Below are 144,179 nucleotides of genomic sequence, written 5' to 3'. Positions count from 1 at the left end.
GTTAAAGCCTCTGCCTTCGCCTCAGGTCATGATCCCAGGGTCCTGGGTCCGAGACCCACATCAGGCTTTCTGCTGAACAGGGAGTCTGCTTCCCTTCCTCTCTCTCTCTCTGCCTGCCTCTCTGCCTACTTGTGATCTCTGTCAAATAAATAAATAAAATCTTTTTTAAAAAGTGTCTATTTCTTGGTATCTCTCTCTCTTTCTCTTTTTTCTTTTGCTCATTTCTTTTGTTAAGTTCCACATATGATTGAAATCATAAGGTATTGGTCTTTCTCTGACTTATTTTACTTAGCGTTATACTCTCTAGCTCTGTGTGTGTCATTGCAAATGACAGGATCCCATTCTTTTTTTAATGGCTAAAGAGTAATTCAGTATATATCCCTCTGAATCAGCGTTTTTATTTGGGGGGGGTAAATACCTAGTAACATGATTATTGGATCATGGGGTAGTTTTATTTTTAACTTTTTGAGGAATCTCCATACTGTTTTCCACAGTGGCTGCACCAGTTTGCCTTCCCACCTACAGTGTAAAAGGCTTCCTTTTTCTCCACATCCTTGCTAACACTTGTTGTTTCTTGTGTCGTTGATTTTAGTCATTCTAACAGGTGTGCCGTGATATCTCATTGTAGTTTCGATTTGTAGTTCCCTGATGATGAGTGATCATAAGCATCTTTTATGCATCTGTTGGCTATCTGGATGTCTTCTTTGGAAAAATATCTGTTCATTTCTTCTGCTCATTTTTTAATTTGTATTATTTGGGGTTTGGGTGTTGATTTGTACAAGTTCTTTAGATATTTTGGATACTAACCCTCTCCTGGATATGTCATTTGCAAATATCTCCCATTCAGTAGATTGCCTTTCAGTTTTGTTGATTGTTTCCTTCACATGCAGAAGATTTTTATTCTGATGTAGTTCTAATAGTTTATTTTTGCCTTTATTTCCCTTGCCTCAGGAGACATATCTTGAAAAATGTTGCTATGGCCAATGTCAGAGAACTTACTGCCTGTGTTCTCTTCCAGAGTTTTTATGGTTTCAGGTTTCATATTGAGATGTTTAATCCATTTTGAATTTATTTTTGTATAAGAAAGTGGCTTCTTTTCATTCTTTTGCATGTAGCTGACCAGTTTCCCCAACCAAATTTGTTTAAGAGACTGTCTTTCCCCATAGGATGTTCTTCCTTTTGGTAAATATTTTAGGTTTTGCAAGCCATGTGGTCTCTGTCACAACTACTTGTGTCTGCTGTTATAGCATGAAAGCAGCCAGAGGCCATGTGTAAACAAATGAGTGTGGCTATGTTGCAATAAAACTTTATTTACAAAAACAGGCAGAAGGCCAGATTGACTCTGGGCCATAGTTTGCCAACTCCTAGACTAGAGAACAAAAGAAGTATTTAAGATCCAACCCTAGCAATTACATAGATCACTCCTGTTCATCTTCCACTGGCCAGAACTCAGTCACATGGTCCAATTTAACTGCAGAAATCTAGAAAATGGAGTCTTTCTGTGAGTCCCAGAAGAAAAGCAGTGGAATTTGTGAGCATCCAGCCAGACTCTGCCACAGTGTGATTCTTGCGTTGAAAGCCATTTTTTAAACATGATACAACCCTGAAATATATTATATTATACAGTTCTACATATCTATTACTAAGTAAAGTAGTATACACTTTACTTCAAAGGAGACTTGGAAGATTTTCAAGAGTACTTTTCATGGTGTGTGAATTTTGTTCCGTGCATTGACATTGGAACTTAATCTCCATGTGAACTGCGACTCCACATCAAGTGAAATTGTGAAGACCAAAAGAGGAAGAAGTCAGATAGACATGGTTTAGCTCAGGGTTGCCACTAACCAGTTCTGGGGAGCCAGTCTCATTTCCTTCTTGATCCTCAGTGTCTCCTTTTCTAAAATGAGATGCTAATAGTGCCCAGTCCATGTGGTTTTGGAAGGATGAAAGTGATACCGTATAACTAAAGCACTTAGCTGCCAGCACTTAGTCAACACTCAAAAAGTAGCAAAGGCTATCAATTCTTTATTAAGTAAAGGGGCATATAATATAGATGATCGAAGTCCTATGGGGTGACCAGATGCAATCTTCTTCATCTTCCTAACCCTCAATTACTTCTATAAAATAATCAGTTTCTTCAGCATGTGGGGTTGGGATAAGAATTTCTGTGACTCTTATTATTAAAAATAAATAGAAAACGGTAATACTACTTACCTGAGAGTGTTGTTGGGAAGATAAACTTTATGTCAATAAAAACACAGGGAGGGCAGAAATATGCCAGGCAGTAGAGTAGGTTCTGGGGAAACAAACACAAATGAGACATTGTATTGGCTATCTACTGCCCCAGAGCTCCATGATTTAAAACAATAGTTTTAATGCCACAATTCTGTGGGTTGTCCCAGTGGTTCTTCAGCTAGTTTCACTTGGGCTCACATACATAGCTCCAGTTACCTAGTGGCTTGGCTATGGATTATGTTCACAGGGATGGCTGGGAAGGTTGTGTTCTGTGAGAGCAATCCCCTACTTACATCATGATTGCTGATATCCCATTGGCCACGTAAAGTCACATGGCCATCAGGTTGGAAGGGAACCACATCAGGAGGAGGAATTCTCCTGGGACCATTACTGTAATAATTTACCGTAAGTATCTTATATGCTTTTAAGAAAGCTGCCATGAGGGGCACCTGGGTGGCTCAGCCTGTTAAACATCTGCCTTCAGCTCAGGTCACAATGCTAGGGTCCTAGGATCAAGCCCCAGGTCAGGCTCCCTACTCAGTGAGGAGCCTGCTTCTCCCTCTGTCTCTCCCCACTGCTCATGCTCTCTCTCTCTCTCCCTCTCTCTCCATCTCTCTCTCAAATAAACAAAATCTTAGAAAAAAATAAAGCTGCCATGAAATGGCCACCTTTTTTCTTAATTATAATTATCTTTATTATTTAACATGAAATGTCCATCTTGCTCCACTAGATTGTTTTCCACAGCCCACCTTCCCTGACATCCCCCAAAGAAGCGTTGATAAAAGAACCACCTGCTGAGCCTGCATAAAATTGCATAAGTCTAACTTTCCACCCACAGCATCAGGCATCATAACACCGATCTCACACTGTCAAATCACTCCTATTCAGATCCCATTGGCCAGAACCCAGTCACATAGCCCCAGCGTAACTGCAAAGGAGTCTGGGTAATGTGGTCTTCCTGGAAGTCCTAGATCTGAGAAATGGCTCAGTTCTCACAGAGACTCTTACATTGGTGTCATTTCTGCCTCCACAGGGTTCCTCACACTCAGGGAAGCTCACAGTGGGATCTTCCTTTACCCTTAGCATGGCTTGGATGACAGTGTAGCAGCTATGGAGAGATGGTAGGATCTGTAGAGGTTGGACAGTTGCCCAGTCCGAGAGTAGAATGGGTCCAGGAATGTCCAGTAATTCCTGGACATGAGCCCCTCAAACAGATAGTGGGTGGTACAGCCCTGTACAGTATGTCCCTACTTACCTTCTGGAAAAACAATGTAGGGAGAGAATTGGACTTACTGTTTTCCTAGAAAGGTAGCATTTCATGGGTTGTTCTGCCTCAATACCAGAAATCATTTAGGACTTATCTCTTCCCACAATACAAAGGACAAGGCCTCTTGGGTCTTGGGAGTGACGTCTAGATCTCCCCCCACATGGGGTCTCCCCTCCACCTGTCCTCTACCTCTCTTGTCTCTCCTTGGCCCTACAGTTCTCTTTTTAAGCCACTCCCGATACAGTATCTCTGCTTTGCTTTTTCCTAGACATGCCAACCATCTTTAAAGAGTGAGAGGCAGGTGTCTCACAGAGTGTTGGAATTGAGGGATATGAAAGAAGGCAAGATAATGAAGACACTGCCAGGCTAATAAGTCTCACAGGATAGATGAAAAGATATTTAAACCAACAGAATTTGCTAGTGTGGGGTACTTGACCCATTTCCTTGATGTACTACCCAAAGCCAGCTCCATAATTTACAGGTCCAGTAAAAAAAATGTGGGATTCTGTTCAAAAGGCAGGAAGAAAAGTGCCATCAAAGGTACTAAAATGTTTTTTTCTCTTCTCCCACAGTCTGTTTTATGACTTTTCATGGTACTTTTTATTTGCTATTTATATTCATTCTAAGTAAAGAAAAACTAAAATTTTAAATTAGTAACATGAATGTTACCACTCACCTTCATATTGTACAATGTCAGTTTTAAATAAAAAAGAAGAACATTTAACTCCTATGCAGAATCACCAAAAGTGCACAATTCTTGTTTCCTGGCTCCCACATACATGTGGATTTCATTTTTACCAGAACAGTGGAAATGGTGCACCCAACTATCTCAGTTGTTTCCATTTCTTAATTCACCCACATTCTACCCAGAATGATGAGTAAGGAAGGAATGAAAGGAAAAGGGACTATGGGTCATCTATGTTTCCCTCTCCTTCTATACCTACATTTTCAGCCTAAGTAAGGCCACGATAGGATTGCTCATTTGTGTTTCTTAGAACACCATTGTCTTCTTTCTGTGTTCTAAGAATGTTGTTTTAAATGGAGGTATGGCTTCTTGGGGTTGTCAGTGCCCTTACTTGGCCAATAGATGTAACATATTTACCTTATACTCACTTTGAGTATTACTGAACTCCTAAACATAATGAATCTACTAAAATTTGTGCTTGGGGACGTGACAACCACTATATGTGAGTAGGGTGGTGAGGATTAGCAGACATACAAACTGGGTGTAATTCTTCTGCTCGCACACATGTTCTGTTGTCCAATCCGGCTTCACTTAATTATGAAGAATTTCAAGATGGCAATAGGAGAGGATTAAACTAAGCACAGGGCTCATCCTTCTGAGCAAAAAGCCCTGTACATGCCCACGAAGCTGAAATAGGCATCTAGAATTTTCACCAACACCTCCAAATAAAAGCACCCCAAACTGATGTCTTGATCCACCATCATTACCACTATCAAATATTCTCCTCATGTTCTCCTCCTCATCTCAATAATTGGTTCCACTGTCCACTGTTGTGCTGAAGTCCCACCCCCAGTAGACACCTTCCTCTCCCTTAGCACCAGCCCTTTCCCCTACCACATCCAATCCACTGCCAAATCCTGTTGATTTTCACCTCTAGAACACTTGCCCAATCTGTCCACTTGTATTTATCTCCACTTCTCCTAGGGTAAGCCATCATCAACTGTTGTCTGGGCCACTGTAATCACCTCTTAATTGGTCTCCCTGCTTCCATCTCTGCCTTTTATCCATATGGCTTCCAGAGTGATCAACCTAAAATGTGAAAACTCCATTCAACACTTACTATTGACTCCTTCTGATCTTTCAGATCTGAGCTCAAATGTTCCTTCCTCAAAAAGACCTTCCTGGGTCCCTGAAACAAAGTAAGCCCACCCCATACCTCCCCACTTCTTCTCTCTCAGAGAGCCTGTTCTTTCCCTTTGCCATGCTTATCACAACTTGAAACTACATATTTGTGGGCGTTTCTTGAGCCAGAATATAAATTCAAAGAAGACAAAGACTATTTCATTCACTACCTACATGCCCAGCAACTAGCACAGTGCTTGGTCTTTGACGGGTACTCAAATTTTTTTAAGGAATGTATGAATGGATTCATGAGGTGGAGGTGAAGGGAGGATCTAGGCTAACTCCCAGATCTCTGGCTAACAAGGACAGGGAGCTAGTGATGGCAGACAGAAGAAGGAGCAGTTCTAAGGGGAAAATAATTAATTTAGAAAGAGAACGAGCTGATGTAGGTGAAATTGCTTTATAAGCTACAGATATTATAAATGTACGATAAGAAGTAACAGAAGCCAACATTACCTAGTGTAAGTTGGGTGAGTATATCATCAAAACCAGTGCACTTTAAGAGCAAATGGGATACTAGAAATAATCATGCTTGGGTAATAGGCATAAACCAGGACTGGGCACACAATAAGGCATATGGTCACCCTAGGAATAGATTATAAAGCCGTAAAGACTCAGGGCTCTGGCCCACGAGGAAGAGTGTCCTGCTTTGGCCAAAGGCCAATACCCTAGTTCACTCTACTAGGACCAGGGCATAAAAGCCCACTTCATAGACATGGTTTCCTGGTAGTATATGAAGCAGGGTAGATATTGATCTCAAAGAAATCAATCACGAGGTATTAAGGTATTCCAACTCAGCTGGCAAGTCATGATGTTGCATGAAATAAGTGGTAGTCAAATGTTTGCAAGCTCCAAGCAGGGACAGGCATTCAGGGAAGACTTCCTCGAAGAGGTGATTCTTGAGAGACTGACAGACTTTGGACAGAGGCAGAGGAAGAGGAATAGTGTTTCAGGAGAAAGGAACAGCATGAACAAACACCAGGAGGCAGGAAAAATGAAGTTAAATTGGTCATTCTCATTTGTCCTTTGATATTCGCCCCCCCTCCACCACCACCATTTAGCTCACAGATCCTTATTGTGAAGTCTTTTTTTTTGGTAACAATCTGTTCGGGGATTTGAAACCTTGCTCCCCATCATCATCCTGCTCTGTGTGGATGAGCAGCAAAGAGGAGCTAACCATAACTGGCATAGTTGGTGTGGTCCAGGGGACTGGGCGTGGGAATGACTAATTAAAGGAAGCCATTTTGTGAGAAGTTCATGAGACCATTTGCAAAAATGTCTATAGCAGTGTTTTTCCAATCATGCATTAGTAGGTCAACTAGGTTTGGGGGATTTTTTTTTTTTTTTTTTTTTTTTAGTAACATAAAACACAGCAGAAGAGAACATACCAGAATTAATTGCAAAAGTAAGGATAAATTATTGCTTTGTATAACTTTTGTTTTAATCAAATTTACATGAATGTGAGGGTCATGGTCAAAATCTTTCAGAACATTGCCGGAGTCAGAGTCTTTTTATTAACTTCTATTCCCGAGGAAAGGGCTCTTTGGGAGAAAGTAAGCTGGAGGTCCCTGATGTTAATTGGATGCTTTTCTAAGATTCAGAAATCCAACAGAAAAGAATCCTCCAGCTTTTGAATTTTGCATTCTAAAAAGGAGTCAGAGATGGACGTCATGCTACATTATACTTCTCTTACCTTCCTCTCCTTCTCTACTCCTACCCTCCTTCTAAGCCATTAATAGGTCCATCCATATGGAGCAAACAAAATAGAGACAGCACAGGCTGCTAGGCAATACTGACGCATGGTGTGGACAAGAATTTGTGGCTCATCAACCTCAACGTGGATTTCTCCAAAGGGCTATTTCTGGAAATGCCTTAACAATGACTGATCAGGACCCTTAACTGTCTCTCTAAGGTACAAAATGACCAGACCTCCCTCCCATCCATAAACAAGATCAACCCTAATCTTCAGACAGCCATGCCAAGCATTTGGGTTCACCAGGTGGCTCAGGGTAAACCAGTCCCTGATAAGCAAGCTAAGCAAATTCCTAGGGTTCCAGCTATTAGGTCAAGATCCTAAGAGCCAGTGGATCCTGCTGTACTCTTCCCCACCCATAGAACATTACGGCTCGGGTCACTGCATAGGCCACTGAACCAATGCCCAGTTGGCCTGTGAGCCACGCCTTGATCACTTCACTGTGGGAGGTCAGTTTCCTTTTTCCCCAAGAATCCAACATTGAATTTCCCAGTCCATCTATTCTTATTACAGAAGCCAGCTGTTTCCTGCAGCCGCCTGCTGGGATGTGAGCACTGGGCCGGGAGACCTGCCCCTGAGACCTAGTCTCCAGCCCTCTCCAATCACAGCTCTCTTCCAAGTCCACTGTCCTCTTGGAGCTCCATTTCTTCATCTGCAAAATGGGAGGGCCCTCCCTTGCCTTCCTACAGGGCTGCGAAGAAGATCTGGGGACATGATTGCCACTTTGTTCCCCTTCTGTAAGCAGAAGGTGGTGGTCATCTTAGAAGCCACAGCTCCTAGCTGCAGTCTGGGGAGAGCCCGAGGGGCGGGGGTGAGAGAGAGAGGCTGGGGTTCGTGCTCCCACGAAGTGCTGACCCAGTGATACCTCCATTGTACTTGGCCCTTGGCCCACCCACAACTTTCCCAGCAATCTTGCCGCTGCCGCACCTTAAAACCACCCAGCAAGAAAAGGGGGAAACTATTTCTCTCAGTAAAGCCCTCAGGTCCTCCCTCTGAAACCAGAGCTTCGGGGAGAGCAGCAAGCAAGCGGTGACTCAGTGTTTAGTCTGTGGCATTTCGTGTGAATACGGACTCTGGAGGGTCTAGCTGAGCTCCCAACATGGCCCAGGGGCATCTGTGGGGGAATGAAGCACACTCAAAGGGCCGCCAAGCCCAGGACAGCCCCAGCTGAGGTGACATGCTGGTCCAGGTTGAGTGAGCATGGAAAGGTTTCCAGGGATTCCCTGAGTGGGCAAGTTGGGGTCAGGAACGGGACAGGCTGGGGTCAAGAGGAATGGCCATCCAGCAGAAGTTTCTGGAGCCAACGTGAAGCAGCTTGGCGGTCGGAGAGTTTCTTTCCTTGACAGCTCCCTGGCTATGAGTGTAAACAATGCATGGTCTCAGGGCCCCGTGCGTGACTGAAGCAGAGGAAGAGCTCCTGGCCCACCTCGGGCTTCTGGTCAGACCCCCCACCTTGAGCCCTGGGAGCAGCCAGGGATGATGCCCCCACATCTCAGCCACTCCAGACGTGGAAAATATAACATGGGAAACATCTGCTCCTCTTCACGGGAGTAAAATGGCCTCTGTGTGTGCTTCTCTGTTTCCTCCTTGTGCCTCCCCTCTCCAATCTCTCTTTCCTCCCGACTTCTGTAAATATAAAATGTGGTGCCAGGGCTCACAAACCAAATCCCAGAGATATTTGGATGGGTTTGACATGAGGTTCATTAGCTACCACAAAGCCCAGCCTGCTGGCGGCGGGGAAACATGTCTGTGAAGAGAGGGAGAGAAGGCCCAGGAGACAGGGAGCATGTCGGAGGTGTGAAAGGAATCTGGAGAATGGGGGACGAGCTAGACTCACACCTTGGAGATGTCACCACCTTCTCAGTCTATGTGCTTCATGAGAGACATGGAAGCTTTGCTTTGTCCTGTCCTTGCATGGAAACCCCCTCAGCCCCAGGCCATGCCTTCCACCTGCACCTTATTTCATCCAAAGCTTACTGCCAGGAATCAGCAAGTCATAAATAATGGCAAAATAAAGAACATCCAGAGGATGTTAAATAGTTCAATAAATCAGGCTAACTAGACTTCTTCCTGCTCTCACTGAAGGGACCAGTCACAGCAAAAGCAGCTGTTCTCTGCTGGCCACTAGCCACTCAAGTCATGCATCTGGACCAATAATCAGATCAAACTGGAGCACCCATAATTATTTACTTCTATCGTGATTGTGAAGCCCAGCTACTCTCTTGGGCTTGGCCTTTTATCTCTCGGCCTCCCATTTCCTAGTCATAGGAGACCAGACATACCCCTGCTGATGACAGAAGTGTCTTCTGAGGCGTGTCCTGCTGACTCAGAGGCTGATCTGTGAAAAGAGAGTGGTGACCTGAGCAAAGGAGGGACTCGCTTACTGGTCTGGATATGGGGAGATACTACCAGAAATAAAATAGTCTTTGTGTCACAGCAAGAGAGAAGATGCTCAGTCCCCTTCCTTCATAGCATATCATTTTATCACTGCCTACCATCACAGTTGATGTTTTATATGTATCTTTTGGCTGTTCCACTGTAAGATACGCTCAATGCGGTCAGAGACCTTGACTTGTAGGGTTGATTGCTCTCTGCTATACTCCAGTGTCCAGGACCCTGCCTGATATTTAGTAGGCATTCAGTGATTCCTTCAATGGGATGAATGGTTGAATGAATCTATCTGATCAGATTGGATCAGGAGTGACAAGTAAAATGTCTAACCATATGCACATGATGAACACAGACATGTGTGCATACCCACACACCTGCGGTAATGAGGGTTTGTGAGTAAGGATGATAATGATACTATTTTTTTTGTAATTTTATTTTTTTTCAGTGTTCCAAGATTCATTGTGTATGCACCACACCCAGGGCTCCATGCAATATGTGCCCTCCTTAATACCCACCACCGGGCTCATTCAACCCCCCAACTCCCCTCACCTCCAAAATGGACGGTAATGATACTATTAATTCAGATAATAGTGGCTTAAAGTCAAGCTTTTCCATGCCAGGGATTGTGCTGAGCATTTACGAGCATTGACTCAGTCCATACTCACAATGCTTCATCCTATTTTAAAACAGAACTTTCAGAGAGATTAAGTGACTTGGCCAAGTCAATATTTAGTTAAGAGCAGAGTCAGGCCTTGAAGTCAGGTCCGTCTGCCTATAAAGGATGGGACAAGCCATGATACTTGCTCAAAATCATCCTTTCAGTCAGACATCAATTTTATTCAGCAAAACACTATTAGATTATGATTGTTTGACTTCTCATGGATACCTTATTTTAATTACTAAATTAGAACTTCCTCAAATTAGGGACTATATCTTATCTCTTTATTACGTTCCAAGCAAAACCTACTATGACCTGGACATAACAGAAACACAGTACATATCTCTTCAATTAATTAATTATTATAACCATTAAGTACATAACAAAAGAGACGTCAACCACAGATGACATTCAAAGAAAGAAAGAAATGAGAAGACAGAAGTGTCAAAATGGCCTTACCTGGCTGGAAACCTCTGCTGGGTAGAGCTGAGTCTTATTCCTCTTTATATTTTCAGTTGTTCCTAAATTCTTGGCATCATGTTCCATGTATGAATTAGAAAAACCTGGTTCACAACCTGGAGCTTCCCATAGTAGTAAAATTAAATAGTCTTGAGGGGTGTTTTATCTAGACTTTGGAAGGTTTTGATGGATAAGCACCTAGGATGATGTCTAGCACACAGAAAATTCTAAAAAAAACTCATTGAATAGGGGCACCTGGGTGGCTCAGTCATTAAGCATCTGCCTTTGGCTCAGGTCATGATCCCAGGGTCCTGGGATCTAGCCCCACATAGGGCTCCCTGCTCAGTGGGAAGCCTAGTTCTCCCTCTACTACTCTCCCTGCTTGTGTTCCCTCTCTTGCTGTCTCTCTCTGTGTGTCAAATAAGTAAATATATATCTTTTGAAAAAAAAAAAAAAACAACTTATTGACTAAATCAGAAGTGGTCTCAGAGTACCTGACATGGTATCTGACATAGAGGAAGTATTCAGTAACTGGTCACCAAAATGTATGATTAAATGATTTTTTGCTGGTCTAATAAAAATAGTTTCTATTTTCCTAGCCGGGCATATTTTTTCATTTATTATCTCATTTAATCCTCATATCAACTTTATGGAGAAATAATAATATAGGAAATTAAGGGAATGGCCTATGAAAGCAGGCCGACATAATTCTGTCTAAGCCTCACTAGACATCTTATCTATATTTTATAAATAAAGCTGAGGTTCAGAAAGGTTAAGTAATTTGCCAAAGGGATATAAGGGGTAGATATAGGAACTGAACTGTTTGACCCCAACAGTTTAGCCATGAAACTTGGTCCTTCCTTGTCAGCTCCTTCTAGTAGAGGCACTGTGTCCTGACATCATGATGGTCCTGGGAAACCCCTAAGCCCCATGAGCCACCTCCTAGAAAGAACTTCAGGTACATGGCAGTGGCTTGAAGTGACACTCAATCTTCTGACTTCCCCATGTCCCCCAGCCAGAATCCTCCAAGCTCTCCCTGCCTGGAAGTAACAATTTCAAAACATGGGAAAGAATATAAAATGATTGAGGACTCTTAGTCCAATAAGTAGATATTGATTTTATTCCCATTTTATGGAGGAAGATACTGAGGCTTACAGAAGTTGAGATACATGTCTAAGTTCACACAGCTGGTAAGTGGCAGAGCTCAGTTTGAACTCAGGTCAACTACCTTCCCAAGCTCTTCACCGCCATGACTGCTTTATTTACATTTATGGGGTCTAGAAATTACCAGTTAACACATTACTATTGATATAATAATTATAATCATGGCAACCACAGTGTTAACTTATTATTTCAAGGCACTGTTCTGAAAGTGTATTCTTTACTTGATCCTTCTGTTAGTGCTATGGAATGAGTACTGTGGCCACATTTTACTGACAAGAAACCCAGCCTGATGCAGGGAAGTCACTGGTAGAATCAGGATTTGAACCCAGGTGTGTTCCAGAAATAAGCATGTTGTATTGTTATCATTCGAATCAACATTGTCAGAGTGAGTCTGACACATTAATTGAACTAGAAAATGCATCTGAGTATAACTTAAACAATCGAGGAATGATAATAATAACCTTTAACATCTGTATGATTTTACGTTGTGCAATACTTTTTCACCTACATTGTATTGTTTTGTCGTTACCACAACCCATTGAGATCTACAGGATTTCCACTTTTAAAAATTTTTTAAAGATTTTATGTATTTATTTGAGAGAGAGAAAAAGAGAGAGCATTAGACAGGGGGAGGGATAGCGGGAGAGGGACAAGCAGAGTCCCTGCTGAGCAGGGAGAACAATACGGGCCTTAATTCTGGGACTCTGAGATCATGACCTGAGCCAAAGGTAGACGCTTAACTAACTGAGCCAGCCAAGTGCCCCAAGATTTCCATTTAGATAGAAGAATACTGAGGTTCAGATTTTAGGTTTCCTGAATTCAAATCCATTGTTTCTTTTACCACTCTTAAATGTAATAATAAAAAATAGTAATAAGAATAATACAAATAATAAAAGAAATTAAAGGAATGGTCCAAGAAAGGTGATATTACCCTCTCCCCCTGCATACACATACAAAATTCTGTCTGGGTCTTGCCTAATGTATTGGCTTCTTGTATTTTACTAGGGATGATGAAAAATGAGTTAAATAGATGCAATTCCTCCCTCTGGATGACAACGTTTCAATAAGTTAATAGTGCTGCCCATCTAAAGAGTATGCATTTACTCATTCATCAAAAACAAGGACATACGGCTTTGAGGAAACACAAGGAGCTTTTGTACAAATTACAAATAGCTGCCTTACCTTCAGAGCTGATGTGGCCCCCAATAAAGGCACAACTACCAACCAGCAGAGACCTGGCCAGAATTTTAGCCCCCACTTGTCCCTCTAGCCAGACCCCTTTGTCCAGTGCAAAGATTTCACAACCAGAGACAGAGACTCACACCTTGGAGGAGGAGAAGACATATAAATGGATCATTACAGTGATGTAACAGATACCATAAAAGAGATTTGAAAAAGACTTTACAAGAGGGTAGGTTAAGAGTTCTGTCAGAATTTTACTTTATACAGTTGCTAAGGTTTGAGAGAGCTCGATTAGTGGTGTCTTCTTTCCCTGCCTCGAGCCAATTGAGAAATAAAATTTAGAAATAAACTGCTGTCAGAGGCTGTGACTTTAGTTCTATGGAAAAGTAAACTTCGTACTAAGCCCCAGAATCAGACCAATTTACCATCAATCCAATATTGCAGGCAGTATTGGATTTTTTTTACTGTATACAACACACCTGGACTTGCATCAGGGCCTCGCCATGGCAAATCCAATTTTTGGAGAAGTGAAGCAGAATGTGTGCTTCCTGTAAAGGGGATTATATACCAAAGAAAGAGGAAAGTAAGGGTTGGATTCTCATTCACAGTTACCAATCCAAAATTTACAATTTCGAAACTTTGAAAGGCTGGGCGCGTCCGTGGAAAGAAACACCAAAAGTGGGGAAGAATTTCCCCTCTACCCATTCCCTGTGTAACAACTATGATGATGTATTCATTCCTATTCCCAACACCAGACCATGAGCAAAGACATATCTGTTCCGCTTTCCACTTTCTCTCCATAGTACCTAGTAGGTGCTCAATTAATATTTGTTGGGAAAAAAAAATCATGATTGAGGGGCACCTGGGTGACTCAATCACTTAAGCATTTGCCTTCGGCTCAGATCATGATCCCAGAGTCCTGGGATGTGGGATGGAGCCCCACAGTGGGTTCCCTGCTCAGCGGGGAGTCTGCTTCTCCCTCTGACCCTCCCCTCTCTAGTGCTCACTGTCTCTCTAATAAATCTTTTTTAAAAAATCATGATTAACATATTGACTGAAATGATCAGGAAAGGCTTCCAGAAAGGAAGTAATGTTTGGTTAAGTCTTAAAGAATCAGTAGCCAAGAAAAAGCAGCAATTAAGGGGAAACTGCAAATAGTTCAATGGGACAGCAGATTTTGTGAAAAGGGGAAGATTGGAGGTGGCACGGGAGAAAGCACGTCATAACATGTCTTGTGTGCCAATCAAACAGGTATTGGAATACAGAGAAAATTAAACAAGGAGGAGCCATGGATTGGTGGAGTGGTGTCTGGGTTCACACGATAGCCATTGTGACATTATAGGTATGCCTGGTCCACACCTCCTATTCAAAAACCTACAGGGAAGCTCCAAAAGGTAAAAACATCTTCAACAGGATGAGCAAAAGATAAGGAAGAATCATAAGTTACATAATTTCTAGAAGTGATACACGTGGTGAGAAAAATTGAGAAAGAAGTAGAGCCAGGTAAGGGAATCAGAAGTGTTCAGTTGTAGGAGGGTGGGGGTGGAGTAGGTTACAGCTTTCTGCAAGGCATTTAGGGCAGGCCTGCCTGAGGAAGCATTTGAGGAAAGATTTGAAGGAGCTGTGGGAATGAGTATCTGGGGAAGTGTGCCAGGCAGAGGAACAGCCAGTGCAACAGGCTTCCACTGGGGGAGTGCCTGGCTGTTCCAGGAACCACAACCACCCAGGGTGGCTGAGGTGGAGTGGGCAAGGGGAGGGTAGGAGGAGATGAGAACAGGGTGTAAAAAGGGACCTCACCACAAAGACCCTTAAAGGTCTTTGACTCTTTCTCTGCAGGAAACTGGAGACTTTGGGGGTTTAAGAGTTAAGGGTATACATGACTGAGTCTATATAAAAGGGTCACTCGGGGAGCTGTACTGAGGCTAGACCATGGGGGTCCAGGATGGAAGCAGGGAACCAGCCTAAGGAGCTATCACAATAATCCAGCTCAGAGAAGACAGTGGTTTAGACCACAGTGGAAGATGGGAGATGAGCTTATTCTGGGCCCATTTTGAAGGAAAAGTCAGTAGGATTTCCTGATGGATTGCTCAAGTGATGATAACAGGATCAGTGATGATAACATCGTTTGAGCATCCAGAAGCATAGAATCGTTATCAACTGACTAAGTTTGGGAAGGCTTTGAGGGAGCAAGTTTAGGAGTCAAAAATGTAGTTCAGTTTTGATATTTGAGTTTAAGAAATCCATCAAACACGCCAGGGGAGATGTTGGGCATGTAGCTGGACATTTTGAGTGCAGAGTTCAGATGAGACACCCAAGATGGAAATTTCAGTCAGAGTTTTCAGTGTATGAGTGGCATTTAAAGGTTGGATGGGATTATCAAGGGAATGAGCATAATCAAGAAGACCAAGTCCAATTCTTAGGGCTCTCCAATAACAGACGAGGGAACATCTGGAGAAACAGAGAAGGAGCAGCCAGAGAGACAGTAAAAGCAAGAGGATGGTACTCTAGAATCCAAGGGAGGAAGTAAATTTGAGAAAGAGAAAGTGATCAGCTGTATTAAGGAGCAGTTGATAAGACAAGTAAGACAAGAACGAAGAAGTGAGGCTTGGGTATGTTGTCAGGTTAAGCATCAGGGACCCGGCCCATAGTATATTCAGTGGAACAATGGGGCAGATCAGAGCGGGCTTAAGAGAAAGTGGGAGAAAAGGAGGTGGAGATGGAGTGTAGACAACTCTTTAAAAGAACTTTCCTGCAAAGGGAAACACAGAAGAGAAAGGCTTTGGGACAGGAGAGTCACAGGAAGTTCATTTGTTTCTAAGATGTAAGAGATAATAGCACATGGGTATGTTTGTAGGTTTGATCTAGCAGAGAACAAAGATCGATAATGGAGGGGTGAGAGGGGCAAATCACTAGACATATCATTGCGTAATTGGTTTTAGACTGAAGCCTGAGTACCACATTTAGTGGAAGGACAGGGCAGGCAAGAAGAGTGGATGTGGACCCGGGAGCAGCATGGACGGCAGGCCAGGGTGGGCACAGAATCAAGGGTTGCGTGTGAACAGGGACACTAGCTAAACATGTTATGGCATTTATGGAAAACCAGTGTTCATACTTAAATTGAAAGCCAAAAACTATAACAAATGATTAAATTTATATGGCTTCACAAAAATACATGAGAAAATGAAGTAGTAATGAGAGAAGCTGGCTCTATAATCTCAGTTTAAAGTTGAGAAAAAAAAAAAAAAAAAACAACCCTAGGATATAAGTGCTGAAGGGAGGCAGAAGATGAAAAGATTTAAAAAAAAAAAAAAAAAACCCTCATGGATTCAGGGATTAAAAGTAATTGGCCCTCAACTCTGATAATTATAGAAATATGGGTTTCAAGCATATTATCATTTCAGAGATAACAAAATGTAGTAGAATGTAAAACAAGTATTTGAAATCCAGATGCCCTAAACATCTGAGAAGTCTGATCACTTGTCCCTATAAGCCACGGGGGACAGGCCACAGCCACACCCAGAGGGAGGCCCCAGAGATTCAAAGGGCTCCACTGGAGAAGCAGAAGCTGAGTAGCTAAGGAGCCTATTACTCTTTCATTTTTCCTTTCAGGGGATATGAATCACTTATGAGATTTGCAAATTATTGAAGGCAAGCAGAAACTTCCACACACCCACTGGGTACAAATGGACAAGTCTGTCACCTGTAGCCATCATCATTGTCATCAAGAATCATAAACTTGGGGCGTCCACTGAGGGCTGGCTGCAGGAAAGTCTCTGCTCCTTCTTAAAGACAGGAAAAAGCCCACATTCCTATTCTCTGCACTCTCAGAGAGCCCTGCTCCACCCATCCTCCCTTCCTCCCCTTCTCCCCCACTCCTACCCCTCCCAACACACACACACACACACACACACACACACACACCACCCAGCCCCACTCCTTCCCAACACACAAGCAGCTGTGTTCTCATGATTGGAATGATATGAGGTCTATTTATTTTGGGTTAAGAAGAAAATGTTTATAATTCACAAAGTCAATGAATGGTTTCCTAGCAACTTCTTGTATAACTATTGTGAAATATTCTCTCTCTCTCTCTCTCTCTCTCTCTCTTCCTCTCTCTCTTTCTATCTCATATCTTCTTCCTGACCACCAAGGATTTTTTTTTTAATAAATTGAATACATTGAAGGTTTGATTAAAAACTGAGAATCTCTCTCTAGGAAGTATATGCGAACACATGCATTTTCATTCACAATTCAACTGCAATATATTCAATTCTATATACAATTCAAGGAGTTCATAGGATTCCTGAAACCTACCCATGGAACCCAGTTAGTAACCCTGTCCTACTCATAGGTAACAAAACATTCATTTCCTATCTCTCTCATCCAGGCAAGGGGAAAAAAATGATGACAGGTGATCATCCTTGCAAAAATGTGATAGGCTCATTTCACTTCAAAACATCTCTTCCACCCTCCCCTGACATGACACATTCGAATCCCAAAGCCTCAGTGGTCCTGCATAGAGGAATCTGATCTGCCTGCTTCTGCCCACATTCCCTAACCAGCACACACTTGGGAAATGTGACTACTTTACGATGGCCCAAGAAACACGCCATTAAGATAAGGCAAATTGAAAGCATTCCAAAACCCAACAGAAATGGCATCAGTGGTCTCCTCACCAGGCTTCATTCCACAGGCTCAGCCACCACTGGACATGGACCATCTGTGACTGCCCAAGAGCCAAGGCCAAGTGCCGATGCTGAGTTGCCCTTCTCTCTCCCATCTCTTAACACAGCCCAAGGTTGACTTCATTGCTCCATGAGGCCCAGGGGCCTTGTAAACATCAGCTGGACTGGGGTTAGTCTTAGATCCTTGATCCCATCAGTGTCAGTAAGTTAGAACATCTTGACCAAGTCCTTCATAAAATGAAAAACATTGGGGATGCCTGGGTGGTTCAGTGGGTTAAGCAGCTGCCTTTGGCTCAGGTCGTAATCTCAGAGTCCTGGGATCAAGTCCCACACATCAGGCTCCTCCCTCAGCGGGGAGACTACTTCTCCTTCTGCCTATCTCTCCCCCTACTTGTGCTCTCTGTCTCTCTCTCTCTCTGTGACAAATAAATAAATAAAATCTTAAAATATATAAAAAATAAAATCTTTTTAAAAAAAGAATAAAGGAAGATATGAACAATGATCTTGTCCTGCATATCCTTCCTTAGTCCTCATAAACAACTTTCTCAAGTATCACTTCAAGGAATCGGTATGGTGGGGGGATTAAACAGGTAGCCTCTAGAGACAGTTACCTGGGTGGGAAACTCATTGCCACCACATAGCAGCTGTGTGACTAGGGACAAGCTGTTTGCCTCTCTATGCCTCATTTTCATCTGCAAAAGGAGAATAATAATGTTGAAAAATATCTCTGGGGGCACCTGGGTGGCTCAGTGGTTAAGCCTCTGCCTTCGGCTCAGGTCATGGTCTCAGGGTCCTGGGATCGAGCCCCGCATCGGGCTCTCTGCTCGGCGGGGAGCCTGCTTCCCCCTCTCTCTCTGCCTGCCTCTCTGCCTACTTGTGATCTCTGTCTGTCAAATAAATAAATAAAATCTTTAAAAAAAAATCTCTGGTATAGTGTTGTCCTCAGGGCTAAATGAGTCACTACATATAAGACATTTGGGCAATCTCTGGCAATTATAAGTTCATAGTAAACGTAAGCTGCCACTACTCTTCCCATTTTACAGATTAGAGACCAAGGCTTAGAGGACAAAGTGACTCTCTCAAGGTCACACCCCTAAACTGTGTCTCTAGCAAGTGATTCTAAGGACTGGGATCATAGCCACTAAGTGATACTGCCAATCTTTCTTGAACACCAAACCCTTCAAAATCATCGCCTTTTTTAAAATTAGTCTTTATGACACTGTATTATTCCTGGGATATTCCTGTCCAAAATGCAAACTCGTATCTTACTATATAAAGAAACATCACACAACCTGAACTCAGGGCCAGTCAAATAAAATAACTGGCCGATACTCGAAAAAAGTAAAGGTCATAAAAGACAAACCTGAGGATTATTGATCTTGAAGGAAATTAAAGAGACATAACAATTAAGTTTAACACATGATCCTGGATTGGACCCAGAACCAGAAACGTGTAGGGGGTTTTGCTATTAAGGACATTATTGGGTCAATTGGCAAAGTTTGAATAAGATCTACAGGTTTGATATTAGCATTATATTTACAGAAGTCACTTGGTTTTGATTATTGTAAGAGAATGCCCTTATTACATGAGAAAAAAACACATTGAAGTATTTTGAGACAGAAGGACATCATGTCCAAACTTCCTCTCAAGCAGTTCAGAAAGGAATGATAATATGTATATTATAGAGAGAGAGATAGAGAAAGAGAGAGATAACAGAGAGAGAGAGAGAGAGAGAGAGAATGATAAATGGCAAAATGGTAACATTTTGAGAATCTAGGGGGAAATATTAGGGACTCTCTGCTATTCTTGCAGCTTTTCTCTAGATCTGGAATTATTACAAAATAAAAACATTTTGGGAAGGACGCCTGCGTTGTTCAGTCAGATAAGCATCTGACCCTTGGTTTCAGCTCAGGTCATGTTCTCAGGGTCGTGAGATCGAGCCCTGTGTCGGGCTCCAGGCTCAGAGTCTGCTTGAGATTCTCTCTCTTGCTCTTGCTCCCCCTCTCCACTTCACACTGTCTAAATAAATAAATAATCTTTAAAAAAAAAAGTTTTGAGAAATGAATCATGAAGAATCAGTCTTCTCACTGCCAGACTGCCCCTGAACTACCAAGTCTAGAGCAGAATTTCTCTGCAGTGTCACCTAAAGATACAGCTTCATCCCAGAGAAAGCTTCCTTGTTGATGCTAGCACAGTAGATTTGTTTATCTAGGAGAAAAATTACCCTGAAACCACACTGGACCCTTAAAAAGAAGTATATTTTAAAATTAGAAAATATCATTATCTGTTGTCCAGAGGACATAGTGGTTTCTCACACCTTCCCCATCTCCTAAAAAATAAATAAATAAATAAATAAGTCCATGCTTCCATGGTCACACTCATCAATTGACACCCACTCATAAAGCCCTTTTTTGTCTGCCAGATTTTCACAGGCTTCTAAAGAATGCAGTGAATTTGCTGTTCCTGAATGTGGTTCATTTGTGCAAAATTCCTCAACCCCATTTTCCATCCATGCTTTCATCATCTGTGCCCTTTTGTCTGATAGGCCACTTAAAAGCAGCCCCACAGGGTGAGTGGATGGTCCAGGCTAGAGCAGAGGTCGTGGGTCACTCAGTTGGCAAGCCTTCATTTAGTGAGCACCTACTAGGCCAACTGAGCCAGGGACCCCGCAGGAAAAGAGGCAAGCCTGGCCCACCCTCTCAGGGTTTGCACCAGCAAACAGAAGGGGTGACCATTAACCAAAGCTTGGAAGATGTCGCAGAAGGGGAGGTACAGGGCACGAGGGGACCTGTACGAGGAGAGCCAACTTACTCTGCACAAGTCAAGGGAAATCCTACACCACACATTAGTTAGATGAGAGGGACCTGGATGGGGAGCAGGGAGGAAAAAGAATGCTTTTCACTCATAAAAATAAACATCCATACTTTCTTGAAACAAAACAAAACAGCACCAGGGTTAGAAAAGGGAGTGATTCTTCCTTACCTTTTTAACCCACAGGGATAGACATTCCCAAACTTCCTATCGACTTCCCCTCCTGCCTCCTTGCCAGCATCATGTCACCTGGTTGCACCCAAAGCTGGGTGGTCAGTGGCAGGAGAGCACCTTGATTGGCACTCACCTATCATGACTCATCCCAGGGTTGGGTAAGGGCTCAGTCTTTCCAGAACAGCAGTCACCACTATGCAAAACCAAATTGTTGTCCTGGTAGTGAGTACGGAAACAACAGGGCTGGGTAGGAAACCAAAGGTGTCTACCATGTCTTAACCCCATGTCTCTAGCCTTCCCTCTCAGATCAGACAGGCTGATTTCACATAGAGCCTCGGGGCAGTGGTTCGGCAACCTAACCACATGTCCTTGTCAGCTGGGGACAGAAGCTTCTGTGATTGGGGCCCTTGCAGATGTTACCTTCTATACCATCCACTGGTCATTTATACCTTCGATAATGAAACAGTAATTATAAGTATATCCCACTCCTGAGCTTCTGAAGGAATTATCAACCGGGGTTGGGGCGCAAGTCATAGGAATCCCCAAATTTGTGACCAAGTCAGACAGGGTGTGTGTAGCCTGGGGACACCACTTGTGGCTGGCATCTGAGGTAAGGGCAGCCTTGTTGGGAACCTTTCCCTTTAACTAAGGGATCTGATGCTAACTCCAGGCATTTATTGTCAGAATTGAATTGAATACCCACTTGTCAAAGATTGGTGTGGGAAGGCACACATGTAATCATTATATATATGCACATATGTAATGTATATGCATATATAATGTATATACCTAAATAATATATGCACATATAATATATACACATAATATAGAATATACACATATAATATATATGCATATATAATGTATATAACCCTTATTCCCAGTTTAGAGACAAGACACAGAGACTGAGAAGCTTTCATGTTCCCATGATCACACAGGAAGCAGGGGAGCTCAAATCGACACTCAGATGTTGATCTCCAGAGCCTGAGTTCCAAATTCAGGGGACAGCTCAACACAACACCAGGGGTACCATTTCCCCATTGTGTATGTGAACGATGCTCCAGTGTTGTGCAACACAGAGCCTTGGAATCACCTCCCCAGTGTGAGCCAAACTCGTCCGATCATGAATCACCTGGGGCATTTGTTAAAATTAGGGATTCCCAGACCCCTCCCCTAAAGATTCTGATTCAGTAAGTTTGGGGTGAGGCCTGGGAACTTTTATTTTTAACAGGCTCCCCCCGGCGTTCCTGACAGGCATATTTGGTCAACACCGTGCAGTGCTGCCCTCAGCAGCCTCCTTCCCAGCTGCGTGGATGGGCGGAATAACCACGCCCTTCTGCCACCCAGTTTTTGTCTGGGTACCAGACGCATCCCAAAGCAGAGGTTCTAAGAGCTGGATATAGTCTCCTCCAAGCTCCACATTGTTGCTGTCTTCCACTTGGAAGAATTGTAATCAATTAGGCAATATGAAACCAACATGGCATGGTCAAAGCCAAACCCATCAACAGCCCCACTCCTGCTTCCTGCTACGTTCTCCAAGTCAGCAAGCTGGCGAACCCCCCGCCATCCACCCAACACCAGAGCTGGTGATCTTTGGCATATCCTTGCTGCACTTTCTCCTTCATTCCTCATCTCCTGGTCACTGTGTCCTAGCGATTTCTTCCTCCTACATGATACAAATCAGCCCCTCCTCTTTTCTCCCTGCCTAGATGATACCCCCACAGCATTTTTCACCCAGACCAGCTTACTAATGAGACTTTCTGCCTTCCTCCTTCACTTGTACCCCATATATGTCACCCTATGGAGGCAGAGTGTGTATTCCAAAGATGATTACAACACCATCTCCCATGTCACCTGTTCTTCTAGAATCTTGCTGCTGTTCCATAAGCGGTAGGGTCTCATTCTTCTTCTCTTAAATATAGGTACATTTTTATGACTATTTCAATCAAGAGAATATGCCGAAGTGATGCTACATGACTTCTGAGGCTAGTTCCTGAAGGTGACTCAGAGACCCCTTTGCCCAACATGACACTCACTCTGGAGAACGTTGATCTCCACCCTTGTCTCCGTGACAGCAGTCAACCCTGAAACTTCCATGCTGGAAAGAAATCCAAATTTGCCCATGCAGAGAGGCCACGTGGAATGGCTCTGGGGTTACCCAAAGAAAGGGAGAAGCCTGACAGACCCTCAGAGGCTCCAGCCACTCTGTTATTCAACTCCAGCCACCATTTGGCTGCAACCACAGGAGAGACCCCCAAACCAGAACTGACCAGCTGAGCCCTTTCCAAATTCCTGACCCAAAGAAATGATGAGAGGTGATAAAAATAATTGTGGGTTTTTTAAAAAAAGATTTTTATATTTATTTGAGAGAAAGAGAAAGCACAAGTCAGGGGAGGGGCAGAGGGAGAAGCAGACTCCCCGCTGAGCAGGGAGCCTGACGTGGAACTCAATCCCAGGACCCCAGGATCATGAACTGAGCCAAAGGCAGACACCTAACCAACTGAGCCATCCAGGCACCCCAGATAATTATGGCTTAAAGCCAGGACGTTTCTGGAGTGGCTTTTGTATGTGGCAACTGCTAGCTGGAGCAGCCTTCAGTGGGCACACAGTGGCCAGAACTGTATGAAGCGGAGCTATTAGGAGTGTGGTTCTTGGCCCAGGGCTGGAGGATGGACTGGTTGTTATCACTCAGTATGGATTTTGAGAGTAAGTGCTTTGGACAGGGTGATTTCTTCCTTGCTGAATCTTGCCATAAGAAAAGGGGAAAAAAAAAAAAAAAAACTTGGACTTGTGCTTTGTCTGGATTTGGGCAGACCTGGGTTCGAAGAAACCACTTTTGTTGGGTTGGTCAGACACTGCCCCTCTTGGAAACTGCACTGCATTGAAAAGATGCAAAGAGCCTGTGGGGGAGAGGGGAGAGGAAAAAGCACAGCAGACAGAGGCATTAGTACGGGGCTGATGGTAGTCAGGGGGTGGGGGAGGGAGTCCCTATATAAGACAAGAAAAGAAGCGACATGCTTGTGGGATTACAAGGAAGTGAGGTGCCCTTACAGGAGTGCTCGCCTTGGGAATCCCTTCAGGTGCCAATAGCAGAAAACCCAGCGCACCAGCCAGTCTTAAAACTGCCCAAACTTGCAACTCCATAGGGGCTTTTTCCCAAGTCACAGAAGGTCGCTCTGTGTGTGAGTGGGATAACTAAAGTGTGTGCTCCACTCTGATCCTGCCGTCCTCTCTCTGGGTGAAGCTCCCTGTACCCACAGGGGATTGTACATGCCGATCACCCTTTCTTCCTTTCTCCCAACCGTTGTCTCCTGTCAACTCTCCCTCTTCAGCATTTCCTGGGACCATTTGCCAAATGAGCTACTTGCATTCTGCAAAGCTAAAGCACAAGCCGTAGCAAGACCGAGAATGGCAGCTGCTAATGCTGGAAAAGTAGGCAGGGCCCAGAGAGGCAGGGACTTGCCTAAAGAGCCGCAAAAGGTGGTGGTGGTGCTGGGGTGGGCCCTGCCCCTGGGGTAGTGCACCTGTCCATCTCAGGATCCCCTGTGCTCACTAAGGTGCCAAGAAACAAAGTCGCAACTGAGAGTTGCTTCCAAAACAGTCTTGGTGGTTCTTTCTGCGATGGCCTCGCTGGGATTCTTACTTCTCGTGGCTTCTTCCCACCAAACAGCACCCACCGCAGAGTGTTTCTCTGATACTGAGACTATCGAGAGGCCAAAACCAAACAAAAACAAAGACTCTGTAGGAGCTTGGAGTGCCTGACGAGTATATCCACATCAGTCAGCTTAAAGTGAAGGGAACAGCACTTAAAGTCGAACCGCTCTGCACAGATGCCCCTTCCACCTGCTAGCTGTGCGGCTCAGCGCAACATGTGCAACTTCTCTGGGCTTCCTCTGAATAAATACAGGCACGCTCATATTGCTATTTTACTGGATCATTTCACCAAAATAAAATATATAGCATGGAAAAGTGCCTAGATCATGCTTGACCACAGTATACGCTTGGTAACAGCCAGGCCCCTCTCAACTCTTCCTACACAACAAAATGAAAGACTGAGTAGAGGTGTATTGGCCAAATAATCAACTCCATTTGTCTGGTGTTTCTCAGCCCACTTGCTTCACCTGATTATTTCTATGAGGCTACTACCTCATTACAATAACACTGCACTCTAATACCAGTGGGCCCATAAACAGAGGCCCTACTAAAATAAAACCATTATAATCAAGGCTCAGATTTAATCACTGGCTAGTGGGCTCCCTGGTGGTTTGACCAGGAGCCAGGCAATAGTCAAGTAATCAAACTGCAGATGCTGGGATAGCAAATCAGCTTAAATTTAAACAGTGGCAGAGACCCAAACTACAGTGGGGAGAGAGAGGAGATGAGGAGGGGGAGATGCAGGCTTGCACAAGGTCGGAATTTCCCTTCCGTAGCCTCCTAAGTTAATTGGCCCATAAAATAACCAGGCTTGTTAATGAATAATAGGCTTGTTCCTGAGAGGCTCCTAGGTCAGGCAGTCACACTGGGCCTGCTGGCTGTTGATTCTGCACTTAGAGCTGAAAGGGATCCCGATGGTGACATGAAGACAGAGGCATTATGATCTCCACCCTACTAGTTGCTCACGGGCCCTCGGCTACTTGGAAAGAGGAGCCTGAGTCATAGAGCCAATAATGAGAGGGAAGGAGAGCCAGATCAGTTTTGGTGGGCTGAGGCTTAGACAATTTGGGAGCCCTCTTCAAAAAGAATAAGACAAAACTCTGCATATAAAATATGTTCGACCATCTGGGACCATCTTGCATGAAAGCGTGGTTCCCCAACACCATCCAACCCAAGGAGAAGGTTGAGGGAGGCGAAATAGAGTGGGAAGAGTTAGCAGTCCTAGCCCACCTTGTAGTCCAAATGTATTACAAAAACACAGGGCCGCATAAACATGAAGCCACTCTGAGGCAAGTAGGGGCCTCCGAAGCTTCCATAGCTTCATGGGAAGCCCACTACAATGGAGAACTAAGACCACGAACTCCTGAGTCTTTCACATTTTGCTTCCTAATATCATTCCATGAAACCATGAACACTGGTGCTACCTAACTTCAGAGACATGCTGAAGTCACTAAGAGCTTGGTGAGCAGAGCACATCCGAGGGTGAGTGTCTCAGGGCACATCAGACTCTTCTAAAACCAACACACTGAGGGCTTTTGATTCCCTGGGTTGTAGTTCTCTCTGTTATCCCTAAGAAACTGTGTCTTTAAAAATTAGGTACTTCATGAAATAGGCAGACATAGAAACCCAGATTGCTCCGGGATCCTGGACATTCTGAGAGAATTGCAGTTCAGACCCTCAGCAGGGAGACTGTCAATGGCTGGAAGGATCACAGTTAAGATTAAATTCAACAGATTTGGGTTCGAGTTCTGACTCTACCACTTGGGACTTTGTGACCTCACGTGACTTACTTAACTGCCTTTGACACTGATTACTTCTTACATGATATTGAGGTAATGAAAATATCTGTTTCGGAGCACCTGGAAGAATCAATCGGTTAAGTGTCTACCTACAGCTCAGGTCATGATCCCAGAGTTCAGGGATTGAGCCCTGCATGGGATTCCCTGCTTAGTGGGGAGATTGCTTCTCCCTCTCCCTCAGCTCCTCCCCCCTGCTCATGCTCACACACTCTCTCTCAAATAAATAAAGTCTTTTTTAAAAAATGTTTGTTTCATAGAGGTAGAAAAGGCTAATTAAGATAATTCATTTAAGTCATTTAGCATCATTTCTGACACACAATCCTAGGAGAATGAAGTTCTCTGGGATTAAGAATAAATCTTAATTTTAATCTTTGGTCATCGCCCCTGCCAAGATTCATACACTGAAGCTGTAGCCACTAATGTGACTATATTTGAAGACAGGACTTTCATGAAGGTAATTAAGGTTCGATGAAGTCATAAGGGTTGGTTCCCTGATCCAAGGTGATTAGCGCCCTTATGAGAAGAGATATCAAAGAGCTCTCCACCACCTGAGCTCACAGGAAGGAGGTGGTCATCTGTAAGCCAGGAAGGGGCCCTCATCAAAGCAGATCCTGCCAGACTTTGATCTAGGACTTCCAGCCTTCAGAACTGTAAGAAAGTAAGTGTCTGTTGTTAAACCACTCATCTGTGGTATTTTGTTACAACAGCCTGAGCAGACTAATACACTTTTGTATCAGTCTCTTCCATAGATACGATTATTGGCCAATAGACCCTGTATGTCCTCTCAAACATTTGCAGCTAACATGGAACTTTCTCTTTGCACATGAGATCAGACCAGAAGGAAAGCATCATGCAGGGAGACTTTAGGCTCGTCCTTCCAGACTGGGTTCTAAGAGTCTCAAGAAGGAAATAAACATGCATACATAACTTCCAGTGATGCCCTTCTTACAAGAATCCTTGGAAATGGGAGGTGAAGGGAGAAGTTAGTACACTGGACATCAATAGTGTGATAACTTCATCTTACTCTTCTACTCTAAGATGGCTTCAGAGTGATGGCAAACATTGCCCACCAAGGCTCAGGAAGCAACGTAAGTGAAGAGACCCATCTTCCCTAGACTGAGCCATCATTTTTTATTTCTATAGTAAACACAAATTTTGATTGTTCAAGATCACTTCCAGTTGTGGATATATTCCTTCCCAGTCCAGGTGTTCTCTGGGGACTGCCAATCACCCACTCCAGCTCCAGAATGACCAGTCAGAACACGTTATTTCCCTCTCCAGCCACAGTGATTGTATGAGAGGTGGACACATGACCTGAGCCAAGCAAGTCAGTCTTCACTGAGAATTTTCAGCTAAAGCAGTCTGGGAAGATGGCTTCCTGTTATGAGGGTTCTTAAGAGGATGTGAAGTCATGACTTTTAGTGATCATCTTCCTCCACCACAGGGAATTAACCTGTCTGTAGGAGAAAATGAGAACAATGCAGAAAGGGAGGGAAAAGAGCAAAGAGATGAAGAAATAGAGTACTATCTGAAAATGGCTGAGGCCTGGATCCAGCTATGCCTGAAACATATTTGGACTTTCTAGTCATGTAAGCCAACAAGTTTTATGTTTTCCTTGAGTTAATTTGACTTGGCTGGGTTGGTTTGTGGTGCTGGTTGTTGCTTCTGTCACTTCTATCAAAAAGAGTCTTAATACATTTCCCATAATACACAACCTGATTAGAAAGTTTTGGAACATTTTGGTCAGGTGGGTCACTGTAGGGCAGCAAGTTTCTCACATTATTTCACACTCGACAGTGGCTAGACTCCCTTGTAGCCTCATCTTCTGGCTTCCCAGTCCTCAACTGCCAGGTGGCATGGGTGGTATCACACCCACAGACCCATGTAAGGCCTGCTGCCCACACCACAACAGGGAAGGCAGAGTGGAAGCTACTCTGCCAGAGCCTATTCCAGGCACCTTTATATCTGCAAATCCAGTTTTCTGAGGAAAAGTTAGTCTGCCAATCAAACAGGGTCAGCAAGAGGGAGCAACTGAAGTTTTCCTGTTACCTAGACAAAAGGCTTCTAAAGTGGGCACCATGTGCACAACTTGCTCTGGAGAGAGAGGCAGTTTGTCTGCCTTGGCTTGTCTGTATGCCACAGGGAGCGGAGGGGAGGGGGAGCCAGCACCTCCATCCATAGGACACAGCGAAGTAAAGTCAGCTTGCATTTTGAAGATCATCTAAGTGCTGTGACATGTGACCAGGGCAACAGCTTCTGGGGGAAAGCACATTCCCACGTGTTTATTTGACAGCCCAGGACATACAAAACAGACCTGCTCCTGGGCTGCCATGTCACCGGCCCAGGCTTGTTGGAGACAAACAGCATATCCAGGAAACAAGAATCCAAAGCCTGATGCATTTCCTTCCCTTGTGACCTATGAGGGACTTTCACAGGCGTGGGCTCCCACCAAGTTGAGGAGAGAAGGAGGGGACAGGGCAAGAAAGAGTCTTTCCACAGAGAGACTGAGGTTAAGTAAGATCAAATCGCTTTCTCAAAACCATATTTTCAGTCCCGTGCCTCACCTTCCCTTCCTCAGCCTCTCCCAGCTGTATCTCATCTTGACCTAATGGTCCACCCACCCACAAAACCCATGAAGAAAGACTTAAGCAATCCTGTGGCATCCTGTCTGACCAGCCTGCACTGAAGCAGACATTTCTTCAACACACACACAAGCAACCACCTCAACACACACACCTTCTTACACATATACACACACATGGGTGTACCCTCACTCCCGTGTTCCCACGCATGTACATATGCACTATACATTCATACATAGAGGCTCACTGCAAGCACACATGCAAACGTCCACGCAAACACATGACAAACATGCAAACAGAAAGACATCCCCACACATTCACCTCTAGCGGAGTTTAGTAACCTTGGCACATTTTTTTAGTCAAGTTCATAAAACTGATGCCTGCGTTCCTCCACTGAGCCAAGTCACTGAGCCTGTAAATCCCCTCCCTACACCCCCCAGATTCCAGTGATTTCATCCAGGATGAAGATCTGAGGGTTTTTTTTTTTTTTTTTCCCACTTACAGCCTCTCACTGATGCTCCAAAGATACATTCTGTAATGACAGCCGGAACAAAATCTGTCACTAACATATGTGGAAATGCAACAGAGAGGAGGTAGGATCGCTTGAAAAGATGAGGGACTCGCTTGTGCTAAAAACTAGACAAGGAGACTAGACAAATAAAAAAAAAAAACCATAGTCCATATTCACCAAAAGAGATCATAAATGAATGAATTAATGTTAACAGATCAGATTCAGCACTGTAATAAGAGAAATACAAGAATCATGAAGTAAGATGTCTTTTATTGTAATTCACTCCATTAACATTCAAAAATGTTTATTGTGCTATTTGAATACACATTCTTTGCCAATGTACTATTGGCTCAATTACAGAGAAGTAGAGCAAAATAGATGGATGAACATGATTGATCCTATAAATACATAAATGGAACAGGAGATTCTAGACGGAGACCCATACGGAGAGAATAACTTCAATGGTAAAGGTGACAATTAAATCAGAAAGAAGAATGGAAAGACCATCCAGTACATGACACTGATACAACCCCTCATTTGCAAGGGGAAAAATAAAATTAGATCCTGCTCAACATCATTGTAAACAATAGATCCCAGATGCATGAAGCTTCAACATAAAAACCCAAACCAAGAAACAGACTCTTAACCATAAGGAACAAACTGATGGTTACCAGAGGGGAGATGGCTGGGATGGGGTTGGGTGAACTGGGTGATAGAGATTCAGGAGTCCCATTGAGATGAGCACTGGGTTATGTATCGAAGTGTTGAATCACGGTATTGTATGCCTAAAACTAATACTACACTGTATGTTAACTAACTGGAATTTAAATAAAAACTTTTAAAAATCAAAAAAACCTGAAACCACAGAGTATGCTCTATAGCAAATGAATTCATATAACACAACTAGGGCTTGCCCATTAGTTCTCCCTTTCTGCACGGTAACACTGACCCCACATTTTGAGTGATAATACATTGGGCCCCACTTCCAGCATTATGATGGGGTTTTAGGACACTAGGAGAGAACATGGGAGAACATTCTTACAAGCTTGAGAGGTGGAGAAGCTCTTCCTAAGCAAGATGCAAAACTCAGAGCTACAGAAGGAAGATTAAAAGATGTGACTAAATCAGTAATTAAAGTTCTATTGGGGCATCTGGGTGGCTCCATGGGTCATGATCTCAGGGTCCTGGGACCGAGCCCCACATCAGGCTCTCTGCTCAGCGGGGAGTCTGCTTCTCCCTTTTACTCTTCCTCTGTGATCTCTCTCTCAAATAAATAAATAAAATCTTTAAAAAAATAAAATAAAGTTCTATGAAATTAAAGACCTAGTGAAAGTTCAAATGTGAAACACTACAAACATTCCATTTTTTAACAGAAAAATCATTAATCACTGTGGTTACATTATTTATCATAGATACATTTTTTTAAAAGATCTTTATTTATTTATTTGATAGGCAGAGATCACAAGTAGGCAGAGAGGCAGGCAGAGAGAGAGAGAGTAGGAAGCAGGCTCCCTGCTGAGCAGAGAGCCTGATGCGGGGCATGATCCGAGGACCCTGGGATCATGACCTGACCCAAAGGCAGAGGCTTTAACCCACTGAGCTACCCAGGCACCCCCATTTATCATAGATACGTTTTATTGACTCTTAAGTAGTCGTTACCAAAAAAGGAGCAAAGCTACACGTACAGCTTTGGTAAAAATTCCACAATACAAAGCTAAGGGTCCAAGACAGGTCCCGGAGCTGGCTCCATAGACAGAGGAATCCCATTCATGTTTTAAAAGTGCATGTGAAATTTCTTATAAAACTTCATGGAAAATGTACTCCCCTCCTCTGTAATGAACTATTCATGGTGGTTTATCTCTGAGGAGAAGGATGGAGTCCGTGGGAGAGGGATGAATTTCACTTCCTAGCCTATAAGCTTCTGAATTGGCGAATTTTTGCAAGGAGAATGAATTCATGCATTTCCTTTGTGTCATATGTAAGAGACAAAGAAAATCATAACATTTGGAATCAGATCATCAGGCTGTCGTCCTGGCTCTCATGTACTTCAGATTTGTCACCTGTGGCAACTGGTTCAGTCAAACTCGGGCAACAACACCTGCCTCATCATAACGTTATGAGCACTGAGTAAGATAAATTATAACTACTGTTTACTGAGCACCTACTGTACACCAGGCTTTTTAGATGCACCACTGCCTTTTTTTTTTTTAATCTTGAATTTTGTTTTCATTTTTGTCACCTATTTTTATTAATCTATTTGATGGAATATTTAGTATTTCCTTTTTTATTATTATTATGTTAAGTTAGCCACCATACAGTACATCATTCCTTCTCTAAAGACATTACCATGGTGATCCACAATGTCAGCCTCATAAGTAGCTATTGCTAGTGATTCACATGTAAGGAAACAGAAGCCCAGAGAAGTGAACTAACTTGTCTGAGGTCAAGAGTGGGGGTTGGGGGATGGAGACCTGATTCTTTGGACTCTAAGACCAAGCCAATATCCCCCATGTTCCTCATTCATGGTCCCTTTATTTTCTCTCTCAAAATGGTGCTGGCACTGGACTTAGACAACACCCAGGAATCAACTTTGGACCAGCTCCCACGCAGCCCCCAGGCTGGACCCTGCAGAAAGGGGACCAGGAATTCCTGACTCATAGCCGCAGCCGATTGCTCACAGGCCGTGTCTGGAAGCGCCCATCTCCCACTTCCTCTGAAATAGATAACAGCAATCGTAACCTCAAATGATCCTGTTCATGAATTACATGAACAGTAATAAATCTAGAGTGGAAAAAAAGAAAAAAACCCATGTCCTTGTAAAATAGCTGCCAAGGACTTGCATTATAATACTCTCTACCTCAGTGCAGCCTGTGGGGACCCCCACTCTGAGGACTTCTGCCAAAGAAAGGGAAGGAAGAAGAGAAGACCAGGAGACAGTTACCACGGTCAGTAAGGGCTAATTAGAACCATCAGTGGCAGAGACTAAGCAGATGCTAAAGATGAGGAATGGATAATTGGGTGTTTGAATTGTTTACAGCAGGGTATACAATCTGATTTCTCTCTGTGAACCTGAAATTTTCAGTAAAGCCGAATATACCTACAAATATTAGCTAAGCCCAATTAAAGGCTTATTATGTGGGGTGCCTGGGTGGCTCAGTAGGTTGAGGCCTCTGCCTTCCACTTAGGTCATCTCAGGGTCCTGGGATTGAGGCCCGCATCGGGCTCTCTGCTCGGCGGGGAGCCTGCTTCCCCTTCTCTCTATGACTGCTTCTCTGCCTGCTTGTGATCTCTGTCTGTCAAATAAATAAATAAAATTTTTTAAAAAATTAAGTAAGTAAGTAAATAAATAAATAAATAAAGGTTTACTATGTGCCAGCAACTCTTTTGGAAATTTCCACAAATTAACCTGGAAATTGTTTGCCTTGAGATCAAGGAAGTAGCTGGAAGTCAGGTCTGGATTTACGTAGTGAGAGAGGTTAACCCCAACACAAAACTGACCTTGAGGACATCAAGATACGCAGAACTCTGAAGAAGAGAGTTGGACTTCCCAGGGAGTGGAATGAACTTTCAAACTGATCTGATCTAGATCAGAGGATTCCCAGACCCAGCTGTCATCTCGGTTATGTTTCTGAAAGATGTTACCGCTTCCTCTCCCCCAGATCCTGCTCAGGGGTCAAGAAGTCCAGATGTGTGCTGAGCCTGGCATCCTCTGGTCCTTGGCGGTTGGGGTTCTGTCCCAGTTCTACTACACTACTGTCCTTGCTTGGTTGCACTGGGAGTTAATCTCACCCCTGCCCTGCTCCACCACCCCCAAGGCAAAACACATCTAGAACTATAAGTGCAGGAAAGTCAGGCAGGGGATCAACTGCCAGCTGTATTACTGGGATTGCCTGAATGGAGAACATGACTGATACTCCCTGGCTAATTGGTTTCCATCACCTTTCCCAGAAGCTGAGCCCAGTGCTGTCCAACAGAACTTTCTGTGATAAAGAGAATGTCTTATATCCGTTCTGTCCAAGGGAAAGTCACAAGCCACTTGTGGCTATTGAGCAGCTGAAGAGTGTCTAGCACAACTGAAGAAGTAAATTTTAATTTTGTACTTAATTTCAATTCTACGTGCTACACATGGCTAGTGGCTACTGTTTGGGACAACACAGCTCTAGACCTTGGAGCACACCCTCTAGGGAGGAGCCAGAGAGCATGGCAGCAAGAAGGGGAATGAGTCTGTATTTGTTTCCTATTACTGCTGTAATAAATTACCAAAACATAGTGACTTAAAGCAACACAAATATATTACTTATGGTCCTGGTTGTCAGAAACTCAACATATACTTACTTCACGGGGCTAAAACCATGGTGTCACGGACTGTATCCTTTCTAGAAGCTCTAGGGGAGAATCGTTTCTTCATTCTTTGCCCCATGGCCCCTTCCGCCATTTTCACACCTAGCAGCACTACGGGTTCTACTCTCTCTCTTTCCTTATCACATCACCTTCTCTCATATAAGTATGTTGTGATTACACTGAGCCCACCCAGAGAATCCAGGATAAGTGTCTCATCTCAAAATCTTTAACTGAATCATATCTGCAAAGTTCCTTTTGCCATGTAAGGTAATATATTCAAAGATTCTGGGAATTAGAATATGGACATCTCTGGGAATGGGAGGTCATTTTTCTGCCTACCACAGAGCCCTATACTGGGACAGTGAGAACTGGACTTCCAGATCTGCCTCTGAAGCCAGTCTCTGGGGCCTGACTCAGAGGTGTTTACCACTTTGGGGGCTGGAATTGGAAGAGAACACAAGACATCCTGGTCAACCATAGGAGGTGCCATTTGCTCCTTTTATGCAGATGATACCCCATGGAGTTTTGCAGGGCACAACCTGAGCAGCTGTACATGGGGCTCTGGGAGAAAGCTTCTATCCTGCAGACAGGCCATCATAAAATTGGAGAGAGAGGAAAGGTGAGCATACATACTCAATTCCTTCTGCTGGCTTGGATAATCGGATTAGGCCTTCTTCATTCTTTGGTGAAAGATTCAGTGAACAAAAAGTAGGAAATGATTCATTGCCAAGTACTGTTCACCTTCTAGAAAGTGGGGTAAAATTTCCTCATAGAAACATGAGGATGGGAGAAAAAGTTTCCCCTAGGGCTGTCTAGCTCACAGCATCCAGCTCCTAGCTGGCTGGAGTAAAAATTCCTCCCCACACCACAACACATATCCATCATCTCCCCAGCCCAAATGTTTCTGGACCGATGCAACCAGAAGACTGATAAGACCGAAAGTCCCTCCTGGGCAAGGATTGCCCTTTATAACAAGACCACAAAAATGTCCTGTGAGGTTGACCTTTCCCCACTGTGGAGGGCTGAGTGAAATCAGCATTCTTTATAGCTTTCTCTGCCTTAGTCCAGTTACCCATGCCCCAGCTCCCTTAAAGAAGAGGATTTGTCATTTTAGCCACAATTTTCCCCTTTACCTAGTACCAGTAATATAATTTCTCTGGTTCTACCCCCACACAGTTGGAGAAGCTCCAACTACCATTAGACTTCCCCCAGGGAGTTCTGAAAGTCCTGGGGTGGGGAAGGCAATCACGTGTACTCACCAATGTCACCTCCCAGTCACCAGGTATCATGGGACATTCTTTCTCTGCTGCTCCAGCAATGACATCTTGCGGTCCCTCCAATGGTCTGGGTAAATTCCAGCCTCTCCTACTTCTCTGAGGGTGTTGCAAGCGGGACCACTTACAGCCTGACCACTCTTTGTTCCAGTTCTTCCTGCAAAGGCTACCACCCCAGGCTGCCTTGAGTCACCAGGGTCTGGCAAGAGCAGCTGGCATGGTTCCCTTAACATTGCCTCCTACTTTGTTACCATCGCCTCCTCCTGGGGCTCTGCTTTAGAGCCCCAGGAAGGGGCTCTAAATGGGCTCTAATGGGTGTCAGGAAGATGGTGAAACACAGAGATATGTGTGTCCCTTAAGGGTCACAGGAGGGGAACTTTAATGGGGTGGGCATGACATCTTTGAGAAATAAGGTTTGAGCTCTCCCTTAACCTGACGGATGAGAAGAGCCAGCTGTGCAAAGGGCTTAGAGCAAGAGTGACCCAGGCAGAAGGAGAGGTTGTGCAGAGTCCCCAAGGCCAAGGCAAGCTGGCTTTTGTCTGAGGAACAGAAAGGAAAGCAGTGTGACTGGTGCTAAGTGATCAAGGTCAGGGGCCCAGAGACAAAGTAGGAAAGTGCCAGAGTAGAAAGGGGTCAGATCATGAGGGCTTTGCCAGCCATAGCAAGACATTTGAGCAACTCCTAAGTTCGGGGGTCTCCAAAACTGGGTAGATGTGGCACCATTCACTGAGGTGGATAAATGGGAGAGGAGGGGAATGGGCTTACAAAGGGTATGAGGTAGAACCAGCAGGACTGTCCATCGGGAGGCTGGACACTTGGGACCATTTGCCCAGTACAAGACATGATTTGAGCAAGTTTCATATTGTCTTCCCAGAGATCTCTCTGGAAGTGGCCTAACAGCCTCCTGGCTGCAGAAACAGAATGAGACTCACAGAGGCACTGACAAATGACATTCTCACTCCCTTCATTAATCCCACCCTCACTAAGTCAGCTACAGACTACTGTTTTCGAAATAGTATATCAGCCACAATTTAAATCAGGTGGTATTGTTCTCCTGCTGAAAATCTACTACTGGGCTCCCATTATATTTAAAGGGAAAAAAAAAAAAAATTCATGTTCCTGATCCAGGTGTTAAGGTAGGACTAGCACCTGAATCAGGGGCATCCCCAAATCTCAGCAGCCAAACCCAATAGAAGTTTGCTTCTTGCAAATATGCTTTGGACTGAATGTCTGTGTGCCCCCAAAAGTCATATGTTGAAGCCATCATCACCAGTGTGATGGCATTAGGAAGTGGGGCCTTTGGGAGGTAATTAGGTTCAAAGGAGGTCATGAGGATGGAGCCCTCATTATGGGATTAGTGTACTTCTAAGAAGAGACTAGAGCTCTCTCTCTCTCTTGCTCACTCATGCTCTCTCTCTCTCTCTCTCTTTCTCTTTCTGCCACAAGAGGATACAGCAAGAAGGCAGCCATCTGCAAGAGGGCTAGTACCTGATCTTGGGCTTCCCAGCTGAGAAATAAATGTCTTTGTTAAAGCTACTCACTATGGGGGTGCCTGGGTGGTTCAGTTGGTTAAGCCTCTGCCTTAGGCTCAGGTCATGACCTCGGGGTCCTGAGATAGAGCCCCACATTGGGCTCCTTGCTCAGCAAGGATCCTGCTTCTCCCTCTCCCTCTGCCCCACCCCCCCTGCTTATGTGCACGCCATCTCTCTCTCTCTCTCTCAAATAAATAAAATCTTTAAAAAAAAAAAAAAAAAAAAACCCTACCCAGCATGGTATTCATTATAGAAGCCCAGGCAGACTAAGATAATACATAAAGTCCAGACAAGTGATTCTGATGAGTGGGCAACTGACCTTCTAGCAGTGATTCAAGGACTCAGGCTCCTGCCCTCTATGGCTCTACCATCTTAAACAGGTGACTTTTAAGGTCACCATATTGGAGAAAGACCAGCAAGCACTGCACCATTGAAAATACCATTGGCTAGAATTGTCACATGACCACACCTGACTGCAAGGAAGCCTGGGAAATGTAGTCTAGCTTTGTGGCCAGGAGGGTGAGAATGACTATACCTAATGGGCTCTGCCCTCCATTCTTACAGAGTTCCTCACAATCTGGCGCCTGTCTACATCTCCAACCTCACCTCCCACAATTCTCCCCTCACCTGCCATCTTTCTTTCTGCCTTCTTTCTGTTTCTTGAACACCAAAACCCAAAACTCCCAAGCTTATTTCTGCCTCAGAACTTTTGTACTGGCTGCTTGTCTGACCTCTCACTGGCTTATTCTTCCCATCAGCTCCCCTTCATTCGGAGATCACATCCTTCACCCCACGAGACCCCAACCTCCCCCATCAGTTCCCAGCCCTTTACCTGATTTTTATTTTCTTTATTCCATTTTGCACTATCTGAAACTATATTATTTATTTGCTTATTGTCTTTTCCCTATTAAAATGGAAACATCAACTTTGTGTTGTTCTCTATCGTACAGAGACTAGGGACTCAATAAATATATGTTGAACCAAAGGAGGAATATCACCAGGATTGCATCTCTATCAATGGTCCTCTCGGCTGTTTCAAGGCAGCCGGGAACACGACTTAGCAACCCGGCAGCCGGGAATCAAGTCTCATTTCCACATGATCTGGAATGATAAATTCACAAGGCTCTAAAGTCTTAGTTCCCTCAGCTGTAAATCATAATTATCCTGACCTTGGTTGTTGTGAAGATTAGAAATAATGTCTCTAAGATGCCTGAGACTTTGTAGGAGCTCAAATAAGTGGTAGGTGCCTGCAAAGGCAGGTGTCAAGAGAAATGAATTGCTATCTTAATTAACTTTTATAGAGGTCCTGCTCCATGCCAGCCACTGGGCTGCTGACCTCCATGGGTGATCATGGTGATCATATCATGATCATGAGAGGGGGGGTTGCTATTATTTCCTCTGTACAAAGGAATGGGGTTGCCAAATTTAGCAACTAAAAAACCCAGCATACTTGGTTAAATTTGGGTTTCAGATAAACGAATGATTGTTCAGCATAAGTGTGTCCCTACATACATACCCATGCTTTTAAAAAAATGAAGCATGATTGTATAACTGTGTTTTAAATTGAAATACGTATTCATATTTCTAATAGATGCCAGGCATGATCCAGTAAACAAAAGTAATAAAACAGAATCCCAACCCTGGAGGAATGATGTTGCCACAACTGAGAGCATATGGGTCAGTCTTTTTTTTTTTTTAAGATTTTATTTATTTATTTGACAGAGATCATAAGTAGGCTGAGAGACAGGCAGGGAGAGAGGAGGAAGCAGGCTCCCTCCTGAGCAGAGAGCCCAATCATGGACCCTGGGATCATGACTTGAGCCCAAGGCAGAGGGTTTAACCCACTGAGCCAACCAGGCGCCCCCAGTCTTTTGAGGGGAAATTTTGCAATGAATGTAAGTGTCTTAAAAATAATCTTATTCCTTGACCTAGAAATCCCACTGTATATGAATTTCTGAAGTATTAGCTGATGTTCTATGTCCTTAGTATATTTCATAATTTTTTGGCACAGCAGGTTACAATTGCAAAATATCACTAATTTCATCAAGAAAAATAAAAAAGAAACAATCTGGAAACAAATGGAGGGCTGCCTTAGGGGAGGGGGCGAGGGAGATGCGGTAACTGGGTGATGGGCATTAAGGACACGTGATGGAATGAGCACTGGGTGTTATATGCAACTGATGAATCACTAAATTCTACCTCTGAAACATACAAACAAATTAATAAACTTTCAAAAAACAAAGAAATGATCTGGACTAATGTCCATATGGTGGTAATTGGGAACTCTTATGGATTAAGATAGAATCTTTACAGAGGCAATCAAGGTAACCTGAGATCATTAGGGTGGACTCTAATTCAATTTAACTAGAGTCCTTGTAAAAACGGGAGACCCAGAGGCAGACACAGGAGAGGGATGAGGATGGGGAGAGACACAGGGAGAAGGTGGCCATCCACAAGCCCAGGAGAGAGTCTGGGGCATGTCCTTCCCTCACAGCCCTCAGAAGGAACAACCCTGCTGACACCTTGATTTTGGACTTACAGCCTCTAGGACCATGAGACAGCAAACGTTGTTGTCTAACCATTTGCTGTGCAGTATCTTGTTATGGCAGCCCTTGGCAAGCTAACACCAGAACACTGCAGCTCAATTTTCAAATTCTGGAATGAAACAGATCATGAGTTTCTTTTTCCTCTATTTTGTTTAATTTGGCACATGATTTGAAACCTGTCTGCCCCTTGGGTTAAATGAATTGTGATACAGTAGAAAACTTCGTAGCCATGACTATGAACAAAAGATTAGGATGGCAAGATATTCCCGTCTATCATTAAATGAAAAAAGTTTTGGTTCAAGCTGCCAAGATTCAAATACTGGCTTCATTGCTTATGGGACCTTATTTAACCTCCCCATGACTCAGTTTCCTCATCCCTAAATTGGGATGGTCATATTCATCCCTACCTCATAGTATTATTTTTGAGGATTAAGCAATCTAGTGTCGGGGACCGCCTCCGGCCGGGAAAGTCCCCGCCATTACAAGATGGCGCTTGGCTCACTGCCAGCAAAATATGCTGCAAGTAAACACCGAACTTTCTGGTGAAGCCCACCTGAAGGAGGACATAGTCATTGGCTGTTTCAAATTTAATCAGTATGATAACAGGACTCTCATTGGCTCTCCCCATTGTTTGGCCCCTTATTGGTCACCCTGACACATATAAGCTAAGAAAGTTGTCGAAATAAAGAGACGAAGCATTAACACCATGCCAGGCTGGTTGTCGTTCTTGCGGGCCGAGGGCGACAAATGGTGCCGAGACCCGGGAATAGTTAACGAGTAAGTAAACCTTGCAAGGAGAAAAACCGCATGTAAGCGGTGAAGGAACCACAATTAAAGTGGTGGCAATCTTGTACAAGACCGCAATAAGAAGCGGGCGGCCATAGAGCCGGGATTTTCTTAAGGGAATACAATTAAAGTGGTGGGAATCTTGTACAAGACCGCAACAAGAAGCGGGCGGCCATAGAGCCGGGATTTTCTTCCGCGGTAAAGCGGGGAGTAAAGGTCGACTGAAGTATATGCGTGTAAAAAGTCAATGTGTTGGTTAGTGTCTTTAACGTCTGCGTCTGTTGTCTTTGTGTTCATAATGGGATCTGAAGTATCTAAAGAGTGGTCTTCTTGTGCCTCAGAGGGGGGTAGTTCTAGTGAAGAGGAAGAAGAAATGTCAGGGGAAAAGTTAGACCGTAAAATGTACTCCAAGTTTGAACAGTTGAAACTGTCGACTCCAGCAACGCCTAGTGCCCCTCCGCCGTATAATCCTATGGCATGCCAAGGAGCTTGTAGCTGCTGCACCACATGTGGTAGTGGCAAGGCTTCGAGCTGGAAAGATCATGACCTGACCTCTGCCTTTCCAGTTTTAGAGGACCAAAACAACCAGCGGTATCATCAGCCTCTTGATTTTAAACTAGTTAAGCAATTAAAGGAAGCATCATGCAGTATGGCCCTCAGGCAGCCTTTACAGTATCTTTGTTGGAGACCATAGCGGGAATGAACTTAGTCCCTGAAGACTGGGGCAATCTAGCCCACGCAACCTTGTCAGGAGGGCAATATCTAGTATGGAAAACAGCCTGGCAAGAACACTCACAGGACACTGCCCGCCGTAATGCAGCGGCTGGAAATCCTCAGTGGGACCTAGAAATGTTAATGGGAATGGGACCGTACATGGGAAAGCAGGCCCAAATACAATACAACCCTGCAGTGTATCTGCAAATAGCTGCGGCGGCCACTAAAGCATGGAAAACCATTCAAGGCAGTGGGGATTTACAGGGTCAGCTGTCTAAGGTAATACAAGGACCAAATGAGGCATATGCTGATTTTGTAGCGAGGCTGATGCAAACAGCTGGTCGAATATTTGGGGAGGTAGAGGCAGCCATGCCATTGATAAAACAGTTGGCTTATGAGCAAGCTAATAAGTGGTGTAAAGAAGCCATCAGACCTTGGAAAAGCAAAGACTTGAGTACATATATTAAAGTTTGCAGGGATATCAATGACAGTGTTATTAAAGGGCAGGTTATGGCTGCAGCTATCACTCAAGGTTTACAAGGATTACAGGGAGCTCAACAATATAAACATAGGGATACTCCTGGAGTTTGTTATTACTGCAAGGAGCCAGGACACCTTAAGCGTGAGTGCCCAGAGATAAAGGTGTCTTATCAAGAGCCTAAAAAACCAGGTATCTGCCCAAGATGTGGGAGAGGTGCCCACTGGGCAAATAAATGTCGCTCAATAAGGGATATACGAGGAAACTCTCTGCTTCCAAGAGGGTCAAAAAACGGGAAGGGGGGCCCCACACCCCAGGGCCCTCAAATGTATGGGGTGCTCCAACAGGTGGCTCGCTCGCATTATCCGCCGACGAGCCAAGGCGAGCCACAACAGGGAGTGCAGGATTGGACATCCGTGCCACCACCAGACTCATATTGACTCCAGAGATGGGGACCCAGGTAGTCGAATCAGATTTTAAGGGTCCATTACCTGAGGACACCGTGGGCCTCTTGCTAGGACGGAGCTCCACGGCGTTATCAGGACTCATTGTTCACCCCGGAGTTATAGATGCTGATTATAAAGGAACAGTGAAAATCCTGGTATCTTCCCCACGTGGAATTACAGCTATTAGTCCAGGTGATAAGATAGCTCAGATCCTGGTATTGCCTAGTTGTCACAAGCTTTTTGGAAGCCATGAGGCTACGCGGGAACAAAAGGGGCTCGGTTCATCTGGAGCTCCTCTAGCATGCGTCACGCTAGGCATGGAAAATAGACCCCTTTACTCTCTTTGGATAAGAGGCAAGAAATTCATAGGCTTATTGGACACTGGAGCGGATCGCAGTATCATCAATGAAGCTGATTGGCCTAAAGATTGGCCTGTGCAAAAGGCTGATCAAACACTTCGAGGATTAGGGATCGCTCATAGCCCCATGTGCAGTGCAGCTACACTGCCATGGAAGGATGATGAAGGCCACCATGGACTTGTGCAGCCATATGTCCTTAAAATTCCCATTTCATTGTGGGGACGGGATGTTTTGGCCCAAATGAACCTGAAGTTGACTACAGAATTATTCTATAGTGAGGAAGCTCAAGCCTTAGTGACTAAGTCTGGTTATCCTGGAATGGGAGGCCTAGGGAAACAGCTGCAGGGCACTCCTGAACCTATAAGAATAGGTGGGCCGGGGCTGGGTTTTTCTTAGGGGCCACTGAACCTCTAAAAATTCAATGGAAAAACAGTAAACCCGTGTGGGTTTCTCAGTGGCCCCTGCCTAAAGAAAAATGTGAAGCTGCCCACACGTTGGTAAAAGAGCAACTTGCCGCCGGGCATATTCGGCCCTCCACATCACCATGGAATACGCCTATTTTTGTGATTAAAAAGAAGTCCGGGAAGTGGCGATTGTTACATGACTTACGAGCGGTTAATGAAAGGATGGTGGCCATGGGAGCAGTACAGCTGGGGCTGCCTTTAGTCTCAGCCCTGCCCTCTGGTTGGCCCTCTGTGGTAATCGATGTTAAAGATTGTTTCTTTTCCATCCCATTGCACCCCGAGGACACCCAATGTTTTGCTTTCACAGTACCTACCATTAATCATTCTAGTCCGGATCAACGCTATGAATGGGTGGTATTGCCTCAGGGCATGGCCAACAGCCCTACAATGTGCCAATTATATGTAGATCAAGCCCTAAAGGAGGTGAGAACACAATTTCCCCCACTCATTGTGTATCATTATATGGATGATATTTTGCTGTGCCATAAAGAAGAACAGTATATTGAGAAGGCCCTTTCCTTTCTTTTCAAACATTTTGAGAGATTCGGATTACACATAGCACCAGAAAAGGTCCAAATGACGCCCATTAAAGAGTATTTGGGAACTAGGTTAGAGAATACTAAAGTCAGACCTTTAAAGATAACCCTGCGGACAGATCACCTAAACACATTAAATGATTTTCAAAAATTGTTAGGAGATATCAATTGGATCAGGCCCTACCTAAAACTCACTGATCAGGAATTGTCACCCTTATTTGAGACACTTAAAGGAGACCCTAACCTCACCTCTCCTCGTCAGTTGACTGAGGGGGCAAAAGCAGCCATCAGTTTGATCCAGAAAAGGCTGGAAGCTGCTCACATAGACAGAATTGACTATTCCAAACCTTTGCTATTTTGTGTCCTTGCCGAAAAACGAGCTCCCACTGCAGTTTTTTGGCAATCTGGCCCCATATCATGGGTTAGTTTGGCCCACTCTCCAAGGAAGGTCTTGCCTTGGTACCCAAGCGCCATTGCGCAAATTTTACTTAAAGGGATTAAACTTAGTATAGCAGCGTTTGGTAAACAACCAGATACTATAATAACACCATATACGCAGGAACAAATAAAGTGCCTAGCAGCCTGTGATGATGACTGGGCCATTTTGATAACTATAACGTGCGCTCAATTTGATAACCACTACCCATCACATCCATGGCTACAGTTCAGTTTATCCAATCCAATCATATACCCTAGGATCACTCACCATAAACCCCTCAGTAATGTAAGGCTTATATTCACTGATGGATCTAAGCAAGGAGTAGGAGCTATAGTTACCAAAGAAGAGAGTTGGACTTTCCTATTTCAAAGCTCCTCTCCCCAGGAAACCGAGCTGCTCACAGTGATAAAAGCATTTCAAATGTTTCATCAAGAACCCTTCAACCTTTTATCAGATAGTAGATATGTGGTGCAAGCTGTCTCTATCATTGAAAATGTGGGTTCTATTAATGCCAGGTCTACTATCTCTAAGGCATTACAAGAAATCCAAACATTAGTTTGGGACAGGAAGGTTCCATTTTATGTTGGCCACATAAGAGCTCATACAACCTTACCAGGCCCCCTGACACAAGGTAATCGGTTAGCAGACTCCTTAACCAGAGGAGAATTTGTCTTTGCCATTGAGGACCCGGTGCAACAGGCGAGACATTATCATAAGCTGTTCCATGTGAATGCTTTAACTCTTCGCCTCAAATTTAACATAACAAAAGCACAGGCACGGGACATAGTAGTCTCCTGCAGAAACTGCGTGACTTTACTACCTACACCGTCTTTGGGGGTTAATCCTAAGGGTCTGTTACCTAATCATATATGGCAAATGGATGTCACACATGTTTCAGAATTTGGAAAGTTAAGATATGTTCATGTCTCTGTAGATACCTGCTCTGGAATAATTTTTGCCTCAGTGCATACGGGGGGAAAAATCCAGAGATGTTATCGCCCATTGCCTACAGGCTTTCGCGGCATGGGGAAAGCCACGCCAGTTAAAGACAGATAATGGTCCAGCCTACACCTCACAACCCTTTAAAGCCTTCCTACAACAACTTGACATTCACTTGATACATGGAATACCCTATAACCCACAAGGACAGAGTGTTGTGGAGCGCGCGCATCTTACAATAAAAAATGCGCTTTATAAACAAAAAGGGGGAGATGTCGGGGACCGCCTCCGGCCGGGAAAGTCCCCGCCATTACAAGATGGCGCTTGGCTCACTGCCAGCAAAATATGCTGCAAGTAAACACCGAACTTTCTGGTGAAGCCCACCTGAAGGAGGACATAGTCATTGGCTGTTTCAAATTTAATCAGTATGATAACAGGACTCTCATTGGCTCTCCCCATTGTTTGGCCCCTTATTGGTCACCCTGACACATATAAGCTAAGAAAGTTGTCGAAATAAAGAGACGAAGCATTAACACCATGCCAGGCTGGTTGTCGTTCTTGCGGGCCGAGGGCGACAATCTAGAACATTCAAAGACATTAGAAAAACACCTGCACATGGACGGTCCTCTAGAAATATCAGCTATTACAATTAGTAGTACAGTTTCATTCCATATTTGGAGTCAAAAATCACTTATATAAATTATATAGAGGGTGTCAGGAAGATAAATAGATAAATAACAACTAATAATTCTGAATGGTTGGGTTATAGGTGATTCCTTTTTTATATCTTCTTTTTCTTTTATTTATTAACTATTCTTTTTCTTTATATTTATTAAATATTCTACAAGAAGCATGTGTTATTTATATAACACGTTTTAAGGAATGTTTTTATTATTTTAGAAGTGTTCTGTGTTTTGACAGTCTTAAAATTATATTGCAACACAATGATCTACAAGGATTTGATCGACAGCCAGTTAACGAAAGAACATTTTCATCCCGGTGACCTGAGCTTGGGCTTTTGGTGGCAGGGAAAGAGAGACCTGCAAGTTTGCCATTGACCAAATTTAGCTCTTCTTCCTGTTCTGGCACTGTTTAGCCCCCGGAGGAAGGCTGCGGTTACAAAGGGAAAGGGCTTATAGATGACAGCCCATGAACAGAGGGAAAAGGTAACCTCTGCCAGTAGGTGACTTGACTTTTGCTGATGGCTTTGTCTGCATATGGTGTGTGTCTGAGTTAGCAAGGCTCCACGTGTTCACTCAACTTAGGCTCGTTCTACTCATGCATTCAAGAAACATTAACGAAGTACCTACTACACACCAGGCCCTGTGTTAAGGATCCAAAAGATGATTCAGAGGTAGTCCTCGCTCTCAAAAAGCTCACAGCCCAATGCCAAAGACAGATGACAGATCCTACACCATGAGCAGTGACAGTACACACAGAGAGCTTAAGTGATGACCCACGCAAGAACACAAAGATACTTAGCAAGGGCAATTGAGCCACAGAAGCTGTGGCCAGACTTACTTCTCCAGGAGCCCTTCAGAGCCCGCTTGGTTGATTTTGAGTTGTTATGCCCCATATCAAATCTCCTGCACTGCTAGCCCAGGGGAAGGGTCAAACATCACCCTCGACAATTTGGTCTTTGTTATTTACACAACCAGAGGAGGAGAGGAACCCAGACATCTGAGAATGAAAAACATTCCCTTCCCACAAAACACAAATGTTCCATTTTCTGGCACAGGTATTATTATTAACCTGCTAGGTTAATAATAGCTAATAAAAAAAAATTGTAAAGAGCTTTGCAAATTCAATAAAAGGCATTAAAAAGCCCTGCCAATGTTGAGAGATATGTAAATGTAATAACTAGATAGCATTCTATAAACTCACTCCAGAATCTCAGGCCTCAGGCCAAGAAAACACCACTGCTTCACGTCATCGTCTCTGGGGCCCTGCCTTCCTCCCAAAGGCTGAACCACCTCCTTCGAAAAAGCTCCCCCTGTGGGTTGTGTTCTTTGCAACACACACTGCCTTTTATCCTCAAGATGCCTGCAAGACCCAGGGAGGGGCTCTGAAGCTGAGGTAGGTCAGAAAAGAAAAAGAAAAGAAAAGGAAAAAGATCTGAGCTTGGGAAGGAAGGAGATCAATGAGTCCTCCTCATCACCGCCAATGTCCTTGCCACCTTCACCATCGTCATCCTCTCCTGGAAGATTTCATTGAGCACCAACACGGTGCTCAGCCCTACTGCATGCGCAAGATGGAGGAGCTTTCTGCCCTCGTGGAACTCCCATGCTCATGGAAGAGAGACAATAAAAAGTTTTCAGAAAATTCCAGACAGATGATAAATGTTTGAGAAGAGGTAGAACAAGGTGATGTGCTAGAGAAGAGCTTGGGCAAGGAGAAACTTCAATAAGGAGATGGGAAGTATATCCTTGGAGGTAAGAGCCTAGTGCTAAGAAGGGGCCATGAGGCCAAAAACCCAGGAGGAGAGCTCTCAGTATAGATGGAACAGCATGTGCAAAGGCCCTGAGGTAGGAAGAGGCTTGGCATGTTTGAGGATCCATAAGAAGATTGTTGTGCTTGCACAGTGCACAATAAACTGCTAGGAGAGGGTAGGAGACAGGGCAGGGGACAGACACAGGGCCAGATTACGTGGGGTTTGTAGACCATGACCAGGAGATTAGATGTTGCTCATAGCTTTATTGAGCACACCTACTGTGTTTCAGGCCTTTTACAGACACTGACTCTTTAAATCCTCACATTAACCACCCAGTTTTGAGGTAATGATCGCCACATTAGAGATGACAACAATATGACATAAGAGCTCACAGGATGTGTCTTATCTCCTGCAGCAAATGGCAGAGCTGGAATTTAAATCCACATTTGTCAGACTCCAAAGCCCAAGCAGCTAACCGCTACCTCCTGCTTGGTGAAAAGGTAGGATTTTCACGGTGACAGGGCCTCTGTGGGTTCCTCCTCCTCCCTCCTCTTCACAGCTCTCAAATGCCTGCCCCTCCTCCTTTCCCCTGCTCTTCCCCTCAGACATCTGTGGTATGTGAATAATGGGAGGGCCAGGGCAAGACAGCCTCCCTAGAACCTTACATGACTCCCAGAGACAGGACTCTGCATCAATATACAATCGTGATATTTCTCACCATTCAGTGCAGGAGCTCCCCTAGGGTAACTCTCTCAGCTTCTGAGGACCCCTCTCTCCCCTCCCTCCAGGGAAGAAGGGGTGACATAACATGCCTAGAGAGGTTGAAAAGAAGCCCCTTTCCTTCCCTTCCCTCCTCTCCCCTCTCTCTTCTCCTTCCCTTTCCTTCCCTTCCCCCACAGGGCCCTGTTTGTCATGCACGATATCCATTCTGTTCTCCTACAACACAGTAGGATCTCACCTCACCAGGCAGGTACTCCTCGCTGCCTGTAGTAAGTGGGTAAATTTGTCTGGTTCATGGTTAGTATCAGGACACACGAGTTGGCCATCTGACCCACAGCTAGCTCACTTCATGCTGCTTCCTGAGGAACAAATAGCATAGGAGACAATTCATGTTCAAGGGTGTGATGCCATTATGAGGCAGCCACTGCAGGCCATCATCGTCCACGGACCTCTGCTTCGGTCCCCTGAGCAGTAGGTGGCACAACAGTAACAGTTCAGTTAATAATCTTAGAAGCTTCTGCACAGCAAAGGAAACAGTCAAAAAAACAAAGAGGCAACCCACGGAATGGGAGAAGATATTTGCAAATGACAGTACAGACAAAAGGTTGATATCCAGGATCTATAATGAACTCCTCAAACTCAACCCACACGAAACAGACAAACACATCAAAAAATGGGCAGAAGATATGAACAGACACTTCTCCAATCAAGAAATACAAATGGCTATCAGACACATGAAAAAATGCTCATCATCATTAGCCCTCAGGGAGATTCAAATTAAAACCACATTGAGATATCACCTTACACCAGTTAGAATGGCCAAAATTAACAAAACAGGAAACAACATGTGTTGGAGAGGATGTGGAGAAAGGGGAACCCTCTTACACTGTTGGTGGGAATGCAAGTTGGTGCAGCCTCTTTGGAGAACAGTGTGGAGATTCCTCAAGAAATTAAAAATAGAGCTTCCCTATGACCCTGCAATTGCACTCCTGGGTATTTACCCCAAAGATACAGATGTCGTGAAAAGAAGGGCCATCTGTACCCCAATGTTTATAGCAGCAATGGCCACAGTCGCCAAACTATGGAAAGAACCAAGATGCCCTTCAACGGATGAATGGATAAGGAAGATGTGGTCCATATACACTATGGAGTATTATGCCTCCATCAGAAAGGACGAATATCCAACTTTTGTAGCAACATGGACGGGACTGGAAGAGATTATGCTGAGTGAAATCAGTCAAGCAGAGAGAGTCAATTATCATATGGTTTCACTCATTTGTGGAGCATAACCAATAGCATGGAGGACAAGGGGCGTTAGAGAGTAGTAGGGAATTTGGGTAAATTGGAAGGGGAGGTGAACCATGAGAGACTATGGACTCTGAAAAACAGTCTGAGGGGTCTGAAGTGGCGGGGGGGGTGGGAGGTTGGGGTACCAGGTGGTGGGTATTATAGAGGGCACAGCTTGCATGGAGCACTGGGTGTGGTGAAAAAATAATGAATACTGTTTTTCTGAAAATAAATAAATTGGGGAAAAAAAAAAATAAAACGTGAAGAGTTTGCTTGGTAAAAAAAAAAAAAAAAAAAAAAATAATCTTAGCTCTGCTTACCTCCCTAAGTGATTGTGAGAACCAGCTGAAACAAGATAGTAAATGACAAGGTGGTCCATGAACCAAGAAGCCCTATTAATTAGGGTGGAGGGAGAAGAATATGGTTAGTACAAAGATACAGACATCCTAAAAGTAAAAGAATCTCCAAGCCAGAAGTAGCCAGAGAGTGTGAGGAGGAGAGGTGAGGGGCAGTACTACATAGCAGAGGGGCGGAACATTGGGGTTCAAGATCTGGGTCAGCAGTTTGGTGGCTTCCCTTATCAGCTGTGATTTAAGATAATGGTCTAAGTCTCAGTTTCTTCATCTGTGTAATGGGTGAGGCATCTGTTCTTCTGCCCAGCCAGCATCCATGCCCCTCTTCTAGTAAGAGGTTCCTGATTATCCTTGAAAGCTACCCTTCCCCTCAGGCCATGGTCTAAAGCTGATCTCACCCTCAGGTCCAAAGTGGACATTTGACAGAGATCTGAACTTGAGCATGACATTATGCCCAAAACCAAACTGAGAAGCTCAGAAACAGACACGAATGTAGTTTCATTCTGAGACTTTTATTGAAACTCTTAAGAAGAGGGAATATCTTCTGATTTTGAAGTGGGTGGATTATAAAACGAGCTGCTGGAAGAAAATTGGGTCAGGCAGCCTGACTGAGAAGCAGATCCAAGGGATGCAGAAAATAAGACTAGGACTTGATGACATTAGCTAAAGTCCCGGATCTAGCCATACTTAAAGCACAAAACTTTTCCAATGCAAATAAATAAATTATCTTTATTTTGATGAAGCCAGTTTAAGATGTCACCTGTTACTGAAGGTTTCAACTACTAAAGCATTTAATTTAATAGTAGATTCCAAGTGCTTAAAGCCATGCCTGGTACACAGAATCCACTCAGTATCTGCAAGCCATTATCCTCAAGCTCATATGAGTCCACCTTAGTGATAAAGCCTGAACCGAAGGTCACAAGGAAACTTAAATTAAGTTTGTGTTATAGAAAGCAAAGGGAGTACTGGCCCGTCTCTACAGTTCCTTGCCTCCTACGTGGAGTCTGTGAAGCATCTTTGATCCTGGAGCCCCTGGCAGCCGACTGAACACTGTCACACTAAGTTCTCCCATCCTCGGGTCACTGAAGGAAAGGTCTCACCCCTTCTCATGCCCCAAAGCAGAGCCAGGGACTTCCTTCCTCAGTTGCCTCAAAGTCAGTGTTTCTTAACTTTGGCACAATTAACGTTTGGTGCCAGGTAATTCTTTGTTATAGAGACCTTCTTATTCCTTGTCGGATGTTCAGAACATCTCTGGCCTCCACCCACTGGATATCAGTAGCACCCCTAGAACTGGGACAACCAAAATGTCTCCAGACCTTGACAAATGTCCCCTGGGGCAGAAATCATCTCCGTTGAAAACCACTAATCTAGACCAAAGATATGAATGTTCATTCCACCGAGAGTAACCTTGGTGGTGAAATGTACAACCCAAAGGCCCCACAATTTCCAAAGACACAAGCAGTGTGAAGTTTGGAGAGTTTAATGGACAGCTTAGAAACGCAAATTACATGATAGTGATGTGAATAGCAATATGGGCAAAAAATATACAAGTTTCTAAAGCATCGTCATTGTCGGACTAAGTAGGAACTCAACAAACAGATAGCAAGGAATGGCTATCACAGGGAAGAAGACACATTTTAAGTATTAGCACAGAGATGTGGAAGCAAATAATGTATTAAGAATGCTTGATGTGGCTCAGTCAGTTAAGTCTCTGTCTTCGGATCAGGTCATGATCCCAGGGTCCTGGGATTGAGCCCTGAGTCAGGCTCCCTGCTCAGCAGAGAGTCTGCTTCTTCCTCTCTCTGTGTATGCGCTCTCTTTCTCTCTCACTCCCTCTTACTGTCTGAAATAAATAAATAAAATCATTTTTAAAAATAAAATTCCTTTTTAAAAAAGGAATGTTTGATACAATGTGTTTAGATTGAACACTAAGGAAATAAGACTAGAAAGGCTGATTGGGAATGTGATAAGGGGCCTGACTTTATCTGGAAAGCCAGTGGTTCCCAAACTATTTTGCCAGCACACCCCATCAGGAACAAAATTTTGTTTTTTGAGCATGCACCCACCCCTAATATGTGTGTGTGTGTGTGTGTGTGTATTTATATTTATATATTTGTATATACATTTGTTTATGTATAATTAAATTATACGAAGAACTATTTTCTAATATGCTATACTTATTAGGAAACAAACACAAAAAGAGAAATGTGTAGAAGATAAAAATGAAGTAAGTAATATTTTCCATCAGTGGAATTATTTTTCATTAATTAATATCTATTAATGTAGACCAATGTTATTGATCAATAACTTGTGTAACTTCCATAATCAACAAATGAATATGCTATGCTTCTGTTGACAAGAAAAATTAAAAATTAAAGATTGTCATTGTCAGCATCATTATCATCACAAATTAACATGTATTGGGGGTTACCAGACACTTTCCACTTATTATCTTTTATAATCCTCACAACAACCTCATAAGAGGGACAAATATTTGACATAAATCACAGATAGGTAAACAGAGGTGTAGAGAAGTCAAGTAACCTGGCCAAGATCACACAGCCAGCAAGGGCAAAAGTATGTCTTACTTCACAGCCCAAAGTTTTAACCACCATGCCATCCTTAGATTTTTTTTTTCTTCCATCAACTGAGTTCTAAATTTATTTGATAATAATTATAGGTAAGATCTAAGGAGTTCCTGACACATAAGCCCAGATAAGATGGATGGATGGATGGATGGATGGATATTTAGACAGACAAATAGAACCAGAAATATGGAGCCAGAAAAGGTGCTAGATGTCATTAAGGTCTGTGAGTCCCATCTCAGAGTGTGGGCATGCTGACAGCTTACCAGATGCTGATTAGAAGCCCCATTTGGCTATCAGAGTCATCATAAAAATTCCTAAAATGTGATTTTATTATATAATCAGAAATATTTCTATATCTGAATAATAGATAGCTGGAAAGAAAATTGGTTACTATTTAGCAAATATCCCAGAAGACAGTATCTTTCAAAACATGGGGAGGAAAGGAATCAGGGGGAAAAAAAAAAGGCCCAGGGACTAAAAAGTGTAAGACCCTCTTCCAGTCCAATCTTGTTATTCCTAATGAAGGTGGGAAATTATGTGAGTCACTTGGACAAAACCATGAATGGGAAAATACAACTTTCCTAAATTCATAGTTCTGAGGACACTGTCAGAGGAAGAAGTGTGCATATAAATGTATTTCATTTTTCTAGTTCTATGTGGATTGAACTTTCCAAAGAACTTCTTACTGTGGCAACCCAGTTGGCCAACCTCTCTAGAAATGGAAACACTCCCATAGAGCCTCATAAGATGATCATGGGACCAGCAGGTAGATCTGGAGAAGGCAAACCAACAGAATCACCAGCCTCCTGCATCCTGTCCAGACAGGGGCAAGAGTTGGAAGAAAAGCTGTCTTGTCCAGTTCACACAGACCACCCACATGATACACACATATCTAACAGAAGGAAACTATAAATCCTAACTGTTTTGCCTGTTTACTGATTTCCCCTCTGTAGGAAGACTATAGCCTCCTCTTTGTATCTCCAGGGCTCGGCACATTTCTTTCCATAGAGTAAGTACTCCATAAATGTTGGCTGAATTAACTCATTTCCATAGAAATGTATATTGCATTAGTCAACAATGATTAATATGGACTTAAAGGCCCAGGGTTTCAAATCCCGACTCTTACGGAAAATTCTGTGATGCCATCGAGGCCTCTTTGCCTTATCTGTAAAATGGGTAAATTTGTAAAGTAAAAACTCTATGGCATTTTGGTGGAAAGGTCACTTCAGGAAGCAACCCACAAGCCCTACGTGAAATAGAATGTGTGTATGTCCCACTGCATACATATATCCCAGAGAAATTCTCGCTCATGGTAATGGGTGACGCCGTGGGGGGGGTTGCAGAAAGTTAAATGTAATGAATATGGTCTGTAGGAAACAGTGGTGCAAAAAGAAACAAGGAACTAGACATCCCTAGACCAAGGTGGAGAGATGTCAGCTCAGTATTAACAGGCAAAACAGGCAAGCAGCCAGAAACATATGGAGAACCCTATACGAATAAACAGATCGGAAGCAACCCAAACTCCAACAACAGGAAATGGGGGGAAGAAACTATCGTGCTTTGTCCCAGTGCAGCACCAGGCAACCATAGAAAGAATGAAGATCTCGATCTACCAATTTGAAGTAACTACAGGACAAAAAAAAAAAAAATTGCCTGGGTGGCTCAGTTGGTTGGGCAGCTGCCTTCGGCTCGGGTCATGATCCCGGCGTCCTGGGATCGAGTCCCGCATCGGGCTCCTTGCTCGGCGGGGAGCTTGCTTCTCCCTCTGCCTCTGCCTGCCTCTCTGTCTGCCTGTGCTCTCTCTCTCCCCCCCCCTCTGATAAATAAATAAAATCTTTAAAAAAAAAAAAAGCATAAAACAGTGTTTATATAAGCACTACATTTCATATAATAAGAAAGAGAAATATGAATGTATATATACACATATGTAGATGTGTTGCTTTTTGCCAAAAACCATCACCACAAAGAAAAACCAATATTAATAATGGTTACTCTTCATGGGACTGGGAGCCAGAAGATAGGATCTAGGCGGAGGAATGGAAGGAAGATACCTCCTAGTGGAATTTGTAAGCTGCTTCTGTCTTTTCAACTATGTTTTACATAGTCAAGAAATAAAGCAAAAAGGTGGGGGAAACACACTTTAAAATGGAAAGCAAGCCTTTAAACACAATGTCCTAACTCTTCATCATGAGTGGGCTTTATTCTAAGAACCACAACAACCCAAGAACTTTACAAAGAATTCTTAAATTTTACTCAGAAGCTTTATTGTGAGAAATAATATTTGTGTTTTTTTAAAAATAACATAGTTTAGGTGAGAAAATTAGGAAAGAAGAAGATTTATTGCATAATGCCATTTGTGAAAATTAGAAACACATATACTGGTACTATTTTACAAGGACATACCCCCATTTGAGAATGGAGTTAGAGGGAATGCCATTGTTGGACTCCTGGTGACCATATGCTATGGGCTGAGAGGAAGTACTCACAAGAGTCTTTGAACATGAAGGGAGAGGTAGGACGGACATGAAATCAAGTGAAATGGATGAGTTGACTTGAGTATTGGCTGGAGTAATTTCTCCTTGCTCACATCTAAATTTTAAATAAAGAAAAATCAAGAAGGATGTGAGCAACATCATGTCATTCTTTTGTTTCCAGAACCACAACTACTCATTACATGTTCACGGAGTAGATGTACATCAGCTATGAAGTGCACTTGACTGCCACACAGAAGTTGTCTAGAGGGAGGCGGTGAGGGTCAAGGAGGGTGGATCCCTGGTCATGAGGGACACAGACATTTATCTTTCTGCTCCACTGACCCCATCCTATAGTTTTGTCTCAAGGGCCCTCCTTGGTCCAATATGAATGCCAGAGTACCAGCCATTTCATCTACCTTAGAGCCAGACGAAGGGGGAAATGTGAAAGACCAAAAAGAAAGAACAGTTTGTCCACTCCCTTTTAAGGAAACTTCCCAGAAGTACTAAACAATATTTTCCCTTCCATTTCATTTGATATAACTTAGTCACTTGGTCACCCCTAGATATAAGAAGCCAGTAAGGGAAGTTGGAAAACATCGTCCCTTATTCTGGATGATGTGCCCAGCTGGAAACTGGGTCCGTTACTGAGGAAAGATGATAGTGATAGTGATAGTGATAGTGATAGTGATAGTGGGCTCCAAATTAGGACTTTTCTGGTTTGTTTGTTGGGGTTTGTTTGTTTGTTTGTTTTGTGGTGTTAGCCTGGCTCAAAGCTAAGGAGATATAGGGCAGAAGAGGTAACTGCACAAAGGATGTCAGACGATGCTCAGAACACTGGACGCACCATGACCCACGAATGCTGGGATTTGGTGCTGGCATGCCCAGGCACAATCCTGACTGAAGGGGCTTCTCGGGATTCCATCTCACCTCCTGTGCAAGGCCAGGTGGAGAAGGATTGTGAGCAGGGGAAGAGAGCTGATATCTGGCGTGGTGTGTGGGGCGGAGAGAATGGTAAGACCTCCCCATGGCGGTCTCACCAGAAGGACTCAGACATCCCTTGCCTACGTGTGGGGTTGACAGAGGGCAGACCTATGTCACACAATAAATAGTAACAAAAAGGGGACTGATTCAGAGTAGACGTTAGAAGGCCTATTTCACCAAATACGGAAAATCAAGTTCTGCCATGCCTGGGCTGCACAAACAAACAGGTCAGGACCCCATTCCATCCTTCTCCCCAGAGTCCTCTGAGCCAAGGGCTAAACAGAGTCCACCTAGCTCCCCTTTCCTTCAAAGGGGATCTGAACCTTGACTTTCACCCAGCTGAAGTCAGCAAAGACATCCCATGTGATGAGCTCAAGATTCAGGTGAGCTGAATTCAAGCAGCTTTATCTCCCCAATGAGACTCAGTTCCTCCCCTACTGAATGGGGATAATAAGAGCCCCCTGCTTGGTCATTTGGTGGATTCAATGAGAGGACATGGGATGATTTGTCATTCCTTGTGGGTCATTTTTGGCTTCCCAGCACCTGAAACTTCTAAGTCTATGACCCAGGTCAGAGCAAGCAGACACATCTGCACGGGATTTCAAATCTCAGAATAAGGATCCCCAGAAGTAGGGTAAGGGAGGGGTTTGCTTTGTCTGTTCTGACCTGAGCCATCTCATTTCCTAGGGCAGCAGTGCCCCATGGCCAGAGGTCTGACCTGGGGTCCAATTTTGGCTGAGGTCTGACTACTTGCTTCCTTTATATCCCCAAGCCTTTAGCTTGCCAAGTCTTATTTCCCAGACTTTCTGAAGATTCTGGGGAGTTGCCTCATATTCTTTCATAAATTCCTTTTCTGCTGAGATCAGCTGGAGCCCCTTTCCGCTGCTTGGTGTTCAGGGCCTGGTCTGGCCCAACAGTGGGAAGGACCGGCCACAGCACCTGGTCAGCAGCAGGTGGCCTGGGCGTACTCCTTTCCCTGGGAACTGGCCTCCTCTTTGCATGACTTTGCTAGGGCTGCCAGAGCAAAGGACCACAAATTGAGGGGCTTAACACAGCACCCATTCACTGTCTCACAGCTCTGTCATTCCGACGTCTGGCTTGACGTGGCTGACCTCTCTGTTCAGGGGCTCACAAGGCGGTAGGCAAGGTGCTGACAGAGCTGCATTCCTTTCTGGAAGCTCTAGGGAAGAACCCACTTCCGAACTCATTCTCAGTGTTGACAGAACACAGTTCCTTGCAGCTGTAGGCCTGGGATTCCCATTTCCTTGACCTGTGGCCCCCTCCATCCTCGAGCCAACCATGGCGACCATTGAATCCATCTCCTACTTCGCATTTCCGTGGCTTTCCCTTAGCCTTCCTCGGCTGCTAGGAAGGGTTCATGTGATCGCCCCCCAGACCCACTTGGGTGGTCCAGGATCATCTCTCTGTCTTAAGGTCAACTGATTCTCACCTAAATCACATGTCCCAGTTGGAATCTCATGATGGGGGGCCCCCAGTGTGCCCACCATACCCTCTTTCCCAAAGCCCACTTTGCAAAGTGTCAAATTCCCCTCCTTGCTAAGACTGTTGATGTCAACTAGGAGATGTTTGGAAGTGAGGTCTGATCTGTGTTTTTGAAAGACAACTTCCTCCCAAGGCAGTGAGGCAGCGTTGCAGGAGAGAGGGGAGAAGGGGTACAGCAGTTGGGGAACTCAGCTCCCAAGAAAGAAGATGAAGGTGGAAACAAAGGTGGTGGCAGTGTGGAGACAGAGAGGGGGAGGAGGAGGAGAGGCAGGAAGCAGGACTGGCTCTTCCTGGGTTTCTATCCTGTGCTCAACCAGGGCCATTAAGCAAAATGGGAACCCAACAAGAACTCGGAGCAGGTTCGCTGAGTGAGAAGAAGTGATTTTGATTTGAATGCAAGGAACTGGAGAGGCCTGAAGTATATCAACGTGAAAAATACCTCCCTCAGCCCTGGGAGGCTTCCTGGGAAACCTGAGAACACCAAAGCTAAAGCAAGAAAGAGTGGAAGGAAAGCCGGGAGGGAGGAGGAAGCAGGAGAAAGTGCAGTCGAGGCAGGAAGGAGGGGAGCGGCTCAAACATATGACAACGCTGCAAAGGCAGATGCTGTGGGTGGCCCCCGTGCCAACGACGTGGGACTTGAGGCTCCCATCTGCGGCAGCGCCGTGCATGCAGGCCTCTTCCCAGAGCCCTTGCTCGTCTGCTTCCCTGGGAAGCTGCATCCCAGCATGGGCCTGCGCTCCTGGTTTTGTAGGAATAAATGCTGCTTTGGGACTTTATGGCACTCCAAATGGCACTCCAGGATTCCTGCCCACACGCTTTATGCTTCCCAGGCCCGAGAGGGTTGTCAGCACCTGAATTCTTCTCCATTCCTACCTACCTTCTCGAAACGTCTCGCATGACAGCCACTTCTTCATCTGGCTCTCCTTCCTCCTTCCTCTCCCTCCGCATGCTCCTGCCCCATGATACAATGCAAAGATTGTGGACGCTGGAATGCGACAGACCAGGGTTAGTATCTTACCTAACCAGCTATGTGACTTTGAGCAAGTTACTTAACCTCCCTGAAACTGAGCTTCTTCACACGCGGGATGGAATCGGTGATACCTGTTTCAACAGGCCTGTGGCGAGTACCTGCCTTGCACCCTGGAACAAAGCAGAAACCCAGTCGATGTCAGTCCCCATCCTCCAGTCTAGCGCGCAGGCCTGTGGGTCTCTTGGCAGGGGTAAGGAGCTGCAGCCAGAGGCCCCAGGGCCAGAATGACTGGTAATTGTGAGCTTTATAGTGAGGGGAATGAGTTGCCATCTGTCTATACCACTTCTTATGGATATCATGTTGGGCTTGTTATCAATCCAAAATCTCTTGAGGCTTGGTCTCCTTGTCTGGAAAATGGGGACAAAAAGAGCCTATGCCTCCGCTGGGGACCTCCCATTTGCCCCTCCAGGTCTACTCTCCACCTTGTTTCACCTGCGCTGGGCCCACCTGCTCAAGTGACCTGTGTCAACTAGGCCAATGCATATCTCTGCCTTCTGGCTCCAGCTCAACTGAGGGGCCCGCCAGCAGATCAGAGGAAGGGAGAGGAGTAGGCCAATGTTGTCATTTCCAAGTCTCCTCCTCTTCCCTCCTCCTCCCCCCTGCAAAATATCATGCACCAACTCCAATCCCAGCAAGGACTCGAAACACTTCAGCCCACCGCATCTTGGTATCAGAGTTGCAAGAAGAACAAGACACGAAGAGAAGAGACAGAAAAGGTCAGCTTCCATAGTGGGCACGGGTCCCTCGGGGCCAGTAAGTCTCTCCCAGAAGCTGAAACTAGGAAACTGGCCTCATGTGCCCCTCTGTGCCCCAGCAGAAGAAAACGGTCCCCTCCCCGTGAAGGACGGGGAATAACAGTGGGATTGGCCAAGGGCCACAGGACACACATGCTTTGGGCAGGAGTATCCGTCATGCCTGAAACCAGGGAAGATATTCCCACACAAGGTGATGACCTGGCCCAGGCTGTATCAGGTCTTTATCTGTCAAGACGGAAGTGTTCTGGGCCCGAGAAGGCCTGTTTGTCCATGGCCAAGCAGAGCTTGAAAAACTGCATGAGAGACAACATTTGCCCCCTGGTGACCTCTGGGCGGCCGCCTCCTTGACACCTCTTGTCAAGGAGGCCTTCCTGACACCGCTGTGCCCTTGGAGCCCAGGACCCGCCCCATCCTCGCACCTTCCCCACCGCCCCTGGGTACCACGGCTCCCGGGCATCTGCCTACTCCCTACCCATCCCTTTGGAAATTGTCCTTTTATTAAAATCTCCCCAAGTTCTCCTATTTCATGCCAGAACCCTGCTGGTGAGGAATGAATGAATATATGCCAAGGGCTTAGAACATTTGCTGGCACAAACACTAAATAAGTGTTAGCTCTTATGGTGTTATTTCATCAGGTTTTCATGAAAATTCAATGAGATCCCTTTTATAAAGTGCTCAGTAGCATGTCTGAGGCAGAGGGAGACCCCAATTAATGATGGTGCCAGGAGAGCACTTACTGCTGCTGTTTTGACAAAGGAGAGGGAATGACCTTCCTCATCCACAGGAGGGAATATTTTTAAGAGGGGCACATTCTGGCCTTCTCTTTATTCCTCTCTCCTATGGTGCACTGTGATTATCTGGCCGGTAAGACCAGAAAAAGGGCATAGGGCAAGCTCACTCCATTTTGCGTGACTCTTGGGCTCACCACCTACCCACAGGAATTCCAGTTCCTTCCATTGGTCCCAGGGATTCACACTGCACGGCGGAGGCTGGGTTTATCCAGCCTCTCCTCCTCTCTCGGCTTTGCTTGAGAAGAGAAAGAGCAGTAAAGCCCCATATGGCCTGGGATCCAAGCCATAGTCTCTAATTTTGCTTTATCAGGAATAAAGCTAATAATAAAGCTAACACCTGGGTTGGTTTCTCACTAGACTCGGAGCCTGGAGCAGAAAATGTGAAGATGACTCATTACCTTATCAGTCTTAAAGGGGAGTCGATTTGCCTCGTGTTTATTAGGATGATTCCACTAAAAGGTGATTTGCAAGCAAGAAAGAATCAGCGTTTGCCGTGTGGGCTTCATGGGGAGATCGACCACATAGGCCCACTTTGCAAAGCTTGTTTGCAAACCTCTCTCTCTATTTCTCTCTGTCTCTCCCTCTCCTTCATTCTCTCTCTGTCTCCATCCTCTCTCCCTCCCTCTGACAGTCTCTCTGCAGCCCCCCACCCCACCCGCTCCATCCTCATCTCACACACGCAGACAAGGACAAGGTTTCAAACAGCCCCTGTAGCCCTAACAGGGACATGGCTGTGAGGAGCGATCCCAGTATTACTCGGGGGACAGAGCTAAAGTCTCTGGTTACCTCAAGAGAAAAAGGAAAATCACTAACTGAAGGATAAACTTGCAAATTTTAAGGACCGTGATTGGTGGGCAGAGAAAACCTCCTCGTTCTCCAATAGACCATCATCTTCAGGAAGGCTTCAGGACATAACGTGCTACTTTGACATGAATAAAGTGAGAAGAAGCAGGCTGTGCTGCCCCAGGAGAGGCTGAAAGAGAAAAACGAAGCTCACTTCGGGTGTCCCTTTCTGTCCCCGTCCGAACTGAACTTGAATCACCGCCATGAGCCAAGGATCATATTCTCGAAAAATCTGCCAGACATTCCTGCCATTGCAGCTTTATTGAATTACTATGGAGTGCAGGCTGAGAAAGATAAATCATGGGGAAGCAGGAAGCGCATTTATTTCATTAGCCCACGTAGCCTCCATCTGAGGCCTGCCGGTGCCTCTCTTAGAAACAGCCTTGCAACCTCGCCCTGCAAATATACTGTGTTTTGTTCAGCAGCAGCAAGCCCGGGGCTCGGCTATCGCTTTGTTCCTGCTTCTCCTCGAAAGTACTTTCTGCCCAATTTAGTTGCGCAGATGGAGCACAGAGCTTTAAGATGAGAACATCTTTGTGTCCTTTTGTTTGTCGTCTCTTGGTCTCCCGGGCAGTCGTTGGCCAGTCCTGCTTTTCACTTCCATTCCAACCCACCAGCCACGCAGGGGAAGAACTCATTCCCAAGATGGGCCACAAACATCTGGAGGACATGCGAGAGCCCGGATGACCTTCGGCACAAAACGCAGTGCTTTGTAGAGGGGCTGCCCGTGCCAACGGCTTCATGGATGGCTGGGGTAATGAAGGCAGAGATGGTCTGGTCAAAGCAAACGACTTTGCATGCTAAGATGACGCAGCGGGATTGAGGATCGGAAGCCCCGGAGTCAGAGGGACTGAGTTCAGATTTGGGCCACGCACTTTACCAGCGTGACTTGAGCCCATGACTTTCCTCCTCCAAGCTTCCATTTCCTCAGTGGTATTAAGTTTACTTCCAGGGATGATTGAGAGGTGGCTCGGAGGACAAGAGGAGTGTGTTGGATTGGGGAGGGGGGGCTGTAATCTACAAAACACTCCTCACCTTTCTCGCTGTTATAACCCCCCAGACCAAAGAAGGCGAGAGTCAGATTCTGAGGCAGCTTGGTGTGAGGCAAAATCGCTGTCTTTCTCTGTCTCTTTTCTCATGAGCATTCCCTTGCCTTCGCATCCTGTCCTGTTGCCCGAGGGGCCTGTGCTGGTCTCCATTCTTACTCCCAGTTCACACTTAATAAATATCTCCTGAAACATTAACAGCTGCCTAAGGTTTAGCTGACAATGGCTTCATGTGTGATTCATCCCAGGGGTACTGGTATTTGTTTTGATAGGGAAAGAGGCCCTAACTTCTCTCCTTAATCACTCAGAAACTCCCCCAGAATCCAGGGAGACATCCCTAAAATGTCACGACCTGGGCCCTTCCCACATGATCACGTTGAAGGTTTGGGAGAGTGAGCGAAGAGAGGGGAAATATAGCCAAAAAAATAAATAAATAAATAACCTTTAGGAGTTTCTTCTTCTTTCCCAATGTGAAGAGAAGCCTAGTGCCTGGAACGTAGTCAGTGTTTCACAGATAAGCATGAATGGGGGGCGCCTGGGTGGCTCAGCTGTTAAGCGTCTGCCTTCAGTTCAGGTCATGATCCCCGGGGTCCTGGGATGAAGCCCCGTATCAGGCTTCCCGCTAAGTGGTGAAGCCTGCTTCTTCCTCTCCCACTCCCCCTGCTTGTATTTCCTCTCTCACTGTGTCTCTCTCTCCCTCTCCATCAAATAAATAAATAAATCTTTTTAAAAAACTGAATAGATAAATAAATGATAGAATTAGTGAATGAATCAGTAAATAAAGGAAGAGTTGCCCCATACTTTCTCCACCCACTCCCCAAGTTAAAAAATAAATGAAATCTCACTTTGACAGGGCACCTCTGAGAAGTAGCCCAACTATAAGAACACACTCCCCAGCCAATCCTTTTTACTGAAATTAACAGCAAGCGGATACCCAATTTACGTTCTACTGATTGGGTTTTTACCTGACTTCTTTCTGGTCTGTGATTGGGCAAATGGCTTAATTTCAACTTTTACTTCTATCCATGAAGGAGAAACTCCTATGAAATGTCCCTTGCTCCCATTGTAAATACAAAATATAAGACAGAACAGATTATACGAAACAATTGCTGTTTCAGGCAACAAGCAATATAGAACTACGACCCTCAATAGAGAGGAGAAAACAAGGCAAACCCTCCAATAGCACCAGCTTAACCTGGGAGCAGTTTCTGGTGAAAATCTTCTCACCAGAGGGAGAAACCCAAACAGATCATGGAGGCCAAAGGGCAGCCAGATTTGGGGGCACAGAGCACTGGAAAGGAGGGCACTATGCAAAGAGCTCCAAAAATCTGTGTAGGGACACTCTGAGCCTTTAGCTAAATAGTAATCTGCTCATGTATAAGGAGAAAATGCATGAAGCTGGGCAAAAAAAAAGATCTGAAGAGAGAGAGAGAGAGAGCTATCAATCACTGGGGAGCTGCAAGCTGAATAATTCTCAGAACTCACCCAGGACTGGAAATATTCAAGTTCCCGCCAGGTAGAGTACAGAGACGTTGCTGAATGCATATGTATACCAAATGGAACTTTGAGGGATGAGAAACACAATATATGAAATATAATTTCACTGGATAGAATTAAGAACATATTAAACACTACCAAAGAAAAGATTAGTGAATTTGAAGACAGACTAAGAAAAAAAAATCTGAAACAAAGCACAAAGAGAAAAAAAGACTGATTAATATCAACAGCTTATTTATTGTCAAAATTATCAACAATATTAAGTGGTCTAATGTGTATGTAACTGGAGTTCCAGAAGGAGAAGAATAAATATTAAAAGTATTTGAATATACAATGGCAATTTTAAAAATCCAAATTTTGGTGAAATCTATAAACTTAAAAATGTAAGGTCAGTGAACCCAAAGAAGGATAAAGGCACAAAAAAACACATCAAGGGAAAAAATAATCAAATTGACAAAGAAAAAAATGAGAAATAGAAAGTATTGAAAGTATTAGTATAAAAAAATGTTACACACAGAGGAAAATTATCAGGGACTTCTAATCAGAAACTACCCAAACCAGAACATAATCGAGTGGTAACTTTGAGGAACAAGAGAAATAAAAGTTATCACCTAAGGTGTTATAACCAGAGAAAATATCTTTCTAAAATGAAGTCAAAACAAAACTTTTCATTTCAAACAAACAAAAGCTGAGAGAGGTTGTCACCAGCTGACCTTTACTACAAGAAAATGTTAATGAAAGTTCTCTATGAAGTAGAAGAATGACACCGAAGGACAGCTTAGAGCACAGAGGACTGAAAACACAGCAAAATACAGTTATGCATAAATATGAAAAATATTATCTGGTTTTCAATTTTTTTAAAGAAAAGTGGATTTTTTAAAAGATCTTATTTATTTATTTATGAGAAAGAAAGAGCACAAGTAGAGGGAGAGGCAGGCAGAGGGAAAAGGCTCCCAACTGAGCAAGGTGCCAAATTTGGGGTTTGATTCCAGGGATCATGACCTGAGCAGAAGGTGGTTGCTTAACCGAGACACCCAGGCCTCCCTGGTTTTCAACATTTAAGATAATTCAATTTTTCTCTTATTTAAAAGATCATCTTAAGGTCATTTAAAACCAAAATGGTAATAATGTATAGTCTTTTCAACAAACTGCACTCCAACAACTAAAGATCTGTATGTTAAAAAAAAAAAATGAAACTCAACTTTTTTCCCACATGGCAAACAAAAATTACTTCAAAGTGGATCATACACCTAAGTGTAAAAAATTAAATGTAAAGCTACTAGAAGAAAATGGAGGAAATCAGTACAACCTGAGTATAGGCAAAAATTTCTTAGGACATGAAAAGCACAAATCATTAAGTATTTGATGAAACGGATTTTGTCAAGCCTTAAAGTGTGTGCTTTTCAAATCATTCTGTCAAATAAAAAGACAAACCCCACAGAATGGGAAAAAAATATTTGCAAATATATGTCTCACAAAAGCCTCTGTCTAATATATATGAAGAACTCTCACAGTGTGAGATAATATGATGAGATGATGAGATGATGTGATGTGATGTGATGAGATGAGATGAGATGATGAGATAATATGAAGATGATCAACCCAATCGATCGTATGAATAACATGATATGAATCATACGAAGATGATCAGGGGCACCTGGGTGGCTCAGGGGGTTAAAGCCTCTGCCCTAGGCTCAGGTCATGATCCCAGGGTCCTGGGATCCAGCCCCGCATTGGGCTCTCTACTCTGGAGCCTGCTTCCTCCTCCCTCTCTGCCTGCTTCTCTGCCTACTTGTGATCTCTGTCTGTCAAATAAATAAATAAAATCTTTTTAAAAAAATACAAAGATGATCAAACCAATTTCTAAAGTGGTGGACAAAATATTGGGGAGACACTTCACGAAAAGAAGATATTCAGCCCAAAAACACATGAAAAGATATTCACTATCATCAGCCATCAGGAAAATTCACATTAAAACTATAAAGAGATACTACAAACTCACTAAAATGACTAAAATTTAAAAGGCTGACACCGTCTAGTGTCGGAATGTATGGGGAACAAATGGAACTCTCCCCTGTATGTGTTTGGTGATAATGTCAAATGGTACAAACACTATGGGAAACTCTCTGGTTCTTTAAAGTTAACATCCATGTAGAATATAACCCAGCCGTTCCACTCCTAGGTGTTTACTCAAGAAAATGCTAACATATGTCCACATAAGGATTTTCACACAGATGTTGAGAGAAACCTTTTAATATCAAGTTGTAGTGTGTTCATACAATGGAACAGCACGCTGCCATAAAAAAGAATGAACGACAGCTACTTGTAACCACACGGAGGGCTTGAAGTGGCGGGGGGGTGGGAGGTTGGGGTACCAGGTGGTGGGTATTATAGAGGGCACAGCTTGCATGGAGCACTGGGTGTGGTGAAAAAATAATGAATACTGTTTTTCTGAAAATAAATAAATTGGGGGAAAAAAAAAAAGTACTGTGCTGGACGAAAGAAGCTAGACACAAAGGAGTACATGCCATATGCTTTCATTTGTATGAAGTCGTGTCAGGAGGCAGGCTTCTAGTTGACCCTAGACCAAACCTGCGGAGGGTGGACAAACTGGGAAGAAGCACTAGAAAGACTCTTGGATGGTGAAAATGTCCTAGATCTTCACTGTGGTGGTGGTCACAGGCACAAACTCCCCAAAACCAAACTCATGTATATTTTATTATATGTAAATTGTGCCTCAATAAGGTTTATTTTTAAAAAGACACCTTTTTCATAATTATGTGGATAATGGAATCATAACCCCTAGACCTCTAAGTTGTAGTGATGAAGAGAGAAGGAAAAGGCATGCAAAATACAGTAAACTCCAGGATAGAAAGTGAGTTTTTTTCCCGTCCAAAATGATCTCTCAGGAAAGAGATGGTCGCCTATTGTGCTGGTCACCTGGCATTTCCACTGTCCCAGATTTGGACTGCATTGCCCTGTCCCTCTTCAAAGGATTGCATTTCCTGTCCCTCTTCAATGACGGGATACGTCTGTGTGACTTGCGCAGTCCCATGAGACCTGAGCCCCACACCATGTTATCACTTCCAGTGGAAATGTGAAGAGCCAGGATGCATTTCCCCCACACTCCCTTTGCACTGGTGCACTGGACACAGAAGCACATTTCCAGATGCTCTCTCATTAGCTCCAACTTAGCCCCATGGGAGGCAGCATCCCATGATTCCGGATCCCAAAAGGATCTGAGCATGTGCTTATGAGTTGCTTCTCTGAACAAGGGAGTCAATGTTTCCCAAGCATCCATGACTTTCCTTTATTGCCACGGTGCCCAGAGTTACATGTTTATGAGAAACCATCTCAGCAGCTTCCACTGCCAGGAACCATCTGTACCTCATAGGGATGGAACCCACAAGCATGAGCTCTTAGTTGCTGACCACCAGGCCTGGTTCAGAGGTCTGCATCTGGTCTTCTGCTCTGCACACATTCTTCTGTCTGGGTGCCAAAGCCCGATGGCTGAAGCTTCTGGAATACTCCAGAAACATCAGATGTTTCTCAGCTTCAGTGATTCATGAATTCCTACTTGAAGGACTTTTTCAGGGTAGCTATATTTTTGGAGCCCCTTTTCTCCAGCTGACTCGAAAATGAGCTCTTTTCCACCCTCGGTTTCATCTGACAGTGAGGTGTTCCTCTGGAAATTGGATTTGAGGCCATGCCTGTATCCTCCCCCTGCTCTTGGCTTTGAAGACATGGCAATGTTCTGTTTTTGTGATGGAAGTTGTTGCAGTGCTGGATGCCAGGGGGGTCCCTACAGCCAGCCTGCAATCCTGTGTTTCCATATGGCTCCAAGCAGTAGACTGGCTATGATCTCGATGCTTTGAACTCTCAGTACCCAGAAGTGGGTCTCCCCTGAGACCCATCAGCACAGGAAAGAGTGTGTAGAGCACAGTTAGGTGTGTGTAAGTACACAGCTTTGGACAGAAGAAACCGAGCCACTGGAGCCCTAATGCCCCACAGCATGTGCTCAGGATGGAGAAAGACTCCTTCCTCCATCCCATTCCACTAGAGGAGTTAAGAAACCTGAACCAACTCTATTCATTTTATCTACCGGGACTGAATCTTCTAGAACCTGATACCATATTTGTTTGGACAGTGCATTGACTTGGGTAAATGTCATCATCCCTGATGGTGTCCACAGCTCCTGCAGGAAAATGTCATTTCCATGGACAAGGATGGTGACAAGATGGGGCTTATGATCAAGGAGTCTGACTTAAGGATTATTCCAGGGGCACAATGGAGCAGTTAAGAGCTTGGGCTCAGAAGCTGGTCTGTCAGGCTTGTATTTGAATCCAGCTCCATATTTAATAGTTGGGTGACTTTAGAAGATACTGCACATTCCCAACACTGTTTCCTCATCTGTAAAAATGGAGATCGGGAATATTAAAACATGAAAGGAGCATTAGAAGAGAGGACGCATGTAAGGGGTAAGTCCACTGTCCGCAGCTCAGTAAATGCTCAGGTAATCTGTTGATATTATGCTGCCCTTCCCTGTGGGAAGCAGAGAGAAGCTATGACAGAGCCATTGTGATGTGTCCATCTGACTCTATTATATTTTCCACTTTTTAAGTCCTACAGACTCGAAGGCTTCCCAGGAAGTCAGGTTGGTGTCAGGGGATTGAGTTGTGGCCAGTGGGAGGAGGGTACACGTGATATACCCACATTCAGATCCGATCCTTGAAAGGTGCTCGCTTGTGCTCTCTCTATCCCTCATTTGCACAGCTAGAAACAGAGGACCCCAAGGTGGCAGACCCACGGGATGGAGGAAGCTTATATCCCTGAGGGCCTGTGCAGAGAAGACCTGACAAAGAGAGCTGCCCAATGCATGCTAGACTCGGTGATAGTGAGAAATAATCATTGATCACATTGAGCCACTGCCATTTCAGGGCTTGTTATTTGAGCAAGCTAGTTACTTTAACAAAGAGCCTATCCAGACTATTACACACATGAAAACTAGCACGGGGAGTGGATGGGGAAACCAGCAGTTTGAGACACAATGCATCTTCCCCGGCAGGTGGAGATGAACACCCTAAGTTTTTCATCACTAGAACAATAATTGGCACAATATTTTAAAAATTGGTTGCTCATTTTCCCCACAAGCCCCCACTGGAACCAGAGAGTTGTGACAGCTTGGGGCAGGTTTTGTGACATGAAAACCTTAGTCTGCATTTTCTGGTCTTCTTAGAGCACCACAGCTACTCCAATTTCATACCCCAAGCTTCGCAGCTTCGCATCTTCGCACGATTCTGTGGATTAAAAACATCTTCTCCATAAATTTCAATAAATTGTCAGTGAATTTCTGCTGTGGAAACATATTCTTATTTAAAATTGCACGTCATGGCATATATCTCATCTGGGGACCACCTGTCAAAGGAAGCGGTCATTGTAATTAAGGGTACACGACGTCCTAAATGATCATAGCCAGTCCACTGAGAACTTGGCCACATATGTTTAGCAAAGTACCACCTTCCCTGAACCGTGGTTGCCCTATGCCAACAGACCCACAAATTAACCCTAAAAGCTCTGTTTTGAAGACCCCAGGGCTTTGGCATATACAGTTCCCTTTGCCTGGAATATTTACTCTTCATACAGCTAGTTCTTCAAATCTCTGCCCAAATGTCACCTCTCCAGAGATGGCTACCCTGACTACTCTTGCTGTAAGAGGTAACTTCTCCCTTAATTCTCTATCTCTGCACCCTATCCATTTCCTTCATATCACTTACTGTAATCTGTAATTTTGGGGGAGGGGTTATTAGTTTGTTTATTGTCCATTTTCTCACCAAATCTAAGTAACCATGAAATCTACCTTATTTCTAAAATTCAAGGTGTATGAGCTAATAAAAACCTTTTAGTGTTTAAACCAGTTACAGCTGAATCATATTATTACAATAAATTTGACAACTAAAATCTTCTTAATGAACATATTTGCTTCCTATATTATTAACATTTATATATATAAAATATAATATAATGATGTATATTATAATTATATATTATATATTACATATATATAATTATATATAATTTAATATGTATTAAATTATATATAATTATTATACATAATTATTAAATATAATATTATTATGTATAATATTGTATATTATAATTATATATAATATATATGCATATTATATATATAATATATAATAATTATATAATATAATTAATTATATTATTATAATTATATAATTATATTATATAATTATTATATATAATACATATTATATATTATAAATAATTATAATATATAATATTGTATTTAAGAATTATATAAAATTTAATATATATTAAATTATATATAATAATTATATATAAATATATAATTATTATATATTATACATATTATATATTATTTATAACATATAATATCATTATATATAATAATATTATATTTAATAATTATGTATAATAATTATATATAATGTGTATAATATATAATATGTGTATAATATGATATATATTTATATATAATTATATTATATATTATAATATATAATGTGTATAATAATTATATATAATATATAATGTGTATCTATGATATACAATATATAATATATAATTATATTATATATCAATAATTATAATACATAAATAAAATATATTAATATATATTATATATAATATATTATATAAAAATATATTAATATATATAAATATATATTAATAATATAACAATTTTATATTGTTGTCTTCCCTGACACTATCAGTATAAATTAGAAATCCTCTAATGTCAGAGCACTTGGATGGCACTTGGATGGCTCAGTCTGTCAAACATCTGACCCTTGATCTCAGCTCAGACCTTAATCTCAGGATCATGAATTCAAGCCCCATGTTGGATTCCACTGCAGAGCGTGAAGCCTACTTAAAAAGGGAAAGAAAGAAAAGAAAAAAAATTTTTCTATGTGTCAAGCCCTGTATTAGGTACTTTATTTTATTTAATTTTCAAAATAACTCTGAAAGCCAGGGATTTTTTTTTAATATTTTATTTATTTATTTGACAGACAGAGATCACAAGTAGGCAGAGAAGCAGGCAAGAGAGAGAGGAGGAAGCAGGCTCCCCGGTGAGCAGAGAGCCCAATGTGGGGCTCAATCCCAGGACTCTGGGATCATGACCTGAGCTAAAGGCAGAGGCTTTAACCCACTGAGCCACGAGGCTCCCCTGAAAACTGGGATTATTTAATGCTATTTTATAGGTGAGGAAATTGAGACCCAAAACGTGTAACTTTATTTCATTAGATCTGCCTCCCTTCTTTTGGATGAGCCGCCTCCGCGGACTTCCTAAGATTCTGAAGGCGCGGTCATTCAGGTATGCCAGGAGGGTGGGCACATGATCCAGGCAGGCCAATCAGAGCATCTCTCCATCTGGCCCCTACGATGAGGCAAGAAGAAGACACGAGAGCCCCAACAAAACCAATCATACTCCTTCCTCCGCACGTAAATGCTGGAATAGTAAGCATCCCTCCCTGACTCCAGGATCACATGCTAAAAAGACCTTGTAGCTCCGCTACTACCAGAAGCTATCTTGCTGCCATGTGGAGAGAGCCTGCCTAAGAATGAAACCCAGATCCAGGGAGAGTGGCTGCAAAACAGGGGCTTGGCATCTCATGAAGCCTGGATCTAGCCGTTCCTGACTGAGACAGACCTTTAGACTTCACAGTTACATGAAGCAGTAAATTTGTCTTGTTACTTAACATGGCCTGAGCTGGGTGTCTGCCACTTGCCACTGAATAAGGATAAAGTGAGCGCCCTGTAGCAGCTCCATACATACTGTTCTCAGTCTTCCTCCATTGACCTCACCAACCTATCAGATAGCAGGCACGCCATGACAATCCAGCTGCTCCTGTTACCTCCCTAATCTTTATATGTCAGTGGATGTTGCTCTGTAACGAAAGGATTATGGACTCCCATTCATAATGAGTTTTACACTCAAGGCGTCTTCATATTAGTTCTCTCATTCCTTCTTTACAAGAAAGGTAGCAATCCATGTACCCATCAGACAGACGAGAAAACAGAGGCACAGAGACACAATGCAGTTTGCTTCATTAGCAATCATTAAGTCCAAGTTGGAATTGAGAGTCCTCCCATGGCAGCTCAGCTGCAGAGGCACAGACAGAGAGGTCCTAATTCGGCAGGCCGCCACAGAACATCCATTCCCCAGCCCTCCACCTTATCAGGTATGAGGCCATTTTAGCCAAATCAGCTCCATCAGATTGTGTTGCCAGATAAAATACAGGAAGCCCAGTTAAACCTGAATTTCAGATAATTTTTTTTTTTTTTTAGTATAAGCATGACCCAAATATTGCATAGAACATGCTTACACTAAAAAAATCATCTATTGCTTAACTGGATGCCCTGTGGTTTTACCAGCTAAATGTGACAAGATGTATCAGATGTTCTCCCAGTAGACCAGATAAGGGGTGTAAGTTGCAATTTCTTTGCAAAGTCAGACTTCTTGCACGGATCCCCAAACACTGCTATTCAGCATAGAGCATGACTCTGTTTGATACTACAATAGGGTTTGATGCCATTTGCTATTGTGACTGGGATCCAGTCTTACCCTATTATTCATTCCTCTAAGAGCTTCCTAGAGGGTCTGTTCCTGCAAGGAATAATGGCAAAATGGGACTCCAGATGTCATTTTATCAGAGGCAGAGCAGTGGCTTTTCCCACTGGGAAATACGGCCCATTGATCTTGGACCCTGAGCAATCAGATTAGCAGTCTGGCCGCCCTGAGAACAGAAGGGGTTGCTGAAGAAAGGCCAGGCAGAGGGAGCTGAGCCAGGAGGAGAGAGCATGACTGAGTATTAACCTTCCATGCTGTCTCTAGGCTAGTTTGAAGGAACCCATTCCATCGTCTCTTTTGGAACCAGAGAACATGTAAATTTGGAAGCAATGGGGTAAACCAAGCTGGGTCATAAAATCAGCAAGAAAGCTAGGCTACAAGAGGAGGAGGAGAGGAAAGCCAGTGTGCAAAGAGGAGCAGAAAAAAGGGTCTGTAGTTCTCTCGGCTCTGCCTTCTCCAGTTCTGGTTCCAGCTGCACCACTAGCTGCATTTCTTTTTCCAAAAACTTCAAATAAATTCCCCCTTTGTGTGTAAACTAGCTTGGGTGGGTTTCTGCTACATATATGCGTTCTGTCACTTACTTCATTAAGTAGGAGGAAATTAACCAAATAAAGAAACAAGGTCCCAGTTCTGTTCAGTTCATTGCAATTTATTTAATTTAAAAATAAAAATGGAAACAAACAAACAAACAAAAAGAAAAACAAAACAAAAGTCAATTTCCAATGAAAATACAAACACTTTGGGTTGTTATCCAGCTTTTTTCCCCCTGTAGGCTGTTCTGGGCTCAAACCAATCAAATGAACAAAACCAATTTTGACTGGAGCCATAAAGCATGTTGCACCAATTAAATTACCCAATATATTATTATAATACCTTTGAAATGCCTTTCAGACCAATAAATAAAAAAAGACAAATTCAAATAAAAAAAGTCAACTTTTTATTACCAAAACAAAAAAAATAGAAATTAAATAAAAGTCACAACACAGATTTAAAAAAAAAAAAAAATGTGCAGTCAAGTTTCTCTCTCTCTCGCTCTCTTTTTTTTTTTTTTTTTTTCTTCTAGGAATGATACCATGCCAGTAAATCCCTACAGAACATTTCCAGTTTGGCAAAAAGCAGTCAGTTGATCATTCACATTTGTACTCAAGACAGCAGGCCAGGGTGACACTCCCCTGAATTTCCCCCTGAAAAGTGCTCCCCATCATCTGAAGAAGCAGCACCTTATAACAGGGATGGAAAGTTAGGGAGCACTTAGCATTTTCATTTTGCCTAGGGTCTTGAAGCACTTCCTGAAAACTGATCATGCCTTAAAATTTACCTGTAAAAAGAAGTATAATTCTACTCCTTTGGCAAATGTGTAAACTAAGACATGGAAAGGCCAACAGAGGCCAGGAAAGGACCAGGAGAGCTGACATGGAACCTCCCTCTTGGTCCACCAGGTCATAAAAGTGTCGCTCACTTGTAGTTCCATGGAAATGAATCACGCAGGACTTCCTTGTTCGGGGATTGGCTGGTAGGGATGATAGGACTTAATCAGGAAGCAGGGAGCTGCATGTCAGGGCTTTTCTATTCCAGGTTTTTCCTTGAAAGGACAGAGTCAACACAGCATGTAGAATCAAAAGGTGTTAGCAGAATGTCACAAGCAGGCAGGGGGCCTGAGAGATGGGCTACCCCACCCCTCCAGTCCTCATTAAAGGGAAAACTTAGCCGCCCAAACACTGCAGGTGTCTCAAGCCACCAGCTAGTTAGCAGCACACCAGGACTCAACTCAGACCCTTTGCCTCTGAGTGGAGGACGGTCTTTGTCACAATCCACGGTCTGGGTTGATGGACAAAAGAGAACATGCATGTGGGGGGAGGGGTTTCGGGGGGAAGGGGAGAAGTAGAATGATTTTCCTTAATAGTGTCATTGTAGAAGGATGGAAAATACTAAACGGACACAATCACTTGGCAAAAGGAAAAAAATGTCTCACCAAGTAGGTAGGTGTTAAACCTTAGGCATATTGACAGCAACCAACGAGGCCAGCTGCCATGCATGCGGGACCAGCAGTGTGGCCATACAGGCTGTCCAGAACAGATTACACAAATGAGACAAGGAATGGGAAGCTTGGAGGCTGCAGGATGCCCTCCATGCACCCACACTTCCCACACACACAATTGGCTATCTACAGATTTTTTTTCCCTTTGAACCTATACTGGAGCTCAGGAAGGAGGTATAATTGAATGAAAGAAACCAGAGAAGCTTCCCATAACACACCACCCAGGTGGACCTGAAGGCATGCACAAGCCACACCACCAAAGCTGGTGGCAAGGGGAGAAATGGAGCCATCTTCTTAGGGCAGTTTTACTCCAAAGAATGTTCTCAGTGCCTTACGGTGAATTCTTTTGCATTCTCCCTATAAACTACTATCTGTTGGTTTTCCCAAAAATACTCCTCAAGACTAGTCCTCCTTGTATGCCTTTGTGGCTAGTAGAGGCTGACCATCTTGAAACAAGCCTTCCCATTTGCATAGCCAGTAGGATCTGAAGTCATCTCAAATTCCCCTATGAGACATTACTTCCAAACCCAGTATCTGAAGATGTCCCATTGTGGGACTGACATCTTATCACCTGTAATCTGGGTGTCTAGATGTTAAATACCTAGTTATATTACTTTTTATGATAAGAGTCTTGCTATACCTCTTTTCTGCCTCCTCCAGAACCATCTGGATGGCTTCTTGGGAAATGTTCCCTCTTCTATATGCTTCCTCCCAACCCACTCTGCTCTTTCAACACCTTATTTATTTGAATGGGTGGAACTTTCTTTTCCTCCAAATTCTAGGACTTCAAACCCATGACAGAATCCCCAGATACAGGGGGAGCACCTTATGCCTACCTTTCTTTTCCTCACCCAAATATCCCACCTACACACTAACTCCCTAGAAGCAAACTCTCCCGCCTCTGCGGATTCTACACTTGGTGGATGGGAAAACCATTTGCTAGTAGTAAACAGGGTAAATCATTGAGCCAGTTATTCCTTTGGAGACTGTGGACAGCATTACATCCAATTCATGCAGGTGAGAACCCAAGAGGCAGCATTCCAGTTAATAATGAGATGTTAAAGAAATCGACAAATTGCCCTCTTGCTGGTGTGGACCAATTTTCATTCATCTGCCCAAAGACCTCAGAGGGTCCCAAGTTCTGTTACACACCAGAGTTTTGATCTCTGACATCCTCCTCCTTCTCCCTGCCCACCCTTGGGAGGTTGTGCTAAAGAGCAAGGCAGACATTGGGAAAGAAGTGGGAGACAGCAAGAAGCCCAAAAATCACCACGGCCTGACTCTTAAATCTTAGCAGTGTTCAGAGCATTCTCTCTCTGCCCAAGGCCCTGTCTTCCATTCCAGGTAGAGTAGCAAATTAACAAAGGACCCACTAGAGGCATGAAAGACAAGCATAGATCCCACAGGATGCCTCGACCCAACACTTTCAGGGCTTAGCCATGTCAGGGATGGCAACCACATGGCATGGATGTTACTGCTGCCCTTCCCATTCCCAAGGCAGCCTTTGCTATTCAATCACAGCACTCCTTCCCCTGTGCCTAGGGTACTGGCACCAGCACACCCAGCAGCCACTACCAATTGATCACCAATTCAGGTTCAGGTGGCTGAAATCTACTTGCCTACCCCATGCAGTCAGACCAAGCCTGTTCACGTGAGGAGGGAAGAAGCAAGGTCTGAGCTCACCCCAGGCAGATGGCCCCAGTCTCTCTTGCCTTTCCTCCAGGAGTATTTGGACAACTTTTAGGTCTATGTTCCCTCTCCCATATGCTTCCTCCCCCCCCCCCACTTAGGGCTGGTCAACACCACCTCACCTGGACAGCTGGTCCTCTAGGAAGTGCCACAAAGTAAATGCCAATTAGGACCTAAACTCTGACTGGCAGTGGGCAGGACTGGCAGACAGCCCACTTCTCCCTTTCAGGTGCTGGCTCAAGGCTGCAAACTGGGCCAACCAAGACGGCACCGATCCTTCTTCAGTCTATTGTCACGGCCAGCAAAGAGGTAACCAGCTCACTAGCACAAGTCATCGCTCCCACGGCTCCCCAAACCCACCCACCACCCAGCCCCACACCCTGGGGAGCTAGTTAAGCTTGCTGCAGATCTCCAGAGCTTTCTTGTAGACCTGAGTCACATCGTCCATGTCCATGAGGAGGGAGAAGCTGCTGTCTCCCAGTCGGTTCCGGTACCGCTTCAGGTACTGGGGTCGGGGCCGGTTCTGGAGCCCCTCAAAGTCCTGGATCTGGAGGAAATTCTCAGCAGAGACGCAGCTACGGATACGCTGGCGGGCAGGGCGATTCTCCTGCAAATCGAGCAAGTCAAAGGAGTCGCTGGACAGGACGCTGTCGTCACTGATGACGCTGGAGGGCCGGCTGTAGCTCCGGGAGAGGCCCTCAGCAGGGACGCCGGGCTCCAGCAAGGATTCCAGTGTGGGCATTTCAGGGCTGACGAGGGCCGGGTCCGTGGTCCCTGCTGAGTACTTGCTGCTGTGTTTCAAGATGCCCTTCCTGCGGCAGGAGAGGCCATGGGACGTCCCCCTGGCAGGGTCCGGGGGACTGGGGGAAGGCAGGCCACTGCCCAGGCCATCGTTCCCGTCCAACAGCTCCGAAGACTCACTGCGCTCCGGCGATGAGTAGTAACCCGACTCTCTCTGCTGGGTCTTCTTCAAGATGCCCTTCTTGGGCATCGTGACCGACTGCTTGGGGCTGAGCTTGCCCGGCCCCTCTGTCTCAGGGGAGCTTGGGAGGGGCACAGCGGTCCGGCCCAAGTCGGGCTCCATCTTGAAAGCAGAGGGTAAGGCAGGGCCCACGACACCCTCGATGAAGCCAGTGCTGTGGGAGCGGTGTTCGCTGTTGCTCCGTTTCTTCAGGATCCCTTTGGGCCTCTTGGAACTCAACTTGGATGGGCTCTCGGGCACCGAGTCCTGGCCAGACTGGGCAAAATCATTCTCTTTCTTGGACTTTTTCAGGGACCGCTGCCGTTCCAGCATGACCTCGGAGGCCCCAGGCTTGGCCAGGCCCTTGATCTTGGCCTCGGCCTCGGCCTGCAGCCCTGTGGAACGGTGGTGCCAGTCGATGATGCGAGCCAAGAGCGGCGACTCAGAGTTGGGGAGCGCATCGCAGTCACAGACGCTGCTCTTGTAGCCCCAGTTCACCCACCAGTGGTTGGCGATGTCCTCGATGGTGGCCCGGCGATCGGGGTTCACCATCAGCATCCACCGAATAAGGCCTCGGGCATCTGTGGCACAAGAGAAAGAGAATGATGCATCCCGCGAGCCTTTGGCCTTGATGGGGCTGACGCTGCTGGCGTGGGGCGACGTGCTCAAGCAGGCGGGAGACCTGGTCCTGCCACCCCAGGGAGCAGGAGCCAAAGTCTTCCAGACGGTCCCCGGAAAGCATCATCGGGACATGGAACCACAGGCTAGGGCATGGTCACACTCTGGCATGTCTTTCCATGCAAAGGAATGTCCTAGAACTACTGAGCTCTCCATCAACTCAGATCTTCATTAAATGGGGAAGGCCAGGTAACTGGAGCAGATTCCAGACCCGACCGCAAACAGGGCCCCACCATTTCTTCAGTGGATATCATTTTACCAAAAGGGAAAACAGGGGGAGATGACCTTGGCTTTTCTATAGGCCTGTGAGGTGGTCTCGTATAAATACGCAGTGCTCAACGTCATGGGGAAAGTGTGTCGGCATGAAAAGGACATCTAGGGCTGAGATGGTGAGAGAGAAGCTCTTTGTCAAAGAGGCAAAACGAGAAGGATGGCGCAGTGGGCAGTGCAAGGGGCCATCCCCAAGGCTGGCCTGACCCTGGGCCTTGGCCAAGTCCTGAAACCCACGCCCAGTGAGCTCACCTCCTCTCCCTCTCTGACATATACCACAGCCTACCGAGCCGTCAGCTCACACAGCCCATCTAGACCCCGCTAGCTGCTTACAGCCTGGCTGAGACATTCCATGTGCGCGTTTTTGCTGCCAGAGAACTAGGGGAAAGCCCCGAAGGGATGCTGAGGAGGCCACAGGAACCAACCGGCTCTCACAGCTTATAAATTGACTTTTAAGATCAAACTGTGCTCCCCCAACGGGAGGCGAATTATATCCTGGGAAGGTGCCGCCTCCCCCTCAGCCACTTATGTGGGCTAATGAGTAGCTGGCAGGGGCCAAGCAATGCGACCAGGGATGAGCTGCGCCCCTGAAAAGTAACAGGATGCTCCTTTAGTCGTTCAGTAAATATTTCCTAGATTCCTGCAATGTGCCAGGAGCTGTGTTGGTACCAGGTGGGTCACCTGAAATGTCTCAAAATAAATAAATAAATAAATAAATAATTTAAAACATACACACACACACACACACACACACATCTAACTGCCTACCTATCTACCTATAAGCGTATGTATTCATTATTCATGGATTCTGTATTATAAATTCTCCTGTTCACTAAAATGTATTTATAGCCCCCAAATCAATGCGTGGGCACTCTCCCTGTCATTTATGTCCATTTGCAAAGTGGCAAAAAATCCGAGTCACCCCCAGCATGCACGTATGCTCCCCGCCAAGGTCAAAGGAGACGACGCCTCCTTGCCTTCTTGTTTCCACTCTCATACTACAAACAGGTGTAATTTTCACAGCCTGTATAGTCCATGGTTTTCACATTTTTGTCCTTTTTGTTTGTCCTTTAAAATGGCCCAAAGTGCTAGCGCTGGTTTCCAAGTTTGAGAAGGCTGTGATGAGGGACCTTACGGAGAAAACACCCGGGTCAGATGGGTTTCGTTCAGGTACGAGCCCTCACACTGCTGGCTGTGAGTCTGATGTGAAGGAGTCCACAGGATATTTTAAATGAGGTGTCTCTGGACAGAAATATATGTAAAACAAGGCTCCGTACTGATCCGTCGACAGCAATATACTGTGACCAGAGCGCGGGCCCTGTATTTGCTCTAGGAACCATGTGGCCTCGGTATTCACTCATTCCGTGCCCATAGCAACTTTGTGGAATGTAACTACTGCAAAGAGTGAGAAATTGGCTGTGTGTGTGTGTGCACACGCGTGCGTGCTGTGTGGCTATATAGCAAGGTCTGTGTTAAGTACTTTCCAAAGTCAGCCAGGTGGACATACTTTTCAGCCACACAGCACATTCTCCTAGCAAGAGATGGAGCTTATAATCTTGGTTGCTTTGACCCATAGAGCGGGGTAGAAGTGACGTTATCTGCCTTTCCAGCACAGAAGGCCCGGAAGCTTCTTCTTCCTCCAACCTAGAGCCCGGAGCCACCACGAAAGAAGTTGAGAATGCCTCCTGGAAAGAGGGGCCTGGAGAGGCAGCTCGTGGAGAGGGAGCCCATGGGGAGGAGCACTGAGCAACTGTCACCCAGTCAGACCCAGCCCAGCCACCATCTGAATGCCACTGTAGAAGCAACCCAAGCAAGGCTAGAAGAGCTCTAGCCAACCTAGGGAACAGAGAGCTAGGGTACCTAGCTGTTGTCTAAACCACCAAATTGACTCAGGGAGGTGGGGGAGGAGGGGGATCGAGTTGTTATAGCAAAATAAATAATGAATAATAAAACAGCACCTGTGGGCCATGCCCCAGCTGGGGGCACAGTGGTGAAAGAAAGCAGTTGTCCCCTTAATGGTACTGGGTCTAATGACGGTGGTTTATATGACCACACAGACTAGAAAGGACTTCATGTGATCTCTCTTCCAAAATATGAATTTACAGTGGAGAAATTGAATCTACATGGTAAAGACTCGCCCAGGTTCACCCAGCAAGCACACAGGACTCTCGGCTTGCCTGGTGTAGAGGACATTTGTCCTAGAAATTCCATTTGGGAAGGTTTGGGCAAAGCAGCCTAGCAAGCCAGCTTTGCCAGAAGGCAAAAGTCTGGAACAAAAAAGAAGAGGAAAAGTAGGGGACTCCTTACAAATGTTAAAACAGAAGCAAAAAAGTGTGAGCTACAGAGGGTAAGCCAACCACTCCCGCTCGACCACTGACCCTCTCAGGGCACGCACCTGATGGCTGCGTGGGCTCCCGGTACTCTCCGCTGCTGATCTGCCGAATGAGGTTTTTGTGATCGAAACCATCGAAGGGCATTGTTCCGTAAACGAGAGTGTAAAGCAACACGCCCAGGGCCCAGCTGTCCACCTGGAGCAGAGAGATGGGACATACAGGAGCTGAGATGCCACCCTTAACGACCCCAGGAACTGAATTTAGCACGTGGCAGATGGGTTCCCCCCTTCCGAAGCCTGACAACTGATATGTGATGCAGTTGTGGGCTGCGGCAGAGCCTGACCTTCCCATCTCAGAGACAGGGAGTCCCAATCTGTAGAAGGGCTAAAAAGATGATCTCCTTAAATCCTCAGGATGATGTTATGAAACAGGGAGGGCCTGGATTATTTTTGGCCTCATTTGACAGCCCCATCTGAGGCTCACGAGAGCTAAATGATTTCTCCAGAGCCCCTCTGTGTTGCCAGGGTGGGTGCCAGACTGGGACACGGCGCGGTTCACTCCAAACCCAGGCACCAGGGCCTTCCAGCACCTTCTTCAAATGGATCAGGGGCTGCCAACTCAAATGCTGACAAGAGCCAGGCCTGCAACCAGGATGAACAAAGCAAGAGAGAATGTGGGGTACAATGTGGAAGTGCACGGACCCCCCCTGACAGAGGCAGCCTCCCCTCAACTAACAGCTGCCACACCGTAATGTAGACCCAGCACTGCCAGATCCTTTCGGGAAGTCAGAAACCAGACTTTTATGCGAAATCTCCCAATTATTGAATGCTTTGTCCATTTTCTTTTAGAAAGACTAACGTGGCCAGATAAAGCGTGCTTGCTAGCCAGAGCACAGGCCGCAGGCTTAGAATCCCAGAAAGAGATCATCAAAGATCAAAGAAACATTCATTACCTATGATGAATGGACAGTGTCAAGTTTCTAGAGTTTTATAAATTGAATCCGATATTCCTCCCATACATTCTTATTTTAGAAAGACTTTCTCTTCGCTGCCACTGGTAGAGCCCCTTGGCATTCTTCTCTTCCCCCTCCAGCCCTGCCTTCCAACACTGTCCAACAGATAAATATTTGGAGGGAGACATTTCAACCTACTGAGCTGCTGCTATTTAAAGGAGGTAAGGAGTGGAGGCCTCTCTCTGTAAAGAGAACCATCCTTTCAAAGAGAGTAATCACTTGCAACTCATCCATTTTCAAAATAGCGTTTTCACATACACATTTCTTACCGTGGCCCGAGAGCTTTAGGCATATAAAGAAATGCGTTTCTCATGCATTAGAAGGTGTGATTAAAACTGTATTTCTTTAGCGGAACCTCGCAGTCGGTTGAGCTGGGCCTCTTGGCTCCGGCTCAAATCATGATCTCCTGGGTTGTGAGGTCACGTCCCGCATTGGGCTCTGCGCTCAGCTCTGAGTCTGCTTGGGATCCTTTCTCTCCCTCTCCCTTTGCCCTCCCACTCATGCTCGCTCTCTCTAAAATAAATGAATAAATCTTTAAAAAAAAAAAAATCCTGTATTTCCTTAATTGAAGATACACGCTGTCAAAGATATATGCAAAAAGATACTCATTGCAAAGTTGGGGTTTTTTTTTTTTGCTTGGCTCTTTGGTTTGTTCTAATAGGGAAAAACTAAAAACGATCAGAAGTGGTTAAACTAATGTATATTCATACAATACAAGATTATATCATCCTCCAAAACCACGTTTTTAATAATAACAAATTCAAAATACGTCACAATATAATTTTAAGTCAATAAAAGGCCGCCACCACACGCATGTAAGTATACACGTATATATAATGATTGCCATTATTTTTTTAAATGTAAGAGATCAACACTGGAAAAAAGTATAAAAGAGAAGTTGCAAAAATATTAAGTGGTTATCTCTTGTAGGGGAAATTGCAGGTAACTTTATTCTCTAGATTTTTCAAATTTTCTCCTAGGTATCTATATTGTGGCTTTTATAATCATATCAGAAAAAACATTCTTCGCTTGCTTGTTTTTTTTGTTTGTTTGAAGTATTTCTTATATCCAGTTCCTGCCATCCCTGCTACCTTTCCTCCCCTGCCCACACCCCCATACACCCCATCAACTTGCTCACCTCAGGCCCCCGGTAAGGCCTCCCATTGACAATCTCGGGAGAAGCGTAGAGTGGGCTCCCGCAAAAGGTTTGCAAGAACTTGTCCTTCTGGTACAGGTTGGAAAGCCCGAAGTCGGCAATCTACAAAGAAAAGAAAGACCCAGAGAGGCCGGTTAGCGTTCCGGGGACACCTACCTTGAATCATCTGAGCACTAGAGCACCTGTGTGGGTCTGCCAGCTGGGTCACCATTTTTTCTCCAGTCCTCAGTTTTCCATCAAAGAACCAGCCCACAGGACCAGGCCAGTGACTCCCAGCTGCAGTCCTTAGCATCACAACAGAGTCTGCTGGATCTGCACCCTACACCTTCTCTTAGTTACTCCAAACTTCTCCCTGCAGGGACCTGACCTTCGGTTTAGACCTGCTTTGAGAAATATCCACAGAATCACAGGCTTGACATTTCCGATGCACAGGACAACATACAATTATTAATCAGGAAACAGTCCCCCTAAAATCAGATCGTACCCCCAACGACTCTGGAAAACTGTGGCCAGTGCCACTAATTCGACCCCCTCCTCCTCCACCCCCGCTCTACCAAGAATTCCATTCTGCCAACTTCATGACCCTAGATAAAACAGACCCAGCGTGCTAGTTTTTGAGTCACCAGATATCAGCCCAAACTCTGCCACTAGCCATCTGTGTGACATAGGACAGGTCCCTTAGGTACTCTGAGCCTCAATTTAGCCAGAAAATGGGAACCCAGGATCCTTTCCTATTCTGGATCACAGGATTAATGCGGGGGGCAGAGGAAATCAATCACTCAAGATGACACCATGAATATTAATCTGTTAAGTCTTCAAATTCTGTACGAATGCTCTGCCTAGCCCTCTTTCTGACAGGCACACCTGTGCAATCAGTCTCTTCTCTCCTGGATTCTTGAAGTGTTTTATTCACTATCCTTTATGGCAGCACTTTTCCCTGTGTGAGCGTGTGCGTGAGTGTATAGGTGCGTAAGCACATAGAATCACATACATACATATCACACAGACACGTGTCACGCTATGTATGTACATATACACATATGGAGCATATATCAATACATATGCATACATATAGATACACACGCACATATATATAAAGAATAAATTCTCCTTGTCCATCTGACTCTGAGTCCCCTGAGGCAGTGGCACGTTCCACATTTTCCCTCATCTATGTTTTATCCACGACTTCATACCTGCCTCCCACCCAAGAAATACTTGTCACTCAAAATATTTTGAAAAGCACAAGACAACTAATAAAATATGCAGAAGAGGAAGAAACTGGGTCCCCACATGCGGAGTAACTTCCAATGACCAGGCACTGCTCTGAGCACCTCACCCTTTCGAATCCAAGCCCATTTACAGACAACGCAGGCATATGTCACGCCACTGAACAGTAGCGCTAAACATGGTTCGGATGGCAAATTTCATGCTCTGGCTATTTTGCTGCAATTTTTTAGGCATATCAAGAAAGTGGGGTTTCGGGAGATGTGGGGAAGCGTCTCAGGAGAGCTGGCCAGCAGGTGGTAACGCAAAGCCGCACCTCCAAACCTTCATCCAGCCTCCGAGATGAGCCCCGGCGGGCTTCGGTCATTCTCCGACCGGATTTCCACTGGAGGCTTATAAATAGGCTGAGCCATTGACATGCCCAGAGAACAGCCCAGCCCCGGTGGCGCTGAGGCTCTGTTCGGAATGCAGCCCCAGAATAAGCCTATTTTCTAAAAGTCGCCCCTGAATGAATGAATGGAATGCCATTGAAAGCAGCTGGTGTAGAACTGCCTTCAGAAAACGCGTTCTCCGGGCTCAGATTGCATTTAATTGCCCTGAATTCCACTTTCTTATCAAGGCCTCTGATTCGCTTGCAGGAAGTTGGTTAGAAGCTTATGAAGTGTGCCCCGGCCGTCAGAAAAGGAATGGAAGGCCACAGCAGCCCCAGAGCACACCCCAGGGCTTTGTCCTCAGCGAGCGCAGCCAAGTCCAGGCCCCCGCAGAGTACGGAGTGGGGGGTTGGGGGAGACTTCCCCTTCCCACCCCCAGTGTCCACGGCTTCCAAATACAAGCACCTGTGAGAGGTGCCCACCGCCGAAGCGTGCGGATCCCTGCACACACACGCTCACCCCGGAGTGCTCCCAGTCCGGGCGCCCTTGCTCTCTGCATCCGTCCTGAGAAGGGTGTTTGTGTTAGGGCCCAATCCCGTCCCCACAAACTGATGTTTATCAGCCTCTCCCAGTAAAACTGCCATTGCCGCTGACAGAAGATTAATAGAAATGTAGATTAGTCTGTGTTCTCGGCACTTCAACGGAAAAGGAGTATTAATCAACCCACACACACAGTTCTCAAACCTTGAACCACCTAAACTCGGGCGGCAGCTCTAAGATTTCACGCCCTAGGGAGCCGCCGTCGACCAGAAGCCAGCAATGGCCACTGCTTATAAAACTTCTCAAAGCCTCAGCTTCTCATCTGCAAAGTGGGAGGGGGAAGAGGACTGACCTCCACAGTGTCGTAGTGAAAATTAAACGATGAAAAGTATGTCAAATGCTTAGAACCGTCACTGGCACAGAGTTGGGGCTCGAGAAATCTTTGCTTCTCGCCCTTAAATCCATAATAGTAGGTTTATCAACCATGCAATACTCAAAGCAACGCTGGTTTTTCCATTTCAGGTAATTATTTTAAGGCTTCTTTCTCAAATAAATATACTTTTTAGAAGCGAACTGAGCTAAATAAAAACATTTGAGTAAAAGAGCACAGAAGATTTGAGGGAAAAGGCAAAAGCCAGGAAGAGAGTGAAAGAAAAGAAATTTGGGAAATTTGAACAAAGCTGATATTTGGGAAACAGTGATTTTAAACATAGTAAGGCAAAAACAACTGAATGAAAGTCTTACACTGCTGACACATGGGTAACCTCTGGAGAAAGCTAACGACTCCACATTTTTGCTGGTGATGGGACTGTACCCCTGCCCCTTATGGGCTCCAAATCATGTCCCCACACTAAACTGATATCCCATTCAGCCTGGGCTCTGGAAAGGAATCTGAGAAGCCAACTCTCAGGTCCTTAATTTTTGGAGTTTTTGGTATTATCAAGCCGCTCTAGAGGTGTGCGCTGCTGGATAAATATCAGAGTTAGAAAGATAAAGTAGGAAGTCATTATTCACTCGTCCAAACAATGAGCCTCCCTACAACACAGAAGCACCTTGGAGACCAGAGCTAAGTGAAGCAAACCAGACGCGGAAGGATAAATATCCACGTCTACGTGGTACCTAAAGGGGGTTTAACATCGGATCTCTGTGAATAATGGCTGTGAGCTCACCGGGTGAAAAAGGAAGTATCCGGTTGCTGGTGGGTAAATGCTGGGGGAAAATACTGATGAGGTCGGTAGTGACAGACTGATGGCCATTTGCAGGGTCTGAGGGGAAGTGCCGCGGACTAGACAGAGCAGAAGAACCTGGGGCTAGCCTCCCGGTTGGCCCCACTGGGCGATGGGCGGGCCCTGCCACACCACTGGCTCTCCTCTTCTGCAAGGTGGGAATAATCATAGAACCCACCTCAGAAGGCTGTGTGGGGACTGAAGAACAGGCATGAAGAGCCCTCGGAACAGCTCCCATGCCAGCTGGCTCTAGATGACAGCAGTTACGACACTGCTGGTGGTTTGGTCTGCTTAACAATGGTTTGCTAAGAGCCAGTGCCCACCCCAGAGCCCAGAGGAATTACCGTCACCCACTTCTGGAATAGGCATGCCCAGAGTGAGAGGCAGCACTGCATGATGGGAGAAATAAAGGATGCAGGGTTTGAAGGTCTGGGTTCAAATTCCAACCCTACCTCTTACCAGCACTAAACTCAGGCAGTTAATTGATCCTTCCCTGCTCCACTGAGGTCCGTGGACCTGCAGCTTCAGCACCAGCTGGGAAATGAACGACCCCAAGCGATCTGGGGAAGCTCCTAACTGAGGGCACCTCCTCGAAGCAGCGTTTCAGAGGACACTTATGAGCAACGCATCACAACTCATCACACATTCGACTCAGGCATCCCTTCATGGGTGCTCTGGCCACCATGACTCAGGCAACCTGGCCATCGGCCACCATCGGCCCTCAGAGAGACCTCCCCAGGGAGAAACCTCCCTGGGACAGCTGTCCGCAAGCTGCCTGCAGACAGGGTAAGGCAGACCGAAGCAAGGACCAAAAACGTCCCCACATGTGATGCTCTCTTAGATTTGGGGCAAATTTGGGTGGCAGCAGTGGAGGGTAGAATTTATTAGGTGCCCGGGCCTTAAAGTCGAATGTCCTTGGGTTTGCAGCCAGCCCCATTGTTAATATTAGCTGCAGGAACCTCCCCATCCATAAAATGGGGCATCATCCGGCCCACCCTGCTAGAGACATTCTGAGATCCAAATGAGATAAAGTACATGCAAGGTCTGGCACGGGACTCTAGCTTCTAGCAGAGGCTCAGGAAAGGTTACTTTCCTTTTCCAGCCTCTATGCCCCATTCCTGTGCTTGCTGCTGCTTCCCTGTAGAAGGCTCAGCAGAGAAAGGTAGAAAGGTCAGCACATTTCTTTCTGTCAAACTCCTACCCAGCCTTCAAAACCAAGTTCAATCACCACTGCCTCAGCAGAGGCTTTTTGGTGCATTTATAGTAAACAAAGGCAGCACTTCCTGCTCAACGCTTCCAGAACACATGACACAGGGCACTATGAGGTACAGAGCAGGGCCGCTCTGGCCCTGTCAAGAAAGGAGGATCAGGGAAAGCTTCCTGGAAGAAGAGGCATTCAAGCTAAGACTGAAAGGAGGGGGCAGGCAAAGAGCAGTGGGAAGAGCATCCCAAGCGCAGGGATCCAGGTGTGCATAAGCCAGGAAGCCAGAGAGAGCTCACTGGGTTTGAGGAGTGTGAGTCCTACACAAGTTGCTTTCTCCCACCGCCTTAGCTAAAATAGCACCTGCCAGCCTCCACTCTCCGCACTGACTCTCTTCACCACCAGACGATTACGTTCTATATTTACTGGTTTGCTGCTTGTGTCCCCAACTAGAATTCTAAGTCCACTGGAGGGCAAGTGCCTTCTCTTCCTCACTCACCTCCGTATCCTTCTCCTGGCAACTTGTTACTTCTGGCTGGACAACTGTGAGATTCCAAGCTCAAGAAGGACCTGGCCGTCTGGCTCACTGTTCAGGGCCAGCATTCAGCATGGGGCCAGATGCACGGTCGGAACTTAGTAAATATCTCTTGTCGAGTATATCCTGTCCCCAGGAAATATACTGTTTGCTGACTTCGTTAAGTGCAGGAATAGAAGAGTGAATGCGGGTATGCGTGGACACACACGTGCACACAAACACATACATAAGTGGATGGATGAACAAACAAATCAATCAGTGAATTAGTTCCTGAATGCAGACTTCTCACACACACATAATCAAAGCCCAGGGGCCATATCCCGAGCTGCCCAGTGTGGTCTCGGAGATTTCTAGCTCCTCTTAGCCCGGGCCATTCAAAGCTCCTTTTTTGTCTGCAGCTGTGGCAATTCCATTGTCATCAGAGCAACAGGCCATTTCCCCTCTCTCCCTCTACTCTGAGCCCTGGGAGCTCACCCAATTCCCAGCCTTCTTTGAGAAGGCGAGCTGACCCCAGTGCTTAGACCTCTTCTTATTGTAAGACATTTTTACAGGACCCTTCTATGGGAATTGCCGGCATTCCATTCTCCCATAGAGTGGGATGTGGATCTGGCCCATTTTTATTAATTGCAAATTAATGCTATGCTGGGTGTCTATTTTAGTAGACACAGGCTTCCTCCACTGAGGATTTAGCGGGCTTCTCCGGAGGACGGAATGCAACCCAAAGAAGCACATTGCTCTCATTCCTTCTGCCAACAGACTATGTGAATATTTTTAGAAGCCACACCCTCTCACACTGGCCAGATAAATACTTTCCAATGCCAGATGTGCTCTTTGCAAATCAACATCAGGCCCAGAGGAGGGGAGAAATGAGCTACACGGCTCACACCAAAGTACCAGGACATGTGACCAGTTTAAACCAGTCACATTTTTACAGGCCTCCTACCCCCGGAGTACAGAAGACGGAACCGTTGCTAGAGAGGCAGCAGAGGGGGCTCCCAGAGGGACCTGGCTGCCCATCTCCCGTGGGTTTTCTCTCCCTTCTCCGGCCTGGGGCCAGATGCTGATGCCACGGGTTCTCCTAAACACGGAGGCTGGTGTGTGGCCATGTGTCCACTGCCTTTGCCACCCCAGTGCCCTTTCTAAATATGCTCCCAACAAAATGCTGAGTCAGGAAGAGCCAGGCAGATACAGCCGGAAGGCAAATCAACACCAGCTGAAACGCATTTAAAAAAAAAATTCTTGGAAGTGCGTGTGAGATGATGAAAGTCAAACATGGGAGTTCTCCTCCTGGCTGTCATCCCTTGACCCCAAACCCAAACAACTTAAGGGTACCTACTGTGTGGCAAGCGCTGGGCCACACCCCAAGGAACCAGAGACACAGCCCACTCTGATTCTCTGCATGAGACCTAGACCTACAGGGCCTTCATCACTTGAACAAGGGGGCTGGAAAATGACCCTCAATGTTCTTGGAGCTCGAGGATTCTCAGGTCCTAGTGGTATCCCTTGAACAGGCAGAAGGAAGAATCGGTGTTGGGGAATAAGGAAGGTTTGGTTTCTGTTCACGTGTGTGTATGTGTGTATGTGTGTATGTGTGTCTGTGTGTGCGCACACGCACTCCCAAGAGGTTTTTTTTTTTACCTTGGGAAAGGCCAGGAGGAGATAGTCCTAAGGAAAAGACAAGGAGGGAAAAAAAAATGACCGAAAATTCAATTTTTGTAATGTTCTATGTATCTGTTATTTATCTATACAACAGACAGGGAGCGCAGATGGAAGGACTCGGTCCTGGGAGCTGGGAGGCTCCGCACCCCCGCCCCACTGCTCCTGCAAATGCTCCCTTCCCCAGGGCTCCTGCCCCATTGTTCCCAGCACAATTGCTTTCAGAATTCTAACTATTCTTCTCCTCCATTGGGAAATTCTATGACTCCATAGGAAGCTATGTGCCTTATCACTTCTGGGACTACATCATGGGACCAAGAGGTCACACTGTCCCACAGAACCCAATCCCCAAGCCAGAGGCTCACATTCCAGGCCTTGTAAAGACTACATTTCATTTGGAGAGCTCCAGGGGGCAGGTGGCAGGAAGAATCTGCAGAGAAAGTTACCAGGGTAGATGACACAAACCATGAGAAATGTGCCCCTCGGACCAGAATCCAGTTCTCTAGCCCTGGCCTGGCCACCACTCCCAAGGACCCAGGCACCTTCACAGCCGCTGACTCCCCGTTCAGTGTCCTCTCTGGTGACCAACTGCTGGCGCAGGGACCTTGGATACTAGGAGTTGAGTGCAAATCCCCACATTTGCCCTTGACTCCCAGGCGCCCCAGCCACAGGGCACGGCACACATAACTGCTCAGGAAACTATTCACTGAGAAAATGAATCCATAGACAACCACCCCCAGAGGCAGGACTGGCATCCCTACTGGACACGTCAGAACACCGAGGCTTACGGGAGTCATTGACCCAAAACACTGACATTAGTCAGGGACAGAGTCGTGATTCAAATCAGATTGCAGGCCCCCCAGCTCCAAAGCCACCGCTCTTGATCTTGACTCACTACACAGTGCTCAGCAGCGTACAAAGCTAAACACAGGGCATCTTGTTTAGTCCCGAACACAAGCCTGCGAGCATGACTGCTACCCCCGTGTTACGTCGCAGGAACACAGTGAAGTGGCTCTCCTGATGGCATGCAGCAAGGAAGCCACACAGGAGGGAATTTTCTGACTGGACACCAAGTGCTCCTGCTAGAAGAATCCAGAAAGGGAGAGACCTTGAGCTCTCACTTCCTAATCCTAGGAAGAACTGCTTTGACCAACCCTTTCCTCTGTATTCTATGGACCAGCACAGAAAGAGGTCAACCTCTGGCAAAAACAAGAGGTCATCCCCAACGTGACTTCGAGGAGCCTCTCAAAGGAAACAATGGTGACTAATGGCGGCCGCCATGATCTGCAAACAGAATCCAAACACGGAGCAAGGGAACAGTCTCCCTGCGATACACCCCCTCCACTGAGAGCAAGAGCAACCAGCAAAGGGGACAACCGAAGGTCATTCCCATGCCTTGTCCGGGGACCAGGGATGAGGCACTAACGTCACCAGTGGCCAATTACAGGGATCCCCTGGTGTCAGGAGTACTGAGGCCATTTCTTAATGAAACCCATGCGACGAGCTGCGTTTATTTTGAAACTGTATTTGCTTATTTTGCAGCCGTGATCAAAAGGACATCCAGAGTGCCCCGTGGGAGGCGCTTGAACCCTGTGGGCCAGGAGAGTTTGCTTCAACTCCAGCGGCAGCCAGCAAAAACACTCTTCGTGGAAGCCAGCCCTGTCACCGGATGGTATGCTCCTTTCCCAGCAGCACACACCACCACAGTCAGCTTCCCAGTTCCTGGGCTGGTTTGAGGGGTGGGAGGGTCTGGAGAGACAAGGAGGCGGCATGGCACCGCAGTGACAGAAGGCTGGCAGGGAGGCAGTTCCAACTCTTACATAACCTGGGGCCCTGCTGACAACTCAAACCCTCGTGAGTCAGACACACGTGGGCTCAAACCCCAACTCCACTTAGGTACCGCTGTGTTACCTCGGGTTGGTTACTTAACCTCTCTGTGCCTCGCTCTCCCTATCTGCAAAATGATGTCAATAACGGTGCCCATCTCATAGGGTTGTGAAGATTAAAGGTAAGCGATAGCTGGCAAACATGATAAGAAATACACATGCAATACGTTACAGTCGTAGGTGTTTTTATGGTGATGACTACTTCCTGAGGACAGGGATGGTATTTTCATCATCTTTTTTATGCCAGCACAAAGATGGCAGTCTGGCATGTTGCTGGAGACAGATACATGCTGGTCGAACTGGAGGACTGGGGCTGGACTGAGGTGACTCCCCACACCCTCCTGGTTTCGAGGCTGCAGCCTGAGGCACCTTGAGTCCTCGCCCTGGGAATCAGTCCACCAGGCAAGAGCCTTACCTTAATGTTGCAGCTGTCATCCAGCAGGATGTTTTCCAGCTTCAAGTCCCGGTGGACCACGCCGTTCTGCAACGAGAAGACAGGAGCGGACGTGAACGGGGCGGCCGGCCCGAGAGACAGAAAGAGGGGGCAGGAGGGTGAGCAAAAGGAGAAGTTTGACAGATTAAAGAAACGCGCCAGCCCTGGTGGTCTCTGCCTCCATCCTTCAGGGCTCGCCTCGCTGTCATGACGCTCCCCGCCAGCCAGCGACCAGCGACAGGAGAGCATTAGTCACTTGCTGTGTGGTGAGGGGAAAATGACTGGAATCCATTCTCCCCCAGAGCTTGTAAAACAGCAGGGGGATTCTTCGACGGAATGTCATTCCACTGCGTAAAAGCAAGAGAGTCGCGGCGGAGGGGGGCGAACAATGTCTGTCTGTGCTGCCCTTCTCAGCGAAGCAGCAGATTTCTCTGCTGGAGACTCAGAATGTGGGGTTCACGGGTCCCGCTTGTCTGCCTGCCTGCCCCACCCCCGCAATGGACATTTCCAGAACAGTTGGGAGGGATGTTCTGCAAGATCCACTCTGCTCAGCTAGACTCGAGGGTGAAGGTGGAGGGGCTGGGGAGACCCTGGCCACCGGGCTGACCCAGCAGGGCATTGCCCTACTGTGCGACCTCTCTGTTCTAGCAAACTCTGGCAAGTCTGGAAACGAACCTGCGCTGACAGGCAGGCAGCCCCGCTGAGGCTGAAAAGGAGTCGTTAACTAATAGCCTGCTGGTCTACCCCACAGTAACAACGGGTACGCGCAAAGCTTCGTAAAACCCAGTGATCTTTCAGTGGGGTAGGGGAGGGCACGGGCAGAGGTGGGACAGAAAGAACCAGCTACTTCAGCTGGGCGGACCAATAGCAGGGAGTCGGTTCTCCATGTCATTGGGCATAAAGGACATCTGAGATTGAAGCTGCTCTTTCGAGCAAACCAATGGGCTAGAACACTTCTGCCTTTCAATCAAGATTTTTTTAGTTCACGATCAGCCTGTTTATTACAGCTGGTGCTTTCTTGTTTATTTTTCCTTTCCATTTGACAGTCCCTACTATCTCCAAAAGCACCGGCTGAAGAGATGAAAGCTGTATTTCTACTCCTTTTTCTTTCTTTCTTTCTTTCTTTTTTTTAAGATTTTTATTTATTTACTTATTTATTTGACAGAGAGAGAGAGAGATCACAAGTAGGCAGAGAGGCAGGCAGAGAGAGAGAGGGAAGCAGGCTTCCTGCTGAGCAGAGAGCCCAATGTGGGGCTCCATCCCAGGACCCTGAGATCATGACCTGAGCCAAAGGCAGAGGCTTAACCCACTGAGCCAACCAGGTGCCCCTCCACTCCTTTCTCTAATGCATGCCTTCCTGGATGTGTTTTGACCTCAGAGAGGCACAAACCAAGGCTCCTGGAAGAAGGATACAGAATCTAAAGTCCCCCATTTGTTTCTAGTTTTAAAGACTGGGAGCAGTTTGGGTTTATATTATTGCGTTCCTACTTTTCAGAGTAAGAGGGAATGAGCTTGATAAAGCTCCATTCATACAAAATCCCAAGTATTCACCCACCTCAGATGATGGAAATCTGACCTGTAGAGCTTTATGCTGATGCATGCCTGAGGATGATGTACAAAACTCCGTATGATCTGAGTCATCAGTGCCTTTTGAGTCGGCAAAGAGAAGCCCAACAAGGTTCACATGGGTTAAGGGTTTTAGATTTGAGTAGTATCTTCTAATTACATATGGAGCTTCTCTTGATTAACCGGAGTATTTAACTAACCGGAAGGCCCCATGTTGCAATCATTTGAACAAAGAAATTTGACTCTACTTTGGATGCCATGTTGGATTCAAGTCATTATTGTCCTCAAAGTGAAAGACTGTTCCAGGTGTGACTGTTGGCGGAAAATACGAGTACAATGGGAATCATGACTAACATGATTAACAATGACGATGGCTGATACACGTCTTGGAATTAGCTGCGTACTTCATTTCCCTCTCCAGAGACAAATGGTAAGCTAACCTGGCTTTATTATATGTGTGTAGATAAAATGTGTGTGTAGGTACGTAACCTATGTGGAAGTGACCTATGCAAGGAAAGATACCAAGAGCACAGAAAGGTTCACAGCCAGTGACTTCACTTCTGGAATTTCCCTCAAGTGAATCACTCAAATGAGAGGAAAAGGTTAATATATAAAGAAATTGGAACCAGCGTTAAATGTCCAACAATGACAATAATTGCAGAGAATTTTTAGTAACATAGGAACGTGTTCAGATTAAAATACTAAGTGACAAGGCAAGACACAAATGTAAAAATACATGTACTGCGGTACTCTCGGTCCTGAAATGGAGGAAGGTCATTGGCAGAGAAACTGGGGAAAATCTAAAAAAAATCTGGAATTTTGTTAATAACACCACCCGAATGTTGGTGTCTCGGTTTCAACAAATGTATTATAGTGAAGTAAACTGTTCCCATCAGGATAAAGCGAGTGAGGGGCATACAGGAACACTCTGTACCAGCTTGAAAACTTCACTGTACACCTAAAATTATTCCAAATAATAAGTTCAATTAAAAAAAAATGTTAGGAGGTGGAGATGGGAAAGAAACGAACAAAAATGTCCATCATGGGTTATGCTGGGGTTCCGGAATTATGGGTGATGGTGATTTTCTTCTATTTCATAAATTCTCCATGCAGACAACAATGGGTATCACCTGTAACCACCTGTATACTGTGGTATCACCTGTATCACATGACCATCAAAACCATCGGTGACCAAAGCTGTGGCGGGGCTCGGCCGTACCTTGTGACAATAATGCACAGCGGAGACAATCTGCCGGAAGAAGTGTCTGGTCTCCCTCTCGCTGAGGCGTCTCCGCTCGCTGATGTAATCATACAGCTCCCCCTTGCTTGCGTACTCCATGATGATCACAATCTTATCTTTGTTCTCAAACACTGTGGGGGGGACAGCAACACACAAAACCCTGTTTATCCAACAAGCCCGCTTATGGCTCCAGAGGGTACAAGGGGGGACAACGGAGATGTCACTGAGCAGGGGCCAAGGGCGACCGGTCAGGACACAAGTCAGGCCATTCCACGTCACGAGGAGCTGGCGAGTGTTCCAGCCAGGTGGACAATGACATCACCGCTCTTGTTACCGGACACACCTTGGCAACCTTAAGGGGAAGGTGCCTCTCATTCCTGAGGGCCCCACACCCTTCCCCAAGATCATTGTCCTGAGCCCCGCCTCCAAGAACAGGACCCTGTCGACAGGAAAATAGATGGTAACACCTACCTTCTATGAACCCTTCGATATGGACCAGCTACCCAGACTTCACAAGCTACTCAGAACCCAAAATGGGTAGCTGGACTTGTCACCTCTTTGTTCAAATCTTTCTAGATTTTCCATCTCCTCAGAATAGAACCCAAAGTTCCAAACATGAACCCGCAGGTCCTGTTTGAGCCCGTGGATCCATCCCAGCCCTATTCTCTGTATTCTGTGTATTTGTTCAGTCTGTCTCCCCCACTAGAGTGTACATGAGGATTGCTCTGCTTCACTCACAGATGTCTCCCCAGCACTCAGAATGCTGACAGAGGGGCTCCATTCGCAATTATCAAATGAGTGAACTCAAAACTTCCTAAGGGCATTCTGGACAATTCAGGAAAGAATTACCTTGCCCTTACTATGTGCCAAGCTCCCGTAGGGTTTTGAGTACCTGACATGTCCTGACTCATTTAGATCTTGCAACAAACTTTCAGAGAAATACCACTAATTTTACCACTAGAAACAATGGGGACACTGAGGCCTGAAGAAGTTAAGAGACTTACACAGTTGGGCTGAGCCCACCAGACTGGACAGGGCTCATCTCTGGCTTCCAGCGTGGACAGAGACCCATGATACCACAGCCTGGGTGGCATGTCAGGACATAGCAATCACCCCAACCTGGGCTCCCTGCCTCAGTCCCTTCCCACCCAACCCCCACACCACCATGGAAATTGTTTTCCCAAATGCCTGTAAATGCGCGCGCGCACACACACACACACACACACGCATACACACTTCTGTTTCCCACCTCCTTCCCTCTGCCTTTACTACCTGCCTTACCTGTAGGGGAAACTCCAGCCCACCTGTCAAGACTGAACTCAAACACGGCTTCTATTTGCCACCCTCTCCCTGTCACTGTGCTACCCCATACTTGTATGAAGCACTTTCAAATACATGGATTTGTTCGCTGGTTTACATACCCATTTCTTCTGCCTGGACTGTGAGTCTGGAACTTGACGTGTAAAAAGTTTACTTTTAGAATCAGACCCCCCTAAGTGGGATTCCTGGATCTGCCTCTTACTTGCTGTGTGACTCTGGGGGAGTGGCTTGCCCTCTCTGTGCCTCCGTTTCAGCAACTATAAAGTGCAAATAATACTGCTTCTTAGCACTTCTACTACTACTCAGTACTTCTTAGAACTGTTGGGAGTGTTTATTGATATTGGGTATGTTAAATGCTTAGAACAAGGCCTACACTTACGGCATGTACGCAGTGCCATGAGCTATTATTGTTACTATTGATATTATTGGACCCCAGGGCTGTAGCACTGAGCCAGACTCCTAGACACACTCAGTGAGAACGGAATTGAGCTGGAACATGCCCCAGGCCTGGGTCCTCTGTCCTCCCACACCTTGTCACTGGCTGTTAGAAGCGCAAGGCCCTCCAGTTCCTTCTTGGCTCCTTCAAGTCCAGCCAAACCTCTCTGATAAAAGGAAGGGGAAGGAGGAGAGCAGGGAGGAGGAGGAAAGAGAACAGCCAGATAAAATTGGCTGCTCCTGCGTCTGCTGGCCTCGGTGTACCCTGAAGCCTTGGCTCCTGCCAGGGATTTCAGCCCATTGTGCCCTTTTCATTAACAATAAACTCTGGAACCTAGGAAAGCTGCCTCGGATGCGTGGCTCAGGCTCCGAAAACGATGGAATGATAGGCCAGGAGAGGGCCGCGGGCTTTCTAATTTTTAAAAGCGGGGGAGGAAGAAAGAAGGAAAGTGCTTTGACAGGGAAATAAGCAAAGGGGCTCATAAGTCTGATGAGCCTTCTTGGGACTTCTTGGGACTTCCCCAAGAAGTCCGATGCATCCCTAAAGGAGGCCAAAGTCACAGGTCCCTTCAGTGACTATCAGAAAGCATGGCTTGCTGGTCTCACGCAGACAAAAGGACTGTTTCGGTGATGGGATTCCTCCCTTTCCAATCGGCCAGCACAGTATGACACAGAGACAAGCAGAATTCATTTCAACACCAGACTCCGTGAGGAGTCTCCACCAGTGAGTCCTGCTAGGCCACCTCTAAAACGTAGCCTGATTTTGTCCTCCCAGCTGACGTCCTGTCCCTGCGCACCCCTTGCTCTGAATCTCCATCCTGGCTGCTTTCCTGCCTTTCTCTCCTGCCCCTCAGCTGACTTTCTGTATTTAGAAGGGGCTGGGGAACAGCTCCACATGCACGTGCCATACACACGGGCCCTGCAAGATATTCTGCAGGGAAAAAGTGTCCTGTGTGCAACCACACTGGAAAACAGTGTAGAGGTTCCTCAAAAGACTGAAAATAGAGCTACCCTATGACCCAGCGATTGTACTACTGGTATATATCCTAAAGATACAAATATGGTGCTCTGAAGGAGCAGGTGCACCCGAATGTTTATAGCAGCAATGTCCACAATAGCCAAACTATGGAAAGAACCCAGATGTCCATCAACAGATGAATGGATAAAGAAGATGCGGTGTATATACACAATGGAATACTATGCAGCCATCAAAAGAAATGAAATCTTGCCATTTGCAACGACGTGGATGCAACTAGAGGGTATGATGCTCAGCGAAATAAGTCAATCGGAGAAAGACAACTATCATATGATCTCCCTGATATGAGGAAGTGGAGATGCAACTTGGGGGGCTTGGGGGGTAGGAAAAGAAAAAATGAAAGAAGATGGGATCGGGAGGGAGACAAACCATAAAGGACTCAATCTCAAAAAACAGACTGAGGGTTGCTGGGGGGAGGGGGAACCGGAGAGGGTGGGGGGGATATGGACACTGGGGAGGGTATGTGGATGATGAGTGCTGTGAAGTGTGTAAACCTGGCGAGTCACAGACCTGTACCCCTGGGGATAAAAATACATCATATGTTCATTTTAAAAATAAATAAAATAATTAATTAATTAATTTTTAAAAATGTCCTATGATCACGCATCAGCAATTTTTTTTTTTTTTTGAAAATGTTAATACCTGATGGCCCTTGGAGGGTCTGGCTTCTTTGATTCTGAATTTTGCCAGTTAATTTGGCCATTTCAACCTCCCTCCTGATATCAGGAGGAACAACCAGGAAGCTGGTCTGGGAAACAAGGGTGAATGAGATGAGAGGCAGGCCTCAGGGGCAGCCAGGTGAAGGAGCTGTCCCAGGGGCCACATGGGGCTCTGAGGCCCCACCACCACCCCTCCCACAGCCAAGTCTCAAGGTCAAGACCCTCACTGTAACCCTCGATTAACTAAAGGCAAATAGCAGTTCTGGACGTGGTACACCAGTGATTCATCAAGGAGACCCCATGGTGTTAGGTATGAAGCTTCGAGTCCTTTCTGATAACGGCGGCCCTTACTGAAGGCCTACTGTGTGCAGGCACTGAGCTAATAAGCACTTTGCTTGAATTATATCTTATGGCTTCGGAACTGTGAGTATCCTCGTTGTGCCCGTGAGAAATTCTGAGTACAGCCAGGTTAGTGACTACCGTGGCCAGAGAGCAAGTCCGAGGCGGAGGCAGGCCTGAGCCTGCAGTCGGACCGCACATGCCACACTCCTAGCCACCACGCCATTTTACACAAACCTGACCGCCCCCCTCCCCCCCCACCGAACCTCGGTCTCCTCATCAGTCAGATGCAGAGCACCTGGGGAGCTCCCAGGACCCGCTCCTTCGGTGCCTCGGCCAGTGCTCAGTAATGGGAAGCTATCCTCAGAACTACCCATCTGCCTCTCAGCCAGCTCCTGCAAAACAAAACCCTAAGACTTTTCTCTCCGGGCTGCCATCCCTCTTCAAAACGTGTTGTGGCTGGAACACCTGTGTGGCTCAGTCGGTAGAGTGTCTGACTCTTCATTTCAGCTTGGGTGGCGATCTCAGGGTCGTGGGATCAAGCCCGGCTCTGAGCTCAGCGTGAAATCTGCTCGGGTTTCTCTCTCTCCCTCTGCCCCTCCTCTCTGCCTGACATGAAAACACACTCTCTCTCAAATAAATAAATAAATCTTTAAAAAAAAACAAAAAAAAAAACCTACTTCTGAGAAACACTTGTACATTTAAAAAAATAAATTTTTAAAAAAATGTGGTGTGGCTACCACAGAATCACTAAATTTTCGATCAGGAAGGGCCTTAGAGATCAACTATTATTTCTCCAGAATAGCCCAGGATTTCTAATGTGTAAGAGCAAGGCCTTGGGAATTTGTCCTGAAGAATGACCAACTTCCGCACTTTTGGCCCAAGGCTCCTTGCCCACGTTAAGGTCACTATCAGGGAGGTGATAGGAACCCTCCTGGCCATTCTTCTGGCAAAAAGGGCCGCTTCCCTTGGGCACTTTTACAACTGGTTATTTATAAGCCCAGAAATCTTGTCTGTGTTTATGTTATTAGTCACTAAGCAAAAGCTTATTTTCCACCAGTTGGGAAGGGTTTCCTTTCTGAAAAATGAAAGCCTGTGTCTCTTGGCCAGACAGTTTTACCCAGAAGCCCAGTGGCTCCAGAACGGTAAGGAAAACTATGGCCCTTGACATGCCAGGCCCTACCAGGAAAATCAAAACCCTGAATAGAAACTTAGCTCAGCGTGACTGAGCCCACAGCACGGGGGCCATGCCCATGTGTGGCAGATTCAGGCTTGAGTTCTAACAATACACTCGTATAAAGAACTCGCTATGGGCCTGGCACTGGGGCTACTGAGAGAAGACTTTACTAGGGGAAGAGAGGGGAAGGCAGGCCCGGCAGAGGCAGCAGCAGGAGCAAGGGTCGAAGCAGGAGCAGAACCACCAGGGATTGGCAGGGGCTGGGGACAAAGGGACAAGAAGGGAGAGGCAAGCTATGAATGAGCCACTGAGGCCTTGAACTCCCACAAGAAGCTCTATGGGGGAAGTCAGATGGGCTCAAACATTACCAAGAATAACAAACAGATGGAACAAAGGACAGGGCAAGCACCCAGCATCCTGGGCTATGAAATAGCCCAAAGCACCCTTCTTCCTAAGAGCCTTCCATGCTGAATAATGATCTCTCCTTCCTCCGAAGACTTATTACTAGTAACAATAGGTAACACGTTTTGAACAATTCCTCAATGCCATGGATTGTCACAGTTAATCCCAACAATCCTAGGAGGTAGGTATTAACATTATCCCTGCTTTGGAAATAGGGAACGGCACTTAGACAGGGAAACAACATGGTCAGCACCCGGCAAGGCCTATCTTCCCTGTGTCCTCTTTCTGTCACTAACCATCTTCCCAAGCACATCTATAAGCCAATACCATGAATAGGATGATTATAAGTCAGTTCCATAGATAAATTCTACCAATTGTCTACACATGGAATCATGCTGAATATATTCCTTTGTGTCTGGCTTCATTGGCTCAACAGTGTAAGAATAATCCATGTTTGTTCCATGTAATGGACGACTGTTCACTCTGCTATAGAGTAATCCATTGTATGAATGTACCGAGGCTGTATCCATTCTACTGTTGATGGATATTTGGGTCGTTTCCAGGTGAGGGTCATTATGAAGAGTGCTGCTGTAAACTTTCTTTCGAAGCTCATCTGTACATATTTCTGTTGGGCAGATAACCAGGAAGGATTTGATCCCAAATGCATAGGACTCAAAAGCTTCTGTTCTTCCCACGACTCCCCACCACCTGCCTCCATCATCCATTTAATTTCCTTGCATAATACTTAACAGTCTCCTTTGTTAAAGACACCAGCATCACTGTTTTGTTTTGTTTTTTTTTAAATCAATCTGAAGCATTTTCTGCTTTGTGTTAAAGGGGATAAGAATGCAACATGAGGCAGAGTCTTTGCCCTGGAGGGGCTGCAGTGCAGTTGGATAGCATAGTAGTGTTCATAAAATAAACCAAGTGATAACCTGTATGATACAGATTTTAAGGACCAAATGATCAGAGAGAAAAATAAGTGAGATAATGCACATGGCCTGAGAAAGTTCCTAGAGAAACAAGCATGCAAGCGAACCACCCAAAACGCCTTGGGTTTTGCTTGCCTAGGATGGTTTTACCATTGTTTCTGCATAGACCGATATCCAGACTCTGTCCGCTCTCTTCCACTGTCCCACAGAAAGGCATTCTTCCCAGACACCAACTTAAACGATTTCTCTTGCTTTCTGTTTATTTTCCATTTCAAGGGAGAGTGGGGATTGGTTCCTATAGCAACAGCTACTTCTCCAAATTAATTCTGAATTTCATCAGATGTTCAGTTTGACGGTCCAGCTCTGCCTTCTGATTGTCTGGCTTTCCCAACCATGCTAATCACCCAACTCCTAACAACTGCCTCCTGTTGCCCCCAGGGTGAATAATACAATTTGTATGACTTGAGCAAATGAGGATTACAAAACAATGCTCTGGCCCAGGAGAAATGCTGATGAGTGAGGAGATCTTGGGATTTTAACTGTCCGTCAGCCATTCTAGAACCAAAGATGCGAGGCCATTTGGACAAAAATGGGCTTTAGGAAGGGAGAGGATGGGAAATCCCTTTACAGAATGCTGCATGGACAGCAGGTTACAAAAAAAAAAAAAAAAAAGGAGGTTGTCTTTCTGGTTTACAAGTAACCTCAGAAGAGGAAGATGCATTTGTTGGTTTTAAGCAAAAAGGCCAACAGCCTAGAGTGGACCAGTCAAGATTCTCCTCATGCCTTTGCTTTCAATCAACCCCATATCTTAAGTTAGTTCATTCTTTCCATGCGGTTGCCTCCCCACATGACAGCATTTTTACTGCCTTCCTGACATCTCGGACAGATGGACCACTCCACTCCTCAGGGGTGCACTTTTCTAGAGGTCATATGATCCTCATGGAAAGTAGCTTATTTTTCATTTCAGAAATGAGTGGTCTTTCCTTTGCAACAACTGTCTGCAACCTAATTAGATCCTTTAGTCAATGCAAGATCCATTCTTCAAGAATTTCCTCCCCAGAACTAAATTTCAAGCACCTCATAGGCTCAGGGCTTCACAAAATGGTCTTCTGATCCCCTAAGTCTCAAAGCCCATGGCAGTGAGAGTGACGAAATTATACTGGGCTGGCAGCTCTCCCACTGACAATGAGTTGGTCCAAGTTGAATCAATGTGTTTCCTGGTCAGGACAATGAAAGGCTCTTTGGTTCACTAATTGTCTTTTCTTAAACCAAAACTCTCTCTGGATGTTGGTTGGCATGTGCAAGGAGAACCATAGCCAATAAGGCCACCCACTACCAGCAGTGGACTCCACAGAAGGCAGGAAAAAATGGTAAGAAAGTATAGAAGAAGAGGGGATGCATATGTCTTGCCAAGAACCACTCATTCCTGCTAAGACCAACAGTGCTATCTGGGGGTCCAATAACCAATCCTAGGAGGGCAGGGGATGTGGCCAGGATAAAGGAAGGAGCTATCCTTATAAAGGATAAAGGAAGGAGCTCTCTCTACATAGGAGAGAGAATCAATGGCACCATGTTTGTTGAGCCATTGGATTCCACCCTCCTTCCACAACCATCCCTGGGGATATTTCCATGGGAACAAGGAGGACTGTGAGGTGATGTGGTCCATCGACCATCACCACACACTCATCAGCCACACCCCACGGTCTCCCCAATCATTTGCTCTGTCTGGCCTTTAGTCTCACACACACACTCACACCATGGGAATCTGAGAGCACTGACAATTGATCAGAACACCTCAGAATGCCCCCCCCCCCAGGCTGACGCTAACCCTCTTGTACTTGACGCAGTGAACTCTGAGGGAAAAAAAGGCTTCTCCAATTCAGGCAACGAACATGGTAGAAACCCATCACCTGTGAAGCCCTACTGCTGCCCTCCCCACCCAAGACTTTGCTACAGGGGCTCATCCCACCCTTACCAGCAGCCAGGGTGGGAAAGTCAGCCCTGTGCTTATCACAACTCTGCTTCTCACCATTGCTTGTCCCACCGTGGATGGCTCAGGACTCCCCTATGAACTCTAAATTCAGGCCCACCTCATCGTGCAACACAGTGTTGGCGTGAAGAGCCTGACTCCCCAGAGCCAGGTTATCTGGGTTCAAATCCAGGCTCTGCCACATACCAACTTAGTGACCTTCCGAAACTTTCTGAGCCTCAGTTTCTGCATCTGTTAAGGTGAAGACCACCGATCCTCATTGTGAAGGTTATCACAGCACGCATCTGTGGGTTAGCCTGTTATTAGTAGGCAGCAAGCCTTAGTCATGCCTGAATCAAATCCAGGATTATCAAGGACAGGTATTAGCAAAATCTGCACCTGGGATCACAGGTGTGCCCTTGAGGGATGACAGGGAAGTGGGAGAACAGAGAAATGGCAGACTAAGTCTCGGGGATGTCAAAGGACTTGCAGCCAAGCCTGAGGTGGAGGCAAGCTTAACTCTCCTAATTAGGGTCCGCTCTTTAGATCCCAGTGGTGTTCCAAAGCATGGATCCCAACCACAGAGCCACCCCTGCCAGAAGAAGCTGCTGTCAGAAATCATCAGGGGAGGGGCCTCTTCCATACCCTACAAGCGTCCTCCATGCATGCTGTCAACCACTGAGGCAAATTAACAAAGCCATCACACTCAAGTTCAAAACGATCCTAAATTACACAACAACACGGTTCCATTTTTTTTTTCCTTAAAAAATTAACTTCAAGGGGCACCTGGGTGGCTCAGTGGGTTAAGCCTCTGCCTTTGCCTCAGGTAATGATCCCAGGGTCCTGGGATCAAGCCCCGAGCCTGCTCCCCTCCCCCCTGCCCCGCCTGTCTCTCTGCCTACTTGTGATTTCTCTCTCCGTCAATAAATAAATAAAATCGTTTAAAAAAAAATTAAGTTCAAGTACAAGTGGTATTATTTGAGGCACTAGAAAATGTTGAATTCCAGGAAGCCCGAGAGGGCGAGGCGAGACAGCCAGGGAGCAGCATGCGTTTTCAGTTGTTTCATTTCTAATCTCCAGCCTCTAGAAAAATGACTTGGGTGTAATCAAATGAAAACAATGAAAATAATACACTTGAAGGTCAAACAGCTAACTTAATAGGAAACTCATTAGAAACGTGGCTGGACAGATTCACAGCTGAAGAGCTCGCGTGTGTGACTGAAAGTGAAGGGAGTTCTGGTGCTGTGTTATTAACCAGGGCGAGTCCTTCCTCTTAGATGGAGCCTGCAGAGACTTCATGTGGAACTTGTGGGTCTGGCAGCAAGGGGAGTGTGTTAAAATGCTCAGCGATTCGCCATGGGTTCAAAAGAGTAAACACAAGCATAATACACCCCTTTGCCAAGTTCAACAAACTGTTTCATGGGGCTCTGAGTCCCTGATGAGGGCAGCAACCAAATGGCCAAGTAAGTAAACCCAACCCCAAAGGTATCACTCCCTGCTCACTGGTGATCACTGCCAGACATACGTTCTTCCCTGGAATTCACTGATGACAAATGATCGGACCAAGACAAGTTTCAAGAGCAGGGCTCATTTCCTCCTGGTTGCAGGATTAAGTCCATATTTCTCAGTCTGGCCAATTAAATCTAAATCCCCAGGGGTAAGGCTCAGGTCTCAGCATTTTTTACAGACGTCCCATGAGATTTTAATGTGTATCCAGCAGGAATCACTGTTGTATGCAATCTGGCCATGACCTTCTCTTCTAACACCTCCCCAAAGAAGGTGATATTCCAGTCATTAAGGACCTCTCAGAGCCCTAAACATCACAGCAGGACAATATTACTTATTGAGCATATGTACCTGCCACTGCACTTAGCGATTTTATCCCTTATCTGATTTAATCCTCACAACCTTATTTACAAAGTAGTGAGCTACTGGCCCCCATTTTATAGGGAAGAGAACTGGCCCTCAGACAGGTTAAGTCACTAGCCCAAGGTCACATAATTGCAACCGGAAGAGCAGTTGGCTCACCCGAACCAAAGCCTGCTTGGGACGATAAAACATATATTCGTCCTACTAGAACAGCACCTGGGTCATAAGTACTCAATACATTTTTGTAAGAGCAACGAGTGATCACGTGAATGAATGAGAACACTGGGTAGAACTAACGACCAACAGCCCTTGTCAGATCAATTCAGTCACCCCCTGCCCTTGAAAAGGCCTCAATCAGGATCTGCTTGCTGGCTGAGAAGGCTGGGTTGGGGCAATTGAACCTGAGAAGAAAAACGTGAGCTGCTTCAACTATAGTATTTCCATAAATAACTGATGCTAGATATGAGCCCTGCCTCGGTTTCTGCTTCACGGAGCAGCTGTTTCTCTAACACTGTGGTTCTCAAACTTGAGAGTGCATTAGAGTCCCCTGGAGGGCTGGTTGTCACACACACATGGAGCTAGGGTGGGCCCAGTCAACAGGGATGCTACAGCCGCAGGGTCCCTCTGAGGACCGGGGCCCTCATGCGTTGCTGGGCCGTCGATAAGGGTCTGGCCATTCTCAAGGGGTTCCTTTACAGGGGCAGCCACACTTTGTGAGTCTGGGACCTCTGCTACATCCTGTGGACATGTCTTGTAGCAGCCCCCCTGCCCCTGGCCAGAAGTTGAAGGGGAGGAGAAGGCAGGAGGTAGAATGCCCCATCATCCAAGCCTACGGCTCACCCCACAGCCTCTGGGCTCTCACACAGACCTCGTCTCTTGGTTTCTCCTCTGCATCTCTGCCTGGATTGTTAGAGCAGTGATTTTCACCGCCAGGCAAGAACCATATGCCCTTCCAGAAAAATCTGTCAAATTCTCAGGAGGCACAGGTAGCTTGAAAAAGCATTTGTAAAGTATACTTCTAGGAAGACAGAAGGACCTTTTCACTGATAAAACACACACGCACACACACACACCTCATCCAAAGTGTCTTTATGGCAGGAATTCAGAGAATTTTCTAGAATATAAACTCCTTTACATCTTCTCCTAGGCAACAGGTTTAAAGCTCAAAAGACACACAGGCTTATCAAGGGAGGCACGTTTGTTTGTTTCATTTGGCTTTTTTAAGTTTCAGAAACTCTTTCAAAGGTGGGAGATCACAGCTGAGCAATGTCCAACAGGATTCCCACTTCGTTCAAGAAAGCCAGGATCAGCCTTCCCTAAGACAGGGGATGCAATGAAAGGATGAAAGGGTTGGCCTGTTCTAGCATATCATAATGCAAAGGGTCAATGAAGCTATGTAATCTCGCAGGGCCAGGAAGAGATATTTCCAGGAACAAAAACCAAGGGTATACAAGGGAAGGCACCAGCGGAATCTCCCCCACTCATTCCCTCGACTTTTCATTCCCCTCCCCCCTCCCCAGCGGGACTGTTACCAGATGGGGTGCTAAATTTCCCCAAAGTGTTGTGTGGCAAGACAGTTCATTCTCGAGATTTTACAGATTGGGTCTCCTAGGCTTTCAAAGGGGAAGCCAGGGCGAGACAACATGCCTTTGATGTTTACACTCAGGTCCTGAAATCAGAACCTCAGGCAAAAACCGTTTTTATCTCTTCCATCCTAGGCAGCCAAGTTGAAAGCTCTTGGCGGGCACTTCCTTTTCAGCTGTTCTTTCCATATTGTCAATTCCCACCCTGCTGAGAGAATGGAATTCCTTTGACTGGAAACAGGGGTCCATCTCAGAGATGGTGCTAGAGATTTTTTTCTTCCTTTTCTCTCTCCCTTACGTTATTACCCTCAGTATCACACACTGCAAGGTGTACTTCTATCCTCTTTTATTTACTTAGAAACCAGTTACATTAGAAACCAGTTACGGTTTGTGTTTACACAGAGTCAACAAATTTGAGGGTTAATCACCTTCACCCACAGGTCAATAGGAGAGTAACCCCAGGGTCTCATTCGAGAAAGAAACATTTGAAAGGAATTATTTTTAAGATTTGGTGAACAGCAGCATTAATTCAGTAAAGCTGCAGATTTCGTGAGCTTGTGGCATTTGTATATTTGAACAATGTTCAAATAACTTACATTTCCATGGACTGCAATTTAGAAAACACCTGATCTTTGAGTCGACTGGAGTTGGGCCCCAAACTTCTTCCTGAGATGTATGCAAAATATTTTCTAAAATACCCATGAAGCTGTCATTTAATGCTCTCACGTGTTTTGGACAACAACCCCCGTGAACGCCAAGAATTCTCTGTATCACAGGGTCCAGAATAATGCTTGCCCCCAGTTAGGGGTCACTGCAGACCGCCGAATGATCTGGCTTGTCTTAGGGGCACCAACTTCAGAGTGACTAGGTTCAGCACTCAGATCTCCTACTTCTTAGTTGGTGTGACTTTGGCAAACGTACTTGGCTTCTCAGACAAAATCTCCTTACCATAGAATAAGGATGTTAACAGTCTGCATTTCGTGGACATAAGGATTAACTGAGATAATATATCCTAGCACCCATCCTAGCACAGGGTAAAACTCAGGAACTTCTAGCTATTATTAGTATTATTTTAAAGTGTAAATAAAAGCTACTTTCATCTTCAAAATCTGTCGCTTTGCCCAATTTCTGGTACAAAACCCACGGCTCTCCTTAGCCAATCTGGTCAAAATCTGTCCTCCCTGACCTCCTCTCTCCACCACCCTCCTACGCACTCTCTCCCTCAACCTCACAGACTGTCACTTTTGCCCACATAAGCTCCTTCCCTCCTCTGAGCATTGTTTGCACTTGCCGATCCTCTTGCCTGGCATGCCCAGGGCTTGGGGGCAGGGGGCTCACTTCCTGCTCCATTAAGGCCTCCGCTTGGTAACCACTTCACTGTTTACGGGCCTACTCACAGAATGTCCGCCCCATAAGACCAGAGTTTGTCCTGTTCACCCCAGCACCCATAGTGCCTAGAACGGAGCCCTGCATGTAATAGGTTCGCGCTCGCGCTCGCTCTCTCTCTTTCTCTCTCTCTCTCTATATATATATATATTTTTTTAAATGAATGAATTGCCTTTCCTCTGGAACTAGTATTTCAGTATCACTGGATAGTACAGTCCAAGATGGTGCGCTCCTGCCCAGGAAAACCCAAAGTTCCTAAACACACGGGGTCAGACGCATCCTTGCTTTGCCATGTGGCTGCTTTTTGCTGCTGTTACTGCTGTGCATGAGTGTATTTTAAATCACAGACAGGCCGGCTGAAGAACTCATAAGGTTCTTCCACAGTTCCATTCACTTGGCTGATATCCAAACAAGCCAGTTAGATGCCTGGGCACTTATTTTTCATTCAGCAAAATCTGTGCCTTGCCGCATCCAGCGAAGGTTCCTGATTGGCTGGTCACACAACCAATCAGCTTCCAGGGAGAAGGTTCCCTTTCCCACTGCGATTGGCCCAGAGACAACAGACTCAGGTCTGGTCCACACCATCGCTGCCACCACACTGCCCCTCCCACACCTCAGGGTGAAGAAGGAGACAAAAGGCCAGCCTGAGGGGGATGCCTGGGGTGCACAGGTGGGCTGCCCAGCCAGCCGAACAAGAACACCACAGGATCAGAAACATAGGGCTGAAGTCCCGTGGAGGAAAAAATAAATGAGGTCAGGAAGCCTGTGTGCCTGGGCCACCAGCTAGCCATGGTACCCGGTTTCATGAACTGAATGGGGTCGTCCACATTCATAGGTGGGAGTTCTAAAGCCTGGTACCTCGGAATGAGACCCTAGTCGGAGACACGGCCTTTAAAAAGATAAAGGTTAAATGAGGACATCAGGGTGGGCCCTAATCCAGTGTGACGGGTGTCCTTCTAAAAAGGGGAGATTTGAACACAGACACAAAGGGGACAGCATATGAAGACATGGGGTGAAGACGGTCATCTATAAGCCAAGAGGAGAAGCTTGGAAGAAAGCTACGTTCTGACACCTGAATATCGGACTTCTAGTCTCCAGAACTGAGAAACAGCACATTTCGGTTGTGAACTCACCCAGTACATGGCGTTCTGTTGTAGCAGCCCTGGCAAACGAATACACCCCGTGAGTCTTAACATTCCAGAGCCTCGATCTCCAGAACTGCAAAATGGGACACCTGGCCCTCCCCTCCCACAGGTGGTGTTGTAGGGATCAAATGAGGCTCGAGGTGGGGGAGCTTTGTAAACTACACAGAAATCCACAGATGAACTCAGGAGATCTAATTTCACTCTCAGGACCAGGTTCCCGGGGTCCTGGACAGCAAAGCAGATAAAGTTAGAAGCCCCTGGAGACTGTGGAGTCACATTTAGTGGTGTAGGAACTGGAACCTCGCTTTGGTGATCTGCTGCTCCAAACCTCCCGGGAAGGGAGGCGAGCTGCCCTCCTCCACAGTTATTTAGTGGATGTGGGAGAAACAGAACTTGCGTGGGAGAAGGGAAAGAGAAGAGAACAGAAACCAGAGATTTCTAAGAAATTGAAAGGAAAAAAAAAAAAAAAGCCACATCCCTGGGAGTTTTCTACATAAAAACAATGCATTTTATTTGTATGGTACTCTGCAGGTCACAAAATACTTGATGGAAAAAGAGTTTTTTTGGTTTTTATTTTTTTAGCCTCTCTGAGGTCAAGGATCTCTCTGGTAATCTGATGAAAGCTACATACCCTCTCCTCAGAAAAAATCAACCCATATGCTCACCACCTAAAACATTATACACCAACATGGTCCTATCCTGCAATGATGAAAACATTTTGTATCTATACTGTCCAATATGGCAGCCACTAACCACGTGTGGCTATGGAGCCCTTGAAATGTGGCTAGTGGGACTGAAGAACTAAATGTTTAATTATTTTATTTTATTAATTTTAACCTAAATATCCACCTATGGCTAGTGCCTTCTATATTGGACAAGGCAATTACAGAATGTTCCAGAGGACTTACAAACACCCTGCAGTCCCACTGACCCTTGCCAATGGGCCAAGTTAGGAACCACTTGTCTTCACAATAATTATTGTGAACCAATTATCTTCACAATAACTATCTTTTCTGAGCTTACTACCAGAACACGTATCATCTAATCCTACCAACAACCCAAAGAGGTAGAACTATTATCCCCATCTTACAGGTGTGGTTATTGAGGGCCCTAAGAGATCCCCCAACTTCCCCAAAGTCTCATGTCAAGGCCACAATGAAGGAGTTGGGACTAAAACCCAAGAGCCTGATGCGAGAACTCAAGCTCTTTTCTGATTCCCCAAAAGCCTGCTGATAGTTTTATGAATGAGGCCCAACCTCCTACCTAAGGCCTTGATGGAAATTATTTCTAGTCAGCAATCCAAAGAACTTTAAATTATGTGGTACATGTCTTTAAAGTTATAAGCAACGATCCTTCTCTATGCCCAGAAATCCCAAACACAGCCCTGCTCACAGCTCATGACCCACAATGATCCACACTGTAGAGGTCATCCTTCACAAGTGCCTTCAGGTGCCCACGGTAGCCAGGCCACGGAGCAAAACCACTTGGAATTTTATAAAACTCACTCTCCTCCTGCATTGTGTATCTCCAATCACTTCTTTTTTTTTTTTTTTAAAGATTTTATTTATTTATTTGACAGACAGAGATCACAAGTAGGCAGAGAGGCAGGCAGAGAGAGAGAGAGGAAAGCAGGCTCTCCGCTCAGCAGAGAGCCCGATGCGGGACTCAATCCCTGGACCCTGGGATCATGACCCGAGCCGAAGGCAGCGGCTTAACCCACTGAGCCACCCAGGCGCCCCTCCAATCACTTCTAACCTCTAGACGTTCCCCTCATTTGCAGGCATATTTGGATTTGTTTTCTCAACCAGGAATTCTGCTTTCTCCAATTCTTCCTCAAAATAACTCCTTCAAGGCCCAGCTTGTATGCCACGAAAACTCCTAAGCTCCAGGACTCCATGGTCCAAGAATACGTCGCTTGCTTATCTACAGAACAGTCTTCTGTCATGCCTTGTATGACATACAGGTCCATAGCCTGTTGTCTCTTTCAGTTTCTAACCACACTGAACACGATGCTTAACCAGACACAGTCACTTGGTAGACCAGTGGTCCCCACACTTGTTAAAACACGGAAGGCAGGGCCCTACCCTGGAGCTGCTGATTCAGCGGGTCTTCAGTGAGGCCCTGGAATCTGCATTTCTATCAATCTCAATTTATATGCATGTTACTGGTTCAGAGACAGCACTTTGAGAGAATCCCCACAAGAGATGTTTGTGGAATGAATACACGATTGAGTGAATGAAAATTTCCCTTAAGCGCCCTCTCCCCAAGGGCTCCAAAAATGAGCTTTAGAGAAATCAAGATAAAAATTGTCACCAACGTTTACTTCTAGATGTGGATCAAAAATAGAAGCAACAGGGGGGGAAAAATGGCCAAAAACGGCAGGGAACCAGAAGGAAAACTTAAGATAGATAACAGAAAAACTTGTAGGTTACCATCTGGTTTCCTCTTAGCCATTACTGTGTAACATATTATGATCAGACCATAATTAAAAATACTATGATGAGCCCAAGTTAAAAATAGGTTCATTTTCTGACTCAACCATATATTAAAAAATATTCTGGAGAAACACTCTGACTCAGTAAGTCCAAGCCTAGAAATTTTTTTGTAAGACAAAAATAATAATTATCAAAAATGAATATAAAAATGATTATAAGGAGGATCACTAAAGCCCTCCTTATAATCACCAGAAATTTGAAACAACTTAAATGTTTAACAAAAGGAATTAGATCCAATAAATTATGATACATCCATAAGTGGGAGACTCTAAAACCTTTTGAAGTGTCCTGACAGGGAATATTTATTGACATAGGAAAATGTGCAGGAGAGGTTAAAACTGAAATTATTTTGAAGGTTTTTTTTTTTTTTTAGATTTTATTTATTTATTTGACAGAGATCACAAGTAGGCAGAGAGAGGGGGAAACAGGCTGAGCAGAGAGCCCGATGTGGGGCTTGATCCCAGGACCCTGGGATCATGACCCAAGCTGAAGGCAGAGGCTTTAACCCACTGAGCCACCCAGGCATCCCTATTTTGAAGTTTTAACTTGTGTATCTCAATCATTTCTGCAATAAACACATATTGCTTGAGTAAATTTTTTTACAGACATTAAAAAAGAGAGAGAGAGAGGGGCTAGAGGAAGTTTATACTCGCTATTTCTTCTTCCCAGGAAGAAGTAACGAGTTGAAGCACGAGAGCTTTTGTAACTTTCTGCAGGCCCCCCTCTCCTACAAACACTGACTACAACTCGGATTCCAGTGGAGAAGCATCTGGCCCACCAAGAGATCCCTCTTCTTTCTTGGTACTTCCCAGACCTGCTCAAAGAGAATTCCCAACTCAAAGAGCCTCCACTTGGAGTAACTCATGACTCCACCACTGGGGCATTTGCCTTGGGGAGCGACATTGACAATGGCTCCACCGTGACCCTGGTCAACAGCAAACTGCCGTTTTTCAGAAACAGTGGCTGTCTCGCATACCGGCTTTTAATAAGGCGGGTTGCTTAGCAACCGCCAAGAACTGGCAAGAAGGCAGAAGAAGGCACCAGCCAGAGCTATTTTATGACCAAAGTGAGCTGTGCTACGTGTGTCTGGTTGCATGCAGGGTAACCAAATGAGAGATAACACCCAGCTATTTTTGCATCATGAGGAAAAATACTTGGCTCCTGCCCAGAAGGGCAATTACCTAAAAATCTTGGCAGGCCCCATGGTATGAAAAATGGTAACTGATACGCGGGTGAAAAAAAAAAAAATCACTGACCTTCATAAATACTGATGATATGAGGATGGTTGAGGGATGACATGATCTCAATCTCTCGTCTGATGTGAACCATGTCTTGTTCATCCTTAATTTTGTCCTTACGAATGGATTTTATAGCAACCTATAAAGTCAGGAAATGAAATGTTACCCAGAGAACTAAACAGATGCAAATCAGCCATTGGGGGAGTTTGGAAAATAAATACAGATGTTACTTGTTGGCAGAACCGACAATAACCAAAACAAAGCTTCGAAATACCCCCGTCACATCTTTCTTTTATAGCAAAAACACCCTTCTCCCAACAACAGAAAACATCGGGTTTCAACAGCCGAGGGGTTGGGATGCTGGGTTGGTTTTTTTGTTTTATGTTTTTGTTTTTGTTTTCCATAAAGCACAGGCTGCATCACGTGGCCAGATCCATTTACTCTAGGAATCCTGATCCTTTGCAAAAAAGGGAAAGGGAGAGCTCGGTTTACAGGGTATTGATGATTAAACATGGGTGGGTGAAATCAGTGTCCCTCTGCAACACGGGGCAGCTGCCACAACACAGGCTAACAAGAGCTCTCCTAGATGGGGCTTCTCGAGGCCAGTTCTGCTCAAACGTCCGGTTTTAAGACTCCAGCCTACGCTGTGTTTGTGCAATTGCTCAGCGGCCAAATCCTTCCTTCACCCTTCCTCTTGCCCAAGGACCATTGATACACATGACAAGACCAAAAGTCTCTGCTGTAGAAAAATCAGGACAAAACAAAAGGAGGGACATAGACTCCCTGCCCAGGCCCAGCTGATCCCCCCACCAGTGTCTGCAAAGCTGAACTGCACAGAGAGCTGCCTGGGCCAACAAATGTTTCTTTTGAGCATTTACTCAAAAGAAACACATACACAAAAAAGCATTAAATGACAATGGGAATCTACTAAGGAAGAACGGCTTTGCCAATGGATTCATCTTCGCTCATAAACAAGTTGCTTCATAATTTAATCCACCCTGGGCTCTAAGGGAGGCAAAAAGTACTCTGGAGGGGGAAGGTATCCATGGATAACAAGGAAGCCTGCCAATCAGTGCGTGCCCAGGTCCAAAAGCCTGCTTAGTCCCCTCCAAAGCGGTCCTCCTGTGATGTCAGCTCCCACCTGGACCACCCTCTCCTAGACGGAAGGCTCTTAGCGCATCCCACAGACCACAAAGCCATGAAGTGCTCCTTGTTACCACCAGGCCACCGTCACACCTGGATTAAGACAGGTTCCTATCAGCCTCCCTGGGAGCACACTCCCCTCTGTGATCGTTAGCATCTCCTGGCTTAGACCAGGTCGCCGCCAAGCACGATACGTGGAAACATTTCTAAAATACAGTCGGTCCATCTATAATTCAGTAAGAACTGGGTAGCTATTATCATCATCATCATTATTATTATTGTTTTTGCTGCTTGCTGACCTCCCAACAAATGGGGGAAATGGATGGGCAGGTCCGCATATGTCTCCTCTGCAGAACCCTCCCCAGCTGTAATGAAATCAGTATTCATGTCATCACTTGGCTCTAAGGGGATTTAATTGGGGATCTAATTCACACATTGATCTCCAGTGTGTAACTCTGGGTTGGCACAAGGTAGGTCTGAGAAAAGCCTTAGTGTGAGCAGGTGGGCAGGTGTTAGGTAGACAGAAAGGGGAGGACAAAGGCGGGGGGGGGGGTTGGGGTGATGTCTGCTGTTAGGTTATGAGAACCCAGATGGCCGATGTGATAGTGGCCGGAGCAAAAAAGGAAGGACCAGCCTAATCAGACACCACCCCTGAGACAGGCACCCTGGGAACCTGCTTAGTTTTTCTCTGGCATCCTGCTGCAAGGGGAACCGAGGAATGGATAAAGCAGAGCGGAAACACGGGACGCTGGGCTGTAAACCCAGAGGCCAGCACCGTTCTCCCCCAGCCTCCCGAAGCTGCATAAAAGGGGCTGCCCAGAGATGAATGAGCTTCCAGCTTCAAGGCCCTTTTTACCAGGGTGCCGGGCTCAAAGCCACCCCAGCCTCTCCCGGAGCCCCATTCTGTATGCAGCAAGAAAAGCCTCCCTGTGCTGAAGTGGAATGTAAAGATATGACTGGCAGGCTTTATTTTGTCTGAGCTGGGACTGTGATCCTGGGAGCTTGCTCTCGAAGGAAGCAGACAGGGAACACACACAGGCCTTGGAGGATGTGGGTGGCTGTTGGATCGACTCCTGCATTCCTCCAGGAACCAAAGACGGGCTAGGGGAGAAACCACCCCTTGGATTATGCAGCAGGCTGAACTTGGCCTCCAGGAGGCCCTATTGTCAAATAACAATAGGCATAAATTCTTTCCCCTTCCAGGGTCAGGGGAGGCTGGTGACAGGGTGGGTAAGAAAAGAAGCTCACTTGTCAGTGGGCTCCCCTCAACAGTGGAGCTGGGGCACGTTTGCCAGGGGGATGCTTCCAGCCCAGTATGAAAAGGAAAGTGTTCACATTCTAATAAAACCCCACTCGGCGCTGAGGAACTAAAAGGGCTCCATAAATGTTAATAACCATGGTTGTTGCCCCTCCACAAAAGCTTCCCTCTTCCTGAAATGAATCTTCTATTGACAATGTTAAAGAGGGCTCATTCTGCCCTCTCTTTCAAAGGGTTGGAGGAAGTCGGTCGGAGACAAATGCTAGAAATCTCTTAGAGCCATGTAACTGTCAAGGCCAGGGCAAGACCCTCCGCCCAACTCCCAGGAGCAGGGAGCTGACGCGCCAGTCAGTGGCAAACCTCTGACACTGTAACACCACCGGTAAGAACAGCAGCCCGGCCCTTCACACCCCAGATCTCCAGATCCTCGCTCAGGCCCCAGCTCCAGGATGCCTTCCGCGGACCTCTCTGACCCCTCTTGCCACACTATCCCCCACTTTATTTTCTTGGGGGCCTGTCACACCACATGAAATTCTCTGGCTTCTCTGTTTGCTGCATATTCAGCCTGCGACCCAGTGCAGCTTGTGGCCTGTTTCTGGAGGACCCAGAAAGCTAAGAACGGTTGTCATATTTTTTAAAGAGTAGTTTATAAAAGGAGACAGAGATCTATCAATGAAGCTGCTGTAACGTAAGGTAGCGCCTGCTTCATGAGGTCGAGGGAGAAACGGAGCCAGCACACAGGGAAGCAGGGTTGCCTAATGGTCAGGGGCACTGGGGCACGGCTTTGAGTCCTGGCTGAAACCACTCACTAGCCCACTAGCCGCTGTGTGACCTCGGGCAGGTTGCATAACCTTTCTGTGCTCCAGTTTCCTCATCCACCAAGGAGGTACTCCTGTGAGGATTAAGTGAAGGGGGAATAAGAGATTCGCACTCGAATCAAAAGTCTGTCTCAAGATACCCCCTTCAGCATCTCTGGATTTGGGCTGCTTGTTCACTTCTTTCTTTGGAACACCAACCAGGTACCAAGCACAGCGCGGGCACAACCCAGACGAGAACCAACAAGAGTCCGTCCCAGCCCTCAAGGTTAGGGGAGGAGAGAGGGGGTGTGGCAAAAACTGCACAAATAATTACGTAATTTTCCTCGTGGCCAAAGGCCACCGAACAGACACAGAGAGGTGTGGGCATTCTGGAGAAAATGTGCTCTTCAGTTTTCCTCAGTCCTCACCCACATCGAGAAAGAAAGGCCCAGCAGGAAGAGATTACCAAATGTCTGAAATCATACACCTTCCAAAAAAAAAAAATCCAATTTGTTGCCGCAGGAGCCAAAGAGATGTCACCCTGCCTGCAAAGCAACGGGAACTCACGCGCAGTACAGCCGCATTCATAAATGTTCCCAAGTCTAGACAGCACCGCGTGCCTTATAAAATGGTCTGCCTTTAAATAAGGCCACCCTAGAGTTTAATGTCTAAACCGTATGCAGCAGCAGGTCTGGCGGGGGGGACCTGTGAATTCTGCCCTGCCTCTTTAAGCGGTGCTCTCAGCCCAGCCAGCCCTCAGCCCTCCTGAAAGGGAGCGGGCCCTGCCTCCTCTTCCCTACAGGGCACTTTTTCCTTTTTGGAAGAATCACCTGTTCTGTACCCTGCTGGGCGTCCTTTGCCACGGTGGCTGCCAGGAATGTTAAGGGCTTGGTGGCTGGGCAGGGATGGGGGAGGCAGTAGCTAGCTGACCTCAAGGGAGCCAGAACATCACAGATCTGTTCTCATCTGCAAAAGGGGGCTAGGAAGCATGGCTCCCCAACCCCCTCCTAACCCCCACCTCCACCCCACCCCCTCCTGGGGCTGTTATAAGGAGTGGGAATGATGTGAGTAAAGTAGCACACAGTAGGTGTTTACTAAATGGTTGTGATGATAGATGAGGCCTGGAAGATATGGGGTCCTGGACAGCGTTTCAGGGGTGATGAGCCCCAGCAAATCATCTTATAGGCCTCCCCCCCCCCACCATGCCACACACATCCTTTCCTTCCCCACATTTGTACTGAGGCCAGAGCGGGTTAAAATTCTGCCTGCCTGCCAGCAGAGAGTGGGGCCGCCAGCCGTCCTCCTGGCCTGCCCTGGGGCCTGGGAGTAGTTCTGGACAGGCTGTTTGTTTGCCTCTAAGCAAGAGCATCACTGCCCTCTTCCCTCCAGAGCCCCTCCCATGATGCTCAGTCACTGCCATCTCTCAGCCTGCAGGGAGCATCCTAGAACCCTGATTCTCAAACAGGGGTCATGGACACCTTGTTAAAATGCAGATTCTGAGTCCAAAGTTCTAACAAGGGGCCTGGGATTCTGCATTCCTAGCAAGTTTCCTGTGACAACAGTGAAGCCGGTCTGAGGGGCGAGATCTTAGTGCTCTGACTTTGGCCGGGACACAGCCACATTTTAAAATCAGCGGCAAGGGGCGCCTGGGTGGCTCAGTGGGTTAAAGCCTCTACCTTCGGCTCAAGTCATGATCCCAGGGTCCTGGGATGGAGACCCGCATCAGGATCCCTGCTCAGCAGGGAGTCTGCTTCCTCTTCTCTCTCTCTCTCTGCCTACCTCTCTGCCTACTTGTGATCTGTCAAATAAATAAATAAAATATTTAAAAATAAATAAATAAATAAACAAAATCAGCAGCAAGATTCTTAGCATTTCTTAAGCGTCTATATGCATCAGTGGAGATTATCTCATTTAATCCTAACTGCAACCCCATTTTACAGGGGAGGAAACTGAGATACAGAAAAGACAAATACTGCCCAAACTCAAACAGGTTGTGAAAGACAGAGCTAAGACTTCCACGGAGGCTGCGGATTCTAGCGGCTCTGAGTGAAGCTGGCTGGCATGGACAGCAACAGGGCAAGGGACAGAATCTCTCCATGGATCTTAAAGGGTCTCCAAAACTCGCTGGGATGGGACCCCCTCCAAGCAGGTAAAGTTTTATAGGGTCAGAGGTGAGGTGCAAGGAGGCAGCATTTCGGGTCTGAGTAGCAGCAAAGAAATGCAGCCAGAAACACAGCATTGGCGTCACTTAGTAGGAACAAGTCTGCATTCTAATCCCGGCAACGGGAGCTGGCAGCTTCCCTGCCATTCACAAGGTGTGACCTCACCCCCCGCCACGTTCCACAGGAGCTGCGGGGCACGGAGGCAGAGGCAGCTTGGGGATCTTTGCTCACCCAGGGGCCCGGAGGCCACTTGCAGCAGAGGTGAGCTGCCAATTGAGGTTGGAGGCCAGTGGTTAGGTTCCTGCTCGCGTCTGGTTGACGGTCAGAGTTCAGGGCAGGACACAGCTCCACACCAGCCACACAAGAAAGGCTGTGCATGGCCATGACCGCGGCAATGCCCCCCAGGAGGCCAGCCTGCAGCCAAAGCCCCTAATTAATTAAATGACCTCCAGCTCTTTGCGAGGAGCCTGGCCAACTCGGGAGAACACTCGAGCAAGTTGCCATGATGCAACCGACCCCACAGGGACCCAGGCCAACTCCTCCACGGGGCCCAGGGGCCTCTTCCTCTCCGGCCTGTTGATTCATGTCACTACATGGATGTTTTTTCAGACAGAAGCAGACCGGGAGCCAAGAGTTGTAGCAACAGGCGCAGAGGAGATGCACCCCGACGCCAGGAAGTGCGGCGTGTGGAAGAAAGGGCTTTTTCTTCGAAGAACAGAATCCACCGTGCACCACCAGCAGCCCTTGAACCTCATCAAAGGTTCTGAAAATAGAGTCCTCTGTTGGAGGTGGTTCTCCAGCCTCGATTTCCCAAAACTCCCCACCAGAGGTGATGTGGCCTGACTAGTTTTTCTCCCACCGTGAAAAATGTGTTCTATTTCAAGGGCGCCTGGGTGGCTCAGTCAGTTAAGCGTCCTACTCTTGATTTCAGCTCAGGTCTTGTTCTCAGGGTCTGGAGATCAAGCCCCGCGTCAGGCTCCACACTCAGCAGGGAATCTGCTTGAGATTCTCTCTCTCCCTCTCCCCCACCCCTGCCCTTCTCCTCTGCCTGCTCGCTCGCTCTCTCTCTCTCTCTCTCTAAAATAAATAAATAAATCTTTTTTTTTTTTAATGTGTTCTATTTCCAGAATTGAATAGCAAATCAGATTTTTATCTGATGGGACTGCTCAGAGGACCTCAGAGAGGATGGGACGTCTTTATCTTTATCCCCACAGCCCCTCTTCAAGGCCTGGGCTAAGCACGACATTATTGCGTGGGGTGATGCCACAAGGGAAGTGGAATTCATGGCTCAAACACTGTGCGCACATTTACACTCCCTCTACCAGGCCGGGGTTTGTAAACACCAGATAGTGGCCATGGCTGACCAGGCAGGAATCAAAGGAGCGGCAGGAAAAAAAAAGAAAAAGGCCCATGAAAACTTCACAACAGTGTCAATGCCAAAAGCAAGCAGTGAGCCAGCTCAAAGCACATGATCTGATTCTCCGGGAGAGCAGTCCTTCACTCAAAGAGTGCTGAGCACACCGCCTGCATCAGATCTGGGGGCTGGGGGGAGCTGATTGTCAAAATGCAGCTTCAGACCCCCCCAATAATCTACTGAATTCCAGCAACAGCATTTTTTACAAGCTTCCCAGGGGATGCTGCTGCACTCTGATGTTTGCGAACCGTCGGAGAAAACGCGGCCATGATGGCACTTCTTATTCCATAACTTAAACACTGCGCAGTCCTATTAAACATAAGACGATTGATGAAAATCAATGAATTGTCCATCCCTAGAGAGGGGAATTTTAAAAACAAGCTGCTTCCCTGAGGGGGATTCTGTGACAATTAATTAATTAATTAATTTTACTGTTTATTTGTTTATTTATTTTTATTATTTTTATTTAATTATTTTTTATTTTGATTTTTCATCTAACCCTGGCAAGGGGGGTTTGATCCCTGGGGACAGTTTGCTTGTGTGGGCCTGTGGCTGCTGTGAGGCCCCAGAAGCTGGCTGATAATGATCTCCTCCCCATGCTCTGCACTCAACCCGGGGCTCCCACGTCAATGTCTCCAAAGGAAGAAATGTCAGTATCTCCAAAGGAAGAGAGAGGAAGTGAGCCCTGGAGCCTCCTGTCCGGCCAGCTCTGTGACAGAAGATCTATCTGGCTGGGACCTCAAGGAGCTTCCTCTTACCAGGATGCTCCAGAAGTCTCTCCAGGCTCCCCCCAATAAATGACCCCAAGGCCCGTGGCACGCCAAGTCCTCTGGAAGCACAAGAGATGGGACCCAGGCAACAGCAGCGCCTATAGAGGGACTCAATTCGTAAGGCTGTTTAGCTGGAACCCAAACGGCCAAGCAGCTGTTTATTTTTGGACTTTCACATTTCCGAAAGCCAAATGCAACACCGACTCAGAATTCTACAGAGCAGCTGCTTTTCTTCCAGGTTCCAACTGTCCTGGGGAGGGAGGGGAAGAGCCGGACCTGAAGGCTGACACTGGACAGCCTCGACTGGTAGCATCTAATTGCTCTGATGCGGTTCATAACCCGGTCTGGATAAGCACAGAATTGTGTAATTTTTATTTATCAACTTCCGAGCCCGGCTGAGCCCCGGCCAGATCGGCTGAGAGACCACATCAGCACCTTGGCCTTGTCCTCGCTCACAGCAACTTGGCCAGGTGCCCCTGCGTGGAGGTACCCAGGCCAGCATGCCAGAGGCTCAGTGCCCTCCTCTGCCAATGAGGATGTCAACAGTGCCAGCACCATGAGGTGGATGGGGGGAGGGAATCACAGATTGCTTGCAGCATGGAGGGTGGAGAAGGCAAACAGTCGTACGGCACAAGGTATGATAATCAGCAGATGTTAGAGCTGCAAGGACCTCGGGATGGTCTATCCCAAACCCCTCACTTTATAGGTGGGGAAACTGAGTCCTGGGGACGTCAAAGCACAGGCCCGTGTTCACGGAGTTAATAGCGGTACTGGACCCCCAGTCTGGGACGAATACTCCAGACTAGGGGTGCTCACCAACTCCCAAGCCACATCTAACAGCAGGACCAAAACTGCCACCTGAAGATTTACCATGCAGCTGGGAGGCCCAGCCCCAGCTCAGCCAGGGGCCCGGACTGCCGCACTGTGAACAAGCCGACATGGAGAATGACAGATCCCCCTGGGCGTGCTGGCAAATTATGACTCGTTTCGCGTCACAACACTTCCCTGTCGTGCCAAGGGCTGTCCTCCCACAGACATGCCAGAGACGTGGTATTCACTCCAATTCAGCCCAAACCATGTTCCAGTTTCTGAAGTCTTACTTGATATCACACGTGTGTGTGATATATCACACATATGTGATATATCACACACATCATATCTCCCCAAGTATGCATACTTGGGGAGTTTTTATCTCCTTATTTCTTAATTCACTGAAAACACTGCTTTTAAATATAAACTTCAGGCTGCTACTAAGTCACTGACCTTGGGAACAATGAACAAGGGACGCAGAAGACCTAAGACCCCAAATTAGTTTTCCAAAGGGGGAAGAAAATTAGTCCATTGAATTAAGCTGGTCCAGGTGAGCAGAACAAAGAAGAAAAGTTTTTTTAAATTTCTTAAGATGGTAAAATATATAGGAACATGCACCAAAAAAAAAAAAAAAAAAAGGTGAGGCTTTAAATTATAGTGCATATTTTAACTGTGGATGATTTTATAAATAAGTGAAAGGGAAGATTCTTCAGATGTTATTTTTATCCCGACGAAACCCTTGTTGGTAAAGCTGATTTGTGGCAATTAGAGTGTGCGAAGACACACGGGACAGGTAAGGAACAACGGTCTGGCTGTGATCTGTTCCCCTGGAGGCCTCCTTCAGCATCTCATCACAAACCAGAGTTTCTTTTCCTTCCAAAGGAGGCTCTCACTGTCCATTGCCCAGAAAATTAACAGGCTGGGCCATGCTCCAGAGCCCTAGGACAAAAGCCCGCACCCCCCCCATCCCTGGTGCTTATCAGCCCGCTAATGACCCCCTTTCCCTGCAAACCTGCCCGGGGAGGCTTATCACAGCAGCTCCTCCAGCTTTGCAGGCACAGCCCCAGGCGATGCCAACCGGACCCCCAAGGAGCACACGCAGCCCCCAGCGGGCATTTCCGGCCACCCCATGAGGCAGGTTAGCTCTGTGACCTTCATCCAACACCCACCACTCAGTTGCTTCCCTCATGGAGTATGGGGCAGGTGTCTGTGGCTCTTATGAGGACCCCAAAGAACAGCCTGGGTGGAAAGTGAGGCACTCCCAGACATTCGTGCTTGTTATTTTCTCTGCCAGGACCTCTCCACGCCCAATCATCTGCAACTGTCTTCAACTGACCGCCAGCGCCTCCGTATCTGTCCCCCACCAGGAGCCCCCACATCGCATGTACGTGTCCGCTTCCCTAACCTCGGTCACCATTCACACAGAGACCATTTCTGTCTCCACGTCTCCAGTGCCTTGCAAGTGCCTGGCACATAGTAGACGCCAAGAAGCTGTAGCTCAAAAGGACCCCAAGTGTTACACAGGACCCTTAACATTTTGTGAAAGTGAAATAAACCAGACGGGGAAGGCAAATCCTGTATGATCTCACGTACCTGTGGAATCTCAGACAGCCAACCTCATAGAGGTAGAGAGTGCACTTGTGGGTGCCAGGGCCTGTGGGGTGGGGGAAATAGGAGATGTGTGTCCAAGGGCACCACACCCCCCAGCTCTAAGCTGACTAAGTTGTGAGGACCTGAGGTGCAGCATAGTGACTACAGTTAACAAATACTGTCTGAGGTACTTGAAAGTTAAGAAAGTCGATCTTAAATGTTATCACCATGCATGTGCACGAACACACACACACACACACACACACACAAAATGATGATTAGGCGAAAGGATAGAAGTGGTAACTAACCTGATAATGGTAACTATTTTGCAATATACCAAACTGCAAATATATGGAAATGTATCAAATCATTGCACCATAGACCTTAAACTGACATACATCCTATGTCAATAGGATGGTTGTCTATGAACTGGGAAGGGAGCCATCTCCTGACACAGAGCCTCTGGGTACTTGATCTTGGACTTTAACCCTTCGAAACTATAAAAAATAAATTTCCATCATTTATAAGCTCCTGAAAAAATAAGACGGAGATAAGAACAGCACCCACTGCGGAAGGCTGGGAGATAATTCACAACAACAGCTAACAGTGATGCTAATAATTACAGGTTATCAGGCCCTGACTGTGAGCCAGGCACCGGGCACCATCCTGTTGCTCAACCTTTCCCTCATTAAATTCTTGCGGAAACATTATTATTTCTGCTTCTCCATGAATATAAACGGAGTCTGAGGCAGGTGATGTAACTTGCCCCAGGGTACACGACTCACAAGTATGGAAGCTGGGTCACACAAAACCCAATAACCATATTCTTAAACTCTGGACCACACCCACAAAGCAGGTGCCGCAGCGCCTGGCTCAGTGCGGGAATTTGATGAAAAGAGGCTGAATCCAAGTCTCTGGAGATAACACCTTGTTTCTGCCCTGAGTCTTGTTTTAAGCTAGTTTTTAAACTGCTTCCATCTTCAAAAACACCTCCGTTGGTGTTGCTTGCTTTTCTCTGTGAGGCCAGCCCACGCAACTGGACAAAAGGCGGAGCTGGAGAGGGGTGTGAGAGGTGCGTCCTTAAAAATGATGCAATCATGAGTCAATTCTCCAGCAAGCAATCCAGGACAAATCCGCTCTGGACAAGGCACTGATCTAGGCCCTGTAGGACATGATCCAGACATTCCCTGTAAGGGGCTTACAATCCTACTAGAAAGGGCGGTGGACATCAAAGCTTCTCCCTGCCCTGCACCCGTTCACCCTTCTACTGATAGGCAACTTCTCTGACGTTGCTCTGGGGATCCCACCACGTGCAGTTTTAAAAGAGAATGTCAGTCAAGTTAAAGCACTCTCCCAATGCCAACAGGTGGGCCCGTGATCCTAGGACTGGGCTAAGAAGAGGCTGTTTCCACAGAATTGAGTTTTGAGTGGTCTGAGAATGGCTGGGCCATTCATCCCAACAACAATCTCTGAAAAGAACTAGTTCCCTGGGGCTTCCTTGGGTTTTGTCTTTTCCCCAGCCTCATCCTCTGGGATACACCAGACCTTCCAAGTTCACTTCCTCCTTCATGAGTCACAGAGTCCATTTCTGTCACTAGCAACCAAGACCCCTAACTTCTACCGGGAGACGTCAATGGGTCAGCGTGGGAAGACAGAACAAGACTACTGAGCAGGGAAGCACCTGCTATGTTTGGGGCTAGAGAAGTCAGGGCAGGCTCCTGGGAGCAGGTGGGATGGGGGACTGGACCAGAAGATACACAGTCTTCGGCACAGACAAGGAGACTACCAATCAAGACATCTCACCCTCCTCAAGCCAACAGGCAAACACATAAGCCTAGAGTTTGGCCAAGATGATGCTTTTTCTAGGACTGTAAGACCCTTTCCAACAAAGTGTCTTTTTGGGAGATCGTGAACTGTTTTAGGTATGCAGAGTTGGGGCCTCCTAAGAAGTCCTTCCGTGCATCACCCCCTGCCATTTCTACCTCTGTGTTTCACTCACAGTCCTAAATAAGACCAAAATTGAGTCTCATTTTGCTCATTCATTTTTCCATCCTTAAAAAGGACATATCTGCTCTGTCCCCTTTGCTCACACATACTGTGCGCCTACACTCAGTCACCTCCTCCACGAAATGGGCCATGTCTCACTTGACTGGTACAAGTCAAAATGCCAATCTTCAGGGACCATCCAGATGTAACTTTTACAATAATTTCCTCTTGCACCAAAATAAAGCCATAGTAAACTGTTATGGAGTTTTGACTTTAGTTTTTGTTTTTGTTTATGGGGTTTTTTCCCCGGGCTGGTTGGGGGTTCAGTAGGGTTATTTTTTACCTATCTTGCAGAAAAGTAGAGAAAGTCTAGCCATATTCGCTGCCAAATAATGTTCATATCTATATTTACCAGTTCTTATAGACTGAATTGTGTCCCCCCAAATTCATATGTTGAGGCCTTACCCACCAATGTGACTCTATTTGAAGGAAGAGCCTTTTAAGGAGGTAATTAGGGGTAAATGAGGCCATAAAGATGGGGCCCTGATCCAACAGGCCCGGTGTCCTTATAAGAAGATGAAAAGACACCAGGAGCATTCACATACCCATGACAGAACATGTGAGGACACAGCCAGAAGGTGGCAGTCTACAGGCTGGGAAGAGAGGCCTCACCAGAAACCAACCCTGCCATCAGCCTGATCTTGAACTTCCAGCCTCAGGACCTGTCAGGAAATTAATTTCTGCTATTTAACCACTCGGTGTGTGGTATTCTGTTATCCTGCCAAAGCACACTAATAATCTACTCCTTGCCCAATTGACCTAAATCACAGTCAACATATAATCCAACCAAAGGGAGGGTCATTCACAGTCAATACCAAGCATAACAAGCAGAGCCTACAGTGCCTTGTTCATCTGTGTGTCCCCCATATCTACAATAGAGTCTGGCACCACAGCAGACGTTCAATAAATAGTTGTTGAGTCGAATCAAGTGAATAATAATAATCAAGTCTTCACTTTTGTAAAAATGAAAACACCCACCCACTCAGGCCACCAACCTGGCCCAGCACCTCAAGTTGTTAAAGTCAGATGACCTACCTAGATGATACCCCGGATTCCACTCTAGTCCACACCATCTGTATCCTTGCGGGGAAGACGGCAAACCCAGGCATGCAAGACCAGGATGGGTAAACGACCCCCAGGCACTACGCATACCATTCCGTCCCACTTAACTGTACTTGCCCCACCAGCCCCTGAGACAGGCTCCTCGTGTTGCAGGAAAGGAAAACAGAAACTGAGAAAAAGGGACTCCCCACATCACAGGTCATGAAGGCCACACCCAATGGTCAAGGGGGTACTTGGATTTTGTGGCCAATGCTGCCTCTGTGGGGCCACAACTGTTCCCACGATTCCATCAAATCCCCAGAACGGCAGGATAAGGAAGGAACAGCCTGCGTCCCGACATTGGGATGCTTCTTTTCTCGGGAAGTTAGGCCTGGGGGGAAACTAGCTCAGATATCAAACTGTTCAAACTTCGTGGACGATCCAGCCAGGGACCTAATCAGAACAATTTGGGTGTGCGGCTAAACAAGGACAGCCCTTCCTGGATCAAGCACCGCCTTTATGGCAACACTTCATAAGAACCATTCCCCTACAACAAAACTGTCAAACCCAGCAACCGCAGGCCAGGAACATCCCAGCTGAGCTCCACCAAGCTGCTTTCTGATGTACTGTACACACAAATACCAATATTCCCCAGATGTTCTCTATGTAAAACATTTGGTTTGAGAGGCAGCCCTTCTTTCCCAAAAACCCTTACATTTGTTTAATGGACTCATACAGTTCAGCTAAAATGTCCTGGATCAGACATCTGAGGCCAGCCCGGCTCTGATGTAAGCATCCCATCTGCAGAAAAGACGAACAAGTAAATAAGACAGTCTTCCCCAAGATTTATGCTCCCTGCATCTTTAAGCAGGTCATAAAATGTAAGCTATGTATGGCTAATAAGGCAAGTTGCTTTCAAGTGTGTTTCTGAGTCCATCTCTGAATTAATCGAAGACCGATGTTCCAACAGAGAGTGGGTCTGGCCTGCTGAACAGGAGGCCACGTTCTGCTTCTCACTCCCACAGGAAAGAAGTTTTAAAAAAAAATCGGTCATCTGAGCCACCTTGAGGTAAAGGTAGGTGCTTCCTCGTTTTCATCATTCAGATACAGTGGTGTTCCAACGCCACTTACCCTCTAAGCCACACTCGAAAACACAGGTAAGAGAGGGGGAAATGGAAAATGTACTCCTCAAGTAACCCTGGCCAGCCCTACTCCCCCCACAACGGCTCATCCTGTCACATGAGAAAAACGGAAGTTCACGAGACTCATGGTCAGGGCCCGTTCAGCTGTGACGATTATAAGAGGAAAGGAAATAAACTGTTAGAAGAGCCACCCAAGAAATGTCATTGAATCCATGCCCCGAGTCCCCACAGATGGCAACCCACAATTTTTCTTACTAATATTTATGATAAGCTTGGTCACAGCAAATCTTTGGGGAAGTGGAAAAATGGAAGGAGAAAGCCGTCAGAGGGGGCCTCACTCACAGAACGAAGACGGAACAACTGATTTTTACCTTCCATCTTTAACTTCCGTGTCTTGTGGGTTTTGCAATATGGGGCAGGCATTATTTTTGCTATCGGCAAAGAAGGATTCTATCCTTTAAAAGGGTCACAGAAAGGAATGAAAGTTGATGAGGGAAAAGACAGACTACAGCAGACAGGAGAACCCCAAAATAAAGTTCTGAGGAACAGTGAGGAGAAGTTCCCCAAAGACATCAAGGAGAGTCTAATGTTCATGTCTTTTGTTTTAAGAAGGAAAGAAAGTGTATGTACACTTGAAAAAGAATTCCAAAATAAATCCATTTCTTTGACTGAGACTCGTGGCAGGTTCAACGCTAGGAGCTTGCTTTTCCTTGCTTTTCCCTATGGCTACTCTCTGCTTTCCCTACAGCCTTCTTGTCCAGTCAGCCGACTAGCCACCCACCGTCATCCCAGCCAAGTCAACTGCCCCAATATGGCAGCCTCTACGGCCCATGGAACTCCTCATCCTCCAGCAAGGCTAGCAAACTATGACATGATTATAAGCCCTTCCAGCCTAAGGATAAAAAGCCCCGGATTTCAGACTTTTCTTTCATCTCTCACTGCCAAGAACAGGCAAAATGCAAGAAGATAACACAGAAAATACCCCACAGGGGTCCCGACAACGATAAGTGCTCCAAAATGCTTTTACGATTGTAGTTAACAAAGAGGCCTTATGCAGAGAGATACATAAGTAAGAAAACGACTCCAATGAGACCTTCCAAATCTTGAGAGGTCGAGAAAACAGTGTCGGGGGCAGCGTGAGAAGGGGCTGGAAGAAGGGGAGCAGCTGGGGCCACTTTCGAGAGGACATTTCAGGTCACCCCACCGAAAGAAGTCCCTCCGAATGTACTTCTGTAGCCCCCAGGGAATTGATTTTGGAGGATGGAATTATTTCGCTGAAATAAACAGACACACAAAGGTCGCTACCACTGGGGCCTGAAAAGAAAACAAGCCAGCTGCCGCATTTACGGGCAGCCTCTGATGCAACAGGAGCAAAAGGTCCCGGCCCAGATCCAGGCGGATGGCTTTGGACACACCAGTCCTCCCCAGAGAAAGCAAGCATACCGAGGGCAAGGTTGGGGGCTGGCGGGGGGGGGGGCCTTGCCTCCCCGTGAGTGAGGTCCCCATCTGGCCAGGCATCCATGAGGCATCTTCAGGAGAGCAGACCTCGGACCTCTACACTCAGCGTGCGCCAGCCAGTAACCTAAGGGATGGTTTAAAATGTGGGTGCCTGGGCCCCATCCCCAGAGAGCTTTTAAAAGGTTATTCTAATGCTCAGCCAGCAACCAGCAGCGTAGAGGGAATTGCCCTCAGCGGGGTCAAATGGACCAGAGTCAACGCAGGTGCAGCCTTGACCCTGTGGGCAGATCAGGCCGAGGGCCACTCTCTCTGTACAGAGCTGGCACGTAGTGGGCCCAAGGGAATGTCTGTCTGCCGAATGAATGAGTTAATTCTGCTCCTTAAGGCCAGGGATGGGCATGTGTAGATCAACAGGGCTCATAACGTCCATCCGTGTTAATTCCCGAAGCAGGCACTGCATAAACACACCTGAACTCTGATTCCAAGGAACTGGCAGAAAAGGATATGAAGGTCCATCCAACACGCACAGGAGGCGGCTGCTCAAAGCCCAGTGACCGTGAGCAGCAATGTCCCCCAATTTGAGGGCTTGGATCCTGCCTATGAGCACAGGTGTGGACAAGTGACTTAATTTTCTATGCCTCAGCGTATCCACTGTAAAATGGGGATAGTCACGGTGTGCACATCTCAGGGTTTCCGTGAGGATGAGTTTAGGTCAGTGATCTAACACACATAAGCTACAGCCAGCTACAATCACTGCTATGCAATTGTTTGCTATTATGATCGCTCCATGGAAGGGACAGCAGGCAAGGACACCTCATGCTTCAGGCCCACTCTAGGAACCCCTCTATGAACTCCAGACCACTCTATGAAGGTCTGAGGGCCCTCTGGTTATCACGAAAGAAGGTGTGGACTAAAGAAAGTGGAGTGCTCTATCCCCAGATAAATAGAGCAACGAGCTTCCGGTTGTCCAGAGCTGAGTTTTTTGGGTTTTGGTTTTTGGTTTTTGATTTTTTTTAAGATTCATTTATTTATTTGAGAGAGAAGCGGGGAAGGAGGGAAGACAGGGGGAGAGGGAGACAGAATCTTTTTTTTTTTAAAGATTTTATTTACTTGACAGAGATCACAAGTAGGCAGAGAGACAGGCAGAGAGAGAGAGAGAGGAGGAAGCAGGCTCCCCGCTGAGCAGAGAGCCCGATGCGGAACTCGATCCCAGGACCCTGAGATCATGACCCGAGCTGAAGGCAGAGGCCCAACCCACTGAGCCACCCATGAGCCCCGGGAGACAGAATCTTAAGCAGCCTCCCCGAGGAGCACAGAGCCCAATGCAGGGCTCGATCTCACAAGAGCTCTAGAGGTCCGACCTGAGCCAGAACCAAATCGGACGCTTCCCCTACTGCGTCTCCCAGGTGCCCACAGCCACAGCTGTGTTTCCCAAAGTGCAGACCATGGACCAATCCCATCACATTCACTTGAGTCGCCTGCTTCAAATGCTGTGGATTCCCAGGTCTCCCTGCATCCCACCCCTGCCCTGCTGGATCAGACTCTCTGGGGCAGATGCCAAAGATGGTACATTTTGACTGGCATACCCAGGAGAGCCACAAGTCCCCTCAAAATTAAGAACCATTGGATTGGCTAAGCTAGAGGATCCGTGTCTGTATCCCCCAGAGCCTCACACCATGCCTGACACACAGCAGGTGCTTGACAAACACTAGGTGACTCTCGAAGTGTTCGTTCAGTGTTTTGAAGGCCCACTCTGGGTAAGGCCCGTGCAAAGCAATGCTGAATCAGACTTCATTCATTCACTCTAAACATCACTACTGGGTGCTGACAACATGCCAGGCAGTGTTCTAGACACCAGATACAGAAAAGATGACAGATGAGATTGCTAATTACAGATAGTGACAAGGGCTGCGTACGGAACTAATAAAGCGAAGCAAAGGGCAGCATGTTCCTGTCATTAAACTCAGCACCTAGAGCAGCTGGAATCAGAATTTCTATGAAGATGGAAGAGAGCTCTTCAGCCCTGCCCAGTAGGAAGACACTGGCCACAAAGAGTTATCAGGCACTTAAAATGTGGCTACTGTAAACAAGGAACTGAAGTTTTCATTTTAATTGCAATCAATTTTAACAGCCAGTCATGTCCTTGTTAGACAGTGCAGGTCTAGAGGCAGAAGAAGAAATGGAAATGGGAAATGATAACACAGGCTGGGATTACGTCAGTGGGAGGACGTAATTGACTAAGACACAGAATCATTGAGACTTTGGGACCGAGTTCCTCCAATTACTGTTTTCACAAGCTTGGAGACAACTTCTCTTATGTCCTACGGGTGGCAGGTGGGGGAGGGGGCAGTGTGCTTAGAGCACCATGTCTTATCAAATGCCTCTCACCCAATTACCAGATGCCCTAATGTTCTCTGGCTCCAAGGACTGAAAGAACAAGGTCAGGTACAAGGCATTGTACTTGGGCTGGAATTTTTATAGCCCATGATCAGTTGGAAGAGGTATGCAGCCCGGCCAAGCCCCAGGGACCGTGGTTCGGGAACACACTGCCGCCCGCAAAGCCTGCCCACAGCTGCCAGAGAGATCTCTTTCGGCTCCGCCGCTCTGCGGATGGTCGGTCATTCTGTCCTTGGCTAAAACGTCCCACTGGGCCCAAGACGCGGCATGGATTTTATGAGATTTCTCCGCTTCAAGCCTAAGTACGAATACAAGCCTCCTAAATTCCACCGGAAAATTGGTGGCTAATCCAAACATTTCATAAAATTAGAACTCATTGTGGGGCTGAAAGGAATTCAGGCTGTGCCGCCACCAGAGAAATGGAAGATATTTGTTATAATTTTTTCCTTCATGAGCTGTTTTAGGAAGCAAGTGCCCTTTCTGCTTGAAATAAAGCAAGCATGGGGGGAGGAGAGGTGCGGGGGGAGGAAGGGGAGAGTTTTTGTTTTTGTTTTGTTTTCTCTGTGGTTTGCAAAAAGCATCACCAGATGACAAATGGGGGGAATCCTGGTGCCCTCCCTCGCCCCGCAGCTCGTGGAGATCATAAACCTTCCTTCCCAGTCTTGGCTGCATCTCGCTTTGGAAAGATGGTGTTTTTCCTGGAAAAAGGGGGATTTTTGCTCCTTCCTTTTCTTCTTGGGCTTTAGCCCCAGAACGTTCACATCCAGAGATTTCGTGAGCAAGAGGGATCTCCGAATCATTCACCCAGGCACGCGTGCCTATGGGTCGCCAACCCTGATTCACCAGACACTGGACCAGGCACTTGAGATACATCGGCAAGTGAAAGCAATAAAAACCCCTTCCCCGGGGGCAGCGTGCATTCTAGCGCGAGAAGACGAGCAAGGGAGGATTCAGTGACGGCTGCACCGGAGTCATGCGGGGACAGGATCTGAAGACTCGCCAAGGACAGACTCTGGAAGAGGCGGGAAAGGGGGCTCTGGGAGAGCAGGAACCCCGTCGTCTGACCATCCCTCTCCCCTTTCACCCACAGCAGAGCAACGTCTGACACACAGCTGGCCCTCAACAAATATTTGTTGAGTGAATAATGAAGCCTGACACCAAAATCGGTCCCAGAACTCTCATCACACAGATGAGTTAGGCGACGCTATAAAAGGGATGGATCTTGCCCCAGCTCAAGCAGCTCAAGTTGTGGCCCATGAGGGGACTGACCCCAAGTCTCCTGACACCACCCCCAGACTCAAGATGCCCCACAGCCACTCGGCAAGTATTGACGGCGTTTACCGTGGGGCAGGCCCTGAACTAGTCACTGGGAGGACGTAATTGACTAAGACACAGAATCATTGAGACTTTGGGACAGAGTTCCTCCAATTACTGTTTTCGTAAGCTTGGAGACAACTTCTCTGAGCCTTAAGTTCTAGGTTCAATGGGTACCTACCATCCAGCGTGCAAGTAAAAAGCCAGAAGGAGGGTTGCCTAAGCTTCCAAGGTCCCAGACCCATGAAAGGCTAAAGGAACCCAGTGGTTATGACCATGACCCTGACATCAGATAGCCCAGCCCCAAAATCCCAGCTCTGAGACTTTGGGCAAGTCACCCGAGCTTTCTAAAACTCCTCTTCCTCATGTTCAAAATGAACATCCTAATGATACAGGAGAGAAGGAGAGAAGGCCTGTCAAGTACTCAGAACAGCCCCTGGCATCCACTGGTCACTCAATAAGGGTTTCCTGCTACTAACACTGTTAGGGAAAGAACCCTCCCTCTGCCCGGGATGATACACTCAAGCAGATGCACAGGATTCAGGGGAGATTTCCCCTTCATTCCTCTCCTCTCCAGGATTTCTGTTCCCAGCTGCTTGCATACCCACTGCACACCGACCATTCCCTCCCTGAACATCCCATTTGATTCTTCCTGCCGTAACAGATACCATTTGACCATGAGGAAGACCCAAGGTAGGGTTCTCCCTAGAGTGAGCACATCACTGTCCTGCCTTTCCATCCAGACACATTCACACGCTGGGCTTGGAGCTCACCCAATCAATGGAGGACTAGCCCGTTCCCTCCCGCCGCTTCTGCTAGTTGAAAGAAAAGTTCACTTTCAGCTCTACCAAGAACCATTATTACAAGATAATTCCTTGGCGTCTAGGACCACTGAGAGTTTCTCTAAGCTTTTTGGCATCTTTTTTAATTGACTCTGAGAAAGTCAAGGGTGCATGAGGGATGTACTTGAGGCCAACGGATGAAATTCCAACAGACTAAAGCTACAATTCCAACAGACTAAAGCAACACACACACTCACACACCAGGGAATCAGTCTCCTTAAATAGATCAGCTAAGAGGGGTAACTGTAGGCCACAAAAATCGGGATCTGAAATAACCAGGGGGAGCTGCAAGTTCTATAGCCAAGAGGTGGTTGGGCCCCCTTGGGGCAGAGGTTGTGTCATGCTCCTTATCGTCTCCCTGGTGCCCAGCACAGTGCCTGGCACACATGTTCATCAACTATCTGAATCCATATTTAAATGCCATGTGGGAGAGGCAGAAGGAACACCTGCCACAAGGGAAAAATGACAGCAGATGTTTCCATTCCTTCTTGGGAAGCTGTCTAGGCTCCTAGCTGAGAGCTGAGACAGAAATGAGTTAAATTCCTAACATCATCCCCAGGTGACGAAGAGAGGGGCCCTGGGCCTCAGTTCCCTCCACGGTTGGTGGGAATAGCTGTAGCATCTCTCCCACAGAATGGCTCTAAGGACAACAAAGACATCAGCGAGGAGAGCTTGTGACACACTTACCCCGAGGCCTGGCAAAAATGAAGTGTTCCCTCAAAAGGAGTTTGATCGATGGATCAATTGTCTTCCTCTATAAAGATGAAATACTAGTAAACCCATGAGTCAGTCTTCCTTTTAAATGAAGCTGCCAAAAACATCTCTTGCCCTGGGAAGAGACCTTCCTTCGACTTTTCCTCAACCCTCAAGTCTTGCCTCCAGAATGAAGGAGCTGAGCCGCACCCCCTCCCCCGCCCCCCAGGATGCCAAATGCCCCCATCACTGCTAGAGCCACGGGGAGGAAAAAATGTTGTCTCTAGGGAGAGCCAAAGTCACAGGCCGAAAGCAGAGGCAGCCATGGGCTCTGGCCTCACGGGGACCCATGGAAAGCCCTAGAAACGCTAGGTATCTTAGGAATAAGCAAAGATTCTCTCCAAGCAACCGCACAAAACATGAGCTAGCCCACCTCCAAACCTTGAACGATCAGAGCTAGCACTGGCCAAGGACTGGCTACATGTCAGACACCGCTCTCGGCACCGTCCCTGAATCCACGGGACCACCCAGGGGACATGTAGTACTCTCACCGTCCCATCTCACACATGAGAAAACGGACAGGTCCTTGGAAGGGGAGAGTCTTCTCTCTCACGAAGAATCTAGCGCAGAACCCACCTCACAGACGTGCTTAAAAAAAGCACCGCCTGCCTTGGGCTGAAGGGCATCCGACGGGACCAGGAGCCTGGGAGTAAGACGGCCTCCCCAGGGCAGGCTGACACACTCCACATGGGAAGACTCTCCTTACACTTGTCAAAGGCTGCACCAGACAACCTGAAAAGAGTTTTGAGAAATAAAAGATACTTCCCTTCCCCCGCAACACGCGTCCTTCTGCCAAAAACCAAACAACAGGAAATGAAATCTACATTTCGCCCGTTTCATTCATGAATCCCAAGATTCTCTTCCTGCAAGCCTGGAGACCAGTCTGTCTCGGCCCCTCGATGTACAGGTGAGGAAAGGGGGTTCAACACCGGGGTACCTACGACACGTGATATCAGCGGGCAGGATGTCCTGCTTTTCCCAGGAGGGTTCCTTCTAAGAATAACACTTAAAGAGCATTCGCTGTGGACCACACATATTTCTAAGACCTTGACACCCAGTGCCTGTAGCCTCACAGCCACTCCCATTTCACAGATAAAGAAACTGAGTCAGGCTGACCATCTTAAGGTTACCCAGGAGGTTCAGGCAGGCTCTCAAACCCAGGCAGCCTGGCTCAGAGGCCACGCTCAGCCCCTACCCTCATGCTCCCTTTCAGATCCACAGGTGGGATCACCCACTTCCTTTCCACCTCTGTCCTGTAGAAGACACGAGAACATCCCTGCGAACCATACCCGAGCGGAACCCAATTCTTGATGAAATGACAAGAGCCAAGAAGAACTCCCAAACCCACAGCAATCCTCTGTCTTTGTGGCTTTGGACCCACAGCAATAGGAGGCTTGAGGCAAGCAGAGGGGTTGGAAAGGGGACAACGAGGAGGGGATGAGGCCCTCAGGACATACCAAGACAAACAAGCGCCTCCCCTTTATTTCCCTGGGAAGTTGCCCTCAGGCCCTGAGCCACTTGACTGTCACCCCCCTCCCCTCCCAGGGGCAGGGGACCCTACCACAGCTGCTCCCAGCTCCTCCACCCAGAAACCTCTTGCTCTCTCAGGATCGCTCACAAAAGTAAGCGATGTGGAATTCTTCTCTTGAGTTTAAAAGGCAAATCATGATGGTGTTTTTTCCAGACATACATTAACTCTGAACTCCAGCCGGTGTACAATTCTTAAAGTACTTGATTTACAACCCAGGGAGAAAATGTTTTGAAAATCTTTGCAGACGTACTTTGCATCTAAAGCTTGCCTACTCCTGCAGAGCCTATCACCAGGGCTTCTCAGATGGGGGGCTGGGGTCTCCCGGGAAGATATGAAAGTGTGGGAGCAGCCGCCCAGGGTGGGAAACAGGCTCCCTCCTCCTCTCCGGCAGGGGTGCAGAGCTGCGGCTCCCAACCCTGGGCTCCTAGGGCGCCTGGGTGGCTCAGTCGGTTAAGCATCCAACCCTCGTCTCCGTTTTGCCTCAGGTCATGATCTCGAGATGGTGGAATTGAGCCCCCATCAGGCTCTGTGCTCAGCATGGAGTCTGCTTTGAATTCTCTCTCTCCTTCTTCCTCCTGCTCATGCTCTCTCTCTCTCTCAAATAAATAAATAAAATCTTTAAAACAAACAAACAAACAATGCTAGGCTCTCCACACTTGTCCACACGGCACTGAGGGAGGTGAGCCAGAAAGGGAAGAGGGTGTGGACCCAAGGGGCCTTCCTTTCCTGCTGCCTGCATGGTCACAGATCTCCCCTTCTCAGGCTTGCTCCTGCACGTCTCATTCATTCATTTATTCATTCATTCATACTTACTGGGCACCTACTGTAGGCAGGGCTCCGGGCCACAGGCCAGAAAGTGGTGAGGAGTAAGATGGGACCCCTATTGCCCTTCTAACGTGGGAGGAAGGGGAGGGGATCCACAGACCAATCATCAAAGCCGCACAGTTCACGTGTTCTGAAGGAAACGCACAAAGGGCCAAGATAGAAGAATGAAGAAGTGGGAGTTTGGACCCTGGAAGGAGCCTTGAAGGATGTGGCAAATTCCCCACACAACCCATGGCGGGGTTTCAAGCAAGGAGACTCGTGTTCTAGGATAAAAGACCACCAGGTAGGCGTTGCTGGTACTTCTCACCAAAATAAATAATAACACCAACCCTGGTTTTCAAAAGCCTGCTAAGCAACCAGATTCTGTGTCGGAAGCTTCCAAATCCTATTTCTCATGGCAGTTCCACTTGGTAGGGTGCTGGGAGGGAGCTGCACTTTCCAGGTGAGAAAACAGAAGCTCAGAGAAAACATGTAGCTTGCTCAGAACCATCTAGCTGCCGAGTAGCAGGGATGAATTTGAACCCAAATCCATCTGGTCCTACAGCCATGGTTTCTTCCTCTACACCTCATTTAGATACTATCTTGCATTGTTCCCAGATTATTCCAGATGTATGACTCACATGCTCCTACTAAAGTCTCTGTATCTCAGTACAGGACTTGTCATGTTCTCTGAAATGGCCAACAGTCCCGAGCACAAAGGAAACACTTATCCATACATCTGGTTGACCAATGGATTGGAAGGAAAAGGTACGCCAACCCTCTACATAAGTTGGGTGTTTTGTGTGTGTTTTTAGTATGTTGTGTCTGAATGTTACCACTCAGCCATAGGGCAGGCATGAGTGGCGGCTAATAAAAAGAATGATGAAGGCCACTAGCAGCACTGGTTGACCACGGCACACAGGACGCTGCTTTCCACTTCCGACACAAAATGAGCTTGAGAGTTCTGGGGACCCACAGACTGGAATCTTGAAGGCCTGACTGATATGGGCTTCCATTCCCATCCCCCCTCCCCACCCACTCCCCTGAGCCCCGCCTCGGTTTGTTTGTCTTTTTTTAATAACAGCTTTATTGTGATCTAATTTACATATCACAAAATCCACCCATTCAAAATATACAATTTGGGGACTTCCGGTATATTCACAGAGCTCGGCAACCATCACCACCATCAATTTTAGAACATTTCCATCTCTCCGAAAGAAACCCCACCCCCATTAGCAGCTACTCCCCATTTCCTTCCAACCCACTCAAGCCCTACGCAACCCCTCATCCATGTTCTGTCTCTCCAGCTTTGCGAATCTGGACATTTCGCAGAAATGGGAGCATACAATAGTGATCTCCTATGACCGGCTTCATTCCCTTAGTGTCACGTTTTCAAGATTCACCCATGTTGTAGCGTGTCTGTAGCACCTTATTCCTTTTGACTGCAGAACAATAATCCCTAAATATTCCCTAAATAAAATTACGGAAAGAATCACATGCCATATTCCATAAATAAACTGAGCATGCCACATTTTCTTTATCCATTGATCAGCTGATGGACACTGGGGTTGCTCCTCCTGAGGGCTGTTAGGAGGAACGCCACTAGGAACATCTGTGTTCCCGTCTCCGTGCGGACGTGTGTTTGCATTTCTCCTGGGCAGGCCTGGGAGGGGAACCGCCCATCCCCATCTTAAAAGGCAGTTACAAGTTTACCGAAGAGCCCCGCGGTGAAGTCAACATCTGCCTGCTCCTGGGCCGTTTCCAGAGAATTTTATCAATACGGCCAGACTCCGCTCACGGGTGGGTCATCTGGCCGAGCCCCTCCTCTTCTGGGGCCTGGGATCCTCTCATTCCTGCGCTGTACAATGTCGTCTGGGCCAGCGCGATGATAAATGCGTTCTGCTTTAAAACAGATACTTCACAAATCATAACTTACAGATGCTCCGGGACTTTCATGTGGGAAACACAAATGAGACTTAGGCCGTCTGACTCCGGAGCCACTGAGGACAGGAAGCCACGGCCAGGAAGCTGACAGGCCCTGGACGGGCATCGCTGTCCCTCACGAGTGCATAAGCGCATGTAACAGATGGGGAATCCATGCTCCGAACGGTTCGCCTGGCTTTGCAGACTTTGCCATGTAAGCCGCCATTCATCCCCAGCCCTCGTTTTCCAATCCCAGCCAATCAGAGAGCTCCTTGGGGTCAGAGAACTGACCCCATTCACATCAGTGTCCATCCCACAAGCCTTTGTTGAGGACCTACTATGTGCTAGGCAGGCTGCTAGGCGCGACAGGAGGTTTGAGACAGCAAGACAGGGGTTACCACCTGACGAGACACTGGCCTCCAGCCTCACCTGCTGCTGCTTCCCAGGAGGAAGTGAGATGTCCTGCGCGCTGTGGGTGCATTTCTATCTGCAGGCAGGGAAGTGAACCAGCTGACCTCTCCAGGCCTGCTAGGGATTCCAGAATCTGAGGCTACTCAAGGAACAAAGAACTCAGTGTGTGTCCAAGTGGAGAGCTCCCTGACTTGATTCATTAAAACAGACTCATGGCCCAAGAAGCAGACAGCTCGCCAGAAGCAGACATATTACTGCGGTTCCGATCCTTATCTTCTCATACCTCAACTCTTGCGAAAACCTCCAGGCTCCCCTCCCTGCTCCAAGCCAGCACACCAGACTCCTGGGCTCGGAGGCCCGTGGAGACCAGAACCCAGCTCAGTCCACCTAGAGGGTGGGCTCTCCACCTAGAAAAAGAGATATGGTCCAGGTCTCTACATTCACACTGCCCGGGTCCAACCTCCGGCCACTGCTACTACATGTGACCTTTGTGGTCTGTGACTCAGTTTCTTCATCTGGAAAATGGGATAATAACAGGCGCATTACGAGAATTAAATCAGTTAACAGGTACCTGGTGATGCACCTGGTAGCTGCTATTACTATTACTAAATATTATTATTACGACCCCATCCTATCTTGTCAATCTTGTCTCCCACTGCATCCCAGCACACACCCTCCATTCTAAGTAATCTGACCTGCTCACCCTAGACTTCCCCTTTGCCTGAAATGCCCCGTATCTCAATCTTCTGAAACCCAAATCAAGGATCATCTTCGACATCAACTGTCTTCCCTAACCCTGCAGAATGTCACAGTCCCTTCTCTCTATCCATTTCCTGAATACTGCACGGAACCCTCCCCCCTCCTCCAGGAGAAGAATAACCCCACGGCTAGTGCTCCAACACCATGAGCAGGCAGCACGCCCAAATCCAGAGGTCACCCGTTGTGCAACATAAGGAAGGTTCTCCATTTCTCTAGCAGCAGTGGGTTTTGAAACAGACCACCCGACTCCCCAGCTGTACGACCCCAGGCAAGTTACTTAACTTCCCTATGCATCCTTTTGCCCACCTGTTAAATGGGTCTAACTTGAGCCCACACCTCTCAGGGTTGTTTTGAGTGTTAAATGAGAGAAGATGTCTGGAAAGCGGTTAGCCCAGCGTGACACACACCAAGCTTTCAAAAATGTCAGCTGGTAGTAATCACAGCCCTGTGGCAATACGGGGAGGGGGTGTTCCTGTCCAGAATGGAACTTGCTTGAACAAACTAAGCTTCAGTGAGCTGCATTCCAACTGGAAAATCACCTGACACAACCCAGTCCCGTATAGCAGAGGCACTCAGACCTCGTAACTGCTTAGAACCTCTTCCACCAGATGGGTGGTTTTGTGGGCCTTGGTCACACCTGGGTCCCAGCATTTTAACATGGAAAGCAGCATTCGGGAGACAGTTATAAATCTTGCACCTACACAGAACTAGTTCAATATCTGTAAGTACGTTTTATCTTGGCTACTAGACTACAAGCCCCTTAAGAGTGAGCATCATGTCCCGCTCTAGTAAAGATTTATTAAAAGAGTGATGCAAAAAATACCAAACCGAGAATCAGGTTGCTTGGACCCAGCTCGGTCACTTACCAGCTGTGCAACCCCAGAGAAGTCCCTTAACGCTTCCATGCTTTATTTTTCCCATCCCCAGGATGAGGAATTTGGCCCATGTGTTGGCCAACGAGCCTTACTCCCTGAAACTGGGTTTGGGCCTTTGTTGCAACATGGCACCTGAGCCACCGCAGATGACAGCCATCTGGCCCAGCAGGCCACCTTACCATATGACAGCACCCCTCGTTTGCAGTTTTCTAGCACCGACAAGGAGTAACTTCGGGCCAGTGCTTCAAACACCTATTTTTGGTCAACTCAGTTCCTTTGCTGAGTGAGGACCCCCCATCACCCATGGTAGAGTTCTGGGACACACAGGGACACCAACGGCAAATGGGTGCACACTCTGCCCACTGGACCTGCTGCTCCCATGCCAGACCCCTCCCAGAGACCTCGCCTCCTGCCCACCCCACACAGCGTACTGCTTGCAAGAGACAACCTGGTGCAGAGGGAAAGTTGAACTTGGCCCTTGGTGGGGAGGGGATCATATGACACGTCTCAAAATGGTGTTTGTTTTTGGGTTTGGGTGTTTTGGCAATAGTTTGCGCAGCCTGAAGGTCCAGGCAGTTTGGCTCAAAGAAAATGCATGCCGTGTTATGCCACAGGGGCTCCACTCAACAGCCCTGCCCAGAACTGTAGCAAAACAAAAGTTGTGCAAGAAACAAAGCCCAAATTCAAGGCTTTAGAAATGCATTCAGATCCTATCAGAAGCTGGCTGATGGTCCTGGCTTCTTATGGGCACGCTTTTCTGTGAATCTTGCCTTCCCTAATTAATCTGAAAAGTGGATTCTTTCCCCTACCACTCTCTGAGTGAAAGCACACTGGTTTGTCTGAGCTTCCAGGTCTCCCTGGTGGTCTTAAAATCTAAGGGAAAGTCCACGGAAGGAACTAAACTGGCTAATTTCACCTTCTGAGGCTTTCCATAGATTATTTGACTCAATCATTACACAAGTCCACGCATGTGGTACTATTGGTAGCCCATTTTACAGATGAGGAAGCTGAGGTTTCAAAAACTTACAGAGCTCGCACAAGCTCACGGAGCTACCGGAAAGTCGGGATCCGAATGTCCACCAGGGCTCTTAGCCCTTCTGCAAGAGTGCGTCCTTGTAGGGTGTGTTAATCTCTAGAACAAGCCACTTGGAATCCTTGTGTCATGGACACCCTCCGGCCGTGGCCACAAACCACATCTGGGAATTCAGAAGGGAGCGTGCCTGGACGAGGCCAGGCCGAGGGCCACTCCAAGCTCCCGGTCCTACAGCCCTCTTCAGAAGTGGCTTTCCCAGAACACAGACGATGATGCTGCGTGGTGCTCTGTTTGATTCAGAAGGCCCTTCCAGATGTTCAATTAAAAGCCACAACATTTTCATTTTTAAACACTTCTCTGTCTCTGAGCTGCTTTCAGTAGGAGTGCTGATCCCACAGTGTCTCATGCCCGGGACGCCAGCCACCCGCACTGGCAATGCAGCTTAAAGCCGCTGTCCTCTTGAGAGGTGCCATAAAAGACAGGGGTACAAATGACATGAAAACATCACTTCGGAATTCTACGCAAAACCCGAAAAGGCAGACCTGAACCGCCCTGTCTCAAATCTCTTCCACCGCACCCCAAAAGCAAGTTGTAGCTATTCAGTCCCTCCCTAGAACCAGAAGCAAACTCCAAGTTCATACTTCAGATGAGAATGTCTTGCTGCTCTTGACAGAATCTGAGTCACCAAGCACTGTCCAAGCGACAACGACTCGCTAAATAATTTTTTTGTGTGTTTGCTTTATTTTCTGTTCAGCCAGGCACAGGGAATTTTCCACCTGACAATTCCTGTTTCTCACTTAAGTTCTTACGCCATCTGTGAGCACTGTACTCCGCAGGGGGAGGACCCAAGGCCAAGGAGGACTTCCCATCCCCAAACCTCAGTTTTCCCATCTGGTTAATGCAAGCCTTTCACCAGATGATTCTGCTAATGTTCTGTTTATCTATCGAATAGAAAGCAGTTTGAGGACTGCTAGTTTCTGAGCCTGGATCTTCTACCAGATTCAAAATCTTTACATAATGTTTGAGTAAAACAAGAGATTTAGCTGAAATTAATAGCACAATGGGAACCGACCAGGGCTGGACAATAACGGAGCAGGACTCCAGTCTCCAGACGGAGAAACGAGCCTCTCCCGTTCTCAGGGCGCCCCCTAGTGGCCATTCTACTAAATCCCGCCGGAATGTTCAGAGTTTCTGCAAATAAAGGGAAAGACACCCACCAAAAGAGAAAGGCAGGCTCCCGACTACGGCTACTGATGCAATCCCTTCCACTCTAACCTCGTCTGTGGATCAGACGGCGAGCCGAAGGCCCGACAGGAAGCCTCAACGAAGCTCACAAAGGAGTGGGCCCTAAGACAAGATTTCACTCTTTCAAACAGTTGACGGCAGGTCCCCAGCATTCAGGCTTCCGGACCGCTGGCAGATCCCAGACACACCCTTACCACTCAGCCCCTCACGAGCTCACATCCTCAACCTGCAGCTCCGACCGGGTCTGTTTTTCATTATTCCGCTTTCCAACTTCCCAGCGCGATTCTTCAACAGCTATTAAGACAACCCGAGCAAGGAGCCAGGCTTAGTCCTTGCTTATCCAACATCCAGCCTGGGGAATATCACCTCAGAAGAAAAGCATGAATGAAGTGCACGTTTCTCGGTCTGTTCTTCCACTGACCTGAAAGTGTGTTCCTCAGAGGACATCTCTACAATCATCTCCCTCTTTAACGTGTTCAACCTCTGGGGAAAAAATGGCACCTGCCCAGAGTGAATTCTTAACTACTGCTGGCTATTGGATTTGTTTATTGGAGACAGCTTTAAAAATACAATGTACAATGTCTCAAGTTTCCAATTAACCTATCCCAGACATTTTTTTTTTAAGCTACAGAATACATTTGGATCAACCCAAACAATGGAGCTTAGATGAGGAAGTTATCCAGGGACCCAAGTGTTTGAGAATTCGGGGGCTAAACCTTCTGAATGGGGCCCCATTTTCTCCACAGAACAGTCCCTGTACAGACTAAAAAGAAAAACAGCAACATCAACCCACCTACCACTTCATTCAACGGTTCATTTTGCTTTTACCCCAGGGTCATTCGTTAAGTTTATAAGCAACCCTGGGCCCCAAAACATCCCCCCCAAAAAGTGCACATGAGGCGTACCATAATTAGTTCCTGACTTGGGCCCTAAATCAATTAAAATACATCTGATATGCTTCAAATCCAAGAACTATGTTAATTTTCTGCCACACACCACACAAAAATCTTTCTGCAACAGTCAGTCACTTTGAACCCAACCCTCTGGCCACAAGCAGTGTGCATTTCAAGGGCCTGTTCCACAGAAAGGAAAAGGACAGCGCGCCAAGTTAGGGACAAGGTAGAGACCCCAAGGTACTCCAATGGCTTCCAAATGGGACTGGGACCCTGGCAGGAATTCAGCTGTCACAAAGAGTGGGGAGGCTGGCCCAGTCCCCTAAAGCAATTCAGCAGCCCTCCAACCAGGACCTGAAATGCAGTGAGGTCTGCTGCAATCCAGCATCTGTGCAGCTACCCATGCCCTGGGCATTTCGAACTGTCACCACCCTCAGGCGTGCAGCAGCCTTCACTTTTGCTCCCTAACCCTCTCTCTTAAAAGACAGGCAGGAGTCCACCCTCCCTTGCAGCTCACAGCAGCACCCGGGTGATGGAGAGTAGGAGTGGGAGAGTGGGGGGTCGCCCTCACGTACAGGACACGGGACTCCGGGGACCTGCTCCCCGATGTGAATGTGGGTCTGTTCGGAGTTAGAGCAATAAGGCATTCCAGGGCTTGGTCTGAATGCGTGCCCGGGAGGGAGACCTCCACGGTCCCAACGACTGCAAAGTGTTTGCAAATCATAAACACTACTTTGCTGCTGGGAGAAAAACCCCCAAAATATGCGCAGACAGGATGTAACAAGTGTTTCAAGAGAGAAACACGCCTGAGTCACGGGGAACTGGGGAGAGAGTGAGGAGTCTGTCTGGGGGTTCCCGGGAAGCCCCTCTCGGACAAGAGTCTCAGTGCTCCAGCCCCACCCCCTCCCCCGGCCGGGGCGCCCTGGGTCCGCAGCCGCGTCTGGCCCTCGCTCCGGGGAAGGGGTGGGGGTTCCCCACTCACCACTCGGCCCGAAAACCTCTCGGTGGCCCTCTTGACTTTGCCGTAGGTGCCTTTGCCCAGGGTCTCCTGCAGCTCGTAGCGGTGCTTCAAGTTGTGCTTGTGGTGATGCCGCTTCACCCCGTGCGGTTTCCTGGGCTCCGGGGCCGCCGCCGCCGCCGCCGCGGGGGCTGCAGTGGCCCCCGCCACCACCTCCGGGGGGGAGCCCGGAGCCCCCGGCCGCAAGTCGGGGCCGTCCGCGGCCGCGGGAGCAGCGGCCCCCTCCATGTCGGAAAGCTGGGCGAGCCGGGCTGGAGAGGGCTGGACCGGGCACAGCGTTCGCGGTGTCGGGGTCCCCGCCGAGGAAGCCGGGACGCACTCAAGGTCGCCCCCGCAGCATCGGAGAGGCGGCCCGATCCCGCTCCGGCTGCGGCTCGGTCACTGGCGGCGGCGCGGACTGCACATCTGGCGCCCCCGGCGCGCACGGTCCGCGCACCGCCCCCCGGTCGCGGCGAGCTGCGGAGCGTCGGGCGAGGTGGCGGCGGTGGCAGGGGAGGCGGCGGTGTTCGCAGGAGGGAGGGGAGAGGGGTGGCTCCGAGCGCAAGCGGGGGAGTGTTATGTGGGGCGCCGCGCCCCCCGACCCCTCCCCGGGAGGACGCGCAGACGGGGCGGGGGCGGGGGCGGCGCGCGCTCGGCCGGCCCCCGGGGGAGGGGAGCTAGGGGCGGCGTGGCCGGGGCTTCCCCACCTCCCCGCCGCCACCCGGGGCCCGGGGCCACCCGAGCTGGGAGGGGGATGGGTGCGTGTCGCGACAAGCCCTTTGTGCCGCGCGGCGTAGGCCGCAGCGGCGGCCGGGGGTCTTTGTCCTCGCTCGGCTGGGACCCGGACTGGAGGCTTCCAAGCCCGGGCGCCCCCTCCCCGGGCTCGCCCGCCGCAGCTACCGCGGGCCCGCCGCCGCCGCCTCCTGCTCCGGCTGCTCGGCCTCCCCGCCTGCTGGCGCCCGGGCGGCGGCGGCGGTGGCGGCGGCGGCGGCTGGCCGAGCCCCGGGGCGGGAGAAGCGGGAGCGCTCCGAGCCAGAGGCCGCCGGGGCTCGCTCGCGATCCGGCCGGGGTCGCCAGGGGCCCGGGCGCCCCTTCATTTTGTTTTAGGTGTCGCCGCGGCCGCCAGGCCCAGACGGAGGAGAGGCTGGGGGAGGGGAGTAGGGCGGGTGTTGGGTTACAGGCGGTGAGTCACGGCCCCTCCGCCGCAGTGCGCACCCCTCCCGCCCGGCCGGGGCTGGCACCCCGCCTCCGAGGCCCCCTCCTCAGGCCGGCCCGGCTGTGCTCCGCGGAGGACCCCAAGAGGGGCGCCTCGACCTCGGCCCCGCTCGCTCGCCGAGGAAAGGCAGAGGCCGGGAAGAAGGGAGGCCGGGAGGCTGAACCTGGGGGCCGCCGGCGGCCGGCCGGCCGCCGACAATCACCGGGACTCCGGCCGCCTTGGAGGGGAGGACAGAGTTGGGGGCTTGGAAGACGTGGGGCGCTAGGGGGGCCGGGACGGAGCCGGGCGCCCTCCCTGTCCTCGACTGCTTCCTTCGGAGGTGGGAGGTGGGCGAAACGGGGACCTCAGAGGGAGCAGGGCCGGGAGCCTTCTGAGCGAGAGGCGATTTGCAGGCCTCTTGGCCCCCTTGGGCCTTGGGAGTTTTCCTTGAACTGAAAGGACCAGATCCTGAAGTTGGTAACGGCGTTTGTACCCCACAAGCTGAGGCTCAGGCAGGAAGGAATTCAGACATCCACGAAGCTGCCCGCTCCCCCCACCCCCAAAACACACACACCTCCTCAGAAGCTGCAAGGCCAGAGAAAAAGAGGCTTTAGGAA

General features: G+C 46.7%; 1 protein-coding gene across 1 annotated transcript; it reads right to left on the bottom strand.

The window, feature by feature from the left end:
* Positions 1–72,016: 72,016 nt before the first annotated feature.
* Positions 72,017–142,730, bottom strand: NUAK1 (NUAK family kinase 1). Its single transcript, XM_044229380.1, has 7 exons — positions 142,353–142,730; positions 110,978–111,098; positions 92,954–93,105; positions 90,151–90,216; positions 81,079–81,198; positions 78,991–79,123; positions 72,017–76,228 (listed from the first exon to the last, which is right to left on the bottom strand). The coding sequence occupies exons 1-7, from the start codon at positions 142,614–142,616 to the stop codon at positions 75,075–75,077; spliced, it is 2,010 nt and encodes a 669-aa protein (XP_044085315.1). The 5' UTR covers positions 142,617–142,730; the 3' UTR covers positions 72,017–75,074.
* Between the last annotated feature and the right edge of the window lie 1,449 nt (positions 142,731–144,179).

This window comes from Neovison vison, chromosome 12, assembly GCF_020171115.1.
Source record: "Neovison vison isolate M4711 chromosome 12, ASM_NN_V1, whole genome shotgun sequence".
Taxonomy (NCBI): domain Eukaryota; kingdom Metazoa; phylum Chordata; class Mammalia; order Carnivora; family Mustelidae; genus Neogale; species Neogale vison.
The sequence above is the reverse complement of the archived record's forward strand: the minus strand, read 5'-3'. Positions and strand labels throughout refer to the sequence as shown.

Excerpts from the sequence above, each read along its gene's own strand:
- NUAK1 (XM_044229380.1), bottom strand. The coding sequence starts at position 142,616 with ATGGAGGGGGCCGCTGCTCCCGCGGCCGCGGACGGCCCCGACTTGCGG. Across the intron at positions 90,217-92,953 it reads CTGTGCATTATTGTCACAAG|AACGGCGTGGTCCACCGGGA; the intron begins GTACGGCCGAGC and ends TTCTCGTTGCAG. Across the intron at positions 81,199-90,150 it reads ATGACAGCTGCAACATTAAG|ATTGCCGACTTCGGGCTTTC; the intron begins GTAAGGCTCTTG and ends TTTTCTTTGTAG.